At 40.6% G+C, this 131,370-nt stretch overlaps 1 protein-coding gene across 5 annotated transcripts; it reads left to right on the forward strand.

Moving 5' to 3' along the window:
- The first annotated feature begins 2,111 nt into the window (after positions 1-2,111).
- Positions 2,112-97,187, forward strand: FERMT2 (FERM domain containing kindlin 2). Of its 5 annotated transcripts, none has more exons than XM_032179793.2 (17): positions 2,112-2,262; positions 2,607-2,772; positions 34,684-34,917; positions 61,174-61,308; positions 72,022-72,054; positions 72,385-72,610; positions 72,716-72,818; positions 75,143-75,250; positions 78,441-78,575; positions 79,577-79,626; positions 80,878-81,002; positions 89,599-89,705; positions 89,838-90,059; positions 93,434-93,454; positions 94,001-94,125; positions 94,752-94,893; positions 95,921-97,187. In XM_032179793.2, the coding sequence occupies exons 2-17, from the start codon at positions 2,616-2,618 to the stop codon at positions 96,092-96,094; spliced, it is 2,097 nt and encodes a 698-aa protein (XP_032035684.1). In that variant the 5' UTR covers positions 2,112-2,262; positions 2,607-2,615; the 3' UTR covers positions 96,095-97,187. The 5 variants fall into 5 exon arrangements, with proteins under 5 accessions (XP_032035684.1, XP_032035686.1, XP_032035687.1 ...); XM_032179794.2 differs by having other exon boundaries at positions 2,126-2,268; XM_032179795.2 differs by lacking the exon at positions 93,434-93,454.
- Positions 97,188-131,370: the final 34,183 nt, after the last annotated feature.

Below are 131,370 nucleotides of genomic sequence, written 5' to 3' on the forward strand. Positions count from 1 at the left end.
TCTTTGACATTTGTGTTGGTTTGACACCAGCATGTTTTCCATTTTCTCTGTGCCAAGCTATTGTGAATTTGTGGACAATGAAAATAATTTGAAGTCTCCGCTCTTAAAGAACTCAAGTTTTCTTTAGAACTATTTAAAAAGCACCAAAGGAAACCTCTGAAAATCCTGCCCATCGTTCAGTCAGTAGCTGCTCTATCCAGTGTCTATCATCGTGAATGTAATGGCATGTAGAGAGAAACTGAAATGCTAGATGCAATTATAGGTGGTGGTGTAAAGTTTTCGAGTTGGTAGAAAATAAAGAATAGAAGAAAGAAAAAAATTCCGTGATCTCAAGACCCAGAGAGCTTCTTAACATTTTGCTGTATTTCCTTACAGTATTTTTCTCTGAACATTTAACATAAATAAGCTCGTAATTTTATAGCTGCATATCCAGTTCTGCAGTTTTGTGCCCTAATAAGCAATTCCTTATTTTATTGAAAACATTTTCCTGTATATTTTCAACACTATAATTTACATAAACTCCCTCATCTCCGGACATTCATATTGCTTTCAAGTGAACTATTTGGAACGTCCATGAGTAGAGATATTGGAGAGTAGACAGACAAGAGACTCAAGGCATCAGTTCCTCCATGATAACTAGCTAAAAACACTGTAGTGGTTTTCCCTATGTTTTTTTCTGCCAAGCCTTTGGCATCTGACTAAATTTTGCTGCTTTCACTCCTTTCTGAGTTCCACCCCTTTCTTGAGGCCTCTCATCTTGTTTCCCAGTAATGTTAATGAACAAAAGTTATCTGCCTAGCGAGTTCCTTTTCCAAGCGTTTGAGACAATTCGACAAGATTATGAGACTGCGAACTGGAGTCTTTTATTATTAAAAGGTATTTTAATCTGAGCCTTCTTGACGTTTATTTTTTGAGCCCATGAATTTGCTAGCGAGGCAGTTTCTCTGGTTTGCTGTTTCTGAAAGGAGTTCCCTCAACAGAGTACAACAGTTAATGGGGGAAGTGGAAACAAAAGCGGGAAGCAGGAGGACCGTTCCCCATCACTAGTCAGTCTTCAACAGGTGAAGTTGTTTAGCTCTTCCTGGTACCTGCAGGCACCGTTCCAGAAGTATTAAAATCCAAGGTGTGGCTGAGGGTGGGGTGGAGCATGTATCTCCATCTAACAGCTTTAATAGACTGTTAGTTCTAAATTGCATATAAAAACACACAAATAAGTACAAAGAGCTGGAGAAGCTGGGGAAACAGTTTCTGAGTAAAACTTGTGGCATTAAGTTGTGTCTTTCCTTTCCCCTCAAGCAAGAGCATCATCTGTTTGACTCGCATCTGGCTGGAGCGTCCGAAGGGGTTAAGAACGCTTGCAAACTCCTGGGAGTCCAGTAGGAGCTGCTGATAGTGCCGGACATTGCTTGCAAAGCAATTTTTGTGGTTCACCTCCCTCTGGGTTTTCTCATTCTTTTGTGGGACATTCAAGGAGTTGGTTTGGGCATTTACTTTTTAAAGTTTCTCCATCCCAGACTCCTCTCTCCAGCTCCCGAGGTGCTGCACCTCTCACCTCCCTGAGGCTTTTTGTCTCGCTCCAGGCGTGGGCAGGGGGCGGGAGGACTTTGTTCTCCGAAAACGACCTTGCCCTGGGAATTTCCTGGGGCCGTTTCTCACGGACAAGCCCCCTCCCCCTGCTGCCAGCGCGGACACACGCCGCGGGGGCCCCAGTCCAGCCTGAGCTCTGGACGCCCCGCCGGCCACCAGCGCCCCGGGAAAGGCCGCCCGCGCTCCCCCGCTCCCCCTCCTCAGGGCCCGCCGCTTAGAGCCCGGATGTTGGATTCAATCCCTGAGCCGGGTCCTTCATTTCCATAAAAGGGCAGCGCTCCGCGGGGCCGAGATTGCCGCCCCGCCGCGCCCCCCGCCACCCCCGCGCCGCCCCGCCCCGCCCCGCCCGGGACCCGCAGCCCCCTCCCCCGAGCGCCGCGCCGGGAGGGCGGGGGCAGGGGCGAGGCCGGCCGGACCCGCTCAGGGCGGCTCTGCGGGCGGCAAAGGAGGGAGCCAGCGCGCCCAGCCCAGCCGGGCTCGGACAGAGGGGGCGGGGAGAGGGTGGAGCGCGGGGAGCCAGGCGAGGGGCCGCGACGACGGGACTCCATTAGCCGCTCCGGCCACAGGCAGCGCTTCGCCCGCCGAGGAGCCGGACGCGGACACCGCCGCCCCGCGAGCCTCCAGTCCCTCGCCTGTTGCCGCGCGAGCCCGGGCCCGGAGCGCGAGGAGCGCGCGGTGAGGGTGCGGGACCCCGCCGGGACCCGAGGGGGCGCGGCGGGGAGGGGAACGGGGAGTCAGCCCGCGCCCGTGTCTCGGGGCTGGCCGGCAGGTGAAGCCCGCCGCGGTCCGCTAGGCGGAGACGGTGTGGGGCGGGCGGCGCCGGGGCCGAGGAGCGCTGCGGGGCGAGCGGGGCTCAGAGTCCTCCTGCAGCCCCGGCCGCCGCCGCCCTCCCGAGTTTCTGCCGAAAGCCCCGGGTCCTCCACCACCTCCCAGCCCGTGGCCGGCGCTGCGAATTCGGTGGGATTCGCCTTTCTTTGGGGGAGTGACGCTTACGAGAGCCATTTCCTCCGCGCTCGCAGGAAGGAGCCATGGCTCTGGACGGGATAAGGATGCCAGATGGCTGCTACGCGGACGGGACGTGGGAACTGAGTGTCCATGTGACGGACCTGAACCGCGATGTCACCCTGAGAGTGACCGGCGAGGTGCACATTGGAGGGGTGATGCTTAAGCTGGTGGAGAAACTCGGTGAGTAGCATCCCAGCCGCGTCCAACTAACGACTTCCCAGAATTGGTGGGGGGAGGAAAGAGGCTCACGACGGGGGAGGGGCCCATTTGAGAAATCTTGGCATCTCGCAAATGCTTTTTAGAAATGTAAAATCTTTCAGTATTTAAGCAGATAGACCTATTCCCCTTTGCGTCCTGTTTTGTTTTGTTACTCTCTGAATTTTCATATGTAATGATTCGAGCCTCCCAATTATAACCTTAATTGCGTAGTTACGGTGGACTGGGGATGTGTGCCGGGGAACTCGTTAATTCTTAACATTTACTGACAGAATGATAAAAGAATGAGGAAAGTGTGTTGGGAGGGTGATATTACAGTGTCCGTGGTTATCTATTTCTCCAGCATACCTGAATGTTAGTGACGTTTGGTATAGAGAATGATGCAAAATCCATTTAAGAAAAATCTGTGCTGGAAAATGTGCAACTACTGGCGCCAGTGTGAAGTTTCTGTGGCTGTTCTACGTGGTGGAGTGCATTAAAATGTTCCAGTCATCCACTCTTACAAGGGGTGGGGCAGTGCTTGACAAACTTGGTATCCATAGTCCATGCTCGATGTAAGCCGTTTCGAGCGTTCGGTTTTATATTAATAACAAGCCAGTGAAAGAACTTTGTGTTAAAAAGCAGACTTTGTTAAGCTAATTTGAGGTTGACGGTATTTGTTTGAGTACAAATATATACTGGATTGATACCCGATTTAAAATAATAAGTTATCTTACAGTATGAAGTGTGTGAACAGTGTGCAGTACACATTTTTGTGATGAATGAAACCATTTTCATCTGGAAGAATCAGCTAAATAGATGATTTGATCATAAGAGAAATGCTCAGAGAACTATCTTCCTGGGCTTTAAAGTGCCTTTTTTACATAATGCAGTTGTGATAAGATGATTATCTGTGTGGCATTGTCTTTTTAGGCTGGAATTGTTTTTTGTTTTGGTGAAGGGGGGTTGGGGACTTTCTGGGGGTTTTTTTCGTCTTTTTTTTTTTTTTAAACATAACATTCGTTTTCAAGCTACACTGGGAAAGTAGAGAAGTGCTTATTTGTCAGGAAATCTATTTCTTACCAAAAGATTATTGAATGTAAAGGTACTGAAATAGCACTCGGATGCATTTTGCAAAATAAGGCAGGATTCATTTGGGTGGACGTGCTTTGTACCCCTGCAGGAAGTTTTATTATTGAAGGACCAAAGAGAAGCTCCTTACAAGGTAGCCTCTTCTTTAAGACTGTGCATTGTTTGGCTCCCTGAGATACAGCTCAGGAAAGAAAATCCTCCTAGGTAGCCCAGTGAAAATTAGATTTTGCTGTATTGATTAACCATTTAACTGGCAGTTAACAGTGTTTTTATCTGATTTGAATAAATCGGTCACTGTTTGCAAAACATTTATGAACCTTTTTTGTCCAGCTCTGGTATGAGATTATTTAAGAAGGAAAATAGCAAATATTTGGATATTTTGTTTTCAAAGAAAACAAGCATTTTTGTTAGAGCTTTTCTAATTTATGGTAAATGGACCTTATTAATACATTGGTCTCAATAGGAGATATTTTTTATATTGCAGAAAAAGGAGCTGTTGAAGGTGACTGAGACAACTTGTAGTTCTCGAAAGCCAGGCTGTAGCTAATGAATAAATAATGGTTTCTATATTTATTTTGCATTGCTTAGGACTGTTTATTATAGAATCACAATAATAAATAGAAATATAGAGAATAAACTGCAGACAGAAATGATGTTAATTTAAATGACTATAATCTTAATCTTTTAATGCTGATACATTTTTAATTTTTTATGCAGAGAAAAGAAGCCTAACAAGGTGGGAAATGCTGTGCATATGGAAATCTTACATCTTTTTTGAACTGAACTCATACTGATTCCTCTTATATTTTGAATTCCAAATAGAAAGTGCCTCTGACTTTCCTGTTTGGTAAAAGTAGAGTTAAGTGATGTTTTTGGTTTTTAGGATTAGATGCTTTGAATGGTAAGCTATTTTGTTGCCTTGTCGGCAAGTAAATAGAGGAGAGATTCGGTAGGGCAGCATTTAAAACATCCACAAATCAGGCTAGTCAAATTAGAAAAGAACTTTGTAATTTTTCACAGTTGCGTAAAACTGGAATGACCTGCCTTCTGAAGTCCTGACTTATGTCACTGAAGGTATTAAAGGGCAGACTGGATGACTACTTGCCAACAGTGGCTAGAGAGGATCAAAGCAGCTTGCAGAGTCTAGATAAAAGGTGGAGATGGTGGTAGGGGTGAGATGGTACAGAGTTTGTTGTCTCAGGTTTGCAGAGCAGTGATGGAAAATTAGCAGACTCAGGCTACTGTGGCCTTGAAGCAATTATGAACAGAAGACACCAGAGCATTCACTTATATTTTCAAACTCCAGACTGTCCGATATCCTTCTTAATCTCTTGGACGGTATATGAATACCAAAAGCATTATATTTTGAGGTGATTTTCCCAGATAACGTTCAGTAGCAGCAATTATTTCCCTGAAGTCGATAGATCTCAGGATGACCTATTCCCCCAACATTGTATTAAAATTGTGTGTGTGCACATGTGGAAGTTTCTAGGAAGAGACTTCTTCACTTTAATTTCTCAAAGAGGTCTGTAACAAAAAAAGTCATGACACAATTTTATGGTTTGGCCCTTGTGTGTCAGGTTCATCTTGAAGCTAGTGTTCATCCCAGAGTGAGGCATTTTAATTAAGCACGACATAAATGTAAATAATGCTTCCTTAGTATGTGTCAGTAGTATCTTTGCATTTAGTTAGACTTTTATTATAAATAACGTGTACACTTCGCTTAAGGCCATTAAAACACAATTTTTAGAATTTTGACTTTAATTCAAAGATCTGAAAAGTCTCATTTATTTATTTTTTTATTTTTTACTTTTTGAGACGGAGTCTCGCTCTGTCGCCCAGACTGGAGTGCAGTAGCGCGATCCCGGCTCACTGCAAGCTCCGCCTCCTGGGTTCACGCCATTCTCCTGCCTCAGCCTCCCGAGTAGCTGGGACTACAGGCACCCGCCACCATGCCTGGCTAATTTTTTGTGTTTTTAGTAGAGACGGGGTTTCACCGTGTTAACCAGGATGGTCTTGATCTCCTAACCTCATGATCCGCCTGCGTTGGCCTCCCAAAGTGTTGGGATTACAGATGTGAGCCACCACGCCCGTCCTGGGTCTCTTTTAAATCTCAGTATGAAACACATTTGTCATTCGCTATTAGTCTTTTAAAAGAAAGCAAAAGCATATGTCATGAAGTGGGCTTTAGGGAATTATATCGTAATGTGACAAAGTTTTTGCATTTGTGACTTAGTCTAGGCTGATACTTCATAAATAATTGATCCCCTCAGTGTTTATACTTCATCCAGAAAGTGGAAAACACCCTTTTATTTTTAAAAAATCCAGTTTAGGCCGGGTATGGTGGCTCACATCTGTAATCCCAGCAGGTAGGGAGGCTGAGGCAGGTGGATCACTTGAGGTCAGGACTTCGAGACCAGCCTGACCAACATGGAGAAACCCCATCTCTACTAAAAATACAAAAATTAGCTGGATGTGGTGGCATGTGCCTGGAATCTCAGCTGCTTGGGAGGCTGAGGCAGGAGAATCACTTGAACCTGGTTGCAGTGAGCCAAAATCACACCACCCAGCCTAAGCGGCAGAGCAAGACTCCGCCTCAAAAAAAAAAAATAATTGTGAAAATTTAGTACGGTTTGGTTTGGTTTGAGGCAAGGTCTCGCAGTGTCACCCAGGCTGGAGTGAGTGTGTGATCATGGCTCATTGCATCCTCAAACTTCTGGGCTCAAGTAATCTTCTTGCCTTAGCTTCCTGAGTAGCTGGAACTACAGGCACGCACCACCACATCTTGCTGGCTTTTAAAATTTGTTTGTAGAGATGGGTCTTGCTTTGTTGCCCAGGCTGGTCTCGAACTCCTGGCCTCAAGCAGTCCTTCCACCTTGGCCTCCCAAAGTGTTGGGATTACAGATGTGAGCTGCCATGCCTGTTTTTTTTTTTTTTTTTTTAAATCAAAGACAAATTTCAAACGTGTATAGTGTTTTTTAAAAGAAAAATTTTAAATATGAAACATCAGGAATAAGGATTATGAAAACAAGAAATCAAAATAAAATTGTCTTCAAAAATAAATTTTGTAAAGAAGAGGGCCAATTTTATGGGATTCCTCTGGAGGTCATTGAGAAGTATTAAATCCTTGGCTGGGCACGGTGGCTTACGCCTCTAATCCCAGCACTTTGGGAGGCCGAGGCGGGCGGATCAGAAGGTTAGGAGCTCGAGACCAGCCTGGCCAATATGGTGAAATCCCGTCTCTACTAAAAACGCAAAAATTAGCCGGGCGTGGTGATGGGCATCTGTAGTCCCAGCTACTCGGGAGGCTGAGACAGGAGAATCGCTCAAACCCGGGAGGCGGAGGTTGCAAAGCGCCGAGATAGTGCCACTGCACTCCAGCCTGGCAGACTCTAAATACCAAGTGGATCTGTTCACTGAGTTTTAGTATCACTTTTTAAAATGTCTTTTTAAAACTTCTGTGTACAATTAAATTTCCACCTTTCTATAAAAATTCATTTTAAACGGAGAATAAGGAATTTATTATAATTTGGAGCTCACTAAATGGAAATCTCCAGCCAGCTCTGAGCAGAGAGGAAAAAGTAGGTGATCTCTAAGTTTCCTCTAGCTCTGATTCTATGAGTAGAGAGAATGTAGAAGTTGGGTTAGATCAAGTCACACAATCTACAAGGAAAAAAATGCAAATTGGAGGACTCAGGAGTAACTAAAAAGAAACATATGAAGTTGCTTTAGAAAAATTGAGGATTAGGCTGGGAGCGGTGGCTCACACCTGTAATACTAGCGCTTTGGGAAGCTGAGGCAGGTAGATCACCTGAGGTCAGGAGTTCGAGACCAGCCTGGCCAACATGGTGAAACCCTGTCTCTACCAAAATTACAAAAAAATTAGCCAGGCATGGTAGCGGGCGCCTGTAATCCCAGCTACTCAGCCTGAGCCAGGAGAATCACTTGAACCCGGGAGGCAGAGGTCGCAATGAGCTGAGATCACACCACTGCACTCCAGCCTGGGTGACAAGAGTGAGAGTCCGTCCCCCCACCCCCAACCTGCAAAAAAAAAGAGAAAAATTGAGGATTGGCTGGGCGCGGTAACTTACGCCTGTAATCCTAGCACTTTGGGAGGCCGAGGCTCAGGAGTTGTTTGCTTGAGCTAGGAGTTTGAGACCAGCCGGGCAACATGGTGAAATCCCGTTTCTACAGAAAAACAGAAAATACAAAAATTAGCCAGGCGTGATGGCACGCACCTGTAGTCCCAGCTACTCGGGAGGCTGAGACAGGAGGATTGCCTGAACCTGGGAGTTTGCAGCCGCAGTGAGCTGTGATTGCACCCCGGCACTCCATTCCTGGGCAACAGAGCAAGACTCTGTCTCCAAAAAAAAAAAGAAAAAGAAAATCTGAGGATTATATTTCTGAACGTGGCCTTTAGAAAGAAGTCCTTGCTTTAAAATTGTGTCATGTTCTTGCCATATAATAATGAAAAAAGTTCATTTATGTTGGAGTTGCATGTTAGGATCAAGTTAGATTGTGAACTTAGCACGTGACCAAAAAAAGAAATAGATTTTAATAAAGTTACCACTAAAAATCCCTTAACGTGATAATTAACTATGGTATACATTCATTGCATCTCACAGAAGTGAAAAATAGCTAGTTTTTCCTCTAGGAACTCCAAAAATAAGTTTCATTAGTTGAGCACCAGATGAAGAAGCTGGCTTACATTAGGGGCTTCGTTACACAAAAAATTACTTTAAACACTAGGATTAGAGCTTGGCAAGATGCACACTGGGAAAGAGGCATACATAACTGGACAGCTCCCTTATACCCTGGCTTAGTGCTCCCTGGGGAAGGTGTGTGCTTATTTGGTGGAATGGTGCCTATGCAGTTGAAATCCTCAGTTTTTCCCCTTGAGGGCTCACAATTGAATTCATGGAAATTAATGTCTACATGATGGAACCTCATTGCATTCATAGTGAAATATATTAACATTATAAGTTTTTTTTTTAAATCTTGGGGGTGGAGTAGGAAACAATGTTAAAATCTTATTAAAGTGAATTAAGTTTTGGTTAAATCTGATAGTAAGTTTACTCAGTGTTTAAAACACTGTTCATGATCCATAGGAAGTGAATTAAATTGTATCTGTTTCTTAGCAAATTTTAAGCTCTTTAAAAGTGGAGGGCAGTACTCAAGTTTTATTATAATCCTGTGGCAGCTAATAAAGTATGAGCTGTTCCTTAGAGTATGTGCTATTTGCTGCCTTTTGTTTTTGTTTTGCTGCTATGTTTTATACCCAGTTTTTTAAAGTAAAAAACTGTTTCCAACTAGAGTTAACTTATTTATAGAGATGCTAAGAATATGTTTATTCAGTTACTTATAAAAGGCCTTGTTGGAAATGTCTAATCGCTATTGAAGAGAATGGAAAGAAAATATTTAAAATTTTACCTGTTATCTTTGGCTCTTAATTTTTAAAAATTTCAAACGTCTAAGTTCAAGAGTAATTGAGTGAACACTGTGTAATCTTCATTTAGACACCAGTTAGTATTTTGCCATTTGAATTCTCTATACACACAAACATACACATGTTGGGAAGCAGTTGGACGAAGTTTCAGACTTACTCATAACCTTTGATTCCTAAATATTTAAATATGTATCACCTAAGAACAAGAAACTTCTCTTGCATAATTACAGTATAGAGATCACATTCAGGAAATTCAACATTGATTCATTTCTGTCATCTAATATGCATTCATTTTCAAATTTTGCCAGTTGTCCCAGTAATGGCCTTTGTTTTTTTTTCCCCAACCAGAATCTCATTTCACATTTAGTTGAAAGGGCCTCTTAATCTCCTTTCATATACAGAACAGCCACCAAGTGTGGAGCTACAGGAGAGTGTATAATAAATGGCTTATTGATATTACATTAAGATACATGTAAAATGATAGTATCTGTTTGTAAACTTTACGGCCACCCTGTAGTTCCTCCAAGGCTGTAGTTCCTCAGCCTTGGTCTTTCAAGACGTCGTTTAACCTTTTTAAAATAAGGTTCTTAGTGCAAATTTCACTTCAGAGTGGGTTTTTTTTTTCTTTTGAGACAGAGTTTTGCTCTTGTCACCCAGGCTGGAGTGCAGTGGCACGATTTCAGCCGACTGCAACCTCCGCCTCCCAAGTTCAAGTGATTCTCCTGCCTCAGTCTCCCAAGTAGCTGGGATTACAGGCACCCGCTGCCACGCTAATTTTTGTATTTTTAGTAGAGATGAGATTTCACCATGTTGGCTTGGCTGGTCTTGAACTCCTGACCTCAGGCGATCCACCCACCTCGGCCTCCCAAGGTGCTGGGATTACAGGCATCAGCCACCACGCCTGGCCAAGAGTGATATTTTTATAGGTTCTTTTTCACATACTTTATTTTTAAAATTTAGTTTACTTCTTAGCTTACTATTAAATAAGCTGTTAATAATAGTTTTAGACATCATTGGATGTAGATTTCCCATAATGTCAGCTGTTCTCAGACTGTAGTAGGTGCTGATGGAGGCACAGGTTATTAAGAAATAACAGGTTGCCTAGTGTGTCAGAAGATCTGGATTGAACTTCTGACTCTGTCTGCGACTTTACTGGTTTGTATGACCTTTGGACAATGAATCCAACCTGAGTGGGTTTTGACTTCTATAAAATAGAAATTGAAAAAAATTTTCTTGGGGTGGGCGGGGTGGCTCACACCTGTAATCCCAGCACTTTGGGAGGCCGAGGCAGGTGGATCACGAGGTCAGGAGATCAAGACCATCCTGGCTATCATGATGAAACCCTGTCTATGCTGAAAATACAAAAAATTAGCTGGGCGTGGTGGCGGGCACCTGTAGTCACAGCTACTTGGGAGGCTGAGGCTGAGGCTGGAGAATGGTGTGAACCCAGAAGGTGGAGCTTGCAGTGAGCCAGGATCACACCACTGCACTCCAGCCTGGGCGACAGAGCGAGGCTCCGTCTCAAAAAAAAAAAGAAAAAAAGAAAAAAATTTTCTTATAGGTTTTGGTGAGAATTAAATGAGATAATACATATATATTGATACTACATATATATATACTTTATATGAACTATCTGTATTATACAAATGAGAGTGGCTACTTCTCTGTGGCATTGAGTCTCTGAGTATATGAAAGTAGGAAGGAAAAAAAAGGAAAATAGGTTAAAATATAATCTAGTATATTTAATAAGTTCCAGCTTTACTAGTGGGGAATTGCACTCCTCAAAAAAAGCTTAGTGGCCAGGCGTGGTGGATCATGAGGTCAGGAGATCGAGACTCATCCTGGCTAACATGGTGAAACCCCGTCTGTACTAAAAATACAAAAAAATTAGCTAGGTGCGGTGGCGGGAGCCTATAGTCCCAGCTACTCGGGAGGCTGAGGCAGGAGAATGGTGTGAACTCGGGAGGCGGAGCTTGCAGTGAGCTGAGATTGCGCCACTGCACTCCAGCCTGGGCAAAACAGCAAGACTCCGTCTCAAAAAAAAAAAAAAAAAAAAAAAGCTTAGTTTAGGATTGCTTTCTGTTCCTACCCGCTAAACAACAAGAAAAAATAGCTATCATTTTACTTTCCCGCCAACTTCCAAACACACACCTGCCTCCGCAGTGTAACAGAGAGCTATTTAAGTACCATTTTAATAAGATTTCTGAAATCCAGGGGACCAATAAGTGGATGATGGTATTCCAGGGATTTGAAAAATTTAGAACCATGAAAGCATCAGTAGTAAAGTAATTCTCTACTTAGTATATTCTATAAGAGCAGTGTTTTTAGTTCGTTTATAGCAAAGGCACATGAAAACATTGGGCCTATTTAGAAACTAATGAAAGTAGTTTCAGAAAAAAGCTAATGTATGCAGTATTCCTATTTAAATAATTATTTTACTGACAAATTAATAGTTGTGCCATGGAACATTTAAAAATAGTATATATGCCCAGTGAGAAGTAAACAAATACATCTGAAAGTGTATTTTTAAATAATTCTTTTATTTTGTAATTAAGAAGGGTGACTTCTGCACTTGGGTTTGTGGTTACAAATTCATATTCATTATAATTCATTCTTTAACAAATTAGTTGCATAATTATTATATAACTGTTTTTCCTGTTAATTTTTTTTCTTAGTGTCAGGCTTATTGAGGTCTGATTGACATATAGTAAAATTTATCCTTCTTAGTATAATATTCTGAGTTTTGACATGTAAAACTACCACAGTCAAGATAGAAAACTTTTACAGTACTCCCAAAAGTTTCCTTTGTAACCGTCTCATCTCCTCAAACCCAGATCCTAAAAACCACTGATAATTTGCCTTTTCTAGAATGGCCTGCAAATGGAACCATTCAGTTCTAGCTCTTTGAATCTGGTTTCTTTCACTTAGCATAACACATGTTAGCTTTGTTCATGTGTTTGTATCAATAGTTTTTTATTGCCGAGTAGTAGTCCACTGAATGGATTATTTCACAGTTTGTCCATTTAGCAATTGAAGGGCATTTGGGTTACTCCCAGTTTTGGGAGATGATGAATAAGCCTGCCGTAAACATCTGTGTGAATGCATATTTTCATTTTTCTGGGGTAACTACCTAGGCGTGGGATTGCTGGGTAGTATAGTAAGTATGTGCTTGAAGTTAGAAGAAACTGCCAAACTTTTCCATAGTGGCCACGTCACTTTACCTTGCTGTCAATATTGTACGAGAGTTCCAGTTGCTCTCAGGTCTCCCCTGCGCTTGTTACTGTCAGAATTTAGTGTCATTTGTTTTAATTTTAGCCATTCTAATAAGTAAGTAGTGCTATCTCATTGTTATTTTAATTTGTATTTCCATAATGACTAACCTACTGGCTAAGTCGGTTTTTCAATTTCTAGAATCTCAGTATAGATGACAGAATAAACTATGATTTAAGTTTGTTCCTGTCTCTTTGGAATGTGTAATGGATTAGGATTCTTTGAAAATAGTTCTTCAAGTGTGGTAATTCTAAACTAGAAGATACATAAACAGTATCTAAAGGTATCTAAATGTCTTTAAATATAAGATATCTACAGCCATACTCTTGTGGATTAAAGGGTCAGTATACAAATCCTGGTCTATTTCCCTTCTTTGAAAATATTATGAATAATTGTTCATAGTAACTCACCTAGAGTTACATAGTAAAACATTTTGAAAGTTAATTGAAAATGATATGGTATTTTCTCTCAACTTCATTAATGCTGCTTGGAAGTGAATTCGTGTATATGAGAAAAAGAGATAAGCAGTAAATGATTAAAATTTGAGGTTTACGTTTTGATTTCCTTCCATGATTCAGGTTTCAGACTCAATTATCTGTCATTTAGATACATAAGGACCAGCCAGTGTCAGTGCATCCTTGGAGTGACCTTTCTACACACATCAAGGTTATTGGGCTGATAACCTCCAGCCCAGAGAAGGTGACATCTACTTTAGAATCGGAAGGGAGTCTTTTCTCAGATATTTAACTGTCTTATTTTTACATCATGTTGTAACTAAAAAATACATTAGGTATTAAAAAGATCAATTGTAATTTCAAAGCATCAGTGTAATGATGTTTTTGATATCTTTTTCTTAATGGAACACTCAGGGTTATGAATAAAACACCAATAAAGTACTAGCATTATTGATTGTAGATGAAGTTGTCTACTGGGTAAGTGCTTCCCAGCTTAATGTTCCTTAATGTAGTTCCTGGGTTCAGATCTAAGAATTTTATAACCTTTGAAATTAAAAATAACTTGAAAAAAGCAAATGATTCCTGTATCAATGTTAAAAGTCTTATGCAAGGTGGCAATGACTTCTGTTGCCAAGATGGAATGCCCTTGTTACGGAGCATAGACTGAAAGGCAGCCCACCCATGTCAGAATCCTGACTTGACCATATACTAGCTGTATGACCTTGGGCTGTGTGACCTGTCTGTGCCTCTGGTTCCTCATCTGGAAAATGGGGATAATAAGAGTATCTTTGGATTATTGTAAGGATTATGTTAGTTAATACACATGAAGTGTTTAGAATAGCTTTTGTAAATGTAGCTATGATGATGACAGTTACAGTCCCAGCTGTTTTAGTGTTTGTAGATTTTCTCCCTATGCTGAGCCAGATAAATAACAGCATTTTGTAAAAGATTGAGAATGTGCCTTTTAAAAGGATGCCAAATGGTTCTTTTTTTTTTTTTTTTTTGAGACCATAGTCTCACTCTGTCACCCAGGCTGGAGTACAGTGATGCACTCTCAGCTCACTGCAACCTTCACCTCCCAGGTTCGAGCAATTCTAGTGCCTCAGCCTCCTGAGTAGCTGGGATTACAGGCACGCACCACCATGCCCTACTAATTGTTGTATTTTTTTTTTTTTTTTTTTTTAGTAGAGATGAGGTTTCACCATGTTGGCCAGGCTGGTCTTGAATTCCTAACCTCAAGTGATCCACCCACCTCTGTCTCCCAAAATGCTGGGATTACAGGCATAAGCCACCACACCCAGCCAGAAGCCAAATAGATCTGACTTACTGTCTACCATATTAGGAATTGATTTTAAGTTTATTGTGCTACTTTGCATCATTATTACTAATACTATAAAGAATTAAAGTATGAAGATCATCTGGAAGCAGATTTTATGCTTCCACATATACAAAATTACAGACTCACCATGCTAAGATAGGGAGTGTTTCCACAAATTTAATATTCTGATTAGACAAATACCTTCTTTAAAAGGTGAATTTTACAGCACTTAGGGAGGCCAAGGTGAGCAGATCACTCGAGGCCAGAGTTCGAGACCAGCCCAGCCAATATGGCGAAACCCTGACTCTACTAAAAATACAAAAATTAGCTGGGTGTGGTGGTTCATGCTTATAGTCTCAGTTATTCGGGAGGCTGAGGCAGGAGAATCACTTGAACCTGGCAGGTGGAGGTTGCAGTGAGCCAAGATCGCACCACTGTACTCCAGCCTGGGCGACAGAGTGAGACTCTGTCTCAAAAAAAAAATTAAATAAGTGAACTTTGTTAGTGACTAAGAACTTACTCTAAGATGTGGCCAACTTATTGGTTACATATGACCTTGGGCAAGTTATTTTAACTTCTGATTATTTAATCTCACTTAGCTTTAGTTTACTTGTTTTGGGGGGCTAATGTATTGACTAAATATGGTATTTAAAGGATTAACAATTCCTGATAATTAGTAGAATGACTATACTAAGAGCTCAATAAAATGTAATCTACAGTTATCCTTCAAATACTATGTAAACTTAAAATATAAATTTCAACTGTGGTTTTCAGTATTCATTTTATTTATGTAGTATTTAACCATAAACCCCTTCTTATTTAATCTGTTGCTGAAACCATTTTAAAAGATTCTTTTGCCTTTGTAAATTCTGTTTAATGGTTGTGAAGTGTCTGAATACATTCCTTGAAGTCACTGACTGGGTTTGAATACCAGCTTCACTACTTATAAGCTTTGTGACCCTGTGCCATGTTATTTGACATCTTTGTGACTTAGTTTCCTTATAAGCAAAATAAGGGTAGTAATCTTACCACTTAGGGTTGTCGTAAGGATTAAATGCATACACATGTGTAAAGCACTTAGCGCAGTTCTTGGCACATAGTAAGTAGTAGACTAATAATTGTTTTATTGAGGATCCTCAATGAGTTTGGGCAGTAAATTCCTTAAAGAACTTAAAATAGCAAAGAAGGCCCTTAGGTGAGATGGGACATTGATGTGTAAACATTCCTGCATAGAGATAATTCTATACACTCATGCTCTATTTTTGGTAGGTTACGGAGGTATATAACATGAGATATGTGTGGGAATATAAGGTACATGAACTGGACTCTTGTAGCAGCAACAAACGTTTATGGAGAGCCAACTATTATATCGTGAGGCATAGTCCCGGCTCTCAATATGAGCAGCTTGCTAGTAACCAAGTGAAAAAAGAAAATTACTTTGAGTCAATGATCTGATTGAGAAGTGCCAAATAAGTAGCCCTTGAATAAAGGAAGACAGAGATTTAGAGTCATGAGTAATAACTGGCCTTGTTTAAAGAGAGACAAGTTAGGAAGAAAGGCATTCCAGGTTGGGGATTGCAGTGTTCATGGTGTACTATAGACTAGCTTAGAGAAATAGAAGAAAAGCTTATAGAGAAGAAAGACATAGGTAACTGTGAAATGATATTCTGTTATTCCTTAACTTACCCACTTAATATTTATAAATGAGAGCCTATTGAATGCCAGAGACTATACTACAAACTGGGGTGAACAAAATTAACTCATTCCTTACCCTCACTCTATTTGCACTCGTAAAGACAGTCTTTATTATTATTATCATTATTATTATTATTTTTTTAAGACAGAGTCTTGCTTTGTTGCCCAGGTTAGAGTGCAGTGGCACGATCTAAGCTCACTGCCCCCTCCACCTCCAGGGTTCAAGCAATTCTCATGCCTCAGCCTCCTGAGTAGCTGGGATTACAGGCACGCACCACCACGCCTGGCTAATTTTTGTTTGTTTTTTTGTTTTTAGTAGAGACGGGGTTTCACCATGTTGGCCAGGCTGGTCTCCAACTCCTGACCTCAGGTGATCCTCCCGCCTCAGCCTCCCAAAGTGTTGGGATTACAGGCATGAACCACTGCTCCCGACCTAAAGACAATCCTTAAATAGTAATTACTATAATGTAGTGAGTATTATGGTAATTGAAATAGTTATAGGATTCTGTACTGGGCAACCGGAACCTAGCATATAGGATAGGATTTGTGGAGGGAAATGACTTTTAAGCTGAGATCTGAGAGTAGGAATTAGCCAGCAAAAAATGGGAGGAGATGTGGGTAAGGGATAGGATGACAGAACAACAGGCTGAAAAGAGGATGAGAATTCCCAGCATGGGAAGTGGAGCAAGGGAAGGTGGCCAGTTGAAGAACTGAAAGAAGTCTGGTGATGATGGGGGAGCAATCCTAGGGAACCAGTGGCTTGACATGAGGCTCAAGAAGAAATAATGCTAAAGTGCTTTCTGAACCAGGTTTAAAAGATTTAGCATTATCCCCAGAGCTGTGAGATGCCCATAAAAGACTTTAAATAGGGGGAGACATCAGATTTTTACAAATTGGAAATTCATCAGCTTCATATAAAATAACTTGCAGATAAGATATCAGCAATGATAATCCTCTTGGATTTCAAGAAATAATTTTTCCAGTATACATTGAAGTTTTATATTACAATTTGTTAGTATTTTCTGAGATAAGCTTACAATGTAAAAGCCAATTAAATATTCTTACTAAATTGCTTTTGTTTTGAACTTTAGAATAGCTCATGTCATCACATTTAAAACACAAACGCAACTAATACTTCTCTAAGTCCAATACTAACTGGTGAATTTTGCCCTGATGTTACTCTCTTAGAACTTGTCAGACCTTTTCATTGCATGGACTCCGAGCCCTGTCTTCTAGGAATGAAGCCAGGTTGAACCAAATTAGCAATAAGCCAGCCTTCAGGATTAGGTAGAAAGTTACCCACCCTCTGGAAAGGAATGATTGGCATACTTTCTGTTTGTGCATTCTGTAACTGCTTGCATGGCTTATGTGATCTGAAAAAACTTCTTAACTGCTTTGAGTTAATGTGTCTTATAGTATCAGATATAATAGATTGAAATTGATAGACATTATTTCAGATTGGTAACTTCAAAAGGCATTTGTAAACTTAGTTGATCTTTTTATTTTGAAGAGTGAATTCCCCAGTTTTCAACTAGCTATGTAGAAGAAATTGCAATTTGTCACTTTTCATTAGAGGTTTAGTTTCTGTCTTAGTCTGCTTGGGCTGCCATAACAAATAACATATCCTGGGTGGCTTAAACAGGAAGCGCTTATTTCTCACAGTTCTGGAGGCTGCCAAATCTAAGATCAGGATATCAGCATGGTTGGTTTCTGGTGAGGACCCTATTCCTGGTTTCCTCACATGGGGGAGGGAAAGAAGGAGAGATAGGAAACCAGCTGTCTCCTGTCTCTTCTTCTAAGGATACCAGTTCCACCAGAAGCACTCCACCTCCATGACTTGATTTACCTCCCCCAGGCCCTATCTTCAGATACCATCATAGTGGGGATTAGGATTTCAACATATGAATTTGGGGGGACACAAACATTTAGTCCATAGCAGTTTCTAAATGTTTCCCATAATTTGACACTGCCTCAGTTAGCCATTGGAGCCTTAATGTAATTTCCTTAACCTAAAATGGAATGGGGTACTTTAATTGAAATATGTTTGCAGTTTGAATGATATGTAAACTTTGAAGTTTACAGCTTCTGCTAGCAGATTAAAAACTTTTTTCTTGGCCGGGCGCGGTGGCTCAAGCCTGTAATCCCAGCACTTTGGGAGGCCAAGGCGGGCGGATCACAAGGTCAGGAGATCGAGACCATCCTGGCTAACATGGTGAAACCCTGTCTCTACTAAAAATACAAAAAATTAGCCGGGCGTGATGTGGGCGCCTGTAGTCCCAGCTACGCGGGAGGCTGAGGCAGAAGAATGGCGTGAACCCAGGAGGCGGAGCTTGCAGTGAGCCAAGATCATGCCACTGCACTCCAGCCTGCGCGACAGAGCAAGAATCCGTCTCAAAAAAATAAATAAATAAATAAAAATTTAAAAAAAATAAATAAAATAAAATAAAACTTTTTTTTAATATGACATATCAGACATTTTTGAAAACAGCGCTTTGGACAGGTGCAATTTGCACATTTACTTATTAAATAACACTAATTGCCTAACAACATGGCTCACATTTTAGTTGCCACCATCTTTATCTTAACTTTATACATTAACTAAAATGTAACTGCATAAAGTACAAAACTTGCTGGCTAATTCTTCAGTCCACAAAGCACTATGTAAATAACAGAAGCCCATCATGATCAGTGACAAGTCATGTCACTTATTTCAGTCTATCTATGATTGGCCACTGTGCATACAGTTCACACACAGAACAGAAGTGTTAGTGTTGCCTCTCTGTCCCCCATGAGAAACTCATGATGTTTTACAAAAATGGATAATTGAAAGAGTTGACCAACAAAGATAAAACTGCAATGAATTAACAAAAAGTGATCATGAAATACTAGAAGTGATAGTTGAATCAAATATAAATGGAGTTAAAGAAGAAATAGCTCACCATGGAAATGTGGATGCTTTCACCATTTGAAAGACTGTAGATATACAGCCAAAGGAATTTAGTGAAGGTAAACTTGCATACATGATACAAGTGGTATGACAAAAAGGATGAAGATGTCCCAGAGGAAGTGACACTAGCAAAAACTTTGCATACTGAAGGAGCTGGTCAGAGATATTTCATGATACTGAAAGAGCAAAGGACAAAATGTTTTAAGTTGATCCAGACTTAGAAAGGAGTGTGACAGCTTGCCAAGGCATAAAAGATACTTGCTCCACATCATAAGTTATATGAGGAGAAGACAAGCACTATTTAAGCTATTCTTGTTAAGTTTTCACAAAGAAATGTAACGCTTCTCAATGTTTTTAATGTTTTAATTACAGTACACTAAATAAACACTAGTTTTGCAGTTTTTTCCATTTCCATATGTACATTTATAATCAACAGTAAGAGTTTTTAATGTTTGACATGAACTTTCGTCTTGGAATAATTATAATTTTTCAGTTGATTATTAAGATTGCTTTACATGCTGCCTGTATATTACAAATATTTGTATATTACAAGTAGTAGTTTATAAATATTTATTGGTTCTGGTCTCTGCTTTTGAGACACAGGATAAATAAAATCAAATACTCTTAATCTAGTGGGGAAATTAGTTACATAAATGAATTATATCATTCAAAGTGCTAAGGTATACTTTGCTGCTTTGACAGGTGGGTCAGTGAAGACGCAGAGGTGGTAATATTTGAGCTGGTACTGGTGCATGATTTTGCCAGTTTGATAAAGGGGGAAAGGAAAAGGTGCCTATCAAGGAGATCTGAAACACCAGCTTGTTCCACAAACTAGGCCAGAACAAAAGCTGCATTTGGGTGTGGTAAGAGCTACTAGAAAAAGGCAATGCGGGGCACAGATTTGTGGAACCTGTTAACGGATTATAAGATACTTCAGTAACAGACTTGGAAAGTTTTGGGGTTTTTTTCTTTTTTTTTTTTTTTTTTTGAGACGGAGTTTTGCTCTTGTTGCCCAGGCTGGAGTGCAGTGGTGTGATCTCGGCTCACCGCAACCTCCGCCTCCCGTGTTCAAGCAATTCTCCTGCTTCAGCCTCCCAAGTAGCTGGGATTACAGGCATGTGCCACCATGCCCGGCTAGTTTTGTATTTTTAGTAGAGATGGGGTTTCTCCATGTTGGTCAGGCTGGTCTCGAACTCCTGACCTCAGGTGATTCTGGGGGGCAGTCCCAAAGTGCTGGGATTACAAGCGTGAGCCACCGTGCCTGGCCCAGACTTGGAAAGTATTTAAGTAGACAAATAAACTGATCAAGTTTGCATTTTAAGAGATAACTCTGGATAGTGTTGTAGAAAATGGTGTTATAGTAGTTCAGGGTAGAGATGTTGGGGACGTGAACTAAGGCAATGTAAAAGGAAAGGAAGGAACAAATTAACAGCTGCTTAAGGGATAGACTCTGTAATACTTGGATGGAAAGAAAAGCTGAGGGAGAGGAAAAAGTAAAATACGACTTGTAGAGATATATATTATCTAATTTCAAAGATATAAGGATTAGATTACTATAATGACTGTTCTGTGATCTTGGTGTAGGCCTTTCCTTTTGCTAGATGGGGTGGGACAGAAGTGTAGGGAGGAAATATTTGCATGCTTCATCGCCAGTGTTTTTTTTTTTTGTTCGTTTGTTTGTTGTTTTACATTTTGTTGATGAATAATAACTCCATATGAGAGAATAAGATTCAGCAGAGTTCAAAAGTATATGTTAGGTATTCTTTTCCTGTTTTTCATGGTTGTGGAAACTCATATTATAAAAACTTCAGCTAGGTCCTGGATGATAGTGTTGTAGATTGCACTGTTGAGAATTCTGTTCCTCTGGAATACGGAGTAGTTCTAGAAGGGAGCATTGTCCCTCTAGAAATAGATTAAGAGTAATTTAGGAATTCACTTCTGGTCTTTCTAGAATAATCTAATTACCAATGAACAGTCTTAAGGAAGAGAGGAATGACTCAGAAGTTATTCCAATTATTTTTGGACAGTAGAAGTCTTAATTTCTAGTATAAAACCAAAAGTGAGTACATTATTATTATTATTTTTCTTAATTGCTTCTTTGCATTCATAGCCATTTGTGTTCTTTGGTTGTTTCAAAATCGGTTTAATTTTGCATATTAGTATATGAATTCTTCAGGTAGTTATATGGCTGCTAACCATAACCTTTTTGAGTTTTATTTTCTGTGGTTGCCATTATTAAATCAGTGAAAGACATGCATAATAAAAATATTCCTTTATTTAATAATCTCTTTGCCTCCTTGTGGATGTTCTGTCTGTCTTCTTTCTCCTAAATACCTATTTCCTATAACAGATGTGCAGGATAATCATCAGGATTTTACTGTGAAATGTAAATGAGTCCTAACATTAGTCTTTTGTCCTCATATTCAAATACCCAGACTTGCTTCTCTTCTGCGTAACTTTATCTTGGCTAATGGTGTGTTACTTAAGAGTGCCACCTCTGAAATCACACTCATCTGGAGTCAAATCCTAATTCCTACATATCCTAACTTTATGAACTTTGGCCAAGTTATGTAACTTCTCTGTCTTCATTTTCTCACCTATAAAACAAAGAGATTATAATAGTATTTACCTTTTAACTTTTTTTTTTTTTTTTGAGATGGAGTCTCGCTCTGTCGCCTAAGCTGGAGTGCAGTGGCACGATCTGGGCTCACTGCAACCTCTGCCTCCCAGGTTCAGGTGATTCTCCTGCCTCAGCCTCCTGAGTAGCTGGGACTACAGGTGTGTGCTACCACACCCAGCTAATTTTTTTGTATTTTTAGTAGAGACAGGGTTTCACCATGTTAGCCAGGATGGTCTCTATCTCCTGACCTCGTGATCGGCCCGTTTTAGCCTCCCAGAGTGGCTGGGATTACAGGCGTGAGCGACCGTGCCCGCCCCTTTTAACATTTTTTGTGGGGATTAAATGAGAATGTGTTAAGTGCTTGGTACATACTAAATGCTCAGTAAACAAATCTTAGTGCTATTATTATCATCCATTTAATTATCAAGCTAGGAACTTTCTAGCTTCCCCTCCTCACCTTCCAGCTGTCCTCTCTCATCTGAGATCAGTGTCCTTGAGACCCATGATTCTAGCTTAGACAACTCCCTCATATTTGCCTCCTTCTCTTCACCTTCTGCCTTATGTTAGGCCCTGCTCTCTAGAATATTGCGGTAAATTTTCTGCCAGACTCTAATTTGTGCTTCATAATCAAATCAAAATTATGTTAATAAAACAATCTGAGAGCCTCCATTGTCTACAGGATGGTTTCTCTTAGCACATTTGAACTCCCACATCTTTTAAGACCCAGGTAAAAATGCCATGTTAACCTAATTAATCTTTCACGTTTAATGTTGGTTGCCTCTGTGACATTTCATTCTTTTATCTTTTTAGCTCATTTTACTTGTCTGTGTCTTTCACTTGGACTGTAAGTGCCACTGGGATGGTAATTCTTACCAATTTTTATATTCCGTTGCCCAACTTAGTTCCTGGCATGTGATAGTTACTTGGAAAATATTTATTAATTAGTGCATTGATTATACACCTGAAGAGCCACACTCTTCATCCATTTGCCTCCTCTTTCCCTTTTTAAAGGTCTGAGTGACTAAAGAGATGAGAACAGGAGGGCACATCCTAAAAGCAGGATGCCCCATGATCCCCAACTCTAAAATTGGAAGAGAAGTTTGGGAGGAGAAAGACCTAAAGGGGTCGAGAGTAAGGACAGTGTGTGATTGAATACTGAGGTTAATGTCTAGTGTCCTTTACATTTCAATCAATATTAGGGATAATATTATAAACATCGTTTTTACAAACTTAAGCATTAATTTTACTTGTAGGCCCTGTCTTTACACATTATTGGCAATACAGTCTCAGTAGAAACATCAGAAGAGTTTCAGGCATTGGAAAGGAAAGCAAGTTAAAAACTCTTCTGTTGTCATCGTTTAGTAGAGAAAAGAAACCCAGGACTAAGACAACAACAAATTGTATCTGGGAAACTGGAAATAGGTTATTTCTTGGTATTCTGGGAAAGATGACTAGGGAGTAGCCAGGTGCCCTACAATTTGATATTCCTTAGGAAGCCATTGTCTCCCTCACAACTTGGCAGCAGCATTCCCTTTCTTACCCCATCCAATTCACTCTCAGCAGGTGCCATTGCTTGCAGTTTTTCTTACTTCTCAAGTTGAAACATTGACTATACATTCTGCAAAAGGCTTTATGATACAATTGGTAAGGTAGAGTGTTGCTAGTCGTATAGGTCAGGTTATTTGTGGTTGGGTAACTTATTGTATGATTTGAAACCTAACTATTTATGTAGTGTTTTTCTGTGATGAGTCTGAATTCTCAGACTTACAAGTGGACTTTTGGAACATAAACACTTTGCACAATAGAGATTGTCTTGAGCAAAGAAATTTATTCTTTTTAGAAGATGTGAAAGAGAACAGGATGTCTGTTCAGTTTTATTTCCTTTTTCTAGGGGAATCTCTGCCACTCTTCTAGTTAGTATAGAAGTATATTTTAATTCTGAAGTTGAAGATAAAATGGATTCTTCAGACATAAAATTTGTATTAGTAAATTATAATTTTACTAATTATAAATTAGTAAAACTTGTATTTACTTTTATTGATGGTTTAAAAATAAGTTACTTGTTGAGATTGTTTTGAGTAATGAGAGATCTTTAAAATTTTCAAAATGAGGATTAATTCATTTGTTAAATATTTCTTGCCTGCCCAGCACTGTGCTAGGTGCTGAAAATATAATGGTGATCAAAATAGGCATTGCCTTTGTCTTCTTAGACAGTTTATAATCTATTAGGAAAGAAAGATAGCACCCTCCTCCCCCACCCACCAACAACAAACAAAATGAATATAAATTTTGGTCAGTGATATCACAGGATACTGAAATAGAACAGTATGGAGGGACATAGGACATTGGAGGGCTAGGGTAGCTAAAAAAGGCTTCTCTGAGAATATGGAATTAATGGTAAAATCTGGAAGATGAGAGAGAGTTAGACATTCCAGGAGTGGAGTAGCATGTACAAAGGCACTGAGGCAGGAAAGAACTTAGTTATATGATTCTTAGAGCTAAAAAAGGCCAGTGTGGCTGGAGCAAAGGAAGAGTAGCACATGATAAATTTGGAGGAGTAGATAGGCCGTATTGCGTGGGGCTTTGTAGACCTGATAAGGCATTTGGATTTTATTTAAGTGCAGTTAGAAGCAGTTGCAAAGGATTTTCAGCAGGGGAATGGCATGAAAGTGCTGAATAGATGACTCTGGCTGTTGTATGCAAAGTGCTGAATGGAATGAAGGAGACCAGTTAGGAGGCTGTGGCAGTAGTCAGTGCAAGAGATGATGGCAGCCTGAAATAGGGTGGTGCCAGTGGAGACTGGAGTGGAGATTTTTGGAAGTGGATTTGACAGTTTGCTGATAAATGTAAGGAATGACAGAAAGCGAAAATCAATGACTTCAGATTCCTAGCTTGAGCAACTGGGTTGACGGTTGGTGCTAATTAGTATAATAAGAGTAGGGATAAGAAAAAAAGTTGGGTTACGTTTTAGATAAATTGAGTTATCTGTGGGACATCAAGAAGAGATGTGAGATGGGCAGTAGGGTGTAAAGGCTGGCGGTCTGAGCAGAAGATTGGGCTGCTGACACCAGTGACGAAAGTAAGTGTCTTCTAAAGCCATGAGAATGGATGAGACACCTGGAGAGCCAATGTGAGGAAAAAAGCACACGGTTCCTAGAAGATGGGAAGGGCAGCAGAGCATAGGAGGTGGGATTGGCTTTAGTTAGACAGGAAGAGACACTTTTTCATGTTAACACAAAGGCAGGAGGCCCATCTGGGTACCAATTTAAGAAGGCTTATAGATGGGTTGGCGTGAAGGTGAAAGAGTTTGAATCTGACGGCTTCTCTGTTTTCTGCAGTAGAATCCATGGTTGTCTACTGAGAAGGAGGAGGATTCTCAGAAGTGTGAGAAGTTCAAAATACAGTGGTAGACAGAAAAAACATAGTAGGATTCCCCAAGGGTGTCTTGGGCAGTCTGCCTGGCTGTGAAATGAAAGAGGGAAAAGTCCTCTAAGTTTAATAGATGAGCAACTAAGTGGTATAGGTAAATGGTATGAGCAAGTAGCCTGAAAAGCAGGAGAAGGACGTTTTCTGGTCTGCTGAGTCTGCATGGCTTGCTACGGTAGGTCAGAACCAGCTTCTTGAGTGGCTTTGCCACTAGCACACTGGGATTGTAGTGTTCTTTACCTCCAGTCAACTCCTGATTATGGTAATAGTTATATCTCATTTGGGGCTCAAGAGGGTCCTAAGACAAAAGGAAACAGTACAGAGAATTACAGTATTAGCAGAGTACAAAAATATATATTTATCAGAAATAAGTCATGTGCCCAGAAAAGTTATCTGTACTTAGAAGTCACAATGACATGTTGCCTTAGCAAAGATTATCTAATGTAAACTTTGCTTCTAGTTTATGGACATGTGAGAATACTAAACAAATTTTGCATTTCTTTCCTGAATTAGTACTTTAAAAATATGCAACTAGAAATTTATGCTCCCTAAAAGTAATATTTTAACCTCCTCTTCATTCCAAACTCTAAGTTGCTTACTTATTTTTAAGATGTGGTTACTTAAGGTAAGAAAAAATAAGTTATTTGATCAACTTTCTTTTTTTTTTTTTAAAGAATTACTTCATTTTTCTCTTTAGTCTGACAACATTATGGCATTAAATAAAGTCCAAGAGGTACTGGGCTGATCCTTGTTTGATCTCTGGTGATTTAGATGAGACAGAACTGAGTCTCCGGGAATCTGAATATTATCTCAAAAAGTTAGTAGCAGCCACTGTGCAAAGTTTGAAGGCCCAAGTCAGATCCAGGGCATGTCCATGGATGTGTGGTAAGGCATAGGCTCCAGCTCTTGTGCAGAAACAACAGGAGTGGGATTTGATCAACTTTCTGTGCAACCCTGACCACCCAGAGTCAAGAGGTCCTCCCACCTCAGCCTCCAGGTAGCTAGGACCACAGGCACAGGCCACCATGTCTAGATTTTTTTTTTTTTTTTATAGAGATGAGGTTTTGCCATGTTGCCCAGGCTGGCCTCGAACGCTTGGGCTCAAGCCACGCACCCACCTCAGCCTCCCAGAGTGTTGGGATTACAGGTGTGAGCCTGGCCAGTAATTGCATCTTAGTAGCCTGTGTCAAAAACAGTCAAGTAGGAATTGGTAATCTTATTAGGAAAACATTAAATAAGATGTTTTCAATAATGTCTCCTTTCTCTGCGCTCATGTTTTCTAGAGTGTAAGCGAGCTGGAATTGCATAAAGTGGGGCATAATATTTTCTCTAGCAAAAAACTTTGAAATATATATTTTTTCTTTTTTTCTTTTTTTTTTTTTTGGTGACTCATGGAGTGGGAGAGCACTGTGATACCAAAAGCTGTTTGGTAGACTAAGCAATATTTACTCAGCTTCTAATGATGAGAAACCCAAGCCTTCTGTTCCTTAGAATATACAGATGTTATATTTGTAAAGCAAGTGTACGACCACTTCCTGAATTTGAGGAGCATTCTGTTACAGTTGAGGGAGTATATTTTTGTTGATTCAGTCAATGTTGTAGCAATTTGCAATGTTAATGATAGGAGTTTGAGTGTCTGTCAGATACTGTTATGTGCATGTGATATGGTGTGATGGGATCTGTTAAATAAGGGAGGGACACAGAAATAATTCTTTCCAGAATGCTGGCAAAATGTTTTGAAGAATTAACATATTTTACTAAAATTTATTATAGAAGTTAGAATTTTGCTAGGTATAGTAAACTATAAGTAGTTCTTGACTTAAAAGAATTACTAAACAAGCCAAATTTATAAGTAAATCATAAAATCCCTTTTATTCCCCAGAGAAGGAAAACAAGTGTTGGCTTCATAATAGTACAACTTTTTACCCCCCACCCCCCACCCCCGAGCCTTTCTGAGAAAGCTTGTATTTGTGATGGGTTACTTCTGAAAGTTTAAAATCGAAATTTAAAATGTAAGATATACCGAATAAAAGTTGGCCTGTACCTGGAGGATAACTGAAAATCATGACCTTGGAGAAATGGACTCTCAGAGCAAGTTTTTAAGCGTAGTCTATGCCTTGAATGGTTTTATAATGCAGATGAATGAATCTACTCTGGTGATGTTTGCTAACTTCTGTCCAAGTGCCAGGCTGGTGTGTGTGTGTATGTGTGTGTGTGTGCGTGCACACGCGCGGGTTGCATTCAGTCATCTAATGTTTGAAATACCAAGCCTGCCATTCTGGAAAGCAGAAATGTTTACTTAGAACATAGTCCAGAGTCTAGATGAGAACGTGTAAGGGAGTTCCTGTGTGGAAAGTTTTCCAAAGCTTTAGTTTATGCAAATTCAGGGAATTTCAACAGTTATTTCCTTATGGATTTTGATGCCACACAGAAAACTAAACCACTACTTTAGTGATCCAGTAGTATTTTCATTTGCTTGCCGTTACTTACAAGTATTTGTAGATAACCATTTTCCTTTTAAAGTCATCATAATGTGTTCATGCTTCTACTCATTCTTTAGCTAGAGGAAAACTTAAATATGTGTTGATGTCTGAAATCTGTTCTGCACATAGTGGGTTTTTCAAATTACAGTTGCATAGTCTGTTAAGATTTAACTTGCCACTTTAGAGACAAGCTGTGCTATAATACACTAGATAACTAAGTGCTTTCAAGAGTTACTGCATCTGTGCCGGGTGCGGTGGCTCACGCCTGTAATCCCAGCACTTTGGGAGGCCAAGGCGGGTGGATCACTTGAGGTCAGGAATTCAAGACCAGCCTGGCCAACATAGTGAAACCCCGCCTCTACTAAAAATACAAAAATTAGCTGGACTGGGTGTGGTGGTGCCTGTCTGCTGTAGTCCCAGCTACTCCAGAGGCTGACGCAGGAGAATCACTTGAACCCAGGAAGTGGAGGTTGCAGTGAGCTGAGATCACACCACTGCTCTCCAGCCTGGGCGACAGAGCAAGACTCTATCTCAAATGAAAAAAGAGTTACTGCATCAAGATAAACTACTTCATACACACACCTATATACACAATTTGTGCAGTTAAGTGTTTTTTTTTTTTTTTTTGAGACAGAGTCTTGCTGTGTTGCCCAGGCTGGAGTGCAATGGCACAATCTTGGCTCACTGCAACCTCTGCCTCCTGGGTGCGAGCCATTCTCCTGCCTCAGCCTTCCCAAGTAGCTGGGATTGCAGGTGTGCACCAACAGGCCCAGCTAATTTTTGTATTTTTAGTAGAGATGGGGTTTCACAATATTGGCCAGGCTGGTCTCAAACTCCAACTTCTGACCTCAAGTGATTTGCCCACCTTGGCCTCCCAACATACTGGGATTACAGGCGTGAGCCACTGCTCCCGGCCTTTGAGTGCTTTTTGAAGTGCAGTTAGTTTTTATGCTTGCCTGGGCAAATGCTTCTCAGTTGGTTCTAAGTAGTTCTTGACTTAAAAGAATTACTAAACAAGCCAAATTTATAAGTAAATCATAAGTTAGTTTTTATGCTTGCCTGGGCAAATGCTTCATCATTTTTCTCAGGATTTTCATCAGTGTATAAAATTTGTTTTTGCTACTAATGAATAGAATAGGTATGTTCTTGTGATATTCTGAGCAGAGCCAATTGTGTGACTTGATGTGGAGATACTGTTAATTTCAAAATAAGATAGGTAGTGTAATATAAAGCCAGCACCAAAGAAAGCTAATTTTCTGGAAGTTGGGAAAACATTGCTTTGCCTGTTTGAGAGGGCTCAGTCAGGTCTTTAGAAAGTTTTGAAGTGATACTCTGCTGAAGGGCAAATTAGTGAATGATAATTATAAATAATTATAAATGATCTGAAATATGAAATCATTTCAGCCACTTTTAAAATAATGCTGTAATAGCTTTCCCTTTTAAAAAATGAAGCTAAAAATACTCCTTGGGTCTGCTATTTCCTTTCTATCTATCTACCAGCTATTATTCTGTGTATCTACCAGCTATTATTCTATCTATTGATCGCTGTTATTCTCCTCGCTGTGGTAAAATATCCAGGAGAAGTTTTCTGTATTTCTTATTTGTACTTCCTCACCCCCCAACCATTATAACTGGAATAGTTGTCATTTCCACTTTCACATTGACTTCTTGCACACTCTCTTGAAAGAGTGAACTCTTGCATACCCCCATCACCACACTTCTTCAAAATTATCAGTCGATTTTTAAACAAATGACTCCTGCTTGAAACCATTTCCTAGACCCACAGAGATTCTGATATATTTGGTTTGAGAGACGTCACCAAGATGGTGGAGTATCTGCCCATAAAAAAATACAGACAGCTGTTCGCAAACCAAAATAGCCCTAGTTTAGGGTGGGGCCAGGCATCAGTATTTTTTAAAAGCTGCTCAGATGATTCTAATGCCAATCAGGCAGAAAACTACTGCTCTAGGGCCTTATCTCATACATAGTAACACCTAAACCATGCACTGTGACCTACAAGGCTCCTGCCTGGCTCTGTGATGCCACCTCCTACTTGGCTCTGTGATGCCACCTCCTACTGATCTCCATTTCCTCTCCTCTAGCCACCTTGGTCTCCCTCAATGATGCTGGAACTTTGTTTTATTCATCATCATATCTCTAGCACTAGAACAGTGCCTTCTTGCATACAGTACATGTTCAACAGGTATTTGTTGAATTCACGAATTCAACACGTCTGATGTTCTTATTCTGTAGTAGTGATTACTCTGCAAGTAATGCTGACTAGGTTGGTAGTATATTGAGTCTTCAGGAATGCTACTGAAAAGCCCAGTATTTGAACATAAGTCACAAGCCCCCACAGTCCAGCTTATCCATCTTATAACACTGTCTTCTACTTCGCTGTCACAACACCTACTTTTCTGTTTTTATCTTTTGCCATGAGTGGTATTGATATTTCTGATTTTTTTCTAGTCTCCTATTTCTGCTTTTATTTTGTGTATTTATTTTTCTATATTGTTACTCATCCACTAGTTTTTCTGGGTAAAAAAGACTCGTTTTACCAGCGTTGCCAGTCAGTAAGAGAGCTTATTTTTTTTTCTGTGGTTAAACAGACCACTCATAGGATGTCCAGTATGTAATCTTTGGATCCTATCCCCTTCTCTTGCTGGTTGCAGGTTGATAGCTCCTTTGATTAGAAACTGAGGTGGAATTCATGGGGGAGGGTCAGGTTTTAAAGGGAAGAATGAGTATCAGGAGAGATACATGTTTCTGAGGTCACAGTTGGAAGCCTAACTGATGGAAAATTGAGATTTTATTGTACCATTATCTAAGTGCAAGATAACACTACTTACAGCAGGGGCCTGGAAAGTTTTCTTTTCTTTTCTTTCTTTTTTCTTCAGTATAGATAGTAGATATTTTGGGCTTTTGGGCTTTGTGGGCCATGCAGTCTGTGTCCCAATAACTGTAGTCTAATGTAACTGTAGTCTAATGTTGTGGTGCAGAAGTAGTCATAGACAATATGTGAACAGAGTAGTGTGGCTGTGTTTCATAAAACTGTTTATGGGCATTGAAATTTGCACTTGATATAAAGTTATGTAAAATATTGTTCTTTGGATTCCCCCCCTCCCGTCCCCCCCCCACCACCAGTTAAAAATACAGTCAGGAGCCATGTAACAGTGTTTCAGTCAACTACAGCAGATTGTTTATACAACTGTGGTCCCATAAGATTAATAATACCTTATTTTTACTATACCTTTTCTATGCTTAGCTACACAAATATTTATCACTGTGTTACAGTTGCCTGCAGCATTCAGTACAGTAACATATGTACAGGTTTGTATCCTAGGATCAAGAGGCCATACCATATAGCCTAGGTGTGTAGTAGGCTATACTGTCTAGGTTTGTGAATACGTTTGTTGATGTTCACACAACAGTGAACTTGCCTAACATCACATTTCTCAGGTCTTATCCCCCTTGTTAAGTGACTCATGACTGTACAAAAACTGTTCTTAGCTAGTGAGCCATAAGAAGGCAGAAGGCAGGATTTGTTCCTTGGGCCATTCATAGTTTGCTAACCTCCAGCTTCACATTTATGTAGTTTTGACTTGGAAAGTCGAGTTCTTGACCAGTAGTCCTTTTCATACCTCACATTATAAAAACTCTTTAGATTTTGTGGTTGGTGGCACATTACCTCTTTATTAGTGCCATATGTAGATTTTGTCCCCAAAAGCTCCTTATCACGTTGGTGTCTTTGCCCTCTATGTTTTAGCACCTACTCCTGGGCCACATTGTTTGAGCCTGTCTTTTATTATGTCTTAGCAGCATTGCTTCTGCCCTGCTTCTACAATAAAACAGCTGTTTTTTTTTTAATTTAATAAACATTCCTTTCAGGCTGTAACAGGTGCTATGGAGGCCCCCCTCTTTCACTACAGTTCACCTGCACTCCTGGTGGGCAGATCCCCAACATGCTGACAAGCTCTTTTCCTTAGGTGCAGGGATCTCTGAGCTTTCTCTGCCTGAGTGCAGGGCAGCCAGCCCCATGCTGGCAGCCAAGAAGTGTTAAGAGTTTTTAATGTAATGGCCCCAGGAGTAACCCTTAACAAGAAAGTGGAGAGATACCTCATCTTTCTCCTCTGGGAGAGTTCTGAGGCATGCCCTGAAGGACTGAACTGCAGGTGCTCACAGCAGTGAGGAACCTCCAGTTGGCTTTTCTCCCCATCTCACTTTCACTGATCCCCTCAAGTGTGCTTCCTGGGATTTCCTTCCCACAAATAAGCTGCTTGCACCCAAGTTCTTAGGTCAGGATGGCTTCTGGAGGAACCCATGTGACATGTGCTGGTGGACTCATGGTGCTCTTACAGCTCTTTTCCTCCTTTCCTCCCCACTGGGAGTATATGACAGAGCTTCCTTAGTGGGTGACATTGACACTAGACGTGGGAAAGAAAGTATTACAGGTTGAATATTCCTTATCTGAAAGCTTGAGACCAGAGTGTTTCTGATCTTGAATTTTGAAATATTTGTATTTGTACTTACCAGTTGAGCATTTTGAGAGAGTTTGCCCTCACCAGGTGAGTGCATTGGGGATTTGGTTACCGCCCCGGTTCAGCCTTACCCTGCTGGGATTACAGGCGTGAGCCACCACGCCTGGCCCAGTTGAGCATTCCTAATCCAAAAATCTGAAATCTGAAATGTTCCAAAGTCTAAAACTTTTTCTCCCCCCAGTTTCTGAGCATTTCGGATTTTAGAGTTTCACATTAGGGAGGCTCAACCTGTATACACTACCTACTGATCATTCAGTTCAGCTCAACAGTAACTCTACTTGGTTACCAGCATTCTTTGCAGGTTATCTTTTTCTGCCCTTAGTTTTCTCTTCCTGGAAAGAAAAGTAATATGTGATCAGTTATCTAACCTTGGTTGTCTTCTATAAGGTAGATCAGAATTTTCTGTTTCCAAAAGTTAGTTGGCAAATTCTGTGCTAGAAAGTAGGGTGTAGGGTACTATATACAATTAAGTATCGCTATTAAGCAAGTAGTTATAAAATAGCAGTTACATGCATTCTTTTGCCAAACTTCAAATAACATGATTAGCAGGACTTTGCCAAAACCACAGATGTTGAAATTTCAAAATGATAATACGATCACAAGTAGCTGTAGCCGTAATTCTCCCATTAAAATACTTACTGATTAAAATAGGTTTTTAATGTCTGGAGAATTGAAAGTCTTTTTCTACCTGTGGCATATTTCTTCCATAATGAGAACTTCAGTTGTATCAAGTAAATTTCACCATTGTAGAAGGTGTTTCAGCCATATAATCAATGTGGAAATTTGATTTTTTATTTAGGGATAGACTAGTTATGTGTGTGTGTGTGTGTGTGTGTGTGTGTGTGTGTTTCAAGTTCTAGATTAATACATACTTTTAAATGTCTTAAAGTTGATAAACTCTTTTTAAAGGTATGACTATATTAAAATGAGCTTTATCTCAGAAGCATGATAGTTTTAATTTTTATTTGCAAAAAGTTATTCACTGTTTTTTTTTTTTTTTTTCTTGAGGTAGGGTCTCACTCTGTCACCCAGGCTGGAGTACGGTGGTGCAATCACAGCTCACTGCAGCCTTGATCTACCTCCCAGGTTCAGGCAATCTTCCCACCTCAGCCACCTGAGTAGCGGGGACTACAGGCACATGTACCATGCCCAGCTAATTTTTTGTAGAGATAGGATTTCACCACATTGTCCAGGCTGGTCTTGAATTCCTGGGCTCAAGCGATCTGCCCGCCTCAGCCTCCCAAAGTTCTGAGTTTATAGGCATGAGCCACTGTGCCCAGCATTCACATGTTTTTCTTTCCCCTGGAAGTTGTTGTTTTCCTTGAGACAGAGTCTTGCTCCCTTGCCCAGGCTGAAATGTAGTTTCACATCACAACTCACTGCAACCTTGACCTTCTGGGCTCAAGTGATCCTCCTACCTCAGCATCCTGAGTAGCTGGGACTACAGGCACATGCCACCATGCCTGGCTAATTTAAAAAAAAAAAAATTTGTAGAGATGGGACTTTACCACGTTGCCCTGGCTGGTCTTGAACTCATGGGCTCAAGCGATCCTCCAGCCTCAGCCTCCCAAAGTTCTGGGATTACAGGCATGAGCCACCACGCTGGGCCTGTTCTTTTTGTGTGTGTTTTGTTTTGTTTTGTTTTTTGAAACATCACTTTCCCTTTTATTGGCACTTAGTAAGTTTAACATACAGTTGATCCCAAAAGTCTTTACTTTGATTGCGGCTTTAAAAACCAACTTCCTATCCTAGTCATAAGTAAATAAATAACTAGCTGAAGTTGGATTTTACTGCTACAAGTTTATTGTTACGACCTGCCTTATCTGGGGGTAGCTAAATCTTGTGTAAATTACATTCTTTTCTTTATTTGGTTTCATTTAGTTGCATAAGGCTGTTAAATAGTTGAACAGATATTAATGTTTCCTGTTATACTTGTACCAAAATGTGCTCAGTGAAAAATGTTGGGCAGCGTGACTTTAGATCCATTTTCGGGGATCTATTTGGGAGAGCATATGTGGCCAGAATGTAGTTTTTTTTTTTTTTTTTTTTTTTTTTTTTTAGAGCTTTCTCTTAAGTTATAGTGTTTCTCATGGGTGTTTTCTCTGTTCCTCCTCTTCACCTAGGATATTGGTTTCTGTTCACTTTGGTTCTCCATCTTTTCACCACCCCTTATTCACCTTGACACATTTCTGCAACCACAGTCTGTTCAGTTTCTTATCAGAATATTATTGTCCATTCCTATAGGACGAGTTCCAAGCCCACCAACTGCTTCTCTTTATTAATCCTTCCTATTCTAGCCCTCAGGATTCTGTTTTCTGAGAACAAGAGAGTACTTTCTCTGTCATCCATGTGTGCCATTTTGTAGTTGACTCAAACATTCTTGGTTGCCCTATATATTCTGCCTCAGCTGCCTTGTGTACTGGCTTTTCAGGACAGAGCGTGTTTTCTCAGCTGTTAATGTTTCTTTTGTACCTGTCACATAACAGTAACTTAATAGTTAATTAATTATTTCTGTTAAATACCCAATTATCTAGTTTTCTGCTTTTAATTTCTCAAAGTCACCTTGGTGATTTTTAAGCGATTTGTTTATTGTTTGTTTTTTGTAGATGTAAAAAAAGATTGGTCTGACCATGCTCTCTGGTGGGAAAAGAAGAGAACTTGGCTTCTGAAGACACATTGGACCTTAGATAAGTATGGTATTCAGGCAGATGCTAAGCTTCAGTTCACCCCTCAGCACAAACTGCTCCGCCTGCAGCTTCCCAACATGAAGTATGTGAAGGTGAAAGTGAATTTCTCTGATAGAGTCTTCAAAGCTGTTTCTGACATCTGTAAGACTTTTAGTAAGTATTGTATAAATTCTTCTTAAAATATGAGTTATGCGATGTACATATGACTGATGACTGACATAGCTTATCCCAAGGGATGGGGCATGGGCTGAACTATCTATGTATATATGTATGTGTGTGAAATTTCTACTTCATTAAAGTTTTTTATTAAGATAAATGCTGGGTTAAGGTGGAACAGGAAGAACCTAGTAGAGATTCTTTCCTTACTAGAATTGTATCTGATATTTGTTATTTAATACTTTATTTTTATGGAGAGGGTAAAGGAACAGGCACTATTTTCAGGGGAACATACACGGCTTTGCAATGTTTCCTTCACATAAGTCACTATTTGATTTTAGTGATTCTGGCAGATTGTGTCACTTCCTCCATTGAAGGCCTGACACAGCTCCTAAGGAAATGACTATGAGTGTTGTCTTCCTTCACCAGTCTACAATTTGAACATCCCTGTAGTATTTCTATTTATGCATTCTGAAATGAGATGTGGGTTACTTTGGCTGACCCAGTTATGTCATATGACAGGAAGTATTCAACCATCTGAGAAAATGTGAGCTGCTGTCACTACACTAGTGTAGAACTCTGCTGTATTTTTTCCTATTTGAGAAATTCTTGGTTAAAGATACATTTAGTGACTTCTCATATTTTAATTCCAAATAAAGAACTGCAGTTTTTTATTCATGTTAAATTTTTGAATTATACTAGTAATTTATAAATACATTCTGTTGTAAAAGAATCAGTGAATATAGACATACATAGTAAGCTCCCCCTTCCCCTAAGTAATCATTCTTGACAGTTTGGTGATTTTCTATGCATTTATTTATCCATACATATCGGATTTTTTTTAAATAAATAGGAGCATTTTATATGTATTTTTTAAACTTAGTAATGTCTTAGAGATCTTTCTATGTGTTACAGATTCTTTTAAGCTATGATTCAGAGTATAGACATACTATTAATTTACACCCAATTACTTCTTGGCCTTTTTGGCTAAGATCAAGTATAATTTATAACCACATTTCCCTGTTAGTGATCAGTTAGGTTGCTTCACTCTTAGAGCAAATGCTGCAACATTTTCAAATGTTTTAAATATTGCTGAAAACGTGAAAATATTTTAGTTGAGCTAGCGCCGGAGTACCCAATCATCCTTGCTGGTGTCAGCATCCACACTCACTGCTAGAGCCTGTGGGCAAATGCTGCTCCTGTACTATGTCCCAAGCACTGGCCTGGGGACAGTATGGAGGTGCTGGGACCACCTACCTCTTAACCCAGAGCCCTGCCTGCTGCTTATGCTTGTAGGCTTGGAGCTTGGAGGAGTCTGAATCCTCACCCATTTCTTGTGTTTAGTTTGGGCTGTGGCTTCCCTTAAACCAATACCAACTTTTTTCTGTCTTTCAAGAATGACTCATTATTTACCCTCTTACTGTAGTTTCCTGTCTCCTAGCAATGTTATGGATGTTCATCTTCCCTCCCCGCCTACAATTTTTAAATATCTTTTGCTGTCATTTCTGGGGATTTGGGATGTAGGAGGGGAGATACAGGTAGATTCACATTGCCTTTTTGATCTGATGCCCTTGAAATGTTTTTTTATGTGAAACAGGTTTTTTATTATTATTATTAAAATAGAGAAAAGTACAAAGAATACCAAATTCCCATTATCTAGAATTAATAATTGTTGATATTTTGTCATTTTGTCAAATGACAAATATGACTTGAAGTCAAAGTAATACTGGTAAAATTCTTGAGTCTCATTATCCTAACTTCCCTTTACAAAGCAACTACTATCATAAGTTCAGTGTGTATCCAGTACTGTAAAATACACAGACACACACACACACACACACACACACACACATCTCTGTGTGTATATATCCATAAACTGTATATGTTATTGCCATTACCACGTAGGTATTTTCTTACTAAGTTTTGTACGTGTGTGCAAGAATTTCTCTCGAGTATCCACCTAGAAGTAGAAGTAAAATTGCTGTGTTTTAAATATATACATAATTCATTTCAGAGTACTGTCAAATTGTCTCCCAGTTGGTTATACCAGTTTATATTCCAACTAGCAGTGTATGAAAACCCATTGCCGCAAATCCTCACTAACACTTGATTATGGTCTGTTTTGTTGTTTTTGTTTCCAAGAGAAAAAGACAATATTTCGTTTTAGTTTACAAAGCCAAATGTGTTTTTAAATAATTATTAGACATCTAAGTTCCTTCTTTTATTGTTTATATCATTTGTCCATTTTTGAGAAATTAACAAACTTTAGTTTTTACAGGAGTTGTAGGTTCACAGCAAAGTTGAGCAATCAAGTACAAAGAATTCCCACATCCCCTCTATCCTCACACATGCACAACCTTCCCCACTCTCAAAGTCTGTACCAGAGTGGTACATTTATTATAACTGGTGAGCCTACCTTGACATATCATTATCACTCAGTGACAGTAGTTTACGTTAGGGTTCGCTTCTGGTGTTGTACGTGCTGTGGGCTTGGAAAAATACATACTCGTGTATCTACTGTTGCGGTATTGCACAGAATAGTTTGACTGTCCTAAAAATCTTCTGTGCTCTGCCTATTCATCCCTCTCTCCTCATCACCACCACTCATCCTTTTACCTAGTTTTGCCCTTTCCAGAATATCGTATGTTTGGACTCATACAGTTTGTAGCCTTTTCATATTAGTTTCTTTCACTTCATAATAGTCATTTAAGTTTCCTCCATGTTTTTTTGTGGCTTGATAGCTTATTTCTCTTTTTTTCTTTTCTTCTTTCTTCTTCTTCTTTTTTTTTGAGACGAGTCTTGCTCTGTTGCCCAGGCTGGAATGCAGTGGCGTGATCTTGGCTCACTGCAACCTCCACCTCCCGGGTTCAAGCAATTCTTCTGCCTCAGCCTCCCAAGTAGCTGGGATTACAGGCACCTGCCACCAAACCTGGCTAATTTTTGTATTTTTAGTATAGATGGGGTTTCATCATGTTGGCCAGGCTGGTCTCGAACTCCTGACCTCAGGCGATCCACCCACCTCCACCTCCCAAAGTGCTGGGATTACAGGCGTGAACCACCAAGCCCGGCCAGCTCATTTCTTTTTAGTGCTAAATAATATTCCATCGTCTGGATGTGTCACAGCTTGTTTATCCACTCACCTAACGATATCTTGGTTGCTTCATTTTGAATAAAGCTGCTGTAAACATCTGTATGCAGGCTTTCAAGTGGACATGTGTCTGTTCGTCCATTCTTCTTTTGTTTTATCGTTCACCATTGATTTGTAGTTCTTTATAAATTCTGATATGTGCTGCAAATAATTTCTCCTGGTCTGTTTAATGTCTTAAACCTTTGTTCATGATTGATTTTATTTACTTTTTATTTTTGTCTTTTTTGGTCATGTAGAAGTTAACATTGGTTTGTGTTTTTAGGGTATTGTTTAAAAAAGCTATTCCTATTTTGAATTACAGGTATCATCTATATTTTCTGCTAGTACTCTTAGAGTTTTGTTTTTCATGTTTACTGCTTTTATCTACTTAGAATTTACTTTTGTGTGTTTTGTGAAATACAGATGTAGTATAGCATATTTTAGGAGAAAATGCTAGCCAACACTGTTTATTGAATTGTCTGTTATTTCTCCACATTAGCATAATGTCAGCTCTATCATAAACCAAAATTCCATGTTGTGTGGATCTGTTTTTGTATGCTCTGTTCTTTTCCATTGATCCATTTATATGTCCTTACATGGATAGTACACTGTTTGAATTTCTGTAGTTTCATAATAAATGTCTATATCTGATAGAGCAAGTACCTCTTCTTTGCTGTTTTTCAGAATTGTGTGGGTTGATTTTGGAATTGTATGTTTCTATATGAAATTTGAAAGTTTGTTAATTTCCAGGGAAAATTCCATAGTAATTGATTGGAAATGCATGCATTAATGTTATCTAGACCTTACCATTCATGAATAAAATCTGTCTCCTTTTGTTGAAGTCATCTTTTTTGCCCTTAAATCACATTTTGTCTAGAAAGATATTGTACTTTTTTAAAAAAGGTTTCTTCCGGGGGCTTTATACTTTTTCTAATTGGATACTGCTATTAGGAATGCTGTTTTTTTTTTTTCTTATAATCTAATATCTGATACCTTACTGAACTCTTTGATAAATTCTGATAATTTATTGATTCTCTTGGATTTTCTTATTTTTTAATTTTTATTTATTTTTTGTTATGTATTTATTTTGAGACGGAGTCTCCCTCTGTCACCCAGTCTGGAGTGCAGTGGTGATATCTCGGCTCACTGCAACCTCCACCTCCTGGATTCAAGTACTTCTTCCGCCTCAGCCTCCCAAGCAGCTAGGACTACAGTTGCACACCACCATACTTGGCTAATTTTTGTATTTTTAGTAGAGATGGGGTTTTGCCATGTTGGCCAGGCTGGTCTGGAACTCTTGACCTCAGGGGATCCGCCTGCCTCGGCCTCCCAAAGTGCTGGGATTGCAGGCATGAGCCACCATGCCCGGCCTTCTCTTGGATTTTCTATGTAAGCAATCATGTCTCTTCTAAATAATAACTTTTCTCTCTTCCTTGCCCATTTTTATACATCTTATTTCTTTATCTTATGGTATTGGATTAAACCTCTAGTACAGTATTGCATAATAGCAGTAGTGATGACTATTGTTGTGTTGTTCCTGACTTGAAATGCTTTTAACATTTGACCTTCAGTTTAATATTTGTTGTTTAGGGGGAGATCTTTTCCTGTTTTGTTTTGTTTTTTTGCTTTTTGAGGTAGTGTCTTGCTGTGTCACCCAGGCTGGAGTGCAGTGGTGTGAACACAGCTCGTTGCATCCTTGACCTCCTGGGCTCAAACAGTCCTCCTGCCTCAGCCTCCCAAGTAGCTGGGACCACAGGCATGCACCACCATGCCTGGCTAATTTTTGTATTGTTTTTTTTTTTTTTTTTTTTTGTAGAGACAGGGTCTTGCTATGTTACCCAGGCTGGTCTTTAACTTCTGTGCTCAAGCAATCCACCTGTCTCGGCCTCCCAAAGCAGTAGGATTACAGGCAGCAGCCACCACACCTAGCCTGTTTTTTGTTTTAATTACTAGTGCCTTTAACTCAAGAATGCATGGGAATTTTAACCAAATGGAGCTTAGGGAGTGACTTGCCCAAGATCATGCAGAGACAGACAAGAACCTACCTATGTGGTTCTTGTCACTCTCTGGGACAAGAATCTGGAGCTCCTTATACCTTCCTTCCTTATACCTATCTTCACTGGCATGCTGTCATCAAATCTCATAGCTTTTTTCCTATAAAATGTTTTATGCATTACTTCTTCATTCCACACTCTGCTGTATAGAATGAAGTTAGATGTTGAGAAGATTTTCAGGTTGTTACACTAATACTGCTCCACCTTCCTAAATATATCTGTAGTGGGTGGTTGGTCTTTCATTACTACTACTACTACTACTACTACTACTACTGTTTTTGGCTGCATGGCATCTGAACTTCTGGCTCTGTGTTTTGGAAATGTCATACCTTATGACATTTCCAAAATGTGAGACAAAGCCCACCTCCCTCCTACAGAAACCATAAAGTCCAGATAGTTGTTTCCCAACCCTCCTCATAGATAGAGTGCAGGCAGTATGGCCAAGTCTAGGTTACATGCACATCAGAAAATGTCTCCTAGAGCTTTGAATCAGGAACTCGTGACTCAAGCCAGGATAACAAATACCTCATTCTAGTGGCATAAGTGGCAGCAACATCCAGCTTCTGAGGACAGAGAAGCCATATCCAGTGAGAGTGCTCATCCATGCATTGAGTATATTGGCCCACTTACTCCCCGGGGATCTCATAGTGTTAGAATTTTGTGTTTGCAATGTTTGAAATTTAGATTACAAAAAGATACTATATAGTAAGCATATCTACATTATCCCATTTATGTTTAAATATCCACCTAGAGATACACTCAGAGGTATTTCACTAGAATGTTGACAGAGGTTATCTCAGGGTGATATTTCAAGTATGTGCTTTTTATCCCCAATTGTTTTTTATACTTTTGCGATTGTTTGTTGTTGCTGTTTTTAACAATTTAATATGTAATATTTGTATAAACAAGAAAAGAAAGCTATTTTTCATTCAAGGATCAAAACCACTTTTAGCTTTTTATGTTTTTGTTTATCTCTAGAATGTAAACTTCTAAAGTCAGAAACATGCCTTTCCATCTTTGTATTCTTAGCATAGGGCATGACCTGAGAGAACATTAATTGAATGAATAAGAGGAAAAAATGATGGAATAAAGAAATAAGGATCAGTTAATCCTATCACTGGGATCGAATGGGAAGTAATGATCTATGGCCAGGCATGGTGGCTCACACCTGTAATCCTAGAACTTTGGGAGGCCGAGGCAGGCAGATCACTTGAGGCCAGGAGTTTAAGACCAGCTTGGCTAACATGGTGAAACCCCATCTCTACTAAAAATACAAAAAGTAGCCGGGCATGGTGGCACATACCTGTGGTCCCAACTACTTGAGAGGCTGAGGCAGGAGAATCGCTTGAACCGGGAGGTGGAGGTTGTAGTGAGCCAAGATCACACCACTGCTTTCCAGCCTGGGCAACAGAGTAAGACTCTGTCTCAAAAATAAATAAATAAATAAATAAAAATTTAAAAAAATTAAAAAAGTAGTGGTCTGTTACGGGATGTTCAGGGAATTTCTGCTTCATTGGGTAGTGACATTATATTTCCTCTAAACAGTCTTAACAGCTGTTAAGGGTCTGTGAACTGTCAGTATTAATGGGTAGAAATTTACATAATATTTTGATAAATTATAAGACTAAAGTCTTTCCTGCAGAAAAGAGAGGGTCTTAATGAGTGGTGATTTTATTTGTAGATATATTAGAGAATACTCCAAGAACTAAGGCACTTGATTATGAAATTGTCCAAAACAAAAGGGATTGTGCTTTATAGACTAGTCGTGCTTACATGAAGGAGCAGATACCAAGGGCACAGATTTCAGAAATCTAGGAGGTACATAAAATTTAGATGATCACAGTATTTGGTGAGAGTCCAAGTACTTGACATGTGTGAATAGATAGATGTCTTCACATGCTGGCAGCACGACAGGGAAGGGGGGGGTATCTGATAGCAGGCTTTGTGCTGCAGTCTACTTAACATCTTGAAGAATTGGGGGTAGGGTGGGGGTCAGTATCACAGAGCAGGGTTCCTAAGATGGGGTCTCCATTTGGAGGAAACCAGGAGAAAAACTAGGGCATAAAGATCCAGTCAAATAGTTATACAGTTGAGGTTTGGCTACAGAAATAAATAAGAAAACAGCTAATTGGTCTTAAATAATAATGTAATATATATTTAATAAATGCATATTTAATACATAATTTAACACTGTTATTGCTATAAAATATTCCTTGGAAGTCTATAAAATTTTCATATGTGTGTTAGAAAAGAGGGAAGGGTATTTGATTGGCCAAGTGATTAAACTGTGTTGGCAAGCTCTGGCCCGCAGCCTGCTTTTTTTTTTTTTTTTGAGACAGAGTCTCACTCTGTCACCCAGGCTGGAGTACAGTTGCGTGATCTGGGCTCGCTGCAAGCTCTGCCTCCCGGTTTCAGGCCATTCTCCTGCCTCAGCCTCCCTAGTAGCTGGGACTATAGGCTCCCGCCACCACGCCTGGCTAATTTTTTGTTTATTTAGTAGAGACGGGGTTTCACCGTGACCAATCTCCTGACCTCGTGATCCGCCCGCCTCGGCCTCCCAAAGTGCTGGGATTACAGGAGTGAGCCACTGCACCCAGCCTTCAGCCTGCTTTTGTGTAGCTCAAGAACTAATCATAATTAGGCTCTTATATTTTTTAATGGTTAAGTAAAATTAAAATAATATTTCATGCTGTGAAAATTATAAAAATTCAAATTCCCACGTTCATAAATAAAGTTGTATTGGAATACAGCTACGTTCATTGGCTTAGGTATTGTCTATGGTTGTTTTTGCATTATAGCAGCAGTGTTGAGTGGAGCTGCATACCCTAAAATATTTACTATCTTTACAGAAAAAGTTTGCCAGCCCCGGAATTACATTATGGGAAACATTAGCGGTTTATTTATTTTTTTTTTCACCACTGAAACTGAACACTGAAGTGACAGTATATAACTCTTCCCAGGAATAATTAGGGTTTTTTCTGTTAATTATTTTAGATTACTTGATTTTCAACCCAAGTTATTAAATATTTCCCCTTAATTAATTTAACTCTCTTGTATCTACTCTTGTGGCTTGTGCTTACTTACTGTATGAGCAGTAGAATCAAAACTAAGAAAGATGAGGACATTTCCATTGCTACCAAAATATATTGTTACCTAAGGTTGCCAAGTAAATGTGAAGGGTGTGCCAAACACTGAAAAAGGACAGTGAGGTAAGACCAGCAGAACACTATTGAAAGGGAAATACCTACTTTGGCTGAACACTGACATCATTTCCAAGCTTTTTATTTGGTAAAAATTATCTTTATCATTTAAGTCTTGAGAAAATGCTTCTGTGTAATAATTTTTTTCTTCCAAAAACGCACTTTCAGATCAGTGCTTCTGTGTAATAATTAAATGAAGTTTTTGTTGCATTTTCCTTTTCTTTTGGACAGAAAGACTGTTGTCAAAGAACATCATTTTTTTTTTTAATGTAACGTATTCTGGCACGCAGGCTTCACAAATGAAGAGCCTTCTTAAGAGGAAATGAAACTTTTTCTCCCAAAATCTGACAATGAACAGAGAGCTACTATAAAATAACATTTTGTGTTTAGAGCTTGTTACCATTCTGTGTTATCAATAGGACATGTCATTTGGGTCTTTCCGCATTAGATACATGCTAATTCATTCCTATTTTTTCTCTTTCTGTTCTAGCTTTGTGAAGAAGAATCTATTTGTTAGGGATAGAGAAGCACAAAATGCTGGTGGAACAGAACTCAGATTGACTAAAGCTCAGTTGTGTTTAAAAAATTTTTGTAATTATAAAAGTGATTTAGGTAAATTAAGCTGTACATAAGGACTCTGTACAAAAGCTTTTAGTGGTAACAATAAAGATTGGATTTTTATTTATTTTATTTATTTTTGAGATGGAGTCTCTGTCACCAGGCTGGAGTGCAGTGGTGCAATCTTGGCTCACTGCAAGCTCTGCCTCCCGGGTTCACGCCATTCTCCTGCCTCAGCCTCCCGAGTAGCTGGGACTACAGGCGCGCTCCACCACGCCCACTTAATTTTTGTATTTTTAGTAGAGACATGGTTTCACCATGTTGGCCAGGATGGTCTTGATCCCTTGACCTTGTGATCCACCCACCTTGGCCTCCCAAAGTGCTGGGTTAACAGGCATGAGGGATTTTTAAATAAAGATGAAAAGGAAATGAAGAATCACTTAAACTACTTTTTTGTACTGCAACTGCCACCTCCCAGGTTCAAGCAGTTCTCCTGGCACAGCCTCCTGAGTAGCTGGGATTACAGGTGCACGCCACCACACCCGGCTAATTTTTTTTTTTTTTTTTGAAACGGAGTCTCGCTGTGTGGCCCAGGCTGGAGCGCAGTGGTGCAATCTCGGCTCACTGCAAGCTCCGCCTCCCGGGTTCACACCATTCTCCTACCTCAGCCTCCCGAGTAGCTGGGACTACAGGCGCCCGCCACTATGCCCGGCTAATTTTTTGTATTTTTAGTAGAGACAGGGTTTCACCGTGGTCTGGATCTCCTGACCTCGTGATCCGCCCACCTCGGCCTCCCAAAGTGCTGGGATTACCGGCATGAGCCACTGCGCCCGTCCCGCACCCAGCTAATTTTTGTATTTTTAGCAGAGGTGGAATTTCGCCATGTTGGCCAGGCTGGTCCTGGACTCCTGACCTCAAGTGATCTACCTGCCTCAGCCTCCCAAAGTGCTGGGATTATAGGCATTAGCCACCATGCCCAGTCAGAAATCTAGATTTAACAGTGCCTTAGACGAATAAGAGCCTTCTTTTTCACATAAGGAGTTAGTTGAGAAAATGAAGTGGTTGCTGGAACTGGATTCGTTGTTCAATTGTGTCTTCAAGGACAAGCTCTTTCCATCCCTCAGTTCCTCACCCCTCAGCATGTCAGGCTGGCCTCACGATTGTAAGATGCTTCCTAGAGCTCCAGGCATACGTGAGTTGAGTTGCCCTCATCCGAAATTTGAAATGCTCCAAAATTCTAAACTTTTTGACTGCCAATGTGACATTCAAAGGAAATGCTCATTGGAGCATTTCAGTCAGGTTAGGGGTGCTCAACCTATAGCTGCATTCAGGAGGCACCTCTCTCTTCCACCTCTCTCTCTTCCACACCTGTGTCCTAACAGCAAAGCAAAACATCCCAGAAGCCCCCCTCACATCCTCCTGGCCCACCTTGGGCCATATGGCTTCCCTTAGCTGCAAGGGAGACTGGGAAAACATGAATATGACTTGACTTTTCCAGTTTCCTTATACTAGCCGCAAGCAGGAGGGCTGAGAAATGGCAGGTCAGTTAGCCCATCAGCAGACCTGCCACATGCCCTTTTACATATCTAGTCAGTCAAACCGAGCAATAGAGCCAGGAGTTTAAAGAAATAAAAAATGAAATTTTTATTAAGGAGAGGACCCAAGGGGCGTCTTATAAGCTGTGTCCTTTAATTTTATTTATCCTTTTGATCAGCTTTGTTAAGGTATAATTTAAGGTAAAATAATCATAATGGCAAAGTTCAGTGCATTTTGACCAGTGGACCACCAGCAAGATGTAGGACAGTTCCCTCATGCCCTTCTGCTGGCAGTCCTCTTTACCCTTCTGACCTCTGCCAACCACTTAGCTGCCTTCTGCCACTATAGTCTTGCCTTTTCTAAAATGTTATATAAATGGAATCCTACAGTATTTGGTCTTTTCTGTATGGCTTCTTCCACTTAGCGTAATGCTTCTGACCTTCATCCATGTTCTGTGTTATCAACTCCATCTTATTACTGAGTAGTACTCTGTTGTATGGATATACCATAATTTGTTTATCCACTCACCAGTCGAAGGGCTGGGCCCATTATTTTTGAAAAAGGCTTCTATGACCATTCACTTACAGGTCTTTGTGGGAACATAGGTATTTAATCAAGAGCAATAAAAACTACAGTAGGTTTCTGGGTCATATGGTAAGTGGATGGTTCACCTTGTAATAAACAGTCAAATTATTTTCCAAAGTGGCTGTACTATTTTGCATTCTGCCGGGCAGTACTTGAGAGTTCCAGTTGCTCTGTGTCCTTGAAACATTTTTCAGTTTGGGGTATTCTAGCAGGTGTGAGAGCCTATCTCCTTGTGGCTTTAATTCGCATTACCCTAGTGACTAATGATGTTGAGCGTCTATTCATGTGCTTAATTGCCACCCATATAATGGTGAGGTGTCTGTTTGAGTCCTTCGCCTGCCGTCTTTTAAATTAGGCTGTCATCTGATTGTGTTGTAAGCATTCTTTGCATATCCCAGATACAGAAATTTTATTGGATATGTTTTGCAAATATTTTCTCACAATCTGTGGCTTACCATTTCATTAACAGTGTTTTCTAAGAGCAAACGTTTTCATTTTGGTGAAGACCAATTTATGATCTCTGTTGTCCCATTTCTTTTCTGTTTCCCTCCTTTCTAGTAGATTAAGGGGTTTTTGGTGGGGTTTTTTTGGGGGGAGGGGTAGTTTTGATTACATTCATCTCCACTTGTGAATTACTAGCTATTACGACCTTCGTTTTGCTATTTTAATAGTTGCTCTAGGGTTTACAGTATATGACTTTAACTTCTTCAGCCTACCTTCAAATAACATACTACTTCACACATAGTATAATAACCTTACAGCAGTTTAGTTTCATTTCTCCCTTCCTGTCCTTTTTGTGTCATGTATTTTACTCCTATATATGCTAAACCCCACAGTACATTATTTTCCCCCTAAAGCAATGAAGTATTTAAAAATGAGCAAAATGGCCGGGCGCAGTGGCTCACGCCTGTAATCCCAGCACTTTGGGAGGCCGAGACGGGCGGATCACGAGGTCAGGAGATCGAGACCATCCTGGCTAACATGGTGAAACCCTGTCTCTACTAAAAATACAAAAAATTAGCCGGGCGTAGTGGTGGGTGCCTATAGTCCCAGCTACTCGGGAGGCTGAGGCAGGAGAATAGCGTGAACCCGGGAGGCAGAGCTTGCAGTGAGCCGAGATTGCACCACTGCACTCCAGCCTGGGCGACAGAGCCAGACTCCGTCTCAAAAAAAAAAATTAAAAAAAAAAAAAATGAGCAAAATGGTCTTTCATATCACATATTTACTGTTTTTCAGTGCTCTTTATAAGTATCCTTTCCATGCAGTCTCCTTTTTCTTCTACCTGAAGAACTTCATATGCCTCTCTTTATAGTGCAAGTCTACTGGTTATGAAGTTTTGACCTTTTGTTTATAAAAGTTTTTGTTTGGTCCAGGCACAGTGGCTCATGCCTACGTGTAGTCCCAGCACTTTGGGAGGCCGAAGATCACGTGAGCCCAGGGGTTCAAGACCAGCCTGGGCAACATGGCGAAACCCCATCTCCAAAAAAATACCAAAAAATTAGCTGGGCATGGTGGCATGCACCTGTAGTTCCCGCTGCTCAGGAGGTTAAGCGGGGAGGATCACTTGAGCCTGGGAGGCAAAGGTTGTAGTGAGTCGAGATTGTATGACTGTACCCCAACTTGGGCAACTGAGGGAGACCCTGTCTCAAAAAAAATTTTTTTTTATTTTGCCTTCATTTTTGAAAGAGACTGCAGCTGAGAGAAGAAGTCTAAACCCCGCCCCACCACCACCACCAATAATTGATGTCCCTCAGTTGTCTTCTGGTCTGCATAATTTCAGAGAAGTCTGTTATTGTTCCTCTGTATGTTTTCTGTCTGCCTTGGAAGATTTTATCTTTACCTTGGTTATCAGCAATTTGATTATGATGTGTCCTGAAATAGTTTTTTTAAGATTTATTCATATTTTCGAGTCCATTGATCTTTCTGCTGCTAATCTGCTGTTAATCCCATCCAATGCCTTTTTCATTTGAGATGTATTTTTCATCACTAGTTTGATTTTGGCTTCATTTTTATATAGATTTTTCATTTTTCTCTTTATTATGTGTGTTTTCCTCTAGTTTCTTAAACATATGTAATATCTTTATATAGCTATTTCGGTATTTTTTATCTATCATCTGACTTATTTGTGCTTCCCCACCCCCACCCTTTACTCCTGGCTATGTGTCATTATGCGTCATAGTGGCTGGATTTTTTTGTATTGAGTAGTCTTGAATTTTTTTCTGATCACCAAATTACTTGGAATTAGTTGGATTCTTTTGCTTTGAAGCTTTATTAGGGTAGACCAGAGGCAACATTAGCCTTAGGACTAATTTAGCCTCATTACTGAGGTCATAGTCTTCTGGGGATTCTTCTCCCTACTCTGTGTAGAGGTCTTTCTGCTCTCCTTGACAGGAACATTAACTCTTTTAGCCATCGGTTCTTTCCACAGTCTCTGGTAGCTAGACTCCAGGAAACACCTCTGTAGACCTCCAGAGCACCCTCTGTGGAGCTCCCTTCTCTGCTGTCCCCTGCCCTACACATTCTAGCCACCTTGTCATCCCTGAATGCCATCCCAGATCTCTCAACTCTGCAAGACCAGGCCCCATGCGCCCCTCCCCTGCCCATAGGCAGTAAGCTGGTGCACTCAGTTCATCCTTTTGGTCTTTCTTTTGTGCATCTAGTTGCCTAATGTCTGAAAGTGTTTCTTTTTCTTTTCCTTTATTTCGTATTGTTTAAATAAAACAGGAGAGTAAATCAAGTTCCTGTTACCCCAACTTACTTGAAATCCTTCATTCTTAATTTTTCCTAGATTTTCTTCTAGCTTTGCATCTTTCTTAGAAAGCCATCATATGCTCATTGAAGCATTACGTATAGTAACAAAACCATTTCTTTAACCAAAATTTTAAACTGAACATGCTCAAGGCTGAACTCATGGTATTCCTTTCCAAATCTCTGTGCTCCCTCTTCCCTCCTTTCCGCCCTTCCCCCAAGCAATCACCATAGTAGTAAAAGGCTCTTCCATCCCAGGTACTCATACCAGATACACGGGAGAAATCCTTAGCATTGCCCTCTTCCTCACCTACACATCTCATCACCTCAGAATGTTCGTTTTGCCTCGAGGGATATGTCTTCAGTCTTTCCACTTCTCTCCATCTCCACCCTCCACTGCTCCGGTAGTCCATTAGCCACCACCTCTTCCTGCTCCAGGAGCCTCCTAAGCAGTCTCCTTCATCCATTCTTGTTCTTTCCAATGCATTCTTTATTCAGTAAGCAGAAAGATTTTTGAAATTATTTTTTAATCAAAGCAATAAATGCTGAATTAAAGTAAAAAAGGCTTATACCATGAAACTACTTTCTTGCCCGATTTCTCCCCAGTGCTTGCTTGCATTCCCTACCACTTTCTACTCTTTTACTGTTTCTGGCTTTTATTTTCATAATTCTAAATACTTGCTTATACTGTCACTTCCTGATTTATCAATTTTAGGTATCTGTTGATGTTTTTCCACTTAACCCTTTTCTTTTCTTTTTTTTTTTTTTTGAGATGGAGTCTCACTCTGTCCCCCAGGCTGGAGTGCAGTGGCGCAATCTTGGCTTACTGAAACCTCCGCCTCTCCGGTTCAAGTGATTCTCCTGCCTCAGCCTCCCGAGTAGCTGGGATTACAAGCGCACGCCACCACACCCAGCTAATTTTGTATTTTTAGTAGAGACGAGGTTTCACCATGTTGGTCAGGCTGGTCTTGAACACCTGACCTCAAGTGATCCACCTGCCCCGGCCTCCCAAAGTCCTGGGGATTGCAGGCATGAGCCACCTCACCTGGCCTCAACCCTTTCTTCTTTATTATAACTATTACAATTTTTGGCTGAATCACTGTCATTGTTTACATTAACAAAGCAGACATTTTTACTTCCTGAGCCAAAATGTGTATTTTTACCTTTCCTATCTCATATGCCTTTTTTTTTTTTTTCCTCCTTTTAGAGATTGGGTCTCACCATATTTCCCAGGCTGGTTTGTTTCTTTCTTTCTTTCATTCTTTCCTTCTTTCTTTTTTTTTTTGAAAGAGGTCTTGCTCTTTCACCCAGGCTGGAGTGCAGTGGTGCAATCTCGGCTCACTGCAACCTCCGCCTCCCAGGTTCAAGCGATTCTCATGCCTCAGCCTCCTGAGTAGCTGGGATTACAGGCACATGCCACCATGCCTGGCTAATTTTTGTTTTTTTGTTTGTTTTTTCTGAGACAGAGTCTTTATCTGTCACCCAAGCTGGAGTACAATGGTGCGATCTTGGCTCGCTGCAACCTCCGCCTCCCAGGTTCAAGCAATTCTCCTGTCTCAGCCTCCGGAGTAGCTGGGATTATAGGTGCGTGCCACCATGCCCAGCTAATTTTTTTATTTTTAGTGGAGGCAGGGTCTCACCACGTTAGCCAGGCTGGTCTTGAACTCCAGACCTTAGGTGATCCGTCCACATTGGCCTCCCAAAGTGCTGAAATTACAGGCATGAGCCACCATGCCCAGCTTACTTTTTGTATTTTTGGTAGAGATGAAGTTTCACTATGTTGGCCAGGCTGGTCTCAAACTCTTGACCACAGGTGATCCACCCACCTCGGCCTCCCAAAGCGCTGGGATTACAGGCGCCAGGCTGGTTTCTAACTCCTGGTGGCTCAAGCAATTTTCCCATCTTTGCTTCCCAAAGTGTCGTATATCTTTTTTATCATCTGCTGCTTTTGCAACATGTATCTGTTGCTGATTCGTTTACTTTCTGTTATTCTCCTTAATTTTCAACATGATCAAATACATTTTCGGATTATAGTCTCCCCACTTTTCTTTTTTTCTTCCTAGACATCCTCTTGCACTCTAGGGTGGATATTTTCTTGGCCAAGTTGTACAGTCACAGCCCTAGGATTTACCTTCAGCATTATCTTCTCTCTTGTATTTGATCTTTGATTTCAATCAGTGTTCACTGATTTCAACACTGATTTCCTCAGTGTTGATTTGCTCTCTTATTTTGGTAGAATATATTCTCCATCAGGGTAGTAAGAAAAAGGTGAATAGGATGTAAATTTTTGAGATACTATATTTGTCTTTATTCTGCCCTTTGATAGAATTGTTGGATCAAAAATTATTTTTCTCTCAGAATTTGGAAGTCATTGTTAAATTATCTTTTGGCTTTCAATGTTGCTATTAATAGTCCTGGTAGTGTTTTCTTTTCTTTTCGTTTCTTAGGAGACAGGGTCTTGCTCTGTTGCCCAGGCTGGACTGCAGTGGCACAATCACAGCTCACTCTAATCTCTAACTCCTGGGCTCAAGCAATCTTTCTGCTTCAGCTTCTTGAGTAGCTGGGACTACAGGTGTGCACCACCATGCATGCCTGAATTTTTAATTTTTTGTAGAGATGGGGTATCACTACTGGTCTTGAGCTCCTGACCTCAAGCAGCCCTCCCACCTTCGTCTCCCAAAGTGCTGAGATTACAGGCATGAGTCACCATGCCTGGCCTCCTAATAGTGTTCTTGATTTTTATTTTTAATCTTTTTTGTAGACTGCCTTTTCTCACTGGAAACTTTTAGGATGTTTTCTTTTCCCTGCCATTTTGAAATTTTGTAACAACATGCCCTGCCTGGTTAGGGTTTTATTTTCATTCATTGTGCGGAGACTTCTGACCAGGGGATATTTCTTGTATTTATGCGGAGTTGTTTCATAATATTATTTCCTTGATAATTTCCTCCTCTTTGTTTTCTCTGTTCTCTCTGTTACTGTTAGTCAGACATTGTTCTTGGATCGATCCACTTGCTTGACTTTATATTGGAATTTTTTTTTTTTTTGGTGGCTATCACATTTTAATTTTCAGTGTTTTGGGTTTGTTTTTTGTTTGTTTGTTTTTTGAGACAGAGTCTTGCTCTGGCATCCAGGCTGGAGTACAGTGGTGTGACCTCAGCTCACTGCAGCCTCTACCTCCTGGGTTCAAGTGATTCTCCTGCCTCAGCCTCCCAAGTAGCTGGGATTACAGACACTCACAGCCATGCCTGGCTCGTTTTTATATTTTTAGTAGAGACGGGGTTTCACCATGTTGCCCAGGCTGGTCTCGAATTCCTGACTTTGGGTAATCCACCCGCCTCGGCCTCCCAAAGTGCTGGGATTACAGGCATGAGCCACTGCGCCTGGCCAGTTTTCAGTGTTTTATATTTCTATCTGGATGTTTGTTATACAGGTATTCTTAAATATATTTAAGATTTGTGGACTTTATATAAGTTATACTTCAACAGAATAGTGAAAATAAATGGAAAGGACCCTTCCCCCTCCATTGTTAATATCTAAAGTCTCTTAATCTCTCTTTTTTTTTTTTTTTTTTTTTGAGACAGAGTTTTGCTGTTGTTGCCCAGGCTGGAGTGCAATGGTGCGATCTCGGCTCACTGCAACCTCCGCTTCCTAGGTTCAAGCAATTCTCTTGCCTCAGCCTCCCGAGTAACTGGGACTACAGGCGCACGCCATCATGCCCAGCTAATTTTTTGTATTTTTAGTAGAGACAGGGTTTCACCATGTTGGCCAGGCTGATCTTGAACTCCTGACCTCAAGTGATCCACCCACCTTGGCCTCCCAAAGTGCTGGGATTACAGGCGTGAGCCACTGCACCTGGCCTCATTGTTTTTTATCCTATTTATGTCATTGTCTTTTTCTCAGCCTCTTCATTAAGCACGTTGTGTTTTGTTCTCTGTAGTCTGCATTGTGTCTGTTTCTCGTAAGTTATTTTTCTTTTTGTTTGGTCTCTGTCTTTCCTGTTAGAAGGTTTGTTAGTGTTGCATTGCTGCCATAACAAATTACCATAAATTTAGCAGCCTGAAACAACACGAATTTATCTCATAGTCACTGTAGGTTAAAGGTGTGTACACGTGGCTCACCTGTGTTCTCTATGGACTCTTAAGTGGCTGAAGTTAAGGTGTCAGCAGGGCTGCGTTCCTTCCTGGAGGCACTGAGAATGAATTTTGCTTGGTAGAATTTGGTTCTTTGTGATTGTAAGACTAAGGTTCCCTCTGCCTTGTCTGCCAAGGGTCATTCTCAGCTCCTAGAGGCTCTCCACATTGCTTGTGGCCCCCTTCCTCTATCTTCAAAGCCAGTAACAGCAAGTCAAGGTCTTCTTTCTGTATTTATCTGACCACTCCTTCTGTCTCATCTCTCTTCTGCCTGCCTCTTCTGTTCCCAAAGCCTCATGTGATTACATTGGGCTCACCCAGATAACCCAGGTTAATCTCCCTAAAATCAGTTGATAAGTAATCTTAATTCATTTGCAAAAACTCCTCACAGCAGTACCTAGATGGGTGTTTGTGTAACCATGGGTAGGGATCTTAAACCTTCAGTATTCTGCTCACCACAGAAGCTTTTCTCAAGTGTCTAGTAATCATTGGCTGGCTGTTCTTATGTTTAATGCTGGGACGCTTTTTTTTTTTTTTTTTTTTTTTTTTTATAATGATTTTTTGTGTTTCCCACCTATGGGTAAACAAAAACACATCTTGATCCCTCTAAAAAAACCAACCGCCAGAAATGCAACTCCGCGGCTCAACCATACTCCGCCTCAGCCTCCCAATAGTGGAAGGCCACCCCCCACCCAGTAATTTTTTTTTTTTGACGGGGTTTCACCATGTTAGTCAGGATGGTCTCCATCTCCTGACCTCGTGATCCACCCGCCTTGGCTCCCAAAGTGCTAGGATTACAGGCATGAGCCACTGTGCCCGGCCTGGGGCAGTATCAGTACCTAATAGGAAGCTCTATATTGGATGGAGCTTAGCTCATCATCCCTCTGTAAGGTATTTAGACATATTGAGCAAGCCTTTTCAAACATCAGTATCTCAAAGATCTTTTCCCTAGGGCTATTCAGGTTCGTTTGTAAAGGATCCTAAAGGGTGTGTGTTTGTGGAGTAGGTTACCTGAGTTTAATTCAGTAATGGAACAGTAAAGGGATGTTGGGGCAGACTAAATTTTTTCAGGTCGTCTATCTGTTTTCTGTGCCTCAGTTTGATGATTAGAACAGTGAATCAGGGTGTTTCCCATTGGTACCTCGTTCTACAAACACCTTGGTTTTTATATTTCTCCAGTTTACAAAGTTACTGTTCCATCTGACTTCTGCCTCCCAAAACTTTTCTGAGATTTCTTATCCGGTATTTTCTTCCATTTTGGGGGCCCTTATAGGTTTGTGTTTTCTTTATGTTTTACATGATTTTGAAAAGGAGTGAAAATAAATGCACATATTCAATATACTTTTTTAACCAGAAACGCTTTATCTTCCCTGAGAACCCTTCTTTACCTCAGTTTCTCAATTCCTCACCCTCATGCTTTTTTATATGCATAGTATTTATATAGCCTGTGTAGATTAGACTAGATTCGTCTTCTGTTTAATAACATGCTAATTATAATGAACAGTAAATTTCATTGCTATCGCTGGGTGTAGTGGCTCAGGCCTGCATTCCCAGTATTTTGGGAGGCTGAGGCAGGAGGATTGCCTGAGCCCAGGAAGTCAAGGCTGCAGTGAGCTGTGATCACACTAACACTACTTCATTCCAGCCTGGGTGACAGTGAGCCCCTGTCTTAAAAGATCATTGCTATATATTCTGTTATAGAGGTTCTGGAGCACTGCTTTGTGTAGTGCCTCATAAATGCTAGCTTATCCTTATTGAAAGTAAAATTGAGCATAAATTAGTATAGGATTTTGGTATGGCCATTTTAAAGTTTTCATGTCTCACAGTCCTCTGGGTATGTTTTATTTTGGTATAAACCTTGTTTAATTACTTATGCCCTTCTCCAGCCCCACTCTTACACATTTAGAAATCTTAAACAGATTTCTAAATCTATTAATTACTTCTTGATACAAGGCATACAGTAAATCAATAAGCCCTAAATTCTCATGTCAATGAAATAATCAATATCTTAATGTGGAGAGTTAGGTTTACTTTGTTATTGTTGTAATGAAATGAAAACCACTTTTTCACACTTCATATGCAGCCATTGGCTACCAAGTTCCAATATGGAACTACTTACCATTAGAAAAATAAGAAGTCATTCTTGCTACCCTTCATTCTCTCCCTTCCCTAAGCTAGTGATTATCAAGAAGCTGGAAGCTAGGCGCAGTGGCTCACACCTGTAATCCCAGCACTTTGGGAGGTCGAGGCGGGCAGATCACTAGGTCAGGAGATTGAGACCATCCTGGCTAATACAGTGAAACCCTGTCTCTACTAAAAATACAAAAACTTAGCTGGGTGTGGTGGCAGGCACCCGCAATCCCAGCTACTCCGGAGGCTGAGGCAGGGGAATCGCTTGAACCCGGGAGGCAGAGGTTGCAGTGAGCTGAGATTGCGTCACTGCACTCCAGCCTGGGCGACAGAGCAAGACTCCATCTCAAAAAAAAAAAAAAAAAAAAAAAAAAACCTGGAATCAGAATTGCCTACAGAACTTCTATAAAACAAGGTGCTGGAGCCCTGAGCTACTGCAAAAATCTGGGGATATGGTCCCGGCATGTATTTTTAATATTATTATTATTGATTTTACAAGCAATTCTCATGGGCCCATCTAGTTAAGAACTGCTTTATCTACTTAAGACAGACAGAAAAGCTACTTAATAATATTCTTTTACTAATGTAAATATGCATATTAATATACATTTAATACTACCTGGTTTGTGAGCCAGACAGAAAATGACCTGGGAACAAAAATACATTTGAATCATGTAGTACCGTGACTCTCAAACCTGGGGGATATGCCAGAAACATTTGAACTTATTGAAATGTAATGCTTGCCTTACTGTCTCCCACTAAATAGTGCCTGTGGCGACTTTGTTAGAAGCATATCATATCTCAGGCATGAGATTTGTTATATAAGGATTTGTTACTTATCCTTCAATACTTTTTAGATTTTTCACCACATACTAGTACTTGATTTACTTTGGAGAAATGAATGGGTGGAGAGAGAGATTACCACCACCATCCTGCCTCCACTTAATGTTGAAGCAGTGTGGACAACTGCTTATTCAGAGGCTTGGAATTTTCTAATGCCTTTATTTTATCCCAGTATGGCCCCAATGGCATTTAAAGCTGAGGGTACATTGTGAATTAAAAGTAGAATTCATAAACCATTAGATCTCTTCACCTGTTAAATCTTACTCCTTTAAAAATAACTCTAGGAAGTAATGATGCAGTTGTATTAGATAAATCTTAGGTTCAAAGGATATACTTGAAATCACTTCTGAGTTTCTGAACCTACCTAATTATAGTAATTATTGCTAATCCGTGAAACCCCAAAAATTACATTTAAGGACAAGTGGGTTAACTTTATATCTTAAATATACAAGAATGAAGAAAATATTTGATTTTTAATTGTGTAACTTTAGCTGAAAAATGCTGTAGTATGTTTTTTAAAAAAAATCAGATATGCCTAGATGCTTTCAAGAAAGTGGCAGAATTTAAGGAGCAAGTATTTACTTGTTAACATGATTTCTGCTCTTTACTAGATGTACTTACCCCAAATTTATTAATAATTAAAGAGCAGTTATATTCACCTACTCTGTGGTCACATATTCGTTCAGGATAGTTCTTCTGTTAATTCCATTTTCAGGTTTCAGAAATCGATCAGAAAATAGCCTGTAAAATATAGGACAAAATAAAAACCTAGTTATGTCCCAGAGTGTTCTTTCTTTTTTTTTTTTTTTTTTTTTTGAGACAGAGTTGCACTCTCGTTGTCCAGGCTGGAGTGCAATGGCATGATCTCAGCTCACTGCATCCTCCGCCTCTTGGGTTCAAGTGATTCCCCTGCCTCAGCCTCCTGAGTAGCTGGGATTACAGGCATGTGCCACCATGCCCAGCTAATTTTGTATTTTTAGTAGAGACAGGGTTTCACCGTGTTGGCCAGGCTGGTTTCAAACTGCTGACCACAGGTGATCCACCCGTCTCGGCCTCCCAAAGTGCTGGGATTACAGGTGTGAGCCGTCGTGCCTGGCCGAGTGTTTCTAAGAGTAGCATTCAAATAACCAACAGAAAACCTGACCAAAACCCATATACTTATTACAGTAATTTATTTGGACTTTTTATTTAAACATGGACAATGTTTATATAAAAATTTTTTTTTAAAAAAGAAGGAAGTCCAGTATGGTGTGCAGTAATTGCTACCATGTTAATTTTTACATGCAAATTAACTTTGATTTGAAGAAATTTTACCGAAAAATGAGAAAAGGAAGAAAATATATATAAATTATTAAAAACACATGAGAAGATGTACGTTACTACTAATCAAAGACATAAAACAAGAACATATATCCATCTTGTTCCATCTTTGCCTTAAAATTATTATAACCTTTAATCCAGTAATTCTACTCTAGTGAATTCTGAAATAAAATACGGAAAAAGGTGGAGATAGATGTTTGTAGAATTATTGAATATTATTTATAATGGGCTCAGTATTAGAAGAATTATTAAATTATGATTTATTTACCTAGAATATTATGCAGTGGTTAAAATGATTTACTAGTCATATTTCATCTTTTATGAACACATTTTATTTTTTGCCCTGTCTTATGGTACTGAAAGAACACATTTTAAATGATTCAGTTATTTATATTTTTTTTTGGCGGGGTGGGGGGGTAACTTCCAAATTTCTACCATGGTGTGTGTGTGTGTTTTGTTTTGGAGATAGTTTTGCTCTGTCACCCAGGCTGGAGAGCAGTAGCCCAGTCACGGCTCACTGCAGCCTCTAGCCTCAGGCAGTCTTCCCACCTCAGCCTCCTGAGTAGCTGGGACTCTAGGTGTGCACCACTATGCCTGGCTAATTAAAAAAAAAAAAAAATTTGTTGGTAGAGAAAAGGTCTTCCTAGGTTGCCCAGGCTGGTCTTGAACTCCTGAGCTCAAGCAGTTCTCCCACTTTGGCCTCCCAAAGTGCTGGGATTACAGGCATGAGCCACTGTGCCAGGTCTCTGTTGTTAGCTGTTTTATAATTAGAGGAAAAACATTAAGACACAAATACTTACAAAGCATTTGTTATGTATCATTTAATTAATGCAACTACCTCCTGAGGCACTATTCTCATTTTAGATGAGGAAACTCAGACACTGACAGGCCGAGTAGCTTGCCCAGAGTCACACAGCTAATAAACAGTGGAACTAGGATTTGAATCTAGATAGTTTGGCTGTGTGCTTCCACCTTAAATTGTGCCTCATCAACTCTGTAGCAGCATGGTAGGATCCTAGTTTCAGGTCCCCTACAAACAAAAAGCTTTCTGAATTTGTAATATTGGGTTGAATCTAGTGGATGTCATTGGCTCCTAAAGCTGTAAACTGCCACATGTAAAATTTTGATTCAGTAATTAGCAATCTATAGCTTTACAAGTTTTGCAGTGATATGAATTGTGTTGTCTATTCTCTTCATACTCTGGCATATAGTGTAGTGCTGCCAGACATTGTGATACACAGTCACATGCTGCATAACAATATTTTGGTCAACGATGAACCACATATCCAGTGATAAGATTATAATGGAGTTGAAAATTTTCTATCTCCTTGTGATGATGGAGCTTTTGTAACATCATAGTGCAATTACTTTATTTTTTAAATAAATTATAAAAATAAGTACAGTGGCTCACGCCTATAATCCCATCAGGGAGGCCGAGGAGTTTGGACACTAGCCTGGGCATCGTGACAAGACCCCATCTCTACAAAAAAATAAAATGAAATTGCCTAAGGACACATTTCTCAGAACACATCCCCATCCTTAAGTGACGCATGACTATAGACCTATTCTTCTCCTTTCTGCGGCTTTTCTTTTTTATTGTTAATTTTTGGGTTCTTCGTCGTTTCACACTGTTTTTTAATTAACTTTATTGTAGTATAGTGTAATAGATACACAATAAACTGTATCCGTTTAAAGTGTGAAATTTGAGTTGTGACAGATATTTATACCTCTGAAACCACCACAATCAAGATTCAGAATATTTCTGTCACCTGTCAAACTTCAGCTACCAGCAAATTGATCTGCTTTCTGTTACTATGGCTTTGTTGGCATTTTCTGGAATTTTATGAATGGAATGACATATACTCTTTTCTAATTCATCTTCCACTTAATATAATAAATTTGAGAGTCATTCATTTTATTGCATGTGTCAATAGTTTGTTTCTTTTTACTGATTGGTGAGTTGTGTTCCATTGTCTAAGTAGTATACCATTGGTTTGCAAATATCACATTTTTGTTTATCCATCTGGGTTATTTTCAGTTTTGGCTTTTATGAATCAAGTTATTACAAATGTGCTTTTCATCTTCTTGGGTAAATAACTAGGGGTAGAATGTCTTGAGTTGTGTGGTACATGTATGTTTATACAGAATTGCCGAGCTGTTTTCAAAAAATTGTCTCATTTAATAGTCCCACCAGCTGCTTATGAGAGTTCAAGTTCCTCTTCACATCCTCACTGACACTGAGTAGTACGTCTTTTTAATGCTGGCCTCTCTGATGTATGGATACTGCTATCTCATTTTGGTTTTAATTTGTATTTCCCTGATGACTGATAATGTCAAGTATCTTTTCATGTGCTGCTTGGTCATATTTCTTTGATGAAGTGATTGTCCAGATCTTTAGTTCATTTGTCTTCTTGAGTTGTTTGGGCTCTTTATATGTTCAGAATACAAGTCTTTTGTCAGATATGTGTGCTGCAAATATGTTGTCCCACTATATGCTTGCCTTTTTGTTTTCTCAACAGTGTCTTAAAGAGTAGGTACGTCGGGTTTTTTTGTTTTGTTTTGTTTTAAATAAAGGGCAATTTTTTGTGGTTCCTTTTTTTGTGTGTCCTAAGAAATCTTTGTCGTCTTATGCTTTCTTCTAGTTTCATTATTTTGCCTGTTACATTTAGAGCAGTGGTCATTTAGAATTAATTTTTGCTATTGTTATAAGGGTTAATGGTCATATATATATATGAATCATTGTTCAGCACTTTGTTGGAAAGATTTTTCTTTCTCCTTGAATTGCCTTGATACCTTTGTCAAAAAATTCTGATCACCCATATGTAGGTCTGTTTTGGGGGCCCTCTTCTGTTTCATTCATCTGTACGTCTTATCATTTAGCCAGTAAGTGCAGTGTCTTGATTGATACAGCTTTATGATGTCTTAAAATCAGTTAGTGTAAGTCGTCCAATTTTGTTCTTTTTAAGAATGTCTTTGACTATTCTAGGATTGTTCTCATTTTCATATAAATTTTACAATCTGTCAACTTCTACAGAAAAGCGAAGTGGAATTTTGACTGGCATCTCATTAAATCTTTAGCTTAATTTGAGGAGAATTGACTTCTTAACAAAATTGAGTCTTGGAATTTGTGAACATGGTGTGCAGTATATATTATATGTGTGTGTTTACTTGGGTCATTTTTAATTTTGTTATTTTCATTTAACCATTTTCCTTGTTATCGGACTTCTCAAATGAAAATAGATCAGAAACTTGTAGCCATTTGATACAGGGCAGAATATTTGAATCAATTAAAATTGGAGATTTGGGGCCGGGCATGATGGCTCACGCCTGTAATCCCAGCACTTGAGAGGCTGAGGTGGGCAGATCACCTGAGGTCAGGAGTTCGAGACCAGCCTGATCAACATGGAGAAACCCTCTCTCTACTAAAAATACAAAATTAGCCAGGCGTGATGACACATGCCTGTAACCCCAGCTGCTCAGTAGGCTGAGGCAGGAGAATCGCTTGAACCTGGGAGGTGGAGGTTGCAGTGAACCGAGACCGCTCCCTTGCACTCCAGCCTGGGCAACAAGAGTGAAACTCCGTCTCAAAAAAAAAAAAAAAAAAAAAAAAGGATTTGGTAATGATTTAAAAGTATCATTACATTTACTTCATTTATCATGTGTACCTTATGACATACAGAATGAGTGAAGGACATATAATATAAATCTCAATTTTTCTTCCAGTTTTAGATAAAAAATAAATATATAAATAAGGGCTTCTAATACTTTCTTTCCGTACCCTAGTAGATTGTTATCTCCACTTTGAGGTCATTACATTTATTATATAGTTACGAATTAAGAATGCTTTGAGTAGTTTTTTTTAAGTGTCATAATCAGTGTTTTGCATGACATCAATGCCTGACACAACTCAGACAGACATACAGAAGGAAGTTACAAATTCTTGTCTTGAAACAATAAATTTACTAAGTGTAAAATGTTTAAATTTTCCTTTGTTCTAGTAAAACAATCTATTTTATTAACAGATATCAGACACCCCGAAGAACTTTCTCTCTTAAAGAAACCCAGAGATCCAACAAAGAAAAAAAAGAAGAAGCTAGACGACCAGTCTGAAGATGAGGCACTTGAATTAGAGGGGCCTCTTATCACTCCTGGATCAGGTAAGACTTTTACCAAGCAATGGACTCAAAGTAAGAACTGTGGACTGTGTACCTTTGTCTTTCTGGTGGTGGATAAATGGATCATGTAGGTCAGGAAGAGTGGTCAGGTTAAAAAACAAAATCTTCAATCAGCCAGGCGTGGTGGCACACGCCTGTAGTCCCAGCTACTCGGGAGGCTGAGGCACAAGAATCGCTTGAACCCGGGAGGCAGAGTTGCAGTGAGCCAAGATGGTGCCACTGCACTCCAGCCTGGGCAACAGAGCGAGACTCCATCTCAAAAAAACAAAAACTCTCCCTCAGCATTTTTCTGTGTCCTGAAATCACTATCCAGTGTCAGTTTCTCTCATGTGCAAATCATCATGTCAGGTGTTAATAGTTGAATCAATAAAGAGGAAGCCCAGTTCTCTTGTTCAGAGAGTCAAAAAGAAATAGTATCATAATTGGACTCAGGCAGAAATTGGAAATTTTTTAGTTTTTAGGTCATGAAAACCACCACTATTTAGTTAATGCATTATTCCTTAAAACCTTACTTAAGGCCGGGCGTGGTGGCTCATGCCTGTAATCCCAGTACTTTGGGAAGCCAAGGCAGGCGGATCACGAGGTCAGAGAGCGAGACCATCCTGGCTAACACAGTGAAACCCTGTCTGTACTAAAAATACCAAAAAAAAAAATTAGCTGGGCGTGGTGGCACGCGCCTGTAGTCCCATCTACTCGGGAGGGTGAGGCAGGAGAATCACCTGAACCCAAGAGGTGGGGGTTGCAGTGAGCTGAGATCGTGACACTGCACTCCAACTTGGGCAAGAAGAGCAAAACTCTATCTCAAAAAAACAAAAAAAAACAAACAAAAAACAGCACCAGGCCAGGCACTATGGCTCACGCCTGTAATCCCAGCACTTTGGGAGGCCAAGGCAGGCGGATCACATGAGGTCAGGTATTTGAGACCAGCCTGGCCAACGTGGTGAAACCCCATCTTGACTAAAAATACAAAAATTAGCTGGGCGTGGTGACGGGCACCTGTAATCTCAGCTACTTGGGAGGCTGAGGCAGGAGAATTGCTTGAACCCAGAAGGCAGAGGTTGCAGTGAGCCAACCTGGGTGACAACTCTGTCTCAAAAAAAAAAAAACAACAGCCTTCTCTCTGCATATTCTGGTTTCCTGGCCTTCCTACCTTTTTACCTTAAAAGTTTTGCTCCTTTGAGGAGCTTTCTTGGATACCCTTTCATTACTTTTCAAATCTGAATTAGGCATCCTTCTGTCATAAGTCAGCAGACTTTTCTGTTTGGTATTTTATACTGTGTTTTCTTCCTTGCTAATATGAGCTCACTGCATGAAGGGGCTATCTCACATGTATGACGGTAGTCCCATAAGATTAAAATACTGTCTTTTCTTTTTTTTTCAGACGGAGTCTCGCTCTGTCGCCCAGGCCAGAGTGCAGTGGCGGTGATCTCGGCTCACTGCAACCTCCACCTCCTGGGTTCAAGCGATTCTCCTGCCTCAGCCTCCTGAGTAGCTGAGATTACAGGCATGCACCACCACACCCGGCTAATTTTTTGTATTTTTAGTAGAGATGGGGTTTCACCATGTTGGTCAGGCTGGTCTCGAACTCCTGACCTCGTGATCAATCCACCCACCTTGGCCTCCCAAAGTGCTGGGATTACAGGCGTGAGCCACTCTGCCCGGCCTTTTTTTTTTTTTTTTTTTTTTTTGAGACACAGTCTCACTGTCACCCAGACTGGAGTGCAGTGGCGCAATCTCAGCTGTCTGCAGCCAAGATAACAGGCAATTCTCCTGCCTCGGCCTCCTGAGTAGCTGAGACTATAGGCGCACACCACCACGCTCGGCTGATTTTTGTATTTTTAGTAGAAATGGGGTTTCACCATGTTGGCCAGACTGGTCTTGAACTCCTGGCCTCAAGTGATCCACCCGCCTTGGCCTCCCAAAGTGTTGGGATTACAGGCGTGAGCCACCGCACCTGGCCCTGTATTTTCACTCTACCTTTTCTATGTTTAGAGATGTTTAGATACACAGATACAGATACTTACCATTGTGTTACAGTTGCCTGCAGCATTCAGTACAGTAACATGCTGTACAGGTTTGTAGCCTGGGAGCAATAGACTATACCATCCATATAGCCTAGGTGTGTAGTAGGCTATACCATCTAGGCCTGTATGAGTACACTCTATGATGTTCATACAACAGTGAAATCCCCTAACGACGCATTTCTCAGAACTTATCCACATTGTTAGTAGATGCATGACTGTACTAACTTGCACCTTTGTCATTGCATCATTGGGCTGTTCCTGTGCTGCCCAATATTTGGCTAGCTTGTGCCCAAGAAGAGCATCCTTACCAATTCTTACCCTCCCCAATCTTGGGCTCCCTTGTTCTTTTTCACCCAGTTCCCTTTTCACCCAGACTGCAGCTGCTTTTATTTCTGGTCCGTGTACCATTCCTCAGTTCTTTCTTTTCAGAGGCTTGACCTTCGGACAGCTTTGAATATCCTAAGGGACATTTGTGGCCTCTTTATTTGTAAGAGATCCTTTTCAGAAAGAAAACCAATGTTTTTATTAAAACATTGCTATTACTGACAGCCACATTTATTGAGCAACTTCTTGTCCAAAACACCACATGTAATATATTTAATCCACACAGTTAAATATATTAATTAATTGAACAATTCTGAAAAATTGGTAGCATGAGAAGAGAAACTCAAGAGTAGCTAAATCACTTGCCTGGGAGCTAATCCCTGGTAACTGGTAGAGCTGAGCTGTAAGCCCAGGCTCATCCCACTTCCAAGCTAGAGCTTTCACCATTGCACTGTGCACACACCCGTCTCCTTCCCCCTTCTATCCCTCACAAGTACACACAGACCCATAATTTTAGCAAATATGTCAGTGGCCAGAGATGCCACAACCTAGCTTTTACTTAATTTTTGTAGCCTTGTTTACCTTAAAGAAAAAAAAAGTTAAAATTTAAATTCTCTAACAAATCCTTATACTGTACTCTACATGAGTAGTGGCAATCAGAATCATCCCATATCAATATTAGAAGTGATAACTCTTAGAGAGTTAGAATTTGGGAAGCTGAGGAGGTTTCGTTGCCCGGAAACCATGGGTGAAGACCAGTATGCATAGAAATTCTTGAGAGTATGCTGGTCCGGGAAGCAGGAAATCTTAAAATTTTTACATCATACGGAAATGGCTAGAAGCAAACCCTGTGAGTATGAAAAATAAAATTATCAGCTTAGATCTTACAAAACAAAAAGACAAGAAGCTACTGGTAGAATTGGAAGCATTGGATAATTTTGTAATAGTTCCAGAACTTACTAATTTTTGCTTGTCTTCCCTTCAGCTTGGTGATAATAACAAAATGTGGGAAAGCTGGTTAGTATATAACTTAAGCTAATGAATAATCATGATTGAGTTAGCATCAGTCTTTTCACTAAATTCTTAAGCTGGGCTGCCTTGATTAAAACATAGTAATTTAGATTGAGCAACCCACTAATACTTTTCCTTTTATAAGTCACATCTAATATGAATACTAATCCATATTTTAAAAATACTTTTGTTTGGTAGGAAAGTGGGTTGCAAACCAAAATCACAAATAATCCTTATGGTTTGTTTTTTTCCTCTTGGTTGTCTCTGATTTTTAATGGTTGGAGAGTAGTGTATATTGCTGATATAAACAGAATAAACATGAATTTATATCCTAGGAGAAAATTTAGCCACATAGAAATAAACATATATAATGTCAGGTTTTTCCTCCTCCATGGTCAACAATTACATACTAAATAAGTTATAAGTATTATTGAATACATAATCTTTCACTTGGTCGCCACAGAATACCAGCAGTTTTGGTGATGTCTTCATTTTACTTTGAGGAAATAACTCCACAAGGGTTAAGTAATTTTCCCAAGGTCACAAAGCTAATAAGGAGTAGAACTAGAATTCACATCCAGGCTCCAATGCTCATGCTTCTAACCATTAAGTAACCAATTCTGTTTTTTTTTTTTTTTAAGAGACAAGGTCTCCCTGTGTTGCCCAGGCTGGTCATCAACTCCTGGCCTCCTTTCACCTCAGCCTCCCAAAGTGCTAGATTATGGGCATGAGCTACCATGCCTGGCCATAATGTTTATTTTATGAATTATAATAGGAATGTTTGCTAAATTTTTTCTTTCTTTTTTTTTTAAGGGACGGGGTCTTGCTATGTTACCCAGGCTGGTCTCAGACTTCTGGGCTCAAGTGATCCTCCTCCCTCCACCTCCCAAGTAGCTGGGACTACAGGCATAGATACCAGTATGGCCAGCTAATTTTCGTATTTTTTGTAGAGATGAGGTTTTGCCATGTTGCCCAGGCTGGTCTCAAGCAATCCTCCTGCCTTGGTCTCTCAAAAGTGCTGGGATAGCTACTTGGGAGGCTGAGGCAGGAGAATCACTTGAACCTGGGAGGCGGAGGTTGCAGTGAGCCAAGATCGCACCATTGCACTCCAGCCTGGGCAACAGAGCGAGACTCCATCTCAAAAAAAAGAAAAAAAAAAAAGTGCTGGGATTACAGGTGTGAGCCACTGCACCTAGCCTCAAAACATTTTTTAAAACTATTCTTTAAGTACAAAAGTATCACATGCTTGTAGTAAATATTCAGATATTAAAGAATTACATATTCATTTTTTTCCTAACAAAAGTGGGACTGTATTATACACACATTGTGTTTTCTCACTTGATGATACATGCTGATGGACCTCATATTTTTTAATTACAAAATTTATACATTAATACAGTCTCTTTATCATAAACTCAAGTAATATAAAAAATGTATTAAACGTGAGTTCCTTTTAAACTTATTCCCTGGCTACTTCTTCTCAAGAGGGAGGCATTTCTTGATTACTGCATGTAACGAGGTTGTAAGTTTGGAGTCCAACTTGACAGTACCCTTTCTGTGTGTTCATATGCACATGTGGGTATAAAATTTGCATATCTAGTCTTATTTTAATAACATAAATGAGATCCTAATATATATTTTGTGCTCTGCAGTTTGATTTTTGGTGATCAATGTTTTGGTGATTTGTGTCGAAGCAGAGAAGTCTCCCTAGTTTTGTTTTTTTTTTTGTTTTGTTTTTTGTTTGTTTTTGCCTCCTAGATTCACGCCATTGTCCTCTGCCTCAGCCTCCCTAGTAGCTGGGACTACAGGTGCCTGCCACCACGCCCGGCTAATTTTTTGTATTTTTAGTAGAGGCAGAGTTTCACTGTGTTAGCCAGGATGGTCTCGATCTCCTGACCTCGTGATCCGTCCGCCTCGGCCTCCCAAAGTGCTGGGATTACAGGCGTGAGCCACCGCGCCCAGCCGGAAGTCTCCCGAGTTCTTATAAATGACTTCAGAGTTTTATGTATAGAAAAACTATATTCACTTGTTTTTCTACGTAGATGGTATCTAATTTTTCTGTCACATATCTCCCAGAGCTGGGCGTTGTGGTGTGCACCTGTAGTCCTAGCTACTTGGGAAGCTGAAACAGGAGGATCTCCTGAGCCCAGGAGTTCAACCTGGGTGCTCACACTGCTGCAGTCCAGCCTGGGCAACAGAGCAAGACCCTATCTCTAAAAAAATACATGTATGTGTAGATACATATATATCTATACACTATATCACACACACTCTGTCTCTCTCTCTGTCTCTCCCCAGAAAGTTTCTGTGGTTTATACTTCCATCAGCAGTACATGAAAATGCCCCATTTCCCATATTCTGCTCAATATTGAATGTTGTAAATCTGTATTTTTGCCAGTTTGACAAGTAGTATCTCAGTTATTTTGCGTTTCCCTGATAAATACTAGGATAGTTGAATAATTTATATGTTTATTAGCCATTTCTATTCTATTAATTTTCAAATGATAGATTTTTTATTTATGTTTTTGCTTCTAGCGATAATAAAATTTTAATGTGTTACTTCCCTTTATATACTGGTATTTTGTTTGTGGCCTTTTTTTTTTTTTTTTAAACCATATTGTTTTACATTTTTATGTGGTCTTATGTCTGTTAGCCATTTACTTTATAGTTCTAGGTTTACTCTTGCTTGGGAAAATTTTCTCCAAAAATATAAAAATAATACCATAAAAATCCTTTTAATAAAATATGGTTATAAGATAGGTATTTTGGTGAAAATTTTGTAAAATGTATTACTTTAGTACTCTTTTTAAAAAATATATAATTTATAATAGGTAAATTTTACGGGGTTAAAATATAGCAATATTTAGGAGTTGTTTGATTATATCGGGTTTTAAATATCTACAGTAGGTGGACTCAGACTGTAGTGCTTTTTGAACTCTTTATTTCTCCTCCTCAGAGTTTTTATCTTTCCATGTTGTTTAGTAAGCTCATATTTTGTTGCTAAATCTGCTACTTTATCTTACTCTTTACTAGTTTTCTGCCTCAGATGTATTTTAAACCAGACATTCAAGAAAACAACTTAGTTGGGATTGTCTCTGAACCACTACTAAGGAATTTAAAATACCCATACCCTCTGACCCAGCAGTGCTGCTAGATTGGGAAATAACTACAAAAATGTTTATTGAAGCATTGGTTTACAATAATGACATTAGTAACAGATTTTTTCTTTTTTTTTTTTTGAGACTAAGTCTCGCCCTGTTACCCAGACTGGAGTGTAGTGGCGTGATCTTGGCTCACTGCAACCTCCACCTCCCGAGTTCAAGCGATTCTCCTCCCTCAGCCTCCTGAGTAGCTGGAACTATAGGGGCATGCCACCATGCTTGGCTAATTTTTGTAATTTTAGTAGAGACGGGGTTTCACCATGTTGGCTAGGCTGGTCTCGAACTCCTAACCTCAGGTGATCCACCCACGTTGGCCTCCCAAAGTGCAGGCATTACAGGCGTGAGCCACCGCACCTGGCCAGAATTTTATTTTTTTATTTTTATTTTTCGAAACAGTCTCATTCTGTCACCCAGGCTGGAGTGCAGTAGCACAATCTCTGCTCACTGCAGCCTCCACGTCCTGGGTTCAAGCGATTCTCCTGCCTCAGCCTCCCAAGTAGCTGGGACTATAGGCATGCACCACCACACCCAGCTTATTTTTTATATTTTTAGTAGAGACAGAGTTTCACCATGTTGGCCAGGCTGGTCTTGAACTCCTGACCTCAGGGGATCTGCCTGCCTTGGCCTCCCTAAGTGCTGGGATTACAGGCATGAGCCACCTTACAGTAACAGAATTTTAAAAAATAGGTACACACCAATTGGCAATGGCTTACATAAGTTATAGTACATGGAGGCAGTGTGTAGCCCTGCAGCCAGACTGGCTGGGGTTTTTTTGTTTGGTTTTAGAGACGGAGTTTTGCTCTTGTCACACAGGCTGGAGTGCAATGGTGCAATCTCTCACTGCAACCTCCGCCTCCCGGGTTCAAGCGATTCTCCTGCCTAAGCCTCCCAAGTAGCTGGTATTACAGGCATGCTGCCACCACGCCCAGCTAATTTTTTGTATTTTTAGCAGAGGCGGGATTTCACCACGTTGGCCAGGCTGGTCTCGAACTCCTGACCTCAGGCAGTCCGCCCACCTCGTCCTCCCAAAGTGCTGGGATTACAGGCTTGAGCCACCGTGCCTGCCCAGACTGGCTGATTTATAGCTTGGCTGCAGCTTACTTGCTCTTGACCTTGGACAAGTTATTTAACCTTGCTTTGCCTCAGTTTCCTCCTCTGAAGTGAGAATAATAGAGTTGTTGTGAACACTCAGTGAGTTATTATCACATAGTGCCTACAGAACAAATAAGAACAATGAAGTGATTAAGTATGAATTGAAGAAGATACAAACTATAGGAAGTTGAAAGGGAGACTTAGGTGGGTGGCTGATTCAATTAAATGTGTGATTGTATTTGTTCGTTCTCAAATTGCTATAAGGAAATGCCTGAGACTTGGTAACTTAGGAGAAAAGAGGTTTAATTGGCTCATAGTTCTGCAGGCTGTCCAGGAAGCATGGTGGCATCAGCTCCTGGGGAAGTCTCAGGAAACTTATAGCAGAAGGCAGAGGAGGAGCCAGCACTTCACGTGGCTGGAGCAGGAGGTAGGGTTGGGAGCGGGGAGGTGCCACACACTTTTAAACAATCAGATCTCGTGAGAAGTCACTCACTATACAGTACCAAGGGAGGATGGTGCAAAACCATTATGAGAACTCCACCCCTGTGATTCAGTCACCTCCCACCAGGCCCCTCCTCCAACATTGGGGATTACAATTAAACATGCGATTTGGGCAGGGACACTGATCCAAACCATAGCAGTGACTTAGGGGGAGTATCTTTTCTATATTAGAAACTTTATAAAGCAAATTGTCCATTCTAACTTGACTCAGTTTTGGATAGGAATTATAATCACACTAGGTGCACATTTTCAGTATTCTGACATTCTTCATAAACAGATTCATTTAATAGATCTTTGAAAGAAACAAGACTTTGCCTAGAAGTTAATGTTTTTTCACACTTTATCTACATGCACACTCTGTAGCAGAAATACCCTTTGCCCAACTGAGTTGGAGTAATGTGTTCAGCCCATTTAATAAGTGTGGGGTGCCCAATTAGTCCTTTCAAGAGGTGTCACACAATTTTAAGTTTGAAAAATACCTGTCGGCCGGGCGCGGTGGCTCACGCTTGTAATCCCAGCACTTTGGGAGGCCGAGGCGGGCGGATCACGAGGTCAGGAGATCGAGACCACAGTGAAACCCCGTCTCTACTAAAAATACAAAAAAATTAGCCGGGCGTGGTGGCGGGCGCCTGTAGTCCCAGCTACTCGGAGAGGCTGAGGCAGGAGAATGGCGTGAACCCGGGAGGCAGAGCTTGCAGTGAGCCGAGATTGCGCCACTGCACTCCAGCCTGGGTGACAGAGCGAGACTCCGTCTCAAAAAAAAAAAAAAAAAAAGAAAAGAAAAATACCTGTCTAGTTTAAGGATCTAGCTTTTAAAGCCCCAGGACTAACGATCTCAGTGTTCTTTAAATGCTGATAAAGAGTTCACAACTTTGCTTTGTGTTTTAGGATTAACAGTGTTCGGATTTTGGAGGGGTTTGTTTGTTTGTTTGTTTGTTTGTTTGTTTGTTTGAGATAGAGTCTTGCTTTGTTGCCTGGACTGGAGTGCATTGGCACAATCTTGGCTCACTGCAGCCTTCACCTACCGAATAGCAAGCGCCACCACTCCCAGCTAATTTTTGTATTTTTAGTAGAGACAGGGTTTCACCATGTTGGCCAGGCTGGTCTCGAATTCCTGGCCTCAAGTGATTCACCTGCCTCAGCCTCCCAAAGTGCTGAGATTACAGGCGTGAGCCACCACACCTGGCCTAGATTTTACAAGTTTTTTTAGTACTAACATTGGAAGAACACATGTCAGGAACATCAAATCAAATATCCTGTGTCCAGCAAGAGATTGCATATTTTCAGTAAAAACTTTTTTTTTTTAACGTTGCCTTTGCTTCCTAGACTAGGTCATGACAGCTACAAAAATCTCTAGCGTTAGCGTCACTTTTTCACGGGCAGTGTTTCTATCATTGCATGGGGAGAAGAGTTAAAAATAGCAGGAAAGTAGATGGATTCCTAAGCTTAACCCTAAATTTAGGGAATGGAAAAGCCATTTTCTTTACATTAACAGTGTTATACCCATTACACATTTTCTTTTGAAAAATTATGACTGCAGGACAAAATGTAATTTAACAGAGCTAGGACTTGGGGGGGCTGCTTGTACTTAATGTCATTCTGAACATTTTTAAATGCCTTAAATTCATCTCCTTAATTTTTGTAGTTTAAATAAAGGAGCACATACCATCTGTTGACTAATGTAAAAATTGTTATTTACGTAGCCTCTACTAGATGTCTAGCCCTAATACCAAGAAATCAGAAGATAAATAAGGCAATAGCCCTTCCTTTTGTGATTTGACTATTAAATATATCTCTGTTTAGACTCTTTCTAGGGCAAACTTTTATCTACCCTTTTGCATTAATACTTTATTTGTTGTACCCCAGAACTTAAAAATTAAAAACATATTTGTAAATTTGTTGAAACCTGTTTATTCACTGAGAAGACATTACTATAAAATTATTCTTAATCTATATGAATTAATTCAGTTCTATTGTGTTACCTTCAAATTATGTGGATTTCAAATGGTGGTAAAAGTCGTAGACATATTTGTCACTATATACTTGACTAGAGCAGGACTTCATTCTTTTTTTTTTTTTTTTTTTTTTTTTGAGACGGAGTCTCGCTCTGTTGCCCAGGCTGGAGTGCAGTGGCGCAATCTCGGCTCACTGCAAGCTCCGCCTCCCAGGTTCACGCCATTCTCCTGCCTCAGCCTCTCTGAGTAGCTGGGACTACAGGCGCCCGCCACCACGCCCGGCTAATTTTTTTGTATTTTTAGTAGAGACGGGGTTTCACCGTGGTCTCGATCTCCTGACCTCGTGATCCGCCTGCCTCGGCCTCCCAAAGTGCTGGGATTACAAGCGTGAGCCACCGCGCCCGGCCCCATTCTTTTAAATTGAACAAAGAAAACCCTGTTTTACTTAGGTTGCAGCTTCTAAGGTTGTTTACTCTGATATCCACTTGAAATGTGTACTTCAGTTATGATTCACAATTAGGGAAAATCTGTTTTTTCTTTTTCTCATTTTCTTTTCATTCTTTTGTTTCTGTCCTCTGTTGTTGCCTTTCCTTTACCTTCTGAATTCCTTTCTTTCCTTTCCTATAGGCACTGATGTTCTTTACATTGGCCCTCTGAAAGGTGAGCCTTGCCACAATTTAAAGACAAAAAGTGTTCGTCTGTCTGCTTCAGCTATATCCTTATTTTCTAATTCTCTTGAACTGATATTTTTTTCCCCAGAATTTCTGCCAACTTAATTATATTCTTAAGGCTTTGTTATTACATGTTCTAATGTTATACAAGGAGAATTAATTACACATGTTCTCATAACAGGTAAAATAATATACTAAGCTTTCCTTTCAGAATAAAACTTTTGTTTCGCAATGTGCTTTATATCATAGTGTATGTTATTATTGAAAAATAAGATTCTGTACTGCATACTTACTACCTGTTCTTCATGTTACTTACTAGGAAGTATATATTCAAGCCCAGGACTGTATAGTAAAACAATGACCCCCACTTATGATGCTCATGATGGAAGCCCCTTGTCACCAACTTCTGCTTGGTTTGGTGACAGTGCTTTGTCAGAAGGCAATCCTGGTATACTTGCTGTCAGTCAACCAATCACATCACCAGAAATCTTGGCAAAAATGTTCAAGCCTCAAGCTCTTCTTGATAAAGCAAAAATCAACCAAGGGTAAGTTTTAAGATATAGATAAAATTGAATTTCTTTATCCAACTAGAGGTAGAAATATTGTCTTAATTCTTTGTTGTTTTGTTCCACTGTTCTTAATTTGTCCAGATGGCTTGATTCCTCAAGATCTCTCATGGAACAAGATGTGAAGGAAAATGAGGCCTTGCTGCTCCGATTCAAGTATTACAGCTTTTTTGATTTGAATCCAAAGGTACCGAGGGTTTAAAGGGATCTTTTTTTTTTTTCCTATTTGTTTTGTTCACATGGATGTTTGTTTTTGGAAGTCGGTGGAATAAGGAATTATTTGTATATAGGAAATCTTGAATAATTATTAAAAACCCAAACTTTTAGGCAAAGGTATTTGTATTTTAAATAAGTCTATTTTAGTAGGTTGGAAGCATAACTAAACCTTTTTATTGTTGTTATTAAGATAATGAAACTTTTGGTTGATTTGGTTTTATCTTTTTTATCTCTAAGCTCTTATAGTGTCATGATTTGTATTTTAAAGGTACTGGTTTGGTACTATAGAATTGGCAAAGTTTAGGCCGGGTGCAGTGGCTCACGCCTGTAATCTCAGCACTTTGAGAACCTAAGGTGGGTGGATCACATGGTCAGGAATTCAAGACCAGCCTGACCAACATGGTGAAACCCCATCTCTACTAAAAATACAAAAATTAGCCAGGCATGGTGGCGCACACTGGTAATGCCAGCTACTTGGGAGGCTGAGGCAGGAGAATCACTTGAACCTGGAAGGCGGAGCTTGCAGTGAGCCGAGATCGCACCACTGCACTCCAGCCTGGGCAACAGGGCAAGACTCCATCTCAAACAAACAAAAAAAAGAATTGGCAAAGTTCCTTTTTAAAATTTAAGACCTCTCTTCAACTATATTTAAATAAAAGTTTCAGAAAGGTTACCTTTTCAATTACTTTTAGGTTACTAATTACGTGCCAAAAGATGTTGCTTCAGAAAAACGTTTTTTTCTTGAGACAAGGTCTCACTCTATCCCCCAGGCTGGAATGCAGTGGTGTGATCATGGCTCACTGCAACCTCAAAGTCCTGGACTCAAGCCATTCTCCCATGTCAGCCTCCCAAGTAGCTGAGACTACAGGCTCACCCAGCCACACCTGGCTTTCTTATTTTCTGTAGAGACAGTCTCACTTTTTCGCCCAAGCTGGTCTTAAAACTCCTGGGCTGAAGCCATCCTCCTGCCTCAGCCTCCCAAAGTGCTGGGATTACCAGCCTGAGACACCATGCCCAGCCAGATTTTTCTTAGGTCTACATTTTTTTCCTCTGTAACAGACAAACACTGTTATTTGTCTTTACTATGATTGGTATTATCTCTGCTACCATAGTACTTCACTTTTCCGGTAAGATTTAACTTCGCCATAAATATCTGGAGCTTTTTTCCCCGGTAGAAAACACTTGGCACAGAGGTTTGAATCTTTTACTTCTCTTTCAGCCTGGGGGAAAAAACCTCTCTTGGCTACCCTCTCATCCTTTTCATGTTTAGAGTATAGTCTAGATTTTAATGTTATGTTTACATTCTTTTATTATATGCTTAAGTAATTCTTTATACAACAGTAAAATCTCTATAATAAAATTATAGAAAATAATTTTAATTCATTTTCAGGCCACATCATATCTACTTTTAGTAAAGCCAAAGCTACTTTGGAAATAGTTACATTTGTGAGGAGAATGGAGATGTATTTTGTCAACATTCTGAAATACATGTTGAGCATTCCTAATTTGAAAATGTAGAATGCTCCAAAAGCTAAAACTTTTGAGGGCTGACATGATGCTGAAAGGATGTGCTTATTTTGGATTTTTATGTTAGAGACACTCAACTGGTATAATGGAATAGTCCAACATCTATAAAAATTCTAAATTCAAAACAGAAGGTCTCAAGCATTCTGGATAAGGGATACTCAATCTGCAGTTTTCTTAAGGCATTACTATTGACTTTTATTTATATAATTAAATGGATAATTGAATAACATATAAGTAAACATTTTCCACAAGTATATTTGCCCTGTATTTTGCATACTTAAAATAACTGCCATTTCCAAGGACTTGCCACTTTATCTGGGTATGCTTCTCCACAGTGAACAAAATGTTCCCCAAAATAATTTGCTTTCTGATTACATGTTAGTATGGCAAGTTGCAGTAACAACACTGAAAAATAATCGGTAGTTCTGCCTTACTTTATTAGATTTCTTATGTTAAAGGCTGTAATGTCTCGTGGTTATTTCCCTGAAAAATAACATACAGAATCTACTTTTAATACTGTACAATCAATTATTCTGTCATATTTTAATGTCATTTTTAATGGAAAATTAGATGTGGGCATATATAGGCATCTCTGACCCCATAGGTATCCTTCTAATAATATTTTATTGTAAATAAAAATTCTTGCTTGTAAATTAAAATCCCAGGAAAAAAAGTATTAAATTTTTCTTGTCAGTTGAATATTCAGAGTTTGAAATTTTTCAATGGTAAAGGTTATATATTACAAAAGAACTATTTCTCTTGCTGCAGTATGATGCAATCAGAATCAATCAGCTTTACGAGCAGGCCAAATGGGCCATTCTCCTGGAAGAAATTGAATGCACAGAAGAAGAAATGATGATGTTTGCAGCCCTGCAGGTAGTTGAAAGGTCTAGTAAATGGGACTTATTTGGGTAAAGGGTAGGGAGGTATTTTTAAACAGTAAAGTGGAATAGTAATTCCAGTAACATTTCACAAGACAGAATTTTTGCCATGAAGAAAGTGAGTAGACAGGAAAGCAAAACAAATACATTTTAGTTTGATTTTTTATCTTTTCCAAGAGTTCAGTGGTATACTTAAGTACTTTTCTCTATTTTGTAGGAAAAAAATTACCCTCTCACCCCCAAATATATATCTGCTCAAAGCTCCTCAGTTTTTCCTTGGAAAGAAAATACTTATTAAAAATCAGATTTCTGAAATCTAATCTGAAGTTTACCTGCATTTCATAAATAGCCAGGGATGATACAACACACTATAAAATGGGCTGTAGCAAAGCGATGCTTTTAGGTGATAAGATTGAGAGAGACTAGTGGAACCAAACCTTTTTCTACAATGATAATCCTTAAGTAGATAGCTAACATTGTCCTTAGATTAAACCAGTTTTTTCATATGTAGTTCTTACATACCACCTCCTTCAGAATTATAGGGGAGCTTATTTAAAATTAATTATCCACTTCATGAATAACTTTAAGGTGGCATCCACACATCCACATTCTTACTGAGGTCTGATGACCAAATTAATTCATCTTTCTTAAATTTCAGATACCCAAGTAATGCTTTGGCAAGTATTCCCAGTTATGACGGGATTCTAGGTTCAGCCTAAAGTCCTGATGAAGTTGGTGTTCTATAAATAACAGAAGTACAGGAAGCAGAATTGACATTCAGTTGAAGAACTTTTCACTGTAGAAAGGATTTTGTTTTTCCTTAGAACACAAACAAAAATGTTCTCGGTCTTCCAAATGCCTTCTTTTATGCATCCAGAAAAGTTTTCAGTTGTGACCCAAAAAGTTGCCATTAGAAAGCAAGAATGGGGAGTGAGGTTAGCAAAAAAAAAAAAAAAAAAAAAAAAATTAAAGCAAGAACAGCTAATTTTCACCTTAGTTTACATAATGAAAGGAGTGGCAAAGAAGCACAGACAAGGAAAATCCCAGGTGACAGATGGATTAATCAGTTATTTTCTAGGGACTTGCTTAATGAGCCAGTTAGGATCCTGTATTGTGTTTCCAGATAATTCTGACTCTGGTGAATTTCTTGAATTAAATTCTGGAGCAGTTTGTTGGGAGTCCCCTCACGAGGTTATGGCTTTCTTCCTGCATCCTTCTCACTTTGATACAGGCTTATGATTTTCTAGTGGAGGTTTTGCCAATGATAGAATAATAATACCTGTAAAATATGTGTGAAAGACCACAGATTTTATACTGTTGCTTTATTTTTGTATTAAAAAATAGTACATGTTTATGGTTATTGTTTTTAAAACCAGCAGATGCCTGTTATATGCCTGGCACATAGTAGGTGCTCAAAAGGTGTTTGTAAAATGAGAGTACACACAGTTGTGTTCTCACAGGAATGGCATCATTCTGCAGCCCACCTCCCCGAGTGTATCGTGGGCATTCCATATCAGTACAGAAGGAACACCTCAGAGACCGCAGGTTTTAGTTCATGGAAATGGAATGGTCTCGAACCACAGCCCTCCAAGACCATTTTAGAATCTAGATTTAATGAGAGTATTTTGGCATACAGATTTGAGTTGTTGGAGGCTTTCTCAGAGACTGACCCTAAGGTTGTAGGAAGCCATCTAGTACCAGAATAAGGAAACTGTGAAAGTATGGTGAGAAGGAGATGCCTAGAATTTTTTCTTTCAGAGAGAGCCCGTACTCTGAAGTACACTCTCCTTGGGACATCTGGATCCTTGTGTAAAGTAAATTTACAATAGTAAAAAGAAGCAAAATAATACAAAACAAGAAGGTGGGGATAAAAAGTAAAGTAGATGAATTAGTAACATTGTTTTTAAAGCATTTAAGTCAGAGTATGTATTAAGAAATTTAAGATATCCCTTGCACTTTTGAAAGCAAAGCTGGATTTTTTAAGTCCCATTCACAGCCAGGACTTCTCCAGTATGACTCATAAAGACATTTTGCATCAGAATTACCCAGAGCAGTGAGTAAAAATGCAGATTCCAGGCTGGACCCCAGACTTCCTGAATCAGGATCTCTGGAGTAAACCTAAGGATCTGTATTTTTGACCAATTCTTCACCTGACTCTTAATATACTCTGACATTTGGTACCTGAGGGCCTCAGCCTCTATCTCATTTCGCATAATTTGTGAACATTGACATTTCTACCATTGTAAGATCTCATTTCAGCACAATTGAAGTAGTCAGAGACTATTCATTACCAATCACTAAACCTTAAAACACAGAAGAACATTGATAAGTGGCCTCAGATTAGTTCACTAAATGTTCCCATGAAATGAATGTATTAAATGAATACTTTAGACATTTGGAGTGCCACTTGTTGCTTTGAAAGGTAACTGATTAAGATTTAAAGGTTCTGCTGACCTTTGTAGAAAACCTAAGGCTTAACATAGTATTTGTTCTAAGTCACTTAAGTATATTTAAAATCAATAACTATTCTATATCCCAAAATTTTCCTGTCTACATATGAGTAGTCATCACTACTCACTTCTCTCTCTCTGCCCCCTCCCCACCCACATATATGTGGGTGTCCATGTGCATACTCACAAACATTCTTACATATGAGAATACAGAGCATGAATCAAGGATGGGGAAAAAGTGGAGCTTTATCTTTCAACATAATAATGATGACTTTCTCCTGGGTAATAGGAGCAATGTACAGCATTCAGTGTTCATCAGTTTCTACAAAAGACCTTATGCATATTCTGTATGTCCATTCAATATTTCTTGATAACAGGCCCTGTTATAGACACAGGGCAGATTACAATGAAAAAAAAAAAAAAAAGTCAAAAATCTCTGTTAATGTGAAGTACAGTTGAGGACCAGTTAACTCTCTTAAGTCTTAGGGCCCCCAAACGATGAATTCATTGGTATGTGTCCAAAGACCCTACTTCTTTTGGATAAATATTTATTAGCAGGTTTAGGATATTGATTTCAGGTGCCATCCCCTTTATTTCCTATCGTTCTAGTTCCCAGATGCTTCTGTCTTTTCAGATTAGGTACTGAAAAGCATTAAATTATAGATTCAGATAGTAATTTCATTTTAGAGTTTTACAGTTATAGCAATTATTTTAATAAAATAATTCTGGTTTCAGTATCATATCAATAAGCTGTCAATCATGACATCAGAGAATCATTTGAACAACAGTGACAAAGAAGTTGATGAAGTTGATGCTGCCCTTTCAGACCTGGAGATTACTCTGGAAGGGGGTAAAACATCAACAATTTTGGTAGGGTGAATCTTCTTTTTACCTACTAATTTAGCTTGAATTGATGCATTCCATTTTGTGGATTTAGGTTCAAAGTATTTGGGGGTGGTCGAAAGAGATATTTAATGCTTTAGAGAGAGAAATCAGATGTTAATTTTTCAGGAACTTTGAGCAAAGTGGTTGTTTTATTTTGAGACAGGGTCTTGCTCGGTTGCCCAGGCTGGAGTGCGGTGGCACACGTCATAGGTCACTGCATTCTCAAACTCCAGGGCTCAAGCCATTTCCTGCCTCAGCCTCCTGAGTAGCTGAGACTACAAGTATGCACCGCCACACCTGGCTAATTTTTTATTTTTTTTAAGAGATGGGGTCTCACTGTGTTGTCTAGTCTGATCTCAAACTCCTGGCCTTAAGCAGTGCTCCCGCCACCGCTGGGAAGTTTGTTTTTAAAGTAATAATGTATTAGTCTCTAGTGCATTCAATACAGTAAGAATAGATCTAATACTCTAATACTCTGCAAATTCTTTTACAAGCAGTGGGAAGACATTTCTGCAGAGGAAAATAATCTCAAGTCATGGTAAAAATCCACTTAGTGATGTGCACATTTGAAATACTACAAAAAGAAAAAAATAGATCTCGGGAAAATTGTGAAACGCTGGGTTTGGTTTTTAAGTATAGGGATTAGTTACTGCTGAAGAAACACTTCAGGCCTTTTACAATGTACAGATTTATATGCAGCTACAAACAGTTTCAGCGGTATTAAAGATAACATATTCTTACGGGTTGTATAAATTGCCATTTTGATGAAAATTTTGTTAACCTTTTATGCTATTTGAAAATGCCTTTGTACCCAGAAGAATATGGTCCATAAGACTATGTAATGTGATTTTGTTGTTTGAATCTTTATCATCTGTATTTTATGTCGTTCTGTTTATTAAGTAAGCTAGTTCTTGATATCAGATACTAAACATTAGAAAGAATTTCAAATATTAAAAAAATTTAAAAAGGATTTAACTCTCTCCTAGGGTGACATTACTTCCATCCCTGAACTTGCTGACTACATTAAAGTTTTCAAGTAAGTACAAAAAGAGGAGGGATTCCAAATATTAATGACTGTCAGTTTTATAGTCATGGTCACATTATTGAAACTAACTGTAAGTTTGACTAACAAACGCATCTACTGTAAAAGGATTTACCAGTTAGGTGAACACCAAATTACCACGAGAGAAAATAACCACTTTTACGAAATTAAAATCACAATGCTCATTCTTTTATCAGATAAACATTTTTCTTAAAAAAAAAAAAGATTGTGAAACCTAGATTGCATCATACAAATGCTGAAACATAGTAGTAATACAGTGGCACAGCCCCTCCGGGCCTCAGTTGGAAGCAGTACATAATGAACTGTGTCATTGCCAGCGATTATTTCCTCGTTCAGAGCGCGAGATTCTATTGAACTCTGTTCATTTGTTCATGGAACATTTTATATAAAGTTCTAGTATATCTGATCAAGATTTTTAACTCTATCCAGCTATATTCCACAGAATCAAGAGAGCTCGGCATTAAGGCAGAGAGGAGAAAAAGGAAAGGAGGTGATGTGGAAAGTACTATTTTCTACTATATAAGATATAAAACTACTGTAGAATAAACCATTTACCATAGCTGAACATGCAACAGTTCAAAATATGGGACTTCTGAGATAAGGGCATGATTTCAGATCCACTACCCTACCCTTTCTCCTTCCCCCTTGACCCACCTTTCTCATCTACCTGCACCTCCTTACACACCGTCATGACTGCTCTGTCATCTTCCTTCTGTGTTTGATACTGGAGTGGCAAGTTAATGTCACCATTGGAATTTACCCCGGAGAAAGAAGCACTTCCCCCCACTTTCAGTCCTGCCAGGTAAATTTTCATCTTTATAGAGGCTCCAAGGCAATCCTGCAGACACCCATAAACCTGCAGGTAATTACAGGATCTAGGAATCTTCCAATTACTGACATTTACTTCACCTTTCTTTTCCTACCCTTCCCATGTGACCTGCTAGTTAGTGATAGATGTGATGGCTACAGCTGCAGAATACTGGAACACAGGTCCTACTGCCTTTCTCTTCTGAACGCTGTTTGTGTGATCTTCTAGAGTAGATTGAGAAGGGAGGCTCGCATCCAGTAACAGTAGCACTGACTGTAAGACACTGACCAAGGGGGATCGATTTCAGCACGTGTAAAACTTGACCCCAGACTTAATATTGTGAAACTTTGCTAATACAGCATTAATAAAGTTACTTCCAAGTGATTTTGTTGTTGTTAATTCTGTTTGATACGTAGGCCAAAAAAGCTGACTCTGAAAGGTTACAAGCAATATTGGTGCACCTTCAAAGACACATCCATTTCTTGTTATAAGAGCAAAGAAGAATCCAGTGGCACACCAGCTCATCAGATGAACCTCAGGGGTAAGGAGAGCCTGGCACAGCTGTTGTTGATGGTGGCATCCCCATTGGCCTAATAGTCAATGAGCCACTTGCTGGGATAAACAAGTTTTTTTAAAAATCAATTTCTTTACTCCTTTGGGTACTTGAAAAATTTTTAGATTGTCTCTTTTACATAGTCCTTTACACAGTTTTGAAGTATTCAATTCCACATAAATATTTCGTTGTAATCTTTTTGTGCAGACTTGACCTGAAATGTGTGATTCAACTTTTATTTTTTGAGAAGGAGTCTTGCTCTGTCGCCCAGGCTGGAGTGCAGTGGTGCAATCTTTGCTCACTGCTACTTCTGCCTCCCGGGTTCAAGCGATTTTCGTGCCTCAGCCTCCCCGTTAGCTGGGATTACAGGTGTGCACCACCACACCCAGCTGCAAGGTTTTGTCATGTTGGCCAGACTGGTCTCGAACTCCTGGCCTCAATTGATCTGCCCACCTTAGCCTCCCAAAGTGCTGGGATTACAGGCGTGAGCCACCGCACCAAGCGGATTCTGCATTTCTAACTTGTCAAGTAAGCTTACGTTGTCTTTTGATCTTCAGCATTAAGGACATTTAGAGTTTCCTTATTCTGCAGGGGCTGCCTCCTTGTCTGTTTTGGATTCTGCCTTATTTTAAGCCACGTTGTAGTCATCCCTGGGCTTTCTTCTTCGACATCCTGCTCTTCCTCACCCTCACTGATGACAGGCTGGTCCCACTCAGGGTCCTCAGCCTCTGAATTTTCCTGGCTCGCCAGTGGGGTAGCTGACACTTTCAGAGTTTGGGCAAGTCCTTCCCCTTCCCCTTCCCCGACACCTCTTCCTCACACAGTTCTGTCTTTGCTCAGCCTGGCTTCTGAGGCCACTTCAGGATATTCCTCAGAGGCTTCTAGCTGACACCTTGAGTCTCATTGGTTTTCTCTTGTCCTGTCTTTTCAAATCCAAAGCTATCTCAGAACTAGGGGCTGGTATTTGGGTTGCTCATTTCCTTTCCCTCAGGGCATTTGTGGCAGGCCTGCTTCCTACAGCCTGGGCTAAGCCTGGATGAAGCCTCAGCTATTGGCTTTGTTTTGGATTTTGTTTTTCCTTTTCTTCAGTGAGGTCTATGAGCTACAGCTTAATTTTCTATTTCAGTGATTTCTTCTATTGGTTCTTCATACTGCTCCTTCACCTTTTTCATCTGATGATGCCCTGGCTCAGCTGGTAGGCGAATTTCCTCTCCAGATTAGTCTGGTTCTTCTGCAGGTAGATGGCATTCTGCTGCTCACTGTGATTTCTTTGCAGAGCATTAATGAGCTTCTCACTTGGGGTAATACTTTTCAATAAAATCACCTGGTTCACTTTCAGTGTAGATACCACTTCTCCAGAAAGCTGTATCCCCTGAGGACCACTCTCCTGTGAGCACACACCCTTGGCACCTGGCATGCCTTTTGGATGATGCAGTCAATCAGCTGGCCCCTCACTGTCTGTTCCACAGTCCTCTTACTGTATCTTCCCTTAGAGCAAAGACCAAAAAACTAAAATACACTTTCTAGACTCATTTCCAATGAGACTTAGATTCCAGTCAGGTGCATTCATGGGAGACTTAAATTCATAATAAAGCTAAGGGGTTAGAGACACAGAAAATGAAAGGAGGGAGGTATTTCTAGGCTCTGGAGCTAACACCTGCAGCCATAGCCTCCTGGTTTCCCACCTGCTTGATTATAGCAAAGGTTGCGCCATCCTTGGCAAGCCAGTTCTGAGTTATTCCTAGTGGCCCAGCCCATCTCTTCCTTGGGTACCTTTGTATGTACACATATTTTTGTAGATAAGGCGGTATCTGCCCTTCTAACTCGAAGTGTTCAGATGTGGACAACAGCACCAGGGAAAAGGGCTCCAGACTGATTTCACAAAAATGACTTCCAAAACAATCTCATTTAACACTTAAAACACAGAGGTGCTTTTCCTGATTCATATTTCTAAATTGTACTTAGTACAGTCATGTGTCATTTAACAGTAGGGATACATTCTGAGAAATGTGTCACCAGGTGATTTTGTCATTGTGTGAACATTATGGAGTGTGTGTACTTACACAAACCATAATGTGTAAGGTGTCAGCTAGAAGCCTCTGAGGAATATCCTGAAGTGGCCTCAGAAGCCAGGCTGAGCAAAGACAGAACTGTGTGAGGAAGAGGTGTCGGGGAAGGGGAAGGGGAAGGACTTGCCCAAACCCTGAAAGTGTCAGCTACCCCACTGGCGAGCCAGGAAAATTCAGAGGCTGAGGACTCTGAGTGGGACCAGCCTGTCATCAGTGAGGGTGAGGAAGAGCAGGATGTCGAAGAAGAAAGCCCAGGGATGACTACAACGTGGCTTAAAATAAGGCAGAATCCAAAACAGACAAGGAGGCAGCCCCTGTAGAATAAGGAAACTCTAAATGTCCTTAATGCTGAAGATCAAAAGACAACGTAAGCTTACTGCACACCTAGGCTATATGGTATAGCTGATTGCTCCTAGGCTACAAACCTGTACAGCATTTTACTGTACTGAATACTGTAGACAACTGTAACACAATAGTATTTGTTATCTAAACATATCTAAATCTAGAAAAGGTACAAGTTGGCTGGGCGCAGTGGCTCATGCCTATAATCCCAGCACTTTGGGAGGCTGAGGCGTGTGGATCACCTGAGGTCGTAAGTTCGAGACTAGCCTGACCAACATGGAGAAACCCCTTCTCTACTAAAAATACAAAATTAGCTGGGCATGGTGGCACATGCCTGTAATCCCAGCTACTCAGGAGGCTGAGGCAGGAGAATTGCTTGAACCCGGGAGGCGGAGGTTGCGGTGAGCCAAGATCACGCCATTGCACTCCAGCCTGGGCAACAAGAGCGAAACTCCATCTCCAAAAAAAAAAAAAAAGGTACACTTCTATAGAGCAGTTTCCGTGAATGGAGCTTGCAGGACTGGAAGTTGCTCTGGGTGTGAGTGGATATGAAAGCCTAGGACATTACTATACACTACTATAAACTTTATTCAATAATTTTCTTTCTTCAAACCTTTGCTTACTGTAACTTTATAACTACTTTTAACATCTTGACCCTTTTCTAGTGACACTTAGCTTAAACATTGTACAGCTATACAAAAATATTTTCTTTATATCCTTATTCTATATGCTTTTTTTGTATTTAGATTTTTATTTTTTTTTAACCTTTTGTTAGCTTAAATCACAGGCACACACATTAGCCTAGGCCTCCACGAGATTGGGATCATCAACATCACTGTCCTTCACCTCCGCGTCGTGTCTCACTGGAAGGTCTTCACGGGGAGTAACAAGCATGGAGCTGTCATTTCCTCTGGTAACAGTGTCTTCTTCCGGAATCCCCCTGAAGACCTGTCTGAGGCTGTTTTACAGTTAACTTTTTTATTTAAGTAGAAGTACATTGTAAAATAATGATGAAAACAATAGTATAGTAAATACATAAACCAGTAACGTAGTCATTTATCATTATCAGGTATTATGTACTATTTGTAATTGTACATGCTACATCTTTCTATTACTGGCAGCAGAATAAGTTTACACAGATATGAGCTATGATACAGCTACAGTGTCACTAGGCAGTATTTTTCAGTTCCATTATAGTCTTATGAGGGCACTGTGGCTGTCGTATGTGCAGTTTGTTGTTTACCGAAATGCTGTTATGCAATGCGTGACTGTATATCGTACATTAGGATAGATTTACTGTATTTCAACACAGTGTTGACATCTGTACCCTAGTACATGAGCTCTGCCTAGTAGTCACTTAAACTATTGCTTTTAAAGTTACACAAATTTTAAAAAAATAGAAAAACTCAGTCCTGGGTAGACAATTGTTATTCCCACATGTTGGAATTCTGTAATTTACCTGAAACTCTTAATTAGGCTCACTACCTTCCTCTCTCAGTCACAGACATTTCACTTTTGGGTCTCTGTCATTCTTTGTTGCTCTCAGGATCTGTTGCAGCCTTCTCCTGCTTCCCTCTTCAGCTGCCCAGGACCAGCATAAATGATCCACTGTTGACTTTGAGACTAGATCTGTCTTCTGGCCCCTGTTCTCACTGTCCCTGTTATATCTTAACCTTCTTTCTGTATAACTAAGAGGTCAAGTCCTGGCATGGAATTAATGAGTTTATAAGCTGTTCTCAGTTTTCATTCCACTGCTCCCAAGTACTCTCAAAGGACTCATCACACTGATCATCACACTCATCACAGGCACCACACTGATAACACCTTGACCGAGAATCAAATGGCCTGGATGCTGCTCTTCTACTAAACAAGACCTATGATTTTCGTTGTTTCATTTTTTGAGACTATGTTATGCACGCTTATCTCCAACTCTTGGGCTCAAGTGATCCTTCTACCTCAGCCTCCCGAGTAGCTGACACTGCAGGTGCACACCACTACACCTGGTTTAGATCTGTGATTTTGGAAAGATAGCACATCTGGGCCTATACTATCTTCTTCTGAGAAATGAGAGTGTTAGACTGGATGCCAAGGCTTCATAGAGATCTAAAATGCAAAGTTCTTAAAAATTCATTTTAGCTAATACTAAGTGAACTCCTGTGCTACAAACTGTGCTGGGTACTAGAGATACAAGGAAGAACCACTTACAGTCTCAATCCTCAGGATGGATTAGAGTATGTTGGGGAGATAAAATTACAATTGGGGTAATAAATAGTACTTTGGAAAGGAAAGGAGCAAGGGGTAAGGGTGTTCTATAACTTAATCTTCAGTGAGGATGGAGAGACTTCATCAGGGATGGTGAGCCGGGCACAGTGGCACATGCCTGTAATCCCAGCTACTCAGGAGGCTGAGGTGGGAGCATCACTTGAGCCCAGGAGTTCAAGACCAACCTGGGCAACATAGCCAGACCCCATCTCAAAAAAAAAAAAAAAAAAAAAAAAAAAAGCCTGGAGGGTTTTGTGCTGCTGGAAAATAGAATTTAAGGGGAAGGATGAATACTTCCTTAATAGCTATTGAATCTGATTCCTGCTAATATGAGAGATAGTCACAGAAGAAACTGGCAGACATTAGATGGTAAAAATGGTAAGGAGATTGTTTTTTGAACTGGCAGCAGTGACGTGTCACTGAAAGAATATTAACACAAAAATGACAAGATCCATATTTATACCAGTTATGGTGCAGAGGAGTCATTTTAGAGAGATGATAGTAATCCAAATTCAGGTAATCAACATGGGATGAGAAAAGGGGCAGATTGAATAGATACTGAGGAAGTTTGGTCAATAGTCTGGGTGATTTATTTGGGAGGAGGTTGAAGTGGGGTCATTTTTCTGACCTGTGCAATTGGGTGGATAGTGTGATACTGAGATAAGAATGTAGAAGATGAGAAGAATGTAGAAAAAGCTGGGTTTGGGGGGAAAGATGAGTTTAATTTGGGGATATTTTGAATTTGAGGTGCCTGTGGGATATCTATTTGGAGCTAGCCTGTAGACATTGGATTAGGGGAGAGATGCACATGCTACAGATACTGATAGGGTAGCAGTTAGCAGTAATGGTAAGTGCAGCCATTGCAATGGTTGTCTGTAATGTGAGAAGACAAGACAAAGAATAGAACCCTGCAGATCACCCATGTTTAAGAGACAGGGCAGGTTAGAAGAAGGGGACCTTGCAAAGGAAACAAACAAAAAAAATGCATAGGAAGACTATGGCAATGAAGTATGATGAAAGCTAAGATAAAAGTTGTTTCGGCCGGGCGCGGTGGCTCACGCTTGTAATCCCAGCACTTTGGGAGGCCGAGGCGGGCGGATCACGAGGTCAGGAGATCAAGACCACAGTGAAACCCCATCTCTACTAAAAATACAACAAATTAGCCGGGCGTGGTGGCGGGCACCTGTAGTCCCAGCTACTCGGAGAGGCTGAGGCAGGAGAATGGTGTGAACCCGGGAGGCGGAGCTTGCAGTGAGCCGAGATTGCACCACTGCACTCCAGCCTGGGCGACAGAGCGAGACTCCATCTCAAAAAAAAAAAAAAAAAAGTGTTTCAAAAGGACAGAGTAGTCAACAGTGTCCAGTACTGTAGTAAAGTAAGGTAGTTAGGCCAACATAGTATCTAGCCATGTAGCTCGTGACCTTGATAAGAACAAGTTAAGTAGACTTCAGTGGTTTATTGAGTATGGAGCCAAAGTACAGTCATTGAGAAGTAAATAAGAGACAAAAATGGCTGGGCACGGTGGCTCATGCTTATAATCCCAACATTTTGGGTGGCCAAGGCAGGTGGTGGGTTGCTTGAGCCCAGGAGTTTGAGAACAGCCTGGGCAACATGGTGAAATCCTGTCTCTATTTAAAAAAAAAAAAAAAAAAAAAAGAGGCAAAGCTTTTTAGTGAACCTCATCTATGACAAGGAAGGGGGAAAGAGGTAACAGAAGAGGGGGGTATGTTGTGGTGTAAGATGGGAGAGACTCAAGGAAATTAATGCTGATGGAAATGTGGTAGTAGAAAGAAGGAAATCTAGTGTCTGAGAGGGAGGATCTCAGTGGTGGAGCAGGGTTGCTGGGATGGTAATGAACCCAGCCCACTTGGATAGGAAAGCTGGAGGATGAGGGATGCCTCTTGCACTGTGTGGAAGCAAGGACAGCTAAGTTTATCTTGTAAGGTGGCAGGAAATGGATGGACTTAACTTCTGGTGGCTTTCATTTTCTTGGAGACATAAGAGGTGGAGTTGTCCCTTGAGACTAAGTGACATTGTAGGATGTCTGAGAAGATTTGAAATAGGCATTGTTGAAAATGCCTATAAGCACAGAAGGATGCAAGCATAAAGGGTCCAGTTGAGGTTGGTATCCATGAATCTCTAGTGAAACCTTTTTTTCTTGCTCCTTCCCATCTTGCAGTGCTAAGCAGCCTGAGTATAGGCAAGGAAAAGTTAGAGGGATTTATTTACCTAGGGTGCAGATTTTGCTAGGAGAATGTACAATGTGAAGACAGTGAGTCTCGGCAGTTGGAGTTGATGTCCAGTGTATGTGATCCAGGCTGGTTGGGAAGGAGGGAGCTGTTGCTTCCTTCTGTTGCTGTTGGGGAGAAAGTGGAGGGGTTGCAGCATAGGGTTCCTCAAAGAGTTTGATGAGAGTTAGGATTAGAGATTGTGATCAGAATGGCTGTTTGCATTTCATCTTTCAGAAGTACACTAATTGGGTAACTGAGGAAGTCCAGTGGTTGCCGTGGAAGTAGTAGCCGAGGTGGCATGGAATGAGTGTTTGGGATGTGACCCCTGTAGGCCTCTGAACCTATGCTAGTGCCTGAGTTAGCACCCAGTTTGTCTCTCCCGGTTTAGTTTTCTTGTTTTTTTAAAAGAGGCCTAATTATGATGGAATTTTTTACTGTAAACCCTCTTGAATTATTAATGATATTTGTGCAGAAGATTGTATACTTTCAAACAACTCTTTCAACTTTGCACGTTAAACAGTTCGCCACACATGTTCTCATCATTCTAAAGCCTGTATAAAAGGAGATATAAAGGAAGAAATTTATATGTAGTAAATATTTTTAAAAGAAAACAAAGGGCAGGGGGGAATCTACCAAATTCATGGTAGGAGTTGCTTCTGGGGAGGAGAATAAAGAGGGCCTCTCCTTTATCTAAAGTGTTCTTTTTATTTAATACTAAAATATTTATGTAGACGGGGAAAATGACAATTTTAACATTTGTTCTTCTGGATGTGGAGTGTGTATGATCTTCTTATACTCTGTGCCAAGAAGAATTGAAAAAGCAAGCCCTACTAACAGTTTAAAATTTTCTTCGTAGAGCCTACTGCATGATCATATGACATTGTGCTTTGTTCATGTCATTCTCAGACAATTGGAATAAGCTTTAGGAAGCTTTGACATGTGTATTATTTATCCTTAAATCATCCCTGTGAGGTAGAGTTCAAGGTCAGGAAATGTCGACTTAGAGAAGTTAAATGGCCCATAATTATTATTAATAAGTGACAAAGAAAGATCTGGAACCCAAGTCTCTCTGACTGCAGAGCTCTACTTCGCTATATTTATTATACTGTTACTACTTGTTTATGTCAACTGTTATGCCATTATCTAACACCTAGTTCAGTAAATCTGCACTCCTTTCTGTAAAGCCTCCTACAAAGTGAAATTCTGAAGAGACAGAGTTTCGCTTTTGTTGCCCAGGCTGGAGTGCAATGGCGCGATCTCAGCTCACTGCATCCTCCATCTCGCAGGTTCAAGCGATTCTCCTGCCTCAGCCTCCCAAGTAGCTGGGATTGCAGGTGTCCACCACCACCCTTGGCTAATTTTTTGTATTTGGTAGAGACATGGTTTCACCATGTTGGTCAGCTGGTCGCAAACTCCTGACTCAGGTGATCTGCCCGCCTCAGCCTCCCAAAGTGCTGAGATTACAGGCATGAGCCACCACACCTGGCCTGAATACAGTTGTTTTCATTCCAGCTTCCCAAGTATGAAGTGTATGTTACCTTCTGCAGCAGATGCCTTCATAAAATACTATGGCAAAATCCAACATGTTAAGATGCCACAAAATGAGGGCTGCTTGTATTGACTTGAGATTTCTTAAAAGTAAATTTAGCCATTTTAATAATTAAAAATTTTTTGTTATAGGATGTGAAGTTACCCCAGATGTAAACATTTCGGGCCAAAAATTTAACATTAAACTCCTGATTCCAGTTGCAGAAGGCATGAATGAAATCTGGCTTCGTTGTGACAATGTAAGTTTTCCAGTTAAGAATACACTTCAGTTTTCTTGTATTTCTAAATGAGTTGACCAGTCATCCTTATATTTTATACTTGAAAGACCCACCTCGTGATACATTGCACACATCAGTATTTCTTTTCTCCAGGAAAAACAGTATGCGCACTGGATGGCAGCCTGCAGATTAGCCTCTAAAGGCAAGACAATGGCGGACAGTTCTTACAACTTAGAAGTTCAGAATATTCTTTCCTTTCTGAAGATGCAGCATTTAAACCCAGATCCCCAGTTAATACCAGAGCAGATCACGACTGATATAAATCCTGAATGTTTGGTGTCTCCCCGCTATCTAAAAAAGTATAAGAACAAGCAGGTACTTGCTTCATTTTACTTCATCTACTGTTTTCTGCTGGTTTGTTTTTATAATTTTGTACATAACTTTGTTTTTCCCCTCTTAAACAAAACTTTTTAGTCTTAATTTTGTATCAGGTGGTTAGAATATAAAATACAGAATATCCCTAATCTGAACCTCTGAAATCCTCCAAAATTGGAAACTTTTTGAGTGCCAACATGACTCTCAAGTGCTCATTGGCACGTTTTGGATTTCAGATTTGGGATCCTCACCTGGTAAGTATAATGCAGATATTCCAAAATCCAAGAAAATCTGAAACCCAGAACTCTTCTGGTCCCAAGAATTTTGGATAATGGATACTCAATCTGTAGAAAATAAAGTAACCTTTAGTCAGTTTAAGTTGGTCATTTAAAAAAAATCTTTATCATTTTAATAGAACAGATAAGGACGCAGAATAGTTGAGAACTTACTCTAAACTTGCAGAAATCATTCTGTTAACATGGTGTTCTTTCACACATTTTAGGGAATTGAATATGGTCTCAATGCTTTGTATTCCTTAATTTATTTCATTTTATTCCGTATATAATTAAGTAAATGTGACATAAAGTGCAGCCAGCATTTCTCAACAAAATCTATAATACCTACTCTTGTTGAAACTGGCTTTTCCAGCTTTAGAAAGAAACTTTACAAGAATACATTTTTAGCCGTGTCTTTTCTTAACGTTATCGGTCAGAACCTAACCAAAATTTTACACATAGTTACAGTTTGGTAAATTTTCATTGAAATTTGCTTTTGTTCACTCTGTTTAAAATTCTTTTCTTTGGAAACTAATACCATAAAAGGGCTGCTACTTAGGAAAATGGTTCTTTGGTACAACATAAAAAGTCCTTTACAGGGGAATTTCACTTGGGATAGGCCCTGGTATTCTCTGCCCCCAACATCATGCCGTAAAAGGAAAAGCCTTCAGTTTGGGGGTGGGGGGATAAAGACCTTTAAAATAAACATTTTGTTTTTATCTAATTTTGCTTTAATCTTTGTTAAGGAATAATTTTAAAACATACTAAAAAGGCTCAATGAAATGCCCAGAACACTTATTAATTCCTTAAAATATAATTATTATGTGGGTCTGAAATTATTTCTACCTAAATGTTCAGAAGTTTTAATCACAGAATATTTGTCTTTAAGTCTCAGAGGTTGTGTAAGCCTCGAAATTGTTTATCCCGTGGTCATATGGTGTGGGAGTAGTAAGGAATGGAGGAAATGCTGCCCTGGGGAACTGTATGGAATGTAGATTGTAAGTTAAAAAGGGAAAGTAAAGCAAGTGCTAATTTCATTTTTCATTCGTATTTAAATATTTTAAAATTATTTATACAGAATCTTGTTTCTAACAGTGAACTTATTTGCCTTCAAAGGCAATAAGTAATTTCAAACCTGACCAATTTTATCATTTCACAGTAAGGTATCAGGGAGATAAAAGAGCTTAAACGAGAACTGCCACACATTGTTTTCACTGTCAACTACTTGTTTTCTCAGAAGTCTTCTAAATGATAGTTCTTGACTAGAAACTATCAACTGAAAATTCTCCTGAGAACAAAGATGAAGATTTCTCTTTAACGGACAGGAGGACAGTTTGTGTGTGGTCCATGGTTAAAAATCCTTCTGGCCTTGCCTTTCATGTTGCCATCTAATCAAATGCACGTTTTTAACCCTCCTTTCTCTCACTAGAGTTATAGGTTAGATTTTTTGATGTGTATTTTGTTCTTTTTGAGGCAGAGTCTCTCTGTCTCCCAGGCTGGAGTGCGGTGGCACCATCGTAGCTCAAGTGCACTGCAGCCTCCATCTCCCAGGCTCAAGCAATCCTCCCATCTCAGCCTCCCTAGTAACCAGAACCACAGGCACACACTGCCACTCCAGGCTAATTTTTGTATTTTTTTGTAGAGACGGGGTCTTGCTATGTTGCTTAGACTGGTCTCAAACTCTTGAGCTCAAGTGATCCGCCTGCCTTGGCCTTCCAAAGCAGTGGGATTACAGGTGTGAGCCACCACACTGCTGGAATAGACTTACAAATTGTTGGCCAGGCACAGTGGCTCACACCTGTGATCCCAGCACTTTGAGAGGCCGAGGTGGGTGGATCACTTGAGGTCAGGAGTTCGAGACCAGCCTGGCCAACATGGTGAAACCCCATCTCTACTAAAAATACAAAAATTAGCCAGGCGTGGTGGTGCACGCCTATAATGCCAGCTACTTGGGAGGCTGAGGCAGGAGAATCACCTGTACCCGGGAGGTGGAGGTTGCAGTAAGCCAAGATGGCACCATTGCACTCCAGCCTGGGTGACAAGAGTGAAACTCTTGTCTCAGAAAAAAAGAAAAAAAAAATTGTTTCCAGAGAGTAGCGACCATGATGTTATTACCCTGGCGCCTAGTAAGTAGTGACATTCAGAAGTTTAGTTGCTAGTGTGTGTCAGATACCACACTAGTCACACTGGACATGGTGCTCAGTAATTATTAAGCTATATCCAGTTGCATTCTGGAGTCTGTAGGAAGATGTGCAGGCCACAAGGACATTCTTCCCTACCAGGGCATAGACTCATAGTTGTCTTTTGGGTCTATCAAAATAACCTGTTGTATTTAACCTACTTTAATTCCCTTCAATTATACATATATTAACTAAACATGCTATGGGTATTTTTAAATAAATATGACTCTCAAACTGGATTTTTAAATTTTGAAGAATTACTCTATATGTTGATTTATGTTAATCTAAATGGAAATGACTAATGCCATAAAGCCGAAATTCCTCATGTAGTGTACGGCATCTCTTTATTTTCCCTTCCAGGAAAAAGGATGCAAAAAACACATGGTAACTGAGGGGTTTGCTTTTCTTGTGTAAAAAAAGAAACAGATGGGCACTGCACTTATTTTATGCCTTCAAATTCTTATTTCTGAAAAGCAGTGCATGGATCATATTATCTGACTAAATCTGAGAAGACTTTAAAGGCTTTTGGATACTTTTATTTTGCTACTAAAATAATTGGCTTTACCCTAACCAGTGAGAACTGGGTACATGATGTAGGGGGAAAGAAATATTTGCTCTTTTTATCTTCTCCCTACAAATTTCTACCCTTAGGTTCTTTAGCAACACTTAATATTCTAAAATAATGTGGAGTGTTTCTCAGTGTTCTAAATGGAAAGTAATTGCTGCTTCCTCATCTTCATTTTTCATTCTTGCATTTACTTTGCTTGGTTTCTACCTAAAGTAGTTTTTTGCATGACTTTTGGCTGGAATTTTGGTTTGCAGGTGACCACAACTTTTTCTTTGCTTCATTGCCATTTTTTCTGATTGCCTTTTTTTTTCTTTCTGCTTCCTTTTTCTTTCCTCGCATTGCCATCTACAGCCAGGCTATGTAAGAGATTTGGTAAGTTCTCCATATTTACCAAAAAAGAAAAAGAATAAATAAAAACTCATAGCCACAAATCCCTCATGGAATTTACCCCAGTAGTGAAATTTAAATTTAAAATAAAAATGATTATGGTGATTTCAAGTACCTTAAAGCTGCTAACAAATATTCCTGCTAGAAACATGTATTCCAGGTATTCATTCTGATTATAGACGTAGTGCTAAATTTAATTAAAACTCATGTATATGTGGATTAGAATGTGCTGTTCTATAATAGTAGTACTGTTATGTGTATGCATTTGGAATATGTCTCAAGTGTGGCAACTATGTACTCCTAATAGTACTTTTTGTTGATATATGAAAGCTGAAATTAAGACTTATTTTGAAAAATCATTATACATTACATTATTACAATGTCCAAATGTACCTTCAGATATTTTTATTTCAACTCGTACAATATGATTTTGGGGTACAGGGTGCATAATTCAATCTTTTGATCTTTTGTCTCAATTCTCCCATGAGAGAATAATGTTCAATGGTAAAGGTGATGTTTAATCATGTTTAGATAACAGCGAGAATCTTGGAGGCCCATCAGAATGTAGCTCAGATGAGTCTCATTGAAGCCAAGATGAGATTTATTCAAGCTTGGCAGTCATTACCTGAATTTGGCATCACTCACTTCATTGCAAGGTCAGTGGTTCTAAGCATCTATATGTAAACCTTAATCTGCATTTTTGCTTAATCTACGTCATGTAATTAGATATTAAACATTTAAAGCATACCTATGTAGACCCATTAACTCATATTACAGTAGAATTCAAAGACTGTTAGAATGTATTTTGTAAGCTTTTAATTTCTACATTAAAAATTCAAGATAATTGTGTTTGTTTTACTACTAAGAGAATAGCACTCTTGGCCAGGCACAGTGGCTCACGCCTGTAATCCCAGCACTTTGGGAGGCCAAGGTGGGTGGATCACGAGGTCAGGAGATCGAGACCATCCTGGCTAACACGGTGAAACCCCATCTCTACTAAAAATACAAAAAATTAGCCGGGCGTGGTAGCGGGCGCCTGTAATCGCAGCTACTCGGGAGGCTGAGGCAGGAGAATGGCGTGAACTCAGGAAGCGGAGCTTGCAGTGAGCCGAGATCCTGCCACTGCACTCCAGCCTGGGCGACAGAGTGAGACTCCGTCTCAAAAAAAAAAAAAGAGAATAGTATTCTTTTAGGGTTAGAGAGAACACTTATCTTGAAGAAAAGCAGTCCAACATGTTCCCCCACAACATGCTTTTAACTGTTCTTTTCTTAAATGTTATAGGTTCCAAGGGGGCAAAAAAGAAGAACTTATTGGAATTGCATACAACAGACTGATTCGGATGGATGCCAGCACTGGAGATGCAATTAAAACATGGCGTTTCAGCAACATGAAACAGTGGAATGTCAACTGGGAAATCAAAATGGTAAACTCGTGTAACAATGTTGCTTCAATATAGTCCTTCTGATACAAATTAGTACATTAAGAATAAAAAGGCCTATAAATTCTGATTATTTGTACCACCACCTCTTAAAGTACAGACAGACCATGGTTGACTATTCATTTCTCACTTAAATTTGCCTATTTCATAATTAGCCCAGTTACTAAAATTCTAAGTGCATAATTTTCTTAGAATGTTGCCTTTTTTGTCTTTCTATAATGGATAAAGCCGATCCACTCAGAAATAGCAGCTACTATTTGTTGAATGCCTACCCTGTGCCAGACATGATACTAGAGGCTTACATTAGTACCCTGTCTCTAAACCTCGTCACAGCCTTTTAAGGTAGTTGGATTACTGTACGTTACAAATGAAGACACTGCAATATAGAGACCTGAGGGCCATCATTGTCTATGACCATGCACAAAGTAACTACAGAATCATTTCAAACTCAGATGCTTTAGGCTTAAAAACCTGGCACATTTACCACTGTACATCATGTTGCCCCTGGTCTTGGAGTACACGAATATCATTTAAAATGAACCATCTTTTACTACTAAGTCATTTGGTTTAGGATCATACTGGATTTATTGTATCAATTCCTATTACTTCAAAGAATCTATATTTCTGAAATACTCAAACGTGATTACCTAAAGTTTAAATATCTGAAGCGAATATTAAAACACAGGAAGTAGGCTTTCCTCCACGACTTGAAGAGAGGCATTCTCATTAATGGAATCGCCAGAGACCATTTGAGAACTGAATGACCTAAAACCCTTGCATTCCTAGTCTTCCTTTTCAGAACATGAAAACTTAAAGTGTAGGGGAAGGGCAATAAACTTAGCTTCTTCTTTGGGACTTAAAGGCATTATTAGTTCAGGTTTTAGACAGACTGATTATTTGAGGATCAACAAGTATTTTGTGATAGGACAGACTTTAAGTAGCACAGTAGTTTTGTGTGGACCCAGCCACCTAGCATTTGGGACAGCACTGATGGTTCTTGTCTTTGTTCCAGGTCACCGTAGAGTTTGCAGATGAAGTACGGTTGTCCTTCATTTGTACTGAAGTAGATTGCAAAGTGGTTCATGAATTCATTGGTGGCTACATATTTCTCTCAACACGTGCAAAAGACCAAAATGAGAGTTTAGATGAAGAGATGTTCTACAAACTTACCAGTGGTTGGGTGTGAATAGAAATACTGTTTAATGAAACTCCACGGCCATAACAATATTTAACTTTAAAAGCTGTTTGTTATATGCTGCTTAATAAAGTAAGCTTGAAATTTATCATTTTATCATGAAAACTTCTTTGCCTTACAAGACCAGTTAATATGTGCACTAAACAAGCACGACTATTAATCTATCATGATATAATAAACTTGAATTTGGCACACATTCCTTAGGGCCATGAATTGAAAACTGAAATACTAGGCAAATCAGGAACAAACCATCACTGATTTAAGCTAGCCAAACTGTAAGAAACAAGCCATCTATTTTAAAGCTAACCAGGGCTTAACCTATATGAACTCTATTTATCATGTCTAATGCATGTGATTTAATGTATGTTTAATTTGATATCATGTTTTAAAATATCCTACTTCTGGTAGCCATTTAATTCCTCCCCCTACCCCCAAATAAATCAGGCATGCAGGAGGCCTGATATTTAGTAATGTCATTGTGTTTGACCTTGAAGGAAAATGCTATTAGTCCGTCGTGCTTGATTTGTTTTTGTCCTTGAATAAGCATGTTGTGTATATTGTCTCGTGTTTTTATTTTTACACCATACTGTATTACACTTTTAGTATTCACCAGCATAATCACTGTCTGCCTAAAATATGCAACTCTTTGCATTACAATATGAAGTAAAGTTCTATGAAGTATGCATTTTGTGTAACTAATGTACAAACACAAATTTTATAAAATTGTACAGTTTTTTAAAAACTACTCACAACTAGCAAATGGCTTAAATGTAGCAATCTCTGCATTAATTAAATGCCTTTAAGAGATATAATTAATGTGCAGTTTTAATATCTACTAAATTAAGAATGACTTCATTTTGATCATGATTTGCCACAATGTCCTTAACTCTAATGCCTGGACTGGCCATGTTCTAGTCTGTTGCGCTGTTACAATCTGTATTGGTGCTAGTCAGAAAATTCCTAGCTCACATAGCCCAAAAGGGTGCGAGGGAGAGGTGGATTACCAGTATTGTTCAATAATCCATGGTTCAAAGACTGTATAAATGCATTTTATTTTAAATAAAAGCAAAACTTTTAATATTTATTTTTGTACTTGTTTTTAATGTTTACATAGTATTTAGTAGAAATGAACTTCTGCCTTTTGGAATTGCTTTGCCTGCATGTTATTTTGTGAGAACAACTGGTTAGTATTCCACAGCATCACCAGATAGAGATACTTTATCTCAAAGACAGTCTTTCACCTCAATTGAAAAGCCCTAATTTTCTTAATACTTAAAAATGAATGTGTAATATCTAAATGTTGTTAGAAATGTACTTATAAATAGAAGTTGGCTGTGGCAGAATTTGTTTTAAATAACAAAATTATTCTTGGTTTACAAAAAAAAAATGCATTTATGAATTTACTCCCAGTCATTACTGCCGTCATCATCCGAGACTCAGATTTCTAGTCCTTCACCCTTTGCATGTAATTAGACCAATTCCTGTGGATTTTCCTCTCACACAGCCTTGCATTTTTTCTCTTGTCATTGCTGTCACCATCATCCAAATTCAGTTCTTTGTCCTGTGCCTGCGGTAGTGTGGCACCATCTTAAGGCAAGGCTGTGATGACATTCTCCATGACTTTTCTTTGTACTCTAAAGCCATAACAGGCCTTGCTCCAAAATCTAAGAGTTCCTTTCCACTAAACGTTTTAAAATATACTCCCTGTCCTCATCTTTAGTAAGTGACTGTGCAAGTCACCAACTTGCATAGTCAGCAACTTACATGTCACTTACTAAAAGCCCCAAAACATGTTTGATTGAAACCACACCTATTCAAGTGCTTTCTAGTCCCACGGCCTCCACACAAGTGAGAATAGCCTCCGTGCTGATTGCCACACCTCTGGTTTGCCCTGCTGCCCTCCCAGTGATTTTGAGAGTAATCCAGCCCCAACATAGCGCTGGCTGCATTTCAGCGCTAACGATGCCTTATTGCCTACAGGATAAAAGCCAAAGTAAAGTGCTCAGAGGTTTTGTATGGTCTCCGAGCCCACATTTTCATCCTTATCTCCCAACAGTCTGCATTCCGGTCCAGCTGGGCAGCTTACACTCTCCACTTTGCACTCATCCATCTATCATTCCCCAAGTCTGGAATGTCTTTAGTCCTGGACCTTCGTCCTGTTTGTATCTGTCTACACCTCATCTGTCTAGCATTTTAGAAAAAGGTCAAGTGGGCCTGGGTCGGTGGCTCACACCTGTAATCCCAGCACTTTGGGAGGCCGAGGCCAGTGGATCACGAGGTCAGGAGTTCAAGACCAGCCTGGCCAAGATGATGAAATACTGTCTCTACTAGAAATACAAAAATTAGCTGGGCATGGTAGCACATGTTTATAATCCCAGCTACTCGGGAGTCTGAGGCAGGAGAATTGCTCGAACCCGGGAGGCGGAGATTGCAGTGAGTTGAGATTGTGCCACTGCACTCCAGCCTGGGCAACAGAGCAACACTCCATCTCAAAAAAAAAAAAAAAAAAAAAGAAAGGCCAGGCGTGGTGGCTCACACCTGTAATCCCAACACTTTGGGAGGCCGAGGCAGGCAGATCATGAGGTCAAGAGATCAAGACCATCCTGGTCAACATGATGAAACCCCATCTCTACTAAAAATAGAAAAATTAGCCGTGCATGGTAGTGCACACCTGTAGTCCCAGCTACTCAGGAGGCTGAGGCAGGAGTATCACTTGAGCTTAGGAGGCGGAGGTTACAGTGAGCCAAGATCTTGCCACTGCACTCCAGCCTGGGCGACAAAGTGAGACTCCATCTCAAAAAAAGAAAAAAGACTCAAGTGCTCTTTCTTCCATAAACACTTTCAAGTTTCCTTGCAGCCAAAAACTCTCTTCCTCCTGAACTGCCATTTGAATTTGGTCCTTCTGTGGAACTAAAGAGTAATCATCCTTATTATGGTTGAGTATATCATGTTGCTCCTAACATAGAATTATTACATCCTTGAGGACTGGATCTCGGTGCTATGGTTTCTACTTAGGATCAGTTACACATGGGTTTATTGAATATAATGATGGTTATTTTGGAAATAACCAAATTAATAACCAAACCAAATAACCAAAGGAATTATTATTAGAACTCCAAATTTTTGTAGCCTCAGTATAGTTTAATACAGAGCAAACGAACTTTTGGACACCAACTATGCAATAGGAAACATGCTAAGTACTCATATTCTCTCAAGGATTCATACAATTCAGTCGCTTCATTTTATAGATGAGGCTCAGGGAGGCCAATTGACCTGTTTAAAGTCACACATCTATGGTTACTGCCAAGGCCAATTATATCCCTATCTAGTAGTAGTAAAAACAAACCTTTTATGAATTCTGAGAACACTATTAGTAGTGACCTCTCTAGAGAGAACATAGGTCTGTGAGAATACCAGCTGGGACTTCCAGAGACCTAGGTTCAGCTTTCCACTCCATGTGACTCAAGCTTATGTGGACATGAAAGCACTGTTGGCAGGACCCCAACCTAGCTCCCATCCAATTCTTTCCCTTAAATCATCAGGTTAGAAACCTGCTGGAAGCCCCTGGCAGGGCGCAGTGGCTCAAGCCTGTAATCCCAGCAGTTTGGGAGGCCGAGGCGGGTGGATCACGAAGTCAAGAGATCGAGACCATCCTGGCCAACATGGTGAAACTCCGTCTCTACTAAAAATACAAAAATTAGCCCCAACTACTCAGGAGGCTGAGGCAAGAGAATCGCTTGAACCCGGGAGGCAGAGGTTGCAGTGAACCGAGATTGTGCCACTGCACTCCAGCCTGGGCGACAGAGTGAGACTCCGTCTCAGAAAAAAAAAGAAAAAAACAAACCTGCTGGAAGCCCCTGATGCTGATGTAGTTATTCAGTAAGCTCAACTCAGTACAAATTATGTTTTACATACTTTGAACTTTCAAAGTCTGGGAGCTAGAGACATGAACTTTATCAAGGAAAAGCCACATGCCATTCTTGACCCTCTACTCTTACAGAGGCCAAAAAGCAAGTATGTCACAGACTATACTGTTATTCTGTGTATTTTTACTTTTTAAAAAAAATGTTGAATCTTATTAAGATGCTTTTAATGATCAGTTAGTGATGCAGTGAGATCATAATTTCTATTCCTTAAAACTAAGTTTTTTGTTTTGGGCTTGTTTTTGGAACAGTGTCCCTCTCACCCAGGCTGGAGTGCAGTGGTGCCATTTCAGCTCACTGCAATCTCCGCCTCCTGGGTTCAAGCAATTGTCCTGCCTCAGCCTTCTGAGTACCTGAGATTACAGGCACCTGCCACCATGCCTGGCTAATTTTTGTATTTTTAGTAGAGACAGGGTTTTGTCTTGTTGTCCAGGCTGATCTCAAACTCCTGACCTCAGGTGATCCTCCCTCTTCGACCTCCCAAAGCACTGGGATTACAGGCATGAGCCACCGTGCACAGCCACCCTTATAACTAAGTTTGATAAAGGATACAGCTGTTTTACACTCATCACTTAAAACATGGTAACGTCTTCACTCATCATGACAATAATTCAGAAAGTCTGAGCACGGGCTTTCTGAAATCCATCCCTTTGTGACATACTACATCACTGATACTGAATGGATAACCCTGCACAGCTGCCATCTTCTCTCTCCTTAATTCTAAAAACATAGACACTGAGTTACAAATCCATCACCCACAAAATGTTTCTGTAGCTATTGCATCATCACCTCTTTTTGTCCTATAAATGGCAGAAGAAAGAAAAATGAGTTAACTTGCTACATCGGTGCAGACCTAATGAACATGGTACAATAAGTTGATCCAACTCTTACTCTGCTGATGTATTTCCAGTCATCTCTACAAAGTAAGATCTAGGAAGAAGTTGTTTACTGGAGAGCTCTGTTCTCTTCAACAAATTAACTGTGTCTTTATCTGTTTGAACTGTTTTGGCCTGGCAGCTCAAGAATGAGGGAGGTGGCAGAGATAAGTGACAGGAAATGGGAAATTTGCAATCTGGGTAAAGGGAGTAAAATTCTCAGAGTGAATTGCCGAGCTACCCAGAACAGGAAGCAGTAGCCAAAAAGCCTTATCTGGTGACCTTATTTCCCACTGTGTTGATCCTCTCTTGTTTTCTCTGCTTTATTTAATAAACAGTACAAAGTTTCCCAGGCTGATTGTGTACATCAAAATTCCCTAAATAAACAGTTATCAGCATACACACACACTCAGTTGGGTTTCCCTTTTGATATTTGTTCATGGGCCTGCATATTACTAAAAATTACAAGCACTTAAAATAATTTGAGACCATTATTTCTTGAGATCTAATTATAGTCTCATGTGGCTTCACTGGCCAGGCATTATCTGTTTTACCGCTCAGGAAAGTGGTCCAAGTTCAATGTTAATTAAATTTGTGATTAAAAACAGCACAGCCAACCAAACAAGTTTAAAATTGTATCTGTATTAATACGGTTTGCAGATACTGCATGATAAAGAGGAGGTATGAGCATAAAATTCTCATCTCAGATCTAAATTTTGTAACCTTTATGACAAGATTCAAGTGAACACGTTTACTGTCAGGTTTACTGATCAGCTTATTTAAACAACCTTGTTTATGTCGTGCTGGCCTAATTATAAATCCAATTAGCCTTAGAAGGAACATTTGGAAAACAGAAGAGCAAGGGGCCAGGATAGCCAAAACATTCCTGAACAATAGGTGAGGGGACTCGCCTTACCAGATAACAAGTATGTTGAAAGTGTAGCGTTGGCACAGAGATCAATAAAACAACCAGAGAATCCAAATGGAAACTCCAGAATACATATGCGCACGTATAGACACTTGGTTTCTGAGAGGTGGCCGTGCAGATTGGGACAAAACAAAAGGGCTTCCCAATGAATGGTGCTGGTGCTTATCTTTTTTTTTTTTTTTTTTTTTTTTTTTTTGAGACAGAGTCTTGCTCTGTCTCCCAGGCTGGAGTCCAGTGGTGTGATCTCAGCTCACTGCAACCTCCGCCTCCTGGGTTCAAGCGATTCTCCTGCCTTAGCCTCCCGAGTTGCTGGGACAACAGGCGCCCGCCACCACGCCTGGCTAATTTTTTGTATTTTTAGTAGAGATGGGGTTTCACCGTGTTAGCCAGGATGGTCTTGATTTCCTGACCTTGTGATCCGCCCACCTCGGCCTCCCAAAGTGCTGGGATTACAGGCATGAGCCACCGCGTCCGGCCCTGGTGCTTATCTTTATGAAACAAGAATTTGGACCACAACCTCATACCTGTATGTATAAGTCCAAATCAGTTCCAAATGGGTCAAAGTCTTGGATGTGAACGGCAAAACCACACAACTTTTAAAAGATGACAGACCATTTATATGACACTGGGGAAAGATATTCAGTGTAGAGGCACAAATAGTACAAACTGATTACATTAATGAGAACTATGAAGCTGCCGTAGAGAGTAAAAGGCAAGTCCGATTGAGAGGATATTTGCAACACATAATTCACAAAGGATTGGTATCCAAAAAATGAACCTGCATACAGATCAACCAAAGGAGAAATGGACAAAACATTCGGTATTTCACAAAAGAGGAAACCTGAAATGGCCAATAAATCTATGAAAAACTGTTCAACTTCACTAGTATTCTGGAAAATTTGGGAGAAATAAATGTTAAATACAATTACAGTTTCAGATCTACCCATATTAGTAAAATATTTTAAATCTGACTATCAAGTATGGAATCATTGGATTACGTATTGTTGGTGGGAGTATAAATTGGAATGAAGCACTTCAGAAACACTTCAACATCATCTGGTAAAATTACACATTTATCCTACCCCCATGAAATTCCACTGTGAGGTATACAAACACCCTGGGGAAACTCCTGCCCGTACACACCAGGAGACAAGCACAAGAATATGCAAAGCGCACAGTTTATAACACGAAGAAACTAGGAACAATCAAATGTCTCAGCAGTAGACTAAACTATAATCCAGTCCTAAGATGGAATCAAAATAGCAATGAATAAAATGCCAATACACAAAACAACATGGATGAATCTCCATCTGATGCTGAACCAAAACATCTAGATGCAGAAGATACATAATATGATTAAACTTTTTTATAGTCCAAGATTTTAAAATCTGTTTCTATTGTGTAGAAAACTACTGGTTTTTTTTTTTTTTTTTTTTTTTAAGACAGAGTCTCGCTGTCACCCAGGCTGGAGTGCAGTGGCGTGATCTCACTGCACTCCACTCACTGCAGGCTCACTGCAGGCTCCGCCCCCGGAGTTCACGCCATTCTCCTGCCTCAGCCTCCTGAGTGGCTGGGACTACAGGTGCCCGCCACCTCGCCCGGCTAATTTTTTGCATTTTTAGTAGAGATGGGGTTTCACTGTGTTAGCCAGGATGGTCTCGATCTCCTGACCTCGTGATCCGCCCGCCTCGGCCTCCCAAAGTGCTGGGATTACAGGCGTGAGCCACCGCACTCGGCCCACTCTGCCCTTTTGATGTGCTTTCCTGAGCCTGGATGAGATCAGCACATGGCTCTGGCCTCTGCTGCCAAGTGAACCTCTAATTGGCTGACAGTTTAGCTGCCGTGGTTTAAGAATGGAGCTAATGAGCCCCGGGTCAGGGGTTCAGTCCCCTTGTGGTCCATTTGGCTTTGTTCTATTTCATACTCACAGGCTGTACCACTATCCTGTAAATCCCATAAGAGACAGACCTATCAGCTCTATTAGAAAATCAACTCTAAGCTCAAAGATCTGGTCAGTATACAAATCACAGCATTGTGACTCATTGTATGAAAAGGTCAACACAAATGTTACTAAATGGCTCAAGTTATGGCTGAGAAGTCAAGGAGCTTACCAGACACCTTCTCTTGCAGCCTGGATTTTAAAGGCGTTCCTGTACTCTAGACCCAGGCCTTCCATAAATGCTAACTTTAGCAAATAGGAATTCTAAAAATGATGTTGACTCTCAAGAAATTATCCTACACTTTCATGATTTGAAAGTGCTTTATAGATGTATGAACATGAAGACAACAGTATAGGAAAGTTAGATAAAGACTATTGCTGTATAGCAAAGCAATCTTGAAAACACCTAGAATCTATTTTGTTTTGCTTTTAAAATGTCCCTAGTTTGGCCTGGTGCAGTGGCTCATGCCTGTAATCCCAGCATGTTGTGGGGGCGAGGCAGGTGGATCATGAGGTCAGGAGTTCAAGACCCGCCTAGCCAACATAGTGAAACCCCTTCTCTACTAAAAACACACACACACAAAAATTAGCTGGGCGTGGTAGCAGGCGCCTGTAATCCTAGCTATTTGGGAGACTAAGGCAGGAGAATCGCTTGAACCTTCGAGGCAGAGGTTGCGGTAAGCCGAGATTGCGCCACTGCACACCAGTGGAACTATGAGAACTATGAAGCTGCTATAGAGAGTAAAAGGCAAGTCTCTGTCTCAAAAAAAGACTTCGTCTAAAAAAAAAAAAAGTCCCTGGTTCATACAGAGAGTACCAGCAGAAGCAGTAATTACAGGTACGTAAAACCACTGAAGATATACATATATATTCAGTAAAACTAGCTCATGGCAGCTTCAGTGAAAATGGAAAAGGCAGAGTATCATAGACTAAAGGAGACACACCTGAGCTTTGTCTACAATAGTTTATTTTGAATGAAAAGCCATAATTTTTACCAGCAGTGGCAATACCAGTTGATCTATACCAAAGATGGAGAAAGGAAGCCCTAACTCTTCAAAAACAGCCTCAACAGGGAAGAAACTTACTTGCCAAGAGCAAGTAGGTAGCTAATAGGAGGCTACTGTTGAGATCCTCCTTGTCACTTAGATTTGACTTTTGTTTCTAAACCTCATACCCAAGGAACAACTTTGTATAATCAGCCTAAATGTCTTTGTGGAAGGTTTCTAATGCTTTAGTTTCACGTATTCTCAAAAGAGCCTGTCTTGTCCTATGTGTCACGTTTCTTTCTGATTGGGCTTTAGTCTCTAGCTTCCATGCTCCAAGTACTCACTATCTGGCGGTACTTTAGAAATTTCCTTTTACTTTCTCATAGATTCAGTTGAAAGCAACCATATAATGAAAAGTAAATGTCTTCTGCTTATTCTTAGCAGGAAGCCGGAACTAAGTTCCTTGCAAGGCCCCATTCCAGACCTTGCGGTGCTATAGATGGAGCCTACACTGTGACCTTGACCTCTTTCACATGCCTAGAATTCCTATGAAGATCTTTAAAGAGGGAACTGGACAGATGTTTTCTTTAATCTTCACTGGTTAAGACAAATCCATGTAACGTAGAACTTCTAGAGGGTTTTTTTGTCATTGTTCTTTAGGCAAACAACATGAATGAACAATGTCTCCTCTACTTCCAAGAGCTGCTTGAGAACAAATTATGTTGATCCTTAAAAATGATACATCTCACACCAGTTAGAATGGCCATCATTAAAAAAGCAGGAAACAACAGGTGCTGGAGAGGATGTGGAGAAATAGGAACACTTTTACACTGTCGGTGGGACTGTAAACTAGTTCAACCATTGTGGAAGTCAGTGTGGCGATTCCTCAGGGATCTAGAACTAGAAATACCATTTGACCCAGCCATCCCATTACTGGGTATATACCCAAAGGTCTATAAATCATGCTGCTATAAAGACACATGCACACGTATGTTTATTGCGGCACTATTCACAATAGCAAAGAGTTGGAACCAACCCAAATGTCCAACAACGATAGACTGGATTAAGAAAATGTGGCACATATACACCATGGAATACTATGCAGCCATAAAAAATGATGAGTTCATGTCCTTTGTAGGGACATGGATGAAACTGGAAAACATCATTCTCAGTAAACTATCGCAAGGACAAAAAACCAAACACCACATGTTCTCACTCATAGGTGGGAATTGAACAATGAGAACTCATGGACACAGGAAGGGGAACATCACATTCCGGGGACTGTTGTGGGGTGGGGGGAGGGGGGAGGGACAGCATTAGGAGATATACCTAATGCTAAATGACGAGTTAATGGGTGCAGGAAAGCAACATGGCACAGGGATACATATGTAACAAACCTGCACATTGTGCACATGTACCCTAAAACCTAAAGTATAAAAAAAAAAAAAAATGATTTCTAAACCTGTAAGATTTGATTGTAAAACTTGCTCTTGAGGCCGGGAGCGGTGGCTACCGCCTATAATCCTGGCACTTTGGGAGGCTGAGGCGGATGGATCATTTGAGGTCAGGAGTTCGAGACCAGCCTAGACAACATGGTGAAACCACATCTCTACTAAAAACATAAAAATTAGCTGGGCATGGTAGTGAGCACCTGTAATCCCAGCTACTTGGGAGGCTGATGCAGGAGGATTGCTTGAACCCAGTGGGCAGAGGTTGCAGTGAGCCAAGATCGTGCCATTGCACCCCAGCCCGGGCAACAAGAGCGAAACTTCGTCTCAAAAAAAAACAACAACAAAAAAAAACAACAACGCTGGGTGTGGCGGCTCACACCTGTAATCCCAGCACTTTGGGAGGCTGAGGTGGGTGGATCATGAGGTCAGGAGATTGAGACCAGCCTGACCAACATGGTGAAACCCCCATCTCTTCTAAAAATACAAAAATTAGCCAGGCGTGGTAGCGCGCACCTGTAATCCCAGCTACTCAGGAGGCTGAGGCAAGAGAATTGCTTGAACCGGGGAGGCGGAGGATGCAGTGAGCCGAGGTCATGCCACCGCACTCCAGTCTGGGCAACAGAGCAAGACTCTGTCTCAAAAAAAAAAAAAGGAAAGAAAAGAAAAAAAAAACTTGCTCCTAATTTATATCCTGAGAAATTAAGCTAAGAAGCTGTCCATATTCCATAAAAGCCTAGGGCATAGTCTTTTGCAATCTGTTAAGGCAACTATTTTTTAAAAGGGGGGCAGAGGTTTTAATAACTAAATGTTTATTACATAATTGAGTGATGTCTCTATATAAGAGGTCACAAATCACAGAGGCCAGTCAGTTCATTTCGTTCCAAGAGATCTACAAATTCAGAGCCGTTCCTCAGCCTGCACTGACTCTGAGGAAGCAAGTAAAGCTGTTTGGTCAACATATTCTTCTGAGAAAGGGAAGAAACTTCCCTTGGAGAGCTGAAGACCACAGCAAGTTTCTAAAGTTGAGTGGGGAGAGGTAGAAAGCAAGGGGCCATTATCCTTTTAAGAAATTGGGTACTTTTAGTGTCCAGAAGGAAGAGAATACTATATTCAGTGAGGGGGTGCCCAGGGATGAAAAGACTCTTGGAAGACAGCACACAAGAAGTTTGATACATGTCACAGGGCCGGCTGATTAGGATAAGTTGCTGAGCGCATGATGGCAGGGATAAGTGTTCAGCAGGCAAAGAGAGGCCATGGGCCACAGCGACCTGGCCCAGGGGAGAGGGCAGGAAGGCACAGGCACGAGGCAGGGAAGCAAGGTTCCAGGTCAGTGAGGAGCTCCACACCCTGACATGAAAAAATGGTAGATGCTCTATAAATATTTGTGAAAACCTCCAAGAGGGATTTTTAAAAAAAAGAAATTGGAGAAAATCCACAAACGAAGAAGTCATGTGGAATAATGTAGCACATGTTTGAGTTATTCAAATGAAGCTAAACTTAGCCAACTATTTCCCAAGTACAGATGGGAAAACCAGAACATGAGGGAGACCCTATCATTTAAAATCATCCTGAAGAAACACAGGAAAAATAATATGTGCCTGTGGCCAGGTGTGGTGGCTCGCACCTGTAATGCAGAACTTTGGCAGGCTGAGGTGAGAGGATTGCTTGAGCCCAGGAGTTCCAGACCAACAGAAAGAAAAAAAAGAAAAGAAAAGAGAAAGGAAAAGAAAAGAAAGAATTAGCCGGGCACGCAGGGTGCGGTGGCTCACGCCTGTAATCCAAGAGAAGAAGGAAAGAAAGAAAGGAAGGAAGGAAGGAAGGGAGGGAGAGAAAGAGAGAAAGAATTAGCCGGGTATGCGGGGTGCAGTGGCTCACGCCTGTAATCCAAGAAGGAAGGAAGGAAGGAAGGAAGGAAGGAAGGAAGGAAGGAAGGAAGGAAGGAAGGAAGGAAGGAAGGAAAAAGAAAGAAAGAAAGAAAGAAAGAAAGAAAGAAAGGAAAGAAAGAAAGAATTAGCTGGGTATGTGGGGTGCGGTGGCTCACGCCTGTAATCCAAGAAAAGAAAGAAAGGAAGGAAGGAAGGAGAAGGAAGGAAGGAAGGAAGGAAGGAAGGAAGGAAGGAAGGAAGGAAGGAAAGAAAGAAAGAAAGAAAGAAAGAAAGAAAGAAAGAAAGGAGAAAGAAAGAAAGAATGAATTAGCCGGGTATGCGGGGTGCGGTGGCTCATGCCTGTAATCCCAGCACTTTGGGAGGCCAAGGCAGGTGGATCATGAGGTCAGGAGTTCGAGACCAGCCTGGCCAACATGGTGAAACCCTGTCACCCTGTCTCTACTAAAAATACAAAAATTAGCCGGGCGTGGTGATGCCTGCCTGTAGTCCCAGCTACTTGGGAGGCTGAGGCAGAAGAATGGCTTGAACCCGGGAGGCAGCAGAGGTTGCAGTGAGCTGAGATCGTGCCACCGCACTCCAGCCTGGGTGACAGAATGAGACTCCATCTCAAAAAAGAAAAAAAAAAAGACTTAGCCAAGTATGGTCATGCACACCTGCAGTCCTAGCTACTTGGAAGGCTGGGGCAGAAGGATCACTTGAGTCCAGGACCTCAAGGCCACAGTGAGCCATGATTGCACCACTGCACTCCAGCCTGGGTGACAGAGGGAGACCCTATCTCTAAAATAAATAATAACATTTTTAAAATATATGCATGTGAAGCATCAATTGTAACCTAAATTAGTTTAAATGCTTGTATTGTTTGTTCATTTGTTTTGAGATGGAGTCTCACTCTGTTGCCCAGGCTGGAGTGCAATGGTATGATCTCAGCTCACTGCACCTCTGCCTCCCGAGTTCAAGTGATTCTCCTGCCTCAGCCTCCCAAATAGCTGGGATTACAGGCATGTGCCACCAAGCCCAGCTAATTTTCATATTTTTAGTAGAGAGAGGGTTTCACCATGTTGGTCAGGCTGGTCTCAAACTCCTGACCTCGGGTGATCCACCTGCCTCCACCTCCCAAAGTGCTGGGATTACAGGCATGAGCCACCGCGTCCAGCTAAATGCTTGTATTTTTAAAAAGCCGTAGAGGAATAAAAATGAGAAAGCAACAAAAAAAGTTTACAGAAGTCTAAGATAAAGTGGTATAACACACTGAAGCTTACCAAACAGGATGTCATGGAGAAGACCCGTGGGAAGCCCAATGTCCATTAAAGACACTCCTTACATTTAGGATGAGGAGAGAGACATAGGCCAGAAACAGACACCAGCATGTGAGCACATCCTCAGGGGAGGACAAAAGGGAAGGAACGAGATCACAGATAACCAGCAAGAGAGCTGAAGCGTGGGAATCTTTTTGCAACATGGCTAGGAGTGCACAGAGACCTTCGACCCGGAGCAGATGTGCTTAAATTTGCTTTTCTAAAACAAAATATGTTGTGGTGCTCAGAGCAACTTCTGTGAAGGGATGTAGAAAGATGTGACCCTAAATAAATCGTCAAAGACAGCTCTTTCTGGTAAATTCCGTCTAGGTCCTCTAGAGAAAAAAATGACACAGATAACCAACACTATGCAAAGCAAGAAAGAGAGATCAGCAGAGCCCTTCTCATCCCACAGGTCTGCACTCAAGACATCTTGAGGGGCCTTCCCTGACAACCCTCTCTAAAGTGTCCCATCAAGGGTTTTATTACGTCCTCAGTGTCTGTCTCCCAGCCTGAGAACTAGGAGGCCGCCCTCATCCGCACATCCCCAGTGCCTAACAGGGCCTGGCATAGGGAAGGTGTTTAAACCAGTTCCTTGACTGAAAGAAGAAAAGAACTCCAGCCAAAGGAAAAGATCAGCCCATAACGATGTGAGAACACGGAAGTGAAAGTTGCTAATAAAAGAAACTCAGAACGGTATTCCAGGCCCGGGCTTGATGTGATTATATGCTTAGTTTTTTTTATTAGCTGGAGATATTTTTTTTTCCTTTTTCTGCTATTTTTAGGTCTAAAATCTTAGCCTTCTCTATTACTAGCTGTTTTAAAGACAGGAAATAGAGCCAATTTAAATATTGACCCAATCAAAACACTCCAGAGATAGGTGCTCTCAAATTCAAAAGGCAAACAAGAAAAAAAAGTCAGGGTCATCTGCATTATTCCTTTATGTGCTATTTGTCAGGAATGTGGAGGCAGTGTCATGGAGACAAAGTTAATTCCCAAGTTAAGTGTGAAGGTGAAGAGTCTACTGCAAGGGCAGAGCCGCTTTCTCATTTATTCTCACCCAAATCTCCTGCGGTATGACCCTATCATGCCAGTTCCCAAATATCAGTCACATTTAAAATAAACAGAAAAGGATTTTTCCAAAACCAAATAAGAATAGTTTTTTGTTTTTTTTTGTTTTTGTTTTTGTTTTGTTTTGTTTTTTGAGACAGAGTGTTGCTCTGTCACCCAGGCTGGAGTGCAGTGGTGTGATCTCAGCTCACTGCAACCTCCGCCTCCTGGGTTCAATCAATTCTCCTGCCTCAGCCTCCCGAGTAGCTGGGATTACAGGTGCCCACCACCACGCTCGGCTAATTTTTGTATTTTTAGTAGAGACAGGGTTTCACCACGTTGGCCAGGCTGGTCTCGAACTCCTGACCTCAGGTGATCTGGCAGCCTCGCCCTTCCAAAGTGCTGGGATTACAAGCATGAGCCACCGCACCTGGCCAAGAATACATTTTTCTAAAGGTAATCTCTGCCCCACTTTCCTCCATGAGCAGTAATGAACACTTATTGAACAAGCAGTGGTGCATCAGGGGCTTGGCAACACACTTGACACCAGAGGCGTGTGATCTCACATGAATGCAACAAGCCTGAAGAGGGAACCAGACTACGGAGAAGTCAAGAAATTTTCTCAAAGCCACATAGCTGCAAAATGGCTCCAAAGCTTGTAATAGTATAATGTGTTCTGTCCCCTTTATATGGATAATTGAACATTGCCCAGGAAAAGTATAGGGATGGCAGCAAGCTACGATCTATCCAATCAGTTGGTTTTTATATTTCACGAATGCTTTTAAAAACTTTTCATTATGAAAACATTCAAATATATGCAAAGTAAATGAACCATGCCTGGCCTGCATAGATTTTTAAATCATCTTTTCAGCTCCTATTAATATATTAAAGACTGCTGGGATTATGCTTGAGATTGTACCAAATCTCTATTTTACTTTGGGGAGAAGTGACATTTTAATATTGAATGTTTCAATCCATGGGTATGGTATTTCTTTCAATTTATTGGAATCTTTAAAAGAAAAACTGTTATTAGAAATATCTTACTCCTAGGCCAGTTGCAGTGGCTCACACCTGTAATCCCAGCATTTTGGGAGGCCAAGGCAGGCAGATCATTTGAGGTCAGGAGTTCAAGATCAGCCTGGCCAACATGGTGAAACCCCATCTCTCTACTAATAATACAAAAATTAGCTGGGCGTGGTGGCGCATGTCTGTAATTCCAGCTACTTGGGAGGCTGAGTCAGGAGAATTGTTTGAATGTGGGAGGCGGAGGTTGCAGTGAGCCGAGATCATGCCACTGCACTCCAGCCTGGGCAACAGAGCCAGCTCCATCTCAAAAAAAAAAAAAAAAGTAGATGCTGAATGAAAGGTAATGGAAAGTAGAAACTCCAGCTTCCTAGTGATAACACAGGGCAGCCTCTCTCATTAACTTCTTAAAGGGAGTTGTGTGATTTATCAAAGAGAAAATCATTGGCTAGAGTGATTTGTGATATCTTTTTTTTTTTTTTTTTTTTTTGAGACAGAGTCTCCCTCTGTCACCCAGGCTGGAGTGCAATGGCACGATTTCAGCTCACTGCAAACGCTGCCTCCCAGGTTCAAGCAATTCTCCTGCCTCAGCCTCCTGGGTAGCTGGGATCACAGGTGCCCACTACCATGCCCGGCTAATTTTTGTATTTTTTAATAGAGATGGGGTTTCACCATGTTGGTCAGGTTCGTCCTGAACTCCTGACCTCAGGTAATCCACCCGCCTCAGCCTCCCAAAGTGCTGGGATTACAGGTGTGAGCCACTGCACCCAGCCTGTGATATCTTGTATAGTTTCACACGTCAACTCTTGCAACTGTACAAAGACTAAGGAGATAGAGATAATTAGTTCTGAAACAGAAAAGGGAAAATCCTTATCAGAGAACAAAAAGAGAATGGTTTTGGTACTTTTTATGAGATTAACATTCAGTAATGGTTAAGTTCCCCATGGCCAAATTAATTAGAATAAGGAGGCATTAATGAGACACATTTTGAATGTGATCCAGATACATCTTTCCCTTTGTGAATAAAAGGTGCTTTAGGGATAACTAAACCAAATTCTAAAACTACTTTTCTCGACTGTGTAGTAGAGATGATTTGGGCTAGAAGTTTACAGGATAAAAAGTCAGCCTTTAGCAATTTAAAAAACACCCTAATTCTTGAAATGTATGAATGGAACTATTAACATATCCAGTACTCTAGCCAGGTATGGTGGCTCACACCTGTAATCCCAGCACTTTGGGAGGCTGAAGAGGGAGAATGGCTTGAGCCCAGGATTTTCAGACCAGCCTGGGCAACATAGCAAGACCTCATCTCAACAAAAAATATAAAAATATTAAATACATATTTTAATATTTAATATTTAAATAAATATTTAATATTTAAAATATATAAAATATAAAAAATTGGCCTGGTGCGATGGCTCACACCTGTAATCCCAGAAGTTTGGGAGGCCAAGGCGGGTGGATCACTTGAGGTCAGGAGTTCAAGACCATCCTGGCCAACATGGTGAAACCCTGTCTCGACTAAAAATACAAAAATTAGCTGGGTGTGGTGGCTTGTGCCTGTAGTCCCAGCTACTCAGGAAGCTGAGGCAGGAGAATTGCTTGAGCCTCCCAAAGTGCTGGGATTACAGGAGGCAGAGGCTGCAGTGAGCCAAGATCACACCACTGCACTCCAGCCTGGGCAACAGAGTGAGACTGTCTCAATCAATCAATCAATAAAAATAAATTAGCTGGGCATGGTGGCATGTGCCTATAGTTCCAGCTATTTGGAAGGCTGAGGTGGGAGGATCTATTGAGCCTGGGAGGTCAAGGCTGCAGCGAGCTGTGACTGCCACTGCGCTCCAGTGTCACCCACTGCACTCTGGGTGGCAGAGCGATACCTTGTCTCAAAACAAACAACAAGCCATCCAGTACTCACCAGAGGTATCCCAGCATCAATAATATAGTCTACATTTTAAATATCTGGTATTAAAACAAGTGCAAGCAACTCAAATTAGAATCATTATAAAATCATGACAAATCCCACAAGGAGATAATTGTGTGTGTGAATGTGTTGGAGGTGGAGGTGAGGGTCACAGGAAGAAAATTCTCTAGTTAGAGGTTTTTCAGCACTACCATCTTTTCATTTTTCCTTCAAAGATGGACTGGCCAGACAATATCTGAAAGAAATGTTGCCAGGCCTGGGGAAGTGTCTGCTGCTGCCAGGACAGCATTAGAATAAACAAAAGAGGGCCGGGTCCCGTGCATGCACATCTCTGGATTACTCATGCTCACTCCCAAGGCCTCTCCCTGGCACAGCTGTGAAGTAGGCAAAATTTATCTTTAGACTCTCCTACTTCCCCTTCTGGGTCTTGATCCTCTCTCCTGGTTCCATCCGAGATACTCAATGCCTCGTGCTGTCCAGGGTAGCACCACACCCAGGGCACCCACATTCCTCCTTGGAAGGTGACCTTGTCCTCAAAGCAAAGTTTCTTCCTCTCCTTCTCTGCAACCCTCCACTAAAGTTAAAGTTAAAATTTCCCCCCTCTCAGCTAATTGCCTGGGAGGAAAGTAATGTAAATGAATTCATACCGGCATGTGAGTCACTAATATTCTTTATTCCTCCCATGTGTACTGGCATTTTAAAAGTTTGTTAAGACAGGGTCAGGCACGGTGGGTCACACTTGTAATCCCAGCACTTTAGGGGCCAAGGCCGGTGGATCATGAGGTCAAGAGATCAAGATCATCCTGGCCAACATAGTGAAACCCCGTCTCTAATAAAAATACAAAAATTAGCTGGGTGTGGTGGTGGGTGCCTGTAGTCCCAGCTACTGGGGAGGCTGAGGCAGGAGAATCGCTTGAACCTGAGAGGCAGAGGTTGCAGTGAGCCAAGATCACGCCACTGCATTCCAGCCTGGAGACAGAGGAAGACTCTGTCTCAAAAACAAACAAACAAACAAGCAAAAAGTTTGTTAAGCTAAAGGAATGTTTCCTTTAGAAGGAAAACTCAATCTGTAGGATACCCAGCAAAGAAAATCTGGGGAGGCCTGAGTTTCCTCAAACCATCCAAAGGCCGTGGAGCCAATAGAGTCATTCCCTACCCAGGTCTCCTCACCCCTACTGCAGGCAAGTTTGTGACCCACACTGACTCTTGGGCAAAGGGCTGCTGAAAAAACTGTGGCAAATGCATGGATTTCGAAAACGTATTAAAAAGTGAAATATAAATCTAAAAGGTTAGATTTAATTCTAACAGTTTTCTTTTCTCAATGTCAAAACAGAATGATTATCAAGACAATTCAATGGAGAAAAGGACAATCTTTTTCAACAAATGGTGGTGGGAAAACTGGATATTCACATGCAAAAGAATGCAACTGGAGCCATACCTTACACCACATACAGAAATTCACTCAAAATGGATCAAAGACTCAAGTGTAACAGTGAAAACTATAAAACTCTTGGAAGAAAACATAGGAGTAGGCCGGGCACAGTGGCTCACACCTATAATCCCAGCGCTTTTAGAGGCTGAGGCAGGAGGATTTCTTGAGGCCAGGAATTCAAGACCAGTCTGGGCAACGTAGGTAGATACCATCGCTACAAAAGACAAAAGGTTAGCCAGGCACCGTGGCGGCAGGCGCCTGTAGTCCCAGCTACTAGGGAGGCTGAGGCAGGAGAATGGCATGAACCCGGGAGACAGAGATTGCAGTGAGCCAAGATTGCGCCACTGCACTCCAGCGTGGGTGACAGAGCAAGACTCCGTCTCACACACACAAAAAAAGTTAGCCAGGCACAGTGATGCACACCTATAGTCCCAGCTACTCAAGAGGCTGAGGCAGGAGAATTGCTGGAGCCCAGGAGATTGAGGCTGCAATGACCCCTGATCACACCACTGACCTCCAGCCTGAGTGACAGAGCAAGACCCTATCTTGAAAAAAAAAAAAAAAAAAAAAAAAAAGACAAGAAAGAAAGTAAACACAGGAGTAAAACTTCATGCTATTATTGGATTTGACAATAATTTCTTGGATATGGCACCAATAGCATGGGCAACAAAAGAGAAAAATAGCTAAATTGAACTTCATCAAAATGTAAATCTTTTAAAGGAAACTATCAACAGAGTGAAAAGGCAACCCACAGAATGAGAGAAAATATTTACAAACTGGCTGGGCATGGTGGCTGACACCTGTAATCCCGCACATTGGGAGGCCGAGGTAGGAGGATCACTGAGCCCAGGTGTTCAAGACCATCCTGGGTAACATAGTGAGACCTCATCTCTGTGGAAAAAAAAAAAAAAAAGTAAAAAAGAAAATATTTGCAAATCATATATGATAAAGGATTAATATCCAGAATATATAAAGAACCCCTAGGATGGATATGGTGGCTTACACCTGTAATCTCAGCACTTTGGAGGCTGAGGTGGGCAGATCGCAAACTCAGGAGTTTGAGACCAGCCTGGGCAATATGGTGAAACCCCGCCTCTACATAAAATACAAAAATTAGCCAGGCATGGTGGCACTCGCCTGCAGTCCCAGCTACTCAGGAGGCTGAGGTAGGAGGATTGTTTGAGCCCAGGAGGTGGAGGTTGCAGTGAGCCAAGATTGCATCACTGCACTCCAGCCTGGGTGACAGAGTGAGACGCTGTCTCAAAAATAAAACAAAGTAAAATAAAATAAAGGAAATCCTAACATATGCTACAATGTGGATGAATCTTGAAGACATTATGCTAAATGAAATAAGCTAGTCACAAGAGGACAAATTTTTTATTATTATTATTATGCTTTCAGTTCTAGGGTACATGTGCTCAACGTGCAAGTTTGTTACATATGCATACATGTGCCATGTTGGTGTGCTGCACCCATTAACTCGTCATTTACATTAGGTATTTCTCCTAATGGTATCCCTCCCCCTGCCCCCCACCCCACAACAGGCCTCTGTGTGTGATGTTCCCCGCCCTGTGTCCAAGTGTTGTCATTGTTCAATTCCCACCTATGAGTGAGAACATTCGGTGTTTGGTTTTTTGTCCTTGTGATAGTTTGCTGAGAATGATGGTTTCCAGCTTCATCCATGTCCCTACAAAGGACATGAACTCATCAAAAGGACAAATACTATATGATTCCACTTATATGAGGTGCCTAGAATAATCAAATTCTCAGAGTCAGAACCTAGAATGGTGGATACCAGGAACTGGCGAGGAGAGAATGAGGGGTTACTGTTTAAGGGGTATAGAGTTTCAGTTTGGGGTGATGGGAAAGTTCTGGAGATAGTGGTGAATGTGACTGTACTTAATGGCATTTAATTGTACACTCAGAAAGGGTGAAAATTGTAAATTTTATGTTTTGTGTATTTTAACACACACACACACACACACACACACACACACACACAAAACCTACATGAGCTTTTAAGATAATTATCTCACCCAAGGTCAAGTTTATAATCTAAAATTCATCTTCAACTTTTTAATAGCTAAAACTAATACAAGGTGATTTGATTAGTCCATTTTGACCCTAGAATATAAGTCAAGACTTCCAAGTCTCTCTGGATCCAGTTTAACAGCAAATTGTTTGGCTGGGCTGGTAGAAGGCCTGGAAGCTCTGGCTGGCACCTGAAATAACTGGCCCAATGGCTGACCCTGCTGGCCCCAGCAACACTGGTATCTACCCTTCAGAAGAGACATCATGGCCCTCACATAGAAGCCCTGTGTTTATTACCTCCCAAGCACAAGTCTGAGAAAGGCTTTTCCCCCTCTCAGATTAACTGCACCAGGGCCTTCATTCTCCATTTCTGCAGTGGACAATCATATTTAGTACATATGACAACAGCCTCCTCCTTCGCCAAGCTTTGGTCAGCCTCCTCTGAGTCCTCTTCTCAACCAGGCCTGGACCTGGGCCCCTGTTGTTACCAGTTGAGGGTGTCCGGGCTCTCGCCGTTTTGAAAAAAGAATTGGACAAAACGCACAAACAACGCAAGGAAAGAATGAAGCAACAAAAGCACACATTTAATGAAACAAAAGCACACTCCACAGGATGGGGGCTACCTGAGCAAGGGGCTCAAGGACGGGGTTACAGAATTCTGTGGGGTTTAAATACCCTCTAGAGGTTTCCCACTGGTTACTTGGTGTATGCCCTATGTAAACGAAGAGGCTGAAGTGAAATTACAAAGTTATTTACTTGTCATACCCCCTATGCAAATGAAGAAGATGAAGTGAGGTTACAAAGTTATTTAGCTGGTGTACCTCCTATGCAAATGAAGAGGATGTTTCCTGTCGTAGCTGAAGTAGAGTTATAAAGATATTTACTTGGTCTTAGAAAGCTGGGGTTTTTCTGTTGGATTTAGCTCTAGGAAATCCTTAGGTTCCCTGCTCCAGACCCTATTCTCCTGCCGCACTGTCCTTGCTGGGTCTCCATAAACCCAGTTTTAGCAACAATCCTGCCGAGTCCACACAGAGAGAATCCCCACCCCTCGATATCTGATCAAGTTCCTTATCCCCCACCTTTGACATGTAAGTCCTCGACCTGTCTTCAGCAAGAATCCTGTGTTATTAGTTTAGCAAGAATCCCCTTATCCTTGATATCTCTTAGTAATTTCCATCTACTGACCCCCTCACTCTGCTTGCTGGCCATAAAACCTCAGCTGTCTTGATTGTATTCAGAGTTGAGCTCAATCTCTCTGTTTCAAAGCTCTTACTACAATTCTCCTGAACAAAGTCTGCCTTACTTTTTTTTTTTTTTTTTGAGATGCAGTCTTGCTCTGTCGCCCAGGCTGGAGTGCAGTGGCGTGATCTCCGCTCACTGCAAGCTCCACCTCCTGGGTTCACGCCATTCTCCTGCCTCAGCCTCCCGAGTGGCTGGGACTACAGGCTCCCGCCACCACGCCCAGCTAATTTTTTGTATTTTTAGTAGAGACGGGGTTTCACTGTGTTAGCCAGGATGGTCTCCATCTCCTGACCTTGTGATCCGCCCGCCTCAGCCTCCCAAAGTGCTGGTATTACAGGCATGAGCCACTGCGCCCGGCCTGCCTTCTTATTTTAACAAGTGTGTCAGATTAGTTTTTTCTTTAATACACAGCAGGAACCTTGGAAGGCTTAAAAATGCTGGCATTTCAAAAGCAATAGTCCCATGGGAATCATAGTTACTGGCAAAGTAACCAATAATTTATCTGATCATCTAATTGCATTCTGGTAAATAAAATCCAACAGTATTTGTCCATCGAGCCCATAGGTTCATGACCTTCTAAAAGCTAGAAAATTTAGTGATTATATCCAAGCCCTCTTGGGAGAATCGAAAAAAAATTATTCAGGCTGGGCACGATGACTCACACCTGTAATCCTAGCACTTTGGAGGCCGAGACAGGTGGATAACCTGAGGTCAGGAGTTCGAGAGCAGCCTGCCCAACACGGTGAAACCCCGTTTCTACTAAAAATACAAAAATTAGCTGGGCGTGGTGGCAAGCACCTGTAATCCCAGCTACTTGGGAGCCTGAGGCAAGAGAATCACTTGAACCGAAGAGGTGGAGGTTGCAGTGATCCGAAATTGCACCATTGCACTCTAGCCTGGGCGACATAGAGAGATTCCGTCTCAATAAATAAATACATTAATTAATTAAATCAGGGATTTAAAAAACAATGCCTAAGGCTTGAAATCCTGTTGCAGGCAATCTAAACCCTACACCCACTTACTATCACCACCTGCCTACCCCACCCCAGACCCAGCACCCTTTCAACACTCGCCCCCACATGTGGGCATACATGCTGCTCTTGTTAGACAGGTGAGGCACAACAGTCCTCAGTTACCCGCATTTCCCTCCCACTCTGTAGGCTCCTTAGACGTGTTCCTGGGTTTCTCAGGGCCGTGGCACCTGGCAGAGTCTGCAACCCACTCCGAGAAATTGGAGGGGGCTGCCGTCACTGTCGGTGACGTGGGAGGCCATTGCGACGCCGCCCTGTCTATGCTTAAAAGAGAACACGCCCTGGTGGCTGGAGGGTGTCTGTCTGCATGACTCACTGGAGAAGCTGTCTCCTTGGGAGGAAGTGTGGAGCAGCCTCTCTAAATTTCATTTAGGTAAATTAAGGGGTGGAAAACCACTTGAAGTAGGAAGGCAAAGGCCAGAATTTAGCCCTGGACATGCAACTGCTTTCTACATTTGGCCAGTACAGATTCATTCAGATGGAAACAATTTATTTCCTTCAAACCATGAGAAAGAAGCATGCCTTTGTCCTCTGTCAAGGTGTCCAGGGAATCACGGGTGGCTCTCATTAATGAAAACAACTGCTTTGCATTCACATCCCACCTAATCTCCTGTATGGTAAATAATGGAAAGTACTTTAGAAAAGTGCTTGGAAACCTCTTCTCTGCAGGTAGTATTAGCAGATCTCCCTTTGGCCCAAGGCCATTTGGGTGTCCAGGGGAGAGGCATTGATGGGATTAGGTAACTGGGCCATTTGTCTTCATTAACTTTATTACTAACTTCCTGACTCTGGTTATAGGCCCTACAATTAGTTTTTTTCTAAGTGAGAATCGTATTTAGGTTTTTCAATGGCAATTGTTTTATTCATTAAGTTTTCTAAGTAACACAAAAAAGCTTTCTTTTTCACAAAAGTAACATCTGCTACCTGGGGATTTCTGCCTGGTAATCAGGTAACTGGTAATCACCTAAATATGTACCCCCCTCATCAAATTCTAATATTTTTCCTGTTGTTTTTTCTTTTAAAAAAAAAAACTAAGCTAATTTTCACTGGCCAAAAGAAAATGCCTTTAGTTTTTTAATGCCTAATAATTCAGAATTCTCCTTAATCACGTTCTGTTCTGTTATCCAAAGACATATTTTCTAAAGTATGACGTGAACCATCTCTACATTCATCTGTAGCAAAAACATGCCAACACAATGAGTCAGCCAAAATGAAAATGTAATGTGATACACTATATGACTTCCATTTTTGGACCAAAGAGTTCCATGACAGCAATTTCAACTGGACTATAAAATATATTTCAACCAGCACATAAAAATGTATTTCAGATGCAAAATCCTTTTCCTTAGTTATCTCTATTACGTCATGTGATTCTTTGTTTCCAATTAACTGTTCAATGTTATCTGTCTTTATGCATCTAATGGATTTTTCCCCCATCAAATGTTTTCAGACGAATAGTAATTTAATCAAATGTTCCCCTCTGTTAAAAAAAAAAAAAAAAAGCCAGAGCTTGTTATGGGCTAAATGTAGCTTAATTATATTTAGTTTTTTATAAAATACATTAGATAAGGCTTAAGAGAACATATTTTGGAAAAGCCTGTTGCCAGTGACTTCAATGTCTTCTCATTAATTTTTTTAAAAACTGAAGCCCTTAGTTTTGTCTTATGTTATGGACTAATTAGCTGAATAACAGATCTGGTTCTAATTCCCAAGTCCAGCTCTAATTCAGAATGAGCTCTTTAGTCACTAAACTTCAGACGAAAAGTCTGTCCTACCCACCGACTGTGCCCAAGGCAAAGAGGAAAACCTAGACGAGGAAAGCATAGTAGAGAACCACGGGGCCATGAGATTCATTTAGTCAGGCATCAGTAGGGTATATGTTTCATATCAAGGATCCTGTGCAATCCTAATGAAGTTCTAGTGGGGAAATTATATCCGATATTGATTTATCTTTGACTCTGAGTTTTGTGAAAACTGCCTGAACAATTTCCCTAGAAATTTTGCATCAAAATTGATGGCACCTGGAGCTGGGCGCGGGGGCTCATGCCTGTAATCCCAGCACTTTGGGAGGCTGAGGTGGGTGGATCACCTGAGGTCAGGAGTTTGGGACCAGCCTGGCCAACATGGAGAAACCCCGTCTCTACTAAAAATACAAAAATTAGCCAGCCGTGGTGGCGCATGCCTGTAATCCCAGCTACTCGGGAGGCTGAGGCAGGAGAATCACTTGAACCTGGGAGGCGGAGGTTGCAGTGAGCCGAGATTGTGCCATTGCACTCTAGCCTGGGCAACAAGAGCAAAATTCTGTCTCAAAAAAAAAAAAAAAAAAATTGATGGCACCTATGTTATACAAGACAAGGGGGCCGGGCGCAGTGGCTCACGCCTGTAATCCCAGCACTTTGGGAGGCCGAGGCGGGTGGATCATGAGGTCAGGAGATCGAGACCACGGTGAAACCCCGTCTCTACTAAAAATACAAAAAATTAGCTGGGCGCGGTGGCGGGCGCCTGTAGTCCCAGCTACTCGGGAGGCTGAGGCAGGAGAATGGCGTGAACCCGGGAGGCGGAGCTTGCAGTGAGCCGAGTTCGCGCCACTGCACTCCAGCCTGGGGGACAGCAGCAAGACTCCGTCTCAAAAAAAAAAAAAAAAAAAAGACAAGGGAAGGTTGTGGAAATGTTCCAGATTAGAAAGACATGGTAACTTGATCTTATACCAAATAAAGGGGGGAAAATGCTTTAAAGGGTAATATTAGACTAATAGATACTATTGGAATACAGATTATGTCAATGTTAAAATTACTTTAGTTGTTAACTGTATTGGATTAGCAAGAGACTATCCCTATTCTTAAGAAATACACACTGAAGCATTTAGAGGAAAAGAGTTGTAGTATATGCAACTGACTTTCAAATAATTCAGAAAAAGAAATATTGTAAGTTGCATACATGAGTATGTGCACAATGATCAAGTTAATGGGTAAACTAGGTTAAGCTGGGTAGAATATACAGGTTTTCTTTGTATTATTCTTGCAACTTTTATGTAAAATTATTTCCAAATAAAAAGTAAAAAAAAAAATGACACGAGTATAGTCTGATTAGGAGACTTTAAGTACAGTGGTTGACTGGCTAAGTTATTTCTCCTTTAAGATCTGTCACTTTTTCAACTTGATAACTAGATAGTAGTTTCCTCAGAGGTTACTATAAAAATGATATAGCCCAGTGAAATATCTTACAGTCTTATTATCCTTTATTGTAGATTTCTCTTGTTTTTTTTTTTTTGAGACAGAGTCTTGCTCTGTTGCCCAGGCTGGAGTGCAGTGGCATGATCTCGGTTCACTGCAAGCTCTGCCTCCTGGGTTCATGCCATTCTCCTGCCTCAGCCTCCTGAGTAGCTGGGACTACAGGCACCCGCCACCATGCCCAGCTAATTTTTTTTGTATTTTTTAGTAGAGACGGGGTTTCACCATGTTAGCCAGGATGGTCTCGATCTCCTGACCTCGTGATCCACCCGCCTCGGCCTCCCACAGTGCGGGGATTACAGGCGTGAGCCACCGCGCCCGGCTATTGTAGATTTCTCATACCTCTTAGCCAGGGCTCTGGAGAGAAACAGAACCAATAGGGGAGTTGCGCGCGCGCGCGCGCAGATTGACTTTAAGGAATTGACTCACGTGGTTGTGGGGGCTGGCAAGTCTGAAATCTGAAGAGCAGACCAGCAGGCTGGAAATGCGGACAAGAGAGGCTGTTGCAGTCTGGAGAATTAATTCCACAGGGCAGCAGGCTGGAAGCTTGGACAGGGTTTCCGTGTTGCAGTCTTGAGAATTCCTTATACTTTAGGGAGCCTCAGTCTTTGCTCTCAAGGTTTTCAAATAATTGAATGAGGCCCACCCATATCGCAGAGGGTCATCTGCTGTACTCCCTGCCTATTGATTTAAATGTTAATCATCTAAAACATACCGTCACAGCAACATCTTGACTGGTGTTTCACCAAACAACTGGGCACTATAACTTAGCTAAGCTGACACAGAGAATTAACTATCAGACTACTGGAAACAGGGTATTCAGGGATCAGAGTGATTTAAGCCCTTGTAGGCAAATGGCAATAAAACCTAGCATGCTCCCTGCCTTCAAGAAAAGGAAACTCTAGGGACAAGCCTGTACCAAGTACACACGAAATAACCGTATGACAATTTTAAATGACAGAACGAAACCCTCAATGCCAAGGTGCAGAGCACAGGGATTCACAACAGGTGAGAAGGGTGGGGAAAGGGAGAGGGCTCAGACACAAACGAGTAGGCAAGATTTAAGGATGAGAAGGCTTCCTTTGGGGGATGGGGCCACGGGTTCTTCCAGATGAACTCAATCAGCCCCTTTATTCTTTTTACTTTCTCAAAGTATTAAATAAGCAAAGAAACATAACCCTCATTAAGTAGCATTATGTTATAGGGTTTTATGCCCTACTAAATCAGCATCCTCAGTTCATAAATCCAGCAGATTTACAATGGAGCTTTCATACTATAAAGGACTACAGAATTGAGAGCCTGATTCATAATTTTCCGATTGTCTTAATTACTTAAATATGTAAAATTTTAGATGCCTTTTTTGCCTTTAATAGGAATGCCATATAATTCAATTTTCTAATTCAGTATTTTTTACTCAATAAACGTTTTCAGACCTTTGAAACTTGTTATTTTATTACTTTGTCGTGGTTTTCTTAATTGAAAACTCAAGCATAATTTTAAGAGTCTAATCACTATATCTAATTACAAAAAAAGCTAAGTAGTGACATTATTTAACTTAATACAACTTTTTAAAATAATGACTCACAGATGGACAGGAAGCTGCCGTTAGAACAGCTGGAGTTGAAAGATGCTTCTGCGTTACAGAAGCCCTCTTTAAAATCTCAGCTTAATCTATGTTAACTTTCCAGTTGCATTTGTCAATTCAATTTTAAAGTATCAGGAAAATTTTGGAATCTAGGCCGACTGTTTTTTTTTCTTTTCTTTTTTTTTTTGGGTCAACAATAGCTCTTCTACAAGAAAAAAATATATATATATATGTGCCTCTACAGAAGACAAACACCCTTTAAAATCTGGAGCAACTTCACACAAGTCAATGGGAGTATTGAGAAGTCTTCTTAAATTACTTTTGCATCTACAAATAGAGAAAAACCTTGCACTACCCCGTGCCTTGCCCATATTAAGTATTTACTCATTCAACAATCATTTATTATATGCCTGTCTGGATTACTTTCATCACCTGACGCTGTTCTTCCTCATTTCTGTTACAGCCCCTTAAAATCAGGACTCTAGGGCTGGGCGCAGTGGCTCACACCTGTAACCCCAGCAGTTTGGGAAGCCAAGGCAGGAGCATCACTTGAGCCCAGGAGTTCGAGACCAGCTGGCCAACGCACTGGTAACTTCCCCCTGCCAGCCCCACACCCCATCTCTACTAAAATTAAAAAAAAAAAAAAAAAAAAAAATTGGCTGGGCACGGTGGCTTGCACCTGTAATCCCAGCACTTTGGGAGGCCGAGGCAGGCAGATCACCTGAGGTCAGGAGTTCAAGACCAGCCTGGCCAACATGGTGAAACCCTGTCTCTACTAAAATTACAAAAATTAGCTGGGCATGGTTACAGGCGCCTGTAATCCCAGCTACTCCAGAGGCTGAGGCAGGAGAATAGCTTGAATTCGGGAGGCAGAGGTTGCAGTGAGTAGAGATCATGTAATTGCACTCCAGCCTGGGAGATAAGAGTGAAACTCTCTCTCAAAAAAAAAAAAAAAAAAGAAAAAGAAAAAAATTAGCAGGTTATGGTGGTGTTCAACTGTGCTCTCAGTTTTACTTGGAAGCCTGAAGCAAAAGGCTCACTTGAGCCCAGGAGGTCAAGACTTGCAGGGAGCCATGATCGTGCCAGTGCACTGCAGCCTGGGTGACAGAGTGAGACCTTGTCTCAAAAAATAATAATAATAAAATACAATTGCTTTCCGTGGTTCCCTATCACTGGCAAATTAAGTCTTTATATGTATACACATAAAAGATAATGTGTGTTGTAAGTGTGTCCATGTGACATAAGCACTGGATTTCCAGAGAAGGCCCCTGAGGCCTTTTGAAGGCAGGATAGTATAGCATTTAGGTGCACAGACTATGGAGTTTGAATGCCTGAGTTCAAATCTCAAATTTATATCCCACCACACCTTCCCGCATCAGCTCCCCTGACAAATTCCACCTCCCAGGCTTTCTGAACTGCTTGTCTTTCTCTGAGTAAGCTATGTGAACATGTTTGTGCCCTCACCCTCGGCTCTGCATGCCTCTTACTCGACATTTTTCCTCTAACTCTTAGTGGTCCTTCTTTGAGCACCTCCCCAGAACCTCTTAGGCTGTGGAGAGCACCAGGGCTCCCTCAAGCCAAGCACTTGCCGCACAGCTGCTTTTCTCCCTGTCTAGATGACGAGGACAGGTGGCACTCCCTCTGGTAAGTGTTCCCTCCTTGGGCAGGTCTCCTCTGACATTTCCAGACAGAACCAGGGGCTCTTTCCCAGGTGATCTCTTGGAACCTCAAGCATATTTCTGCATGTGTAGCAAGACTCCGTAATTATCTCTGTCTCCCACTGACACTGAGAGGGACTTTGTCTTATTCCACTTAGTAGCTTCAAGCACAAACATAATTCTCAGAACACAGTGGGTGTCTGTGTTCAAAAAGATAATTTGTCGAACAAATGGATACATATCTACAACATCTAAGAATACTTTTAAAATACAAGAGAAGAGGAATCACAGAAAAATCAACCAAAAACGTCAAGTAAATTGTAGATTTCCCTACGCAAGCTCTGGCCAAAGAAGTTACACTATAATATTTATCTGAGATGCCTAGAATTCTGTTTTCTTATAATCTGCTTTTGTCTTCATCTCTAATTAAGCTAAATTTAAAGTGATAAACTGGTAAGTTTATAATTTCACTATGTTTATAGACCATGAGTAACTCTAAGAACTTTGAGAGAAAATAAAGCCTATTCATTGTTTACAATTTACAAGGCTAAGGCATAGAAAATTTCCCCTTTATTTAACACACTTTTACAATATCTTGTTTAAAGGTGAATTATTTCACTATTAATGCCTTTAAATATAGTTACAAAACAAAGCACCCAGAGATAAACATAAGAAGTTTGCCCATAAACACACTGATGGCCAAAAATGGAATACAACTCAGTCCAAAGAAATCATTTTAAAAACAGCCACAAAGGAAATCTTAACCTGAAATCTATTCTTCAACAGCTACTCAAACATAACAGGCAAACTAAGTGACGACTTAGTGATTTACCATCAAAGCATGGTATGTTGATAATACTGGAATGAACAGAGACATAAACATAGATGCTCATGGTGTTCAAAGTAAATGCCCTTGGCTGCTGTCTGAGGTACTGTCACAGTCTACTATTTCTTAAATCTGATTTTTGTTTGTTTTGTTCTTTGTTTTTGAGACAGTATCTCACTCTGTCGCCCAGCCTGGAGTGCAGTGGCGCAATCTCAGCTCACTGCAACCTCCGCCTCCCAGGTTCAAGCAATTCTCCTGCCTCAGCCTCCTGAGTAGCTGGGACTACAGGCGCGCACCACCACGCCTGGTTAATTTTTTGTATTTTTAGTAGAGACGGGTTTCAGCATGTTAGCCAGCATGGTCTCGATCCCCTGACCTCGTGATCTGCCCGCCTCAGCCTCCCAAAGTGCTGGGATTACAGGCGTGAGCCAACGCACCTGGCCTTAAATCTGTTTTTTTAAAGTCTCATGGTAGCCTCACCAACGTTTTTGTTTGAACTTCATCCTCTCTGCACTATGAATATTCCTATTCTCCTTGGGTTGGATTTTCTCCACTTTTTGAAGAATGTCTTTATAATCTGCAGCAGCCTTCAAGAGCCAAAGTTAAGTATAGTAATGTTGGACTAGCCGGCAATGCGGTAGGTATTTCTTTCTAGATGAAGAACCCTGTCTTGTGTACCCTCGAATCACATCACGTAGGTAGCCATCTGTGTACTCTATCTATATTAAGGTAGGCCCCGGATAGGGAGGAATAGGGAGACAATGCAGGAATTTAGACACTAGAGTTCTGCTAACAATTCCCTATACATGACTGCTGCACCCTTCCAGAAGTGTTTATGCCTGAGACAAGACAGTATTTTAGGGGTTCAGTAGCAGTTTCTATGCCCCTAGATCTAACACTTAAGCAGTGTTTTCTCTGAGTAACTGTGTTAGTCTTTCAGCTGCTACCAAAAAACACCATCAACTTGGTGGCTAATAAACAACAAACATTGATTTCTCACAGTTCTGAACGCTGGAAGATCAAGGTGCTGGCAGATTCAGTATCTGCTGAGGGCCTGCTTTCTGGTTCATAGATGGCATTTTCTAGTTGTGGCCTCACATGGTGGAAGGAGTAAAATGAGTTCTCTGTGTCTCTTTTATTAGGGCACTAATCCCATTATAAGGGCAGCACTTTCATGACCTAATCACCTCCCAAAGGTCTCACCTCCTAATGCCATCACCTTGGGGATTAAGTTTTCAACATGTGAATTTGGGGGAGGTGGGGCACAAACATTCAGATCCTATCACTAAGAAAACAGAAGCAAACAGTGGCTTCTAAACTGATGGGATCTGGGTGCAAGCTTGTAAGACAAGGGCCCAGGAAGTTCCTGCTGTAGACGTCGTCATGAAGGGACACAGCAGAAAAGCATTTCAGAATCAGAAGGGATATTTTTTTTGACAGGGTCTCACTCTCTCACCCAGGCTGGAGTGCAGTGGCATGATGGTGGCTCACTGCAGCCTCAATCTCCATGGCTCAAGCGATCCTCTCACCTCCGCCTCCTAAGTAGCTGTGGCTACAGGGGCAATGCCACCACACCTGGCTAATTTTTAAATGTTTTGTAGTGATGGGGTTTCACTATGTTGCCTAGGCTGGTTTCAAACTCCTGGCCTTAAGCAATCCTTCCACTTTAGCCTCCCAAAGTGCTGGGATTACAGGCGTGAGCCACCACGCCTGGCCAGAAGGGATCTTAAACATATGGAAGTCATGTGACCCAGATTTTCCACTGCAAGCACGGTTCTAAATATTCTTCCCCTCCATCAGACCATGAGCCATATAGGTCACCTGGGCTACCATCTTAATTTAATTTTATTGTTATTTTTTGAGATTTAGTCTTACTCTGTCACCCAGGCTGGAGTGCAGAGTGCAATGGCACGATCTCAGCTCACTGCAACCTCTGCCTCCCAGGTTCAAGTGATTCTCCTGCCTCAACCTCCTCCCGAGTAGCTGGGATTAAAGGCACACACCACCATGCCCAGCTAATTTTTGGGTTTTTTTGTTCATTTGTTTTTGAGACGGAGTCTCAGTCTGTCGCCCAGGCTGGAGTGCAGTGGCATGATCTCAGCTCACTGCAACCTCTGTCACTCGGGTTCAAGCAATTCTCCTGCCTCAGCCTCCCGAGTAGCTGGGATTATAGATGCCTGCCACTGTACCTGGCTAATTTTTTTTTTTTTTTTAAGTAGAGACGGAGTTTCACCATCTTGGCCAAGCTGGTCTTGAACTCCTGACCTCGTGATCCACCCGCTTCGGCCTCCCAAAGTGCTGGGATTACAGACGTGAGCCACTGTGCCTAGCTAATTTTTGTATTTTTAGTGGAGACAGGGTTTCACCATGTTGGCCAGGCTAGTCTTGAACTTCTGACCTCAAGTGATCCACCCGCCTCAGCCTCCCAAAGTGCTGAGATTACAGGCGTGAGCCACTGCGCCCAGCCCCATCTTAATTTTATAGGCAAAGAAACTGAGCATAAATAATTTGCCATTGTGGAAATATGGATGGTGAAAGAAAAATAAATTAAAACAAAAATTTTTTTAAAAATTGTCAAATATCACACAAGTAGTTAGTGCCAGATGGAAATGCTAAACTATTACTTCCTAACTGTCCTTCTAGCCAATCTCTAGGACACATGTGAAGGTCTCTTGCAGTGTAATTCTAGACTTTTTCACTACTTACATTGAATATGCATTTTATGATTTTCATCAAGATAATGTGAATTTTAAAAGGAAGTTTCAGATGAACGAATACTTTCTCCTCCAAAAATGAATGAATGTTTTAAGTTTAGTATTGAGAGCTAGCAAGAGTCTAGTTTAAGTTGAGAGTCTTTTTAGTAACCAGTTTTAGGATAAACTAAGGAGAAGCTAACAAGACATCTGAATGTGTGACCTTCACATTAGAACACTTGATGAGTTATAATGCATACAATTAAGTTGTAATAATTGAGTCAATAAAAAATCATAAAATAAGGCCAAGTGCAGTGACTCTTGCACTTAGGGAGGCCAAGGCGGGTGGGTTGCTTGAGCCCAGGAGTTTGAGACCAGCATGGGCAACATGGCAAAACCCTGTCTCTACAAAGATACAAAAATTAGCTGGGCGTGACAGCACTCGCCTGTATTCCCAGCTACTGGGAAGGCTGAAGTGAGAGGATCGCTTGAGCTGGGGAGACTGAGGCTGCAGTGAGCTGAGATCGCGCCACTGCACTCCAGCCTGGGCGACAGAGTAAGACCGTGTCTCAAAAAAAAAAAAAAAAAGTCATAGAATAAAATGAATGAGGGAGAGGGTAAACCCTGAAGAAGAAAAGTGGATAATATATGTATTCAGGGAGATTTGTTTAGACATGATTATTCACTGCTGTCTAAAATAAACTTTAGATTTTAGGTTTTCGAAGTTTTCTCAATCATAATCAAAGAGTGAAAAGGGAAAGCCAGTGAGACACAATGATTCTGACTCTAGGAAATGAAGCTGTATGTAGCACTTCCTCCTCATTCTCACTGCCAGTCTAAGGGAGGAGAATGGGAAAGCTGAAAAACTCTCAGCCGCAGATGATTGAATGACAAGTTTCAGAATGACGGGTTTCAAAATCACTTCAAATGCTACTTCTTTCATTTTATTTTATTTTATTTATTTATTTTTTTTTTTTTTGAGACGGAGTCTGGCTCTGTCACCCAGGCTGGAGTGCAGTGGCGCGATCTCGGCTCACTGCAAGCTCCGCCTCCCGGGTTCACGCCATTCTCCTGCCTCAGCCTCTCCGAGTAGCTGGGACTACAGGCGCCCGCCACCACGCCCGGCTAATTTTTTGTATTTTTAGTAGAGACGGGGTTTCACCGTGGTCTCGATCTCCTGACCTCGTGATCCGCCCGCCTCGGCCTCCCAAAGTGCTGGGATTACAAGCGTGAGCCACCGCGCCCGGCCAACTTCTTTCATTTTAAAAATAACATTTTTTCTGTCTATAAAAGTACTATTTATACTTCATAGAAAACTTGAAAAATAAGAGAAAGTTGAAAGAAGTAATAACATACTCTTCATATTCAGATAACCTTTGTTAATATTTGAATGTTTTTCATTCTTTTTCTCCAAATACTGTGATATTTTCATACAGCTAATACCATGTTAATAGATTTTAGTCTCCTCTCTAATTTAGGATAGTATTATGAATATTTTCTTATGTCATTTAAAATTATTTGCAAAAAGTTTGTAAATGGCTGTGAGATATCATAACCATACCCTAATTTATGTAATGATTTTCTTATTTACAAGTACCATATGTAATGATGCAGTCAGTATCTTTGCACGTAAGTTGTCCATATTTGTTTATTTCCTACAGAGAGCAGACTAGAAGTTGAACCACTACGTCAGAGTTTGAAGAATGTAAGTTTCTTGATAACATCTGTCAGATTAACTTTCAGAATATTGTACTAATTTATGCTCCTACTGCCCTTGGGCGAAATGCCTGTCTTACCACTGACTCAGCATCTCTGAAAGATGATCACTTTATGGACATTTTTGCTCATCTGAAAGGGACAAGGGGAGGCCATATTGCTATTTTAGTTTTTGATTCTTAGTGATTTTAAACAGATTTTCATGTAATTATTACCAATTTTATTTCCTTTTCAGCAAGTTATCTGTGTTCTTTTTTTTTTTTTTTTTTTTTTTTTTTTTTGAGGCGGTGTTTTTCTCTCTCACCCCGGCTGGAGTGCAGGGGCGCGATCTCGGCTCACTGCAAGCTCCGCCTCCCGCGGTCACCCCATTCTCCTGCCTCAGCCTCTCCGAGTAGCTGGGACTACAGGCGCCCACCACCACGCCCGGCTAATTTTTTGTATTTTTAGTAGAGACGGGGTTTCACCGTGGTCTCGATCTCCTGACCTCGTGATCCGCCCGCCTTGGCCTCCCAAAGTGCTGGGATTACAAGCGTGAGCCACCGC

This window comes from Hylobates moloch, unplaced genomic scaffold (assembly GCF_009828535.3).
Source record: "Hylobates moloch isolate HMO894 unplaced genomic scaffold, HMol_V3 SCAFFOLD_16, whole genome shotgun sequence".
NCBI classification, from domain to species: Eukaryota; Metazoa; Chordata; class Mammalia; order Primates; family Hylobatidae; genus Hylobates; species Hylobates moloch.

Coding starts and splice junctions, on each gene's coding strand:
- FERMT2 (XM_032179793.2), top strand. CDS start 2,616: ATGGCTCTGGACGGGATAAGGATGCCAGATGGCTGCTACGCGGACGGG. Junction 79,627..80,877: donor GACTACATTAAAGTTTTCAA/GTAAGTACAAAA, acceptor TTTGATACGTAG/GCCAAAAAAGCTGACTCTGA. Junction 94,894..95,920: donor TCAACTGGGAAATCAAAATG/GTAAACTCGTGT, acceptor TCTTTGTTCCAG/GTCACCGTAGAGTTTGCAGA.